The 144,179-nt window shown below is 37.5% G+C and overlaps 1 protein-coding gene and 1 pseudogene across 1 annotated transcript; one reads left to right on the top strand and one right to left on the bottom strand.

Annotated features, from left to right (window-relative positions):
• Positions 1-7,761: 7,761 nt before the first annotated feature.
• On the bottom strand, positions 7,762-11,459 carry LOC100657107 (CCR4-NOT transcription complex subunit 11-like; annotated as a pseudogene).
• Positions 11,460-21,740: 10,281 nt separating this feature from the next.
• Positions 21,741-106,266, top strand: CLVS2 (clavesin 2). Its single transcript, XM_003404240.4, has 5 exons — positions 21,741-23,068; positions 39,459-39,633; positions 90,824-90,934; positions 98,565-98,785; positions 106,179-106,266. Exons 1-5 carry the CDS (start codon positions 22,680-22,682, stop codon positions 106,264-106,266), a joined length of 984 nt encoding a protein of 327 aa, XP_003404288.1. The 5' UTR covers positions 21,741-22,679.
• The last annotated feature ends 37,913 nt before the right edge of the window (positions 106,267-144,179 follow it).

Here is a 144,179-nt window from a genome sequence, read left to right on the forward strand (position 1 = left end):
CCGAATGGTGTTATTAATTTAACATATATTTATCAACTCCCTACAAGGCAAAGCCCTAACTTTATGGAACTTACACACATGATGGAATAAGATAAAAAAGAAGAAAACAGGCAATTACGTAAGAGTCATGACAGGTGATATAATTAGGGCCATCATATGTTTCCAGCGCAAAGTAGAGATACTTGATCAAACTTGAACTAGAGTGTGTAGGTCATGCTATGTGATGGAACTGATTTTCAGTTGCGGCCTAAAAGATTTGTAGCTGTTACCACAGTAAAGAAACCTCTTTGTGTTCTGTAATTAGGGAGCTGGTGTGGAACAAAGGAGCCCTGGTTGGGCAGTGGTTATGAGCTGGGCTGCTAAGTGAAACCTCTATGGTTTGAGCCCTCCAGCAGTTCTGCAGGAGAAAGATGTGGCAGTCTGATTCGGTAAAAATTATAGCCTAGAAAATCCTATGGGGAGGTTCTATAGGGTCGCTATAAGCTGGAATCAACTCCATGGCAACGGATTTGGTTTTGGCGTGGAACAGAATGTGCAAAGGCTCAGAAGCAAGACTTTGCTTTTAAGGAGGTACGGGGAGGGAGCAGAAAACCCTGGTGGCATAGTGGTTAAGTGCTGTGGCTGCTAACCAAAAGGTCTGCAGTTCAAATCCACCAGGCGCTCCTTGGGAACTCTGTGGGGCAGTTCTACTCATCCTACAGGGTCGCTATGAGTTGGAATCGACTCGGCAGCACTGGTTTTTTTTTTTTCCAGGAGAGAGCATGTGAAGGCTCAGAAACAAGGCTTTGCATTGGAGGAGGTGCTAGAAGATTGATTTTGCTAGAGGAGAGTTTTTGAAAGCTGGGTAAATGGCAAGAGATATGAATAGGAAAGTAAGCAGGAATCAGATAGTACTTGGATTTTAAATTGAGAGAAAGCATTTGAAGCATTGTAAGTAGGCGATACAAAGTTTACCCTGACTGGAAGGCAGGGAATGCGCTCCACTGTGGCCAGGGTGATCATCTTACTGGGTTATTTTCTCCTTTAAATCCTGCCAGGGTTCCTTAGGACAGAGTCTAATCCCCTGACAAAGTTCACAGGGATCTGCCTGAACCTGCCTTTGTTTCCTCTACCCTAATGCCCAATTTTAACCACAGTGGAACAGAATGCTCTATGATAAGAAAGTTGAAACTTATGCTTTTTTTCTGGGAACAACTTTACCTTTTTTCTCTTTGCCTACTCGTATTTTAAGATTCAGATCAGATGTCACTTCCTCCAGGAAGCCTTCCCTGAAATTCCTCAGGCCCAGTCCAAGCTAGTTTTCATGTACTTTGTATCCTTAAGACCCCACTGTGCAATCACTGTCATGTCATTGTCACCCTGTAGTATGATTGCATTAAAATGGTTGTGTTCTTAAAAAACAAAACATAAATAATATATATTTGTGTGCATATGTATATATTATATGGCATAATGATATATATAAAAACCCTTTGCAGTCAAGTCAATTCCGACTCATAGTGACCCTAGGATAGAGTAGAGCTGCTCCATAGGGTTTCCAAGGAGTGGCTGGTAGAATCAAACTGCTGACCTTTTGGTTAGCAGCCAAGCTCTTAATCACTGCACAACCAGAGTTCCATATAATATATACACTACAACAACAAAAAAAAACCCAGATGAGAATATATACATTATATGACCTAACAATAAAGTCAACTCCAATGGAAACAGAAGCTGTGATTGCAAATTTGCTCATCTTTTTCCCCACTGGCTGTAAAATCTGCTCATAAATATTTATTGAATAGATGAAGTGGCGTGGAGTTGAGGCAGTGAGACCAATAGCTGCAGATGCAGGTGCGATGTAGGCAATGGCAATGGGTTTAGATGGAAGTGGATGGGTTCTAGAGCTATGAGGGAGATAAGAGGGGAAGAATCAATTTGACCAGAGATTAGTTGTGATAGCGGATAACAGAATATTAGTTAACATTCAGGTTTCTATTTTGGGCAATGGGTTAATGGTATCAGTCACAAACCAGGGGGCCTAGCAGGCAGAATTACTTATGGAAGGTCAAGATGAGGACTTCAGCTTTTGGTATGTTACAGCTTTGGACCTACAGGATTTGCAAGTATAAATATGCTTGAGACAGGGGGTAGGACAATTTGGCTAGTGTTACAGGGTCCTTCGCATTGGAGTGGATTAGTACACCCAGAAGAAATGCATAGAGCAGTAGAAAAGAACTGAGGATGCAATCCTGGGTAACACAAACATTTTAGGTTTGGGAGAGAAGTAGTAAAGCTACAAAGGTACAGCAAAGTAACAATAGTAAACCTTTATTTTGTGCTTACCTTTCACCATAGATACTATCAAGTACTATATAATTTATACCGTTTAGTCATTATGACAACACAGTGAAGTATATTAGATCCCTATTTCTCACTTTCTTTTTAATGCTTTTATAGTTATCAAAGTAATATATGTTTATGCAATATTCACAATGGTAGAAACACATAACTTAGAAGGCAAAATGTACTATGTAATTCATTCCATAAAGACAATTTTTGATAATGTTTAGTGCATATCCCCGTATTTTTATACTCTCTATACATACTTATATTACTATTTTTTTACAAAAGGACTTTTCCTACTGTTATGCCACTAACTTTTTCCAGATTATTATAATTTATTTACTTTATATTTTAATATAGCTTCCTGGTATTCCATAGTATGGCTACGGTAAGCAGCAGAAATAATGCTACAATGCATCTTTACAGCTGAAGGTGAATTTAGGTTTAGAGTAACATTGTCAAGGGCAAATGGTTAAAAATGGGATTTGATAGAGAAATACAAAAAACAAAAATCATATTATGGAAATGTAAAGCTGACAGGATAATAGGAGGATAAGATGACAAGATAAGGATAATATGAGGATATGGTGGCAAGAAAGATGGGGAGATTAACAGTGCAAATACTACAAGGATTAAGTATGATTTAGCAAGAATTTGTTAGTGACAACCACTAATGAACGAGCACAATTCCATGGAGCGAGGCCATGGCTGAGGATGAATGGAAGATAACTAAGAGGAAACAGTGATTTTGAACAGTTTTTTTCAAAAAGCTTGAAAGAAGAGAGGAGGAGAGAGATAGAGTGATAGTTAGAGAGGCTTATGGGATTGAAGAAGCCTACAATCAGTATCGTTTTTTCATCTAAAACCATTTTGTTATCTCACATGTATATATACATATGTATATATATGAGGTGGAATCGACTCGATGGCACGGGGTTTTTTGTTTGTATATATATATATATGCATACATATTTTTTATTTGTACTTGGATGAATATAGAACATCAGAGAAGATGAGTGATTAGGAACCTACAGGTAAAAAATTATTCTAAACATATATTGCAACAACTATCTTGATCTGGATATTAGGACAGGGCAGAATTGTCCTATAGAGTTTCCAAAGCTGTAATCTTTACAGGAACAGATTGCCACATCTTTCTCCCATGGAGCGGCTGGTGGGCTTGAACAGCCAACCTTTAGGTTAGCAGCCGAGTGCTTAACCACTGCACCACCAGGGCTCCTTATGAATAAAGCAACTCTGATTTCTTTTTAAAAGCTTATTATGACATATTTCATGCAGCAAAGTAAATATAAATAATAATAAATTTTAAAAATGCCCCCTTTATACCCACCATCCATCCTAAAAAATAAAATTGTGCCAAGTTATTTAAAGCCTCAGTGTATTCCCTCCTTGATCTTATTCTTCCACCTTCCCTGTAACAGTTACCAATATTATGAATTTAGTGAAACCCCTGCAAGAGGTAAAACATTTTCTAAGACTACTTTCTCAATTTTTCATTTTCGTGGAAGATGACAGCTAGTAGGAGTTAACATAATGTTGAGCTATTCTTGACATTACAAAAAAATTCTCAATTTTGAAACATTTAAAAAAGTATTTTGCATACAGGTATGTACGTATATATATATGCTGCATATATGTATACTATCTGACTTAGGCCATGCTAAGCTAATTTTCACATAAATTAGGCAGTCTGGGCATTATAGTAAAAGATAAAGCTTATGAGATAAGCTTTGAATGATGCTCCTAATTTTATGTCATGTCCTTATTCTCATGGTGTCTAATATTGTATTTTACACTCAAAAATTATTTTTGTTCAGGTTAAGCTTCTTAGCCTGAAAATCGTCTTCCTTTTGAATTATGCAGTTCATTTATTAGAAAGGACATGCTGTTTATAAACATATGTCTCTTGGCAATCCAAGTCAGAGCACGGGGCTAGTGTGAGATGGAAGGAAAATAGGACTGGTCATTTTTCCAGAGGGACATCACCAGATATTAAGCTTATTGTCCTCCATATGGTACCCCCCGACCCATCCAATAATTTAAATCCTGGTCAGAGGGAGATTGCTTTGTCACTGGAGTACAGCTCATCATTTCCTGTAAGAGCTGAGTGTTTGGTCTAGCACAGAGATGGCCCAGAATAGCCTGTGTCTTGAATTGTCTTCCAGTTGTCTTTCACCACAACCTTAACTATTTTTTAGAATACCCGCAGGCTTGACTGTCTTCATGCCCTGTTACAAATGAAGTCTGTTCCTTCTGGAAGAGATTAGGAGCTGTTTTATGGACTCCTTCTCCCTACCTATCTCCTCTCAGGCAAAACCTCTGAGCCAGAGTCCTAGAGCAGGTGGTAGGAACAACTGCAAGCTTCTCCCAGAGTTACATAATACCTCTTCTCTAGGGTCGGTATGAGTCAGAACGGACTCGACAGCAAGATGGTTTGGCACAGGTTTTGCTCCAGGGCTGAGTAGTTGGTGGTGGTGGGGGAGGGGCAGCCAAAAGTCCTCTTGGCTTGCCTCCCTGGCATGGAAGCACTGCCTGATGAGCTGGGGCAAGGATGATCAGGGCCCCTGTCTTCTCAGTGCGCTAGGCTCCAAGGTAAAGCCTCTGTCCCATATGTGGCGATTGGGCAGCATAAGGGAATTCTGACCTCTCAACTGGACTTGTCTGGGACTTAGTCTCAGTAACAAGTAGCTGGGCCCCCCTGGGAAGGAAGCCCTGTGGCTGGGGGTATGGGGAAGGGAGCCCTGTGTTATGGGCTGCTGCAGTCTGGAGTGAAGTCTCTGTCTGACCTGCTGAACTGGGAGGACTTGGGAGAGAGCAATCTTGGTTCAAATACCACAGACTATTGCCTTTTGTTTTTTTTAAACCTAATTTTTATAGATTTTCTTGAATAGATATTTCTTCATTTGCTGTATTCCCTTGGGACAATTTTCAGAGGCTTTCAATGTTTACTTTTTTAATAGTTTTCACCAGTTTAAATGATGAGCAAAACTCTTCACCCTGTCATGTCAGAAGTTAAAGTTTTGTTGCTTCACATTGTAATATCACCTGTTTTTTTTGTAATGAGATTTGAATTTGAGACTCTTAGGTTACACCTTACTCTGGTTTTGATTGATCTGGGAAACTGAGAAAGGTCAGAATCTTCGGATGCAGCCAACATTGGATTTAGCTATGAGGAGCTGGGTCAATCAGTGGAAGGGAAAGTTAGGCAGCTGCTGACAAGCTAAACAGAAACTGTTATCAAAAGTACTGTTACAAAAGTTGTCCAATTGTTCAAACACAGAAACTTGCTAAGCATCACTTCAATTGATGAAGCTAAGGTCAGAAGCCAACATATTTTGTGAGGCAGTCAGTTGTGAGGTGTATTTGTTACCACTAACACGTAATTTGTTACCACTAAGACAAAGTACCAAAGTTTGGTAATCATTTACCTTTGCAAATATAATTGGGATTTCAAGTTATATTCTAACAACTCACACTGAATTTCTAATATGCTTGAGTGGAAGAATATGGTAAAGCAAGCTTCCCAGAGATTGCATGAAACCCAGAGGCCTATCTTTATTTATGGGTTTATAGTATTATGTATGTTACCACCTAAAATAGGTTGAGAGAACATGTTTTGGAAGGTTAAGAAAAATTGCACTGCCCCTAAAGGGGTGCTAAAGTGATACCTTTTTGGTTATAGCATCCATCATGGTAGCATCAGCTACAGTCATTATCCCAAGGGGTTCTGTTTGAATGTATAGATCTGTGCCCTTCTTAAGCTGGAAAATATGACCACAGCAATGGAACCATAAAAATGAGGCTTTGGAGAGCAAGCCTCTAATAGTTCACATAATTTACTTACAATATAGTCCACAGTGGTCAGCTGAAAATGAAGCAGAGAGGACAGGTGACGAGCACAGGGCCTAGACTGTATTGATGCCCAATAAACATTTGGTGAAAGAACAAATGAATTAGTAAAGGGCTGAGACTCCATTTGTATTTTTAAACAACATTTTCTTCAAACTCCATGTGGATCAATGCATGACTTGGTAGAATAATTTTCTGAAGTGTTTCTTGAATGACTAAGAATGTCATCTGAATAATCCTTCAGTGCATATCCAGGTGGATCAGTCTCAAGGCGTTCTTCTACTACATAGTTCTCTTTGGTAAATCAGAAGATAAACAGTTTGGGAGAGGCAAGGAAGTTTCTATAGCCAGAGAGGAAGTGTACCAATGGAAATCTAAATGGACACACATTCAGAGGATGATTTAACTCAACTGCAAAGGGAATCATAGAAAACCAATTGATAACACATTGAGTCAAATGTCAAAAACAACTGCTTTCAATAATCCAAAATATTTTACTTATGTGTTATATGGATTATTTACACTTAAAAAATTGGCCTATAGCTGGAACAAATCAGAATGTTCTTTTTATCTTTACGTGTTTTGATTTTCTTCTTCTTTTTTTTTCATTATAAAAAGAACTTTGATGTAAGGCACTGTTGTCCAAGAGTTAAATGAAGAAGGTCCACGCAATACTGCCTCAAATGTGTCATCTACCCCACCACAGACATGAGGGTGGTAACAGCTCCCACTCCCAAGCCATCTGAAATGGTATTCCTCAGTGGTGAGACTGCCTCTCAAAGCACTAGCTTGTGATTTTTCTTTAAAAAAAAAAACTTAAAAAAAAAAAGCCTAATTATTCTAGTAACAGAAAAACTACTGAGTATCTTCAGAGGATTAAAAAAAACAAAAACAGAAAACTATTCCAGCTATTCTGGCCTAGAAAAAGCTTTCAAGCTTTCTAAGAGTTCCCATGTTTTTAAGAGTCCCAAGGAATACATTTTCTCTGTTGTCTACTATGTCCCCACAATAAGTAGGGACAGAGTTACCAGATGGTCTTTGGTTCAGGTGGTGCTTAGTGGGAAGTTAAGAGCTACCTGCACAAATGGGCTCGAGGATCAAATTTCTGTTAGCCCCCTGAGGATTCAGAACACTCGGCCGATGTCACATCACGGACAGTATCACAAATTCTTAAGAATGTCTTCATTTACTCTCACAAAATACATTAGCATTGGAACCTCAGGAAAACTGGATTCATGAATTATCAGAAGCCTGCAACGTGACTTTGAAACAAAAATAGCCATTTGCTCTTCAGTGCTCAGCTGTTCTTTTGCAATAATGGTTTTCTGGGGTAACTGTTCCTTCTATGGCTAATTATCAACAAGACACCTAAAAGACACATTTTTCCAAGTTCTTACCAAAAATTCATCTAAAGGAAAGAGTCATCCAGGAAAGTAAAACTCTGCTTTATATAGATAAATTGTTGTTTATATGAACTAGACCAAGCAATCCACTCAGGGTTTTAACAGTTTTAAAAATTAAAACACAGTGCGGCTGACCAATGAATGTCGTGGTTCCCCTGAGGTATTACTTTGACATTTTAGCCTCAGAAGGGGTTTCCCCAGTATCCAATGTCTTAACAACCGGGAAAGGCCAGCAGCTTCTATCCTACTGAATTCAATACAGAAGGCCTGCACTTCTATAAACAAGTCCTACACGTTAATAATTCTGTTATGGATCAAGGACTGGAGGAAGACACAAACAAGACGCACCAAAAGATTCTGCATATATTTATCTTTAATTTGTTCACAAGTAGAGATGCAATTTTATATATAAAGGTGGATAAATTCAGGAGGTAGATCAACAGCTGTAGTTAGTCGATTTACAACTTCCATTGAATGTAAGGACATGTCCATATTGACCAGGACTGAGAAATACTCAGTTATCTGGCTTGACTGCATTAATTTCAGCAACATTTCTATGGAAACTAGAGGGTTGTTTTCCAAGAGATCAGGAAGTTTGGCGGGAGTCAGGCCAATATGATAAACAAGTTTGGGATCTTTTTCCAACTCACCAAGAAGCTGTGTTTGCTGAGGAGAAGATAAGGGGCTTCTGAAGGCTTTGGCCATTATTTGCTTGATCTCCACACCAGTGCTGTTCTTAACACACATTGACTTACCCACTGAATGGTGTGCTCGGCCTCTGTGGGGTTCAGCCATGCCAACTTGTCCTCACAAACATGGAGTGGAGGCGGAGGATGAATGAACTCTGGCCGAAAATGGCTTTCAATAGGAGGTTTTGGTCCACTGACTAAAGCTTCTGTGACCTGAGAGGCGACCCAGCTGTCAAATCCAGAATTGGAAGAATCTGGGTCTGGGTCACTGAGAATACTAGGGAAGCTAGCTTTACTCTGGGTTGGCAATTCTGACTGGTGCTCTGCTAAGGCTAGCTGAAGCCCGCTGATGTCCACAGACTGGCCCATGTTTCCAACGTCCATCAAAGCAATCTGGCCTTGACCTTTTTTGAGTGCTTAATGGTGCTGGGCACTGGGACTAAAAAATAGGGCAAACATATGCATGGTTTCCATTTGGACTCTGTAGAAATTTACTTCTAATTTTTATGTTCCATTAAAACAAATGCAAGTCCTATCAGATGATTATTAACAGATACGCTACTAACAAAATTGTGAATATTTTTTGAGAAGAAAATCATTCCTGAGAAAATGAAAGAGATTCAGGTTTGAGCAGTTGGTACAAAAATATGTTATGACTGAAATTGTGTGCCTCAAAACAAGAGCAATGAGGCAGAACTGAATTTGTTCTTATCCACTAACAAGACATCACCAACAGGGTGACATTTAGTCATAGGCATGTTCTCTGCCATTGACAAGACTGGACACAATTGCATTCAATTTAAGAAATCACAATTCTGGGAAATTCAGCAAAATAGTAGTTTTCCACATGTTTATCTATTAACTTGTTTTCTTCATCCCTGACAGACACTTTGCTATTGTAAATTGGGGGGGGGGGGCAAGGGAGAGGCAGTGTTGCTTATACAAAGCTGGCACCAAGAGAGTGAGCAAATATCTATTGATTCTATTAAAAATAACTGGATTTATATACGTGCATTCAGACCTTCATCACTCTTTTTACCTGTGCATGTGTGCGTGTACACACACATGCCTCTCAAACATTTTAAGAAGTGTTTTTCCTTGAGGTGGTCTTTCTTCATTATTTTAATCTAGTTTCACCTGTAAACATATGTTGGAATTATTAATACATGGAATGGTGTGACTCGAGCAAACCATATCCTTTTAGGAAAGTCTTTATTAGTAAAGTAGAAAGTCAGTGAAAAAAGGGAGACCCTCAATGAGATGAATTGGCACAGTGGCTGCAACAATGGGCTTAAACATAGCAACAATTGAGACGATGACCCAGAACTGGGAAACATTTCATTCTGTTACATATAAGGTTGCCATGAGTTGGAGCTGACTCCATGGCACCAAACAAAAAAATCGACTTTGCAAAATAAAATAAAATATCTAAAAAATTGACTTAATATAGATCTGTGAAATGAAATATTAAAGTGTTTATGAATAAGTATTATAATTTTAACCTAGCCAGACTAATATGATTTCATATAATCACCTCCTTGATTACATGTCCTTCTCAGAAAGAGAGGACAGCAATGCAATTACCTTCACTGCATTCAGGGGGGTCTCTGCAAAACATTTATATCGGAAGGGGAGTAGTTGGATCAATTTTCTATTACTTGTTTCTGTGAAGGTGTGATATTATTGGTAACACACACTAGGATGAAATGAGACTTTGCTAACTACATCTGCAAAGCCTATTCCATATGATGCCTTTAAAGACAACTCCTTTATTTTAACTTTTTAAGTTATCTGTATTATTACCAGGATATAAAAAAAGAAAGGAAAAAAAAAAACAAAAACTGAATGAAACCCCTGAAGGAAAGAATTTTGCCTAGTAACTATGGCAATGGAGATTGTGAACTATTACTGTGACAATGAAGATTGTCAAGTTATTATTTTTAGTGTTCCCTTAATACTCCCTTGTGTTTGAGCTATACTAGTTATGAATCCACTAATCATGGAAGGAAGAAAACACTAAAGTCTTTGGTGCAGTTAGATATGTTAGGGACACTGGTCTTTTTGAGACGCTGAGGGTAAAATCGAGCTTGTAAGAAATGGGTTCCATTAAAACAAACCTAAGTCCTATTATTAACAGGTATGATATTAACAAGTTTGTCTATTTTGGGGGAGAAAGTTATTCCTGAGACACAAAAGATTCAAGTTTGAGCATCCTCGTAATGATGAAAATGTTGTGTCTTTTGACTGTATCAGAGTCAATATCTTGATTGTACTATTGTACTGTAGTTGTGAAAGATGGTACCACTGAAGGAAACTGGATAAAGGGTACATGGGAGCTCTCTGTATTACTTCAAAAACTGCATATGAATTTACAAGTATCTCAAAATAAAAAGCTTATTTAAAAAATTACCATTTTAAAATTTTAACTTAATTAAATTTTAAGTGTATAAACTTTTTATTATACTGTTTGGTTCAACTGTCACTTATCTGCTAATGATACTTGTAGATGACAAAATAAGCACTTGAGAAATACACACTAAAGGAAAAATTTAGAAACGTTCTAAAAAGTAATTTTTTCATAAATATATAGAATCCTAGTAAAAAAAATATTTTTTATTTTTTTTATTTTTTGTGATTTAATAATGCAGACATAGTTTATGATGTAAAACAGTTTATATATCTCTCATAATTATACATATATATGGATATAAATATAAAACTATGATCTCCAATACTAAAAAAATTGTGTATTAATAAAAAGAAAATTTGGAAAGTAGTTTAAGTTACTCTGCAATCTCTTAAGGAAAAAAAATGTTCAGTTTAGGTATTTTGGAGATCAACCATCCTGCTTAAGACATAAACACCAGTAGGCCTTCTTAAAGATATCAGAGAGTCAATAGGACAGGATCAGAGGGAAGTCAGAGAAGGTAAGTCCTGTATTTGAGGTTGTTTTTTTTTTTTGAGGGTACTTCATGAAGGAAGTGAAAACAACTGAGAGTTTGAGAGCTTGACTAGTGCTTTTGACATCTTCGAAGATTTTGGAGTCCAGGGGCCATCCCAGAGACTGCAGTTTACCTTCAAATAACCTCATTCCTTGAAAGACTTCTAGTGCCCAATTGTCCATAAGTGCTAGTGTTCCCAGTGAAACCTCTTTGGAGGAAAATAATATCATCCTGGGCTTCAATGTTTTCTACAAATAATCTTGTAAGTGCAAATGACCAGTATACAATTAAAAAAAGTAATAATAACAAGATTGCTTAAAGAGATAATACAATATAAATGAAAACCAGCAAAAACAATATATAATAAATCAGATCTAAAAAGGATCCAGATAATGGCATTATCAAAGACTTTAAAATTGCTATGTTATTATGTACAAGGAAATAAAAAACATGATTGATAATTACAGCAGAACTGACACATGGGTAGTGTGATGTGTGTGTGTATGTGTATCAAGTGGAATTGCTAGAACTAGAAAATACATAAATTAAGAATTCAGTGAATTGGTAAACCAGTGGATTACAGAGAGGTGAAGAGTGATTTAAAGAACTGAAAGCAGGTTAGACAGAAAATACCTAAAATGAAAGATAAAGAGACAAAAAAAAAAAAAGATGAAAAAATGCAGATGATACAGTAAGAGGTATAGCAAGAGATATAGAGCAAACAGTGAGATATAATATCTATGCAACTGGAATTCCAGAAGGAGAGGAGGACGAAAATGGAGCAGAAGCAATATTTGAAGATATTATGATTTAGATAATTTCAAACAGGTATAGGTCATCAAGATAGAGAGTCAAGAAGAGCTATAGACCCCAATCAGGATTTAAAAACCATATTAAGTAATATAAGAATAAAAGAGTGGTAAAAGAGTAAAGTAATAAAAAAGAGTAGAGTAAAAATGCTGAAATTGAAAAACAGAAGGACTAAATAAAATCAGCTAAAGAAAAATAGAGATTATATTTAAAGAAACAACAATAAAATTGACTTTAAAACTGAAATAATACAAGCTGGAAAAAATAGAATAAAATATTTAAAGCGCTGAAAGAAAATAGCTGCTAGTCTAGAATTCTGTACCAAGTAAAACTATTCTTTGAGAATGAAAGTAAAATAATGTCACTTTCAGGCAAATAAAACAATTTATAACTCTCAGATTTGTACTAAAAAAAAGCGTGTATTAAAGGGTGTTCTTAAGGTAAAAGAAAAACAATTTTATATGGAAACTCTGAGATACAGGAAGGAATAAAGAACAACAAGTGGATAAATGTGTCAGTATATCTAGAGCAAAGGGTCTCAAACTTTAGTGTAAATTAGAATCACTGGAAGGGCTTGCCAGGAACAGATTGCTGGGCCCCACCCCAGAGTTTCTGATTCAGTATGTAGGGTGAAAATTTACATTTCTTACAAGTTCTCAGGTCATGTTATTTCTGCTAGTCTGGGGTCCACACTTCCAGAACCACTGATTTAGAGAAGTATTGATTGTATGTAACAATAATGATGTCTTGTGGGATTTAAAATGTACATTGAATTAAAATCCATGCATATATGGACAGTTATTTTGTGACAATGGTAGTCCTGTTTTGCAGGAGAAAGGATGGTCTTTTCATTAGTTTCAATGAATGGTGCTGAGTCAATTGGATATTCATAAAGAAAATAAAATACTTGATCTCTTTCTCACCTCTCGAACTTAAACTCAGTTCCAGGTAGATTCCAGTCCCAAAAGTGAGATGTAAAAGCAATAAAACTTCTACAAGGAAATATCAGAGACTATCTGAGACACCTTGGCATATTCTTAAACAGTATTCATAGGGGAAAATTGAACTATATAAACATTTAAAATTATATAAATACAAAGACATCATTATGAGAGTGAAAAGGCAAGTCACAGACTGTAAGAAGATACTTGCAACACATATAATTGACAAAGGATTCATTTAGAATATATAAAGAACTCGTACAAGTCAATACTAAAACAATAAACCCACTACAAAAATGAGCAAAATAGTCGAAAGAGCACTTCATACAAAAAGGAACCATATGGCCAATAAACATACAAGAATTTGGTCAACTTCATTAATAATCATAAGAATGAATATCAAAGCCACAATGTAATACCTGTGTTGAAAAATCAGAATGAATAAAGTTAAAATGATGCATAATAATAAGAATTTCTGAGAACATGGCAGAGTGAAAACTCTTCTATATTGCTTAAAAAAAAATACTGCTTGGAGAGAGTGAAATGGTACAACCATTTGAAAAATAGTTTGGCATTATTTACTAAATTTGAAGATGCAGGTACCATATGACTCAGCAATTTCATTTGTAGGTATATCCTAGCGCACCAGGAGACATGTCCATAGCATCTTTTTTTTTTTTTTATTAACTTTTATTGAGCTTCAAGTGAACGTTTACAAATCAAGTCAGACTGTCACATATAAGTTTATATACATCTTACTCTGTACACCCATTTGCTCTCCCCCTAATGAGTTAGCCCTTCCAGTCTCTCCTTTTGTGACATTTTTGCCAGCTTCCAACTCTCTCTATCCTCCCATCCCCCCTCCAGACAGGAGATGCCAACACAGTCTCAAGTGTCCACCTGATATAATTAGCTCGCTCTTCATCAGCATCTCTCTCCTACCCACTGTCCAGTCCCTTCCATGTCTGATGAGTTGTCTTCGGGGATGGTTCCTGTCCTGTGTGAACAGAAGGTTTGGGGATCATGACTGCCGGGATTCCTCTAGTCTCAGTCAGACCATTAAGTATGGTCTTTTTATGAGAATTTGGGGTCTGCATTCCACTGATCTCCTGCTCCCTCAGGGGTTCTCTGTTGTGCTCCCTGTCAGGGCAGTCATCGGCTGTGGCCGGGCACCAACTAGTTCTTCTGGTCTCAGGATGATGTAGGTCTCTGGTTCATGTGGCCCTTTCTGTCTCTTGGGCTCTTAGTTGTCGTGCGACCTTGGTGTTCTTCATTTTCCTTTGCTCTAGGTGGGTTGAGGCCAATTGATGCATCTTGGATGGCCGCTTGTTAGCATTTAAGACCCCAGATGCCACATTTCAAAGTGGGATGCAGAATGTTTTCATAATAGAATTATTTTGCCAATGGACTTAGAAGTCCCCTTAAACCATGGTCCCCAAACCCCCGCCCTTGCTCCGCTGACCTTTGAAGCATTCATTTTATCCCGGAAACTTCTTTGCTTTTGGTCCAGTCCAATTGAGCTGACCTTCCATGTATTGTGTGTTGTCCTTCCCTTCACCTAAAGCAGTTCTTATCTACTAATTCATCAGTAAAAAACCCTCTCCCTCCCTCCCTCCCCCCCTTGTAACCACAAAAGTATGTGTTCTTCTCAGTTTTCCATAGCATCTTGATTCATAATAATCCCAAACTGAAAACAATCCAAATTTACATCAGTAATAGAATGGGTTATAAAAATAATAGAATGGATAAATACATTGTATGTTGATAAAATGGAATTCTATGCATCAATGAATATAAATGGACTAACTACAGGTGAAAGGTTCCTGTGTGGCACGGGTTGCACTTGGTTGCTAACCTAAGAGTTGGCAGTTTGAACCTCCTCAGAGACACTGTGGAAGAAATCCCTGGTGATCTGCTTCTGTAAAGATCTAAAAATCCCTCCTAAATCAAACCCTTTGCCATGCAGTCAATTCTTACAGCCAAGGAAACCCTATGTGGAGCAGTTCTACTCTGTAACACATGGTGGCGCCATGAGCTGGAATTGACCCACTGGCAATGGTTTTTTTTTTTTTTTTAAAGTACATGTGGGACAATGGGTGAATTTCACAAACATAATGTATAATGAAAGAGGCCAATCAAAAAATTCTGTATGTATCATCATATTCATTTAAGTTCAAAAGCAGGAAAAACTAATTTTTAGTGGATAGTTACTTAGTTTGTAAATTTTTTTTTTAAAAAAAAGCAAGGAAATGATTATTTTCAAAATGAAGATAACATGGCTTCCTTTGTTAGGAAGGAAAGGTTAGTGGTTGAGAAGGGACAAGGGGGGACTTTCTGGCAATGTGCTATTTTCTTAACCTGGTTGGATATTTACACAGGTAATATATCATTGAGCTATAAATCTTTATTTTGTGCCCTTTTCTGTATATACATATTTTATTTAACAAAAAGCAAAAAATGTTTTAAAACATAAATTATTACTCTATTCATTTTAAATATAGCAGTAAACTAAATTTTTTATTTTAGGTTGCTTGAAAGCCCTGGAAGTTCTTGATTAAGTTTTTTTTTCCAATAATGCTTTAATTAATCCTTTTGTTTAGTTAATTGATTCTTATATTCTGATTCTCACATTACTTTGCATTAATTTGGCAAACTAAATTAATATTGAATGAGAATCCAATGCTCTGATGTCATTTGGATAAACACCTTGCTAAGTTCTTAGATGACTTCGTGTATTTATTTTGGTTTCAGAACTGATTTTAAATGTACAAAGAACAGAGAGAATAATAATACAATTATTGCAGGAAGAACATAATAGTTTGTAAAGACAATGAAAAATAGTCTTACATCTACCTAATGTACCTACTCAAATAACTCTACGGCATTATAGAGGTTATTTTTATCATACATTTGTATATTAAAATAAGCCTGAAGCAATACGCTGTGTTATTGATAATCAAAAAAATAAAATAACTTGTGGTTGAATCGATTCCAACTCACACCAACCCTGTAGGACAAAGCAGAACTTTCCACAGAGTTTCCGAGGAGCCACTGGTGGATTCGAACTGCCGACTTTTTGGGTTAGCAGCCGTAACTTGCCATAGCTCTTAACCACTCTACCACCAGGGTTCCATATTATTGACAGATAATAAATATAATAAAATGTATTTTTGGTAATTATCATATGAGTCAGAATCGACTCAATGGCACTGGGTTTTGGGTTATCACATAAATGAGCCCTGGTGGCTCAGTGGTTTAGTGCTTTTGGCTACTAACCCAAGGGTTGGAGGTTCAAACTGACCCAGTGGCTCCACCCAGCAGCACCACAAGAGCAAGACCTGGTGATCTGTTCCTGTAAAGATTACAGTCTAGGAAATCAGACCAGGCATTTCTACGCTGTCGCTTGAGTCTCTTTGAGTGGAAATTGACTTGACGGCACCTAACAACAGTATTATATAAATAATAACATGATAAGTAGTACAAATATTGACACTAAATTGAAGTCTCATCATACTGTGGTCCAACAAATTTGATTTTGTTGCACTAATTCCCTTCCAGAAATATAGTTTCATGTATACATTTCAGAGAACGAGTTAAGCAATTGGCCGTTAAGCACTGTGGAGGATCTGAGATTGAACTTTACTGGCTTAAGCTTTCCATATTTTCATGGGTGCTGGAAGGAACCTCCTGAGTTTGAGACAAAGGACAGCAAGCAGTTTGGACTGGTTCCCTCAGCCCTAATTCCCAGAGCTACCAGAAGAGGTCAGGTGATTCCTGCACATAGTTGGGTGGCTTTACAGGAAAGAAACTCCTGAGCCCCAAATAAGTTGGCCTCCTCTGAAGGGAGATGCTATGTCTTCCAAGACTATAACCAAACCTAGTCTTTGTTTCAGAGGGAGGTACTATCTCTATCATCAAAGACTTCCAAATCTGTTCATTACACAAACAACATTGAAAAAACAGTCCAGAAAAATAAATAAATAAATAAAAGCCTTGCTTGTAAGACATGCAGATTTGGCCAATGCAATATGTCATTTGATTTCTAGACTGCTCCTTCCGCGGGTGTAGATTGTGGATCCAAGTAAAATAAAATCCTTGACAACATCAATATTTTCTCCATTTATCATAATGTTACTTCATGGTTTTAGCAATCACCAATTGTTGTTGTTGTTGTTAGGTGCAGCTGAATCAGTTCTGACTCAAAGCAATCATATGTACAACAGAATGCAACATTGTCGGTCCTGTGTCATCTGCACAATTGTTGCTATGTTTGAGCCCATTGTTGTAGCCACTGGGTCAATCCACCACTTTGACAGTCTTCCTCTTTTTCACTGACCCTCTACCTTACCAAGCATGATGTCTTTCTCCAGGGTTGGTCCCTCCTGAAAACATGTCCAAAGTACATGAGACAAAGTTTCACCATCCTTGCTTCCAAGGAGCACTCTGGCTGCATTTCTTCCAAGACAGACTTGTTCGTTCTTTTGGAAGTCCATGGTATATGCAGTATTCTTTGTCAACACCATAATTCAAAGACGTCAATTCTTCTTCAGTCTTCCTTATTCATTGCCCAGGTTTCACATGCACATGAGGCGACTGAAAACGTTATAGCTGGGACCAGTGATATCTCCGGTTTTCGAAACTGGAAAGAGATCTTTTGTAGCAGGTTTGCCCAATGCAATATGGCGTTTGATTTCTTGACTGCTGCTTCCATGAGCATTGATTGTGGATCCAAGTAAAATGAAATCCTTGAAAACTTCAATCTTTCCTCCATTTATCATGATGTTGCTTATTGGTCCAGTTGTAGGATGTTTGTTTTCTTTACGTTGTGGTGTAATCCATACTGAAAGCTGTAGTCTTTTATCTTTATCTTTAAACAAGCAAGGTTGTGTCATCTGCATAATGTAGTTTTTTTTAATGAGTCTTCCACCAATGCTGGTGCCCTGTTCTTCTTCATATAGTTCAGTTTCTCAAATATTTGCTCAGCCTACAGATTGAATAAGTATGGTGAAAGTATACAACCCTGACGGATGGTTTCCATGATTTTAAACCATGCAGCCTACCCTTGTTCTGTTTGCCTCTTGGTCTATGTTCAGGTTCCTGATGAGCGCAGTTCTGTGATTCCAACTCTTCGCAACATTATCCATAATTTGTTATGATCCACACAGTTGAATGTCTTTGCTTAGTCAATAAAACACAGGTAAGCATCTTTCTGATAGTCTCTGCTTTCAGCCAAGATCCATCTGATATCAACAATGATATCCTTTGTTCCATGTCCTCTTCTAAATCTGGCTTGAATTTCTGGCAGTTCCTGTCGATGCACTGCAGCAACCATTTTTGAATTATCTTCAGCAAAATTTTACTTAGGTGTGATGTTAATGATATTGTTTGATAATTTCCCCATTCTTTGGATCACCTGTCTTTGGATTGGGCACTAATATGGATCTCTTCCAGTCGGTTGGCCAGGTAGCTGTCTTCCAAATTTCTTGGTATAGATGACTGAGCTCCTCCAGCGCTGTATTTGTTTGGTGAAATATCTCAATTGGTATTCTGTCAATTCCTGAACACTTCAAGATGTATCCTGAAGTACAGTGCTGTCAATGATAGGATAATATCCGTATACCTACAAGGAAGACCAGTTAATACCACTATTATTCAAATTTACACAGCAACTACTAATGCCAAAGATGTAGAAAGTGAAGAGTTTTACCAACTTCTGCAGTCTGAAATTGACCAAACATGCAATCAGGATGCATTGATAATCACTTTTGATTGGAATGTGAATGATGGAAACAAAGAAGGACCTGTAGTTGGTAAATTTGGCCTGGGCGATAGAAATGATGCCCAGAGATCTCATAGGATTTTGCAAGAATCATGACTTATTCATTGCAAATACCTTTTTTCAACAACATAAATGGTGACTACACACATGGACCTCACCAATGGAAAACACAGGAATCAAATTGAGTACTTCTGTTGAAAGAGATGATGAAAAAGCTCAATATCATCAGTTGGAACAAGGCCAGGGGCCAACTGTGGAACAGACCACCAATTGCTCATATGCATGTTCAAGTTGAAGCTGAAGAACATTAAAACAAGTCCACTGAAGCCAAACTACGACCGTGTGTATATCCCACCTGCATTTACAGACCATCTTAAGAACAGACTTAAGGCATTGAACACTAATGACCAAAGACCAGACAAGTTGTGGGATGACATCAAGGACATCATACATGAAGAAAGCAAAATGTTATTAAAAACATAGGAAAAAAATAAAAGAACAAAATGGATGTCAGAAGAGACTCTGAAACTTGTTCTTGAATGTAGAGTAGCTAAGACAAATGGATGAAATAATGAAGAAAAAGAGCTGAACAAAAGATTTCAAAGGTCGGCTCAAGAAGACAAAGTATTACAATGAAACATGCAAAGACCTGGAATTAGTAAACCAAAAGGGAAGAGCAGGCTAGGCATTTCTCAAACTGAAAGAACTGAATAAAAAGTTCCAGTCTCATGTTACAGCACTGAAAGATTCTAAGGGGAAAATATTGAAGGGTGCAGTGCAGGAAGCATCAAAAGAAGATGGAAGGAATATACAAAGTCACTGTACCAAAACGTATTGGTCCACGTTCAACCATTTCAGGACTGGGTTTAGCATATGATCAAGAATTGATGGTATTGAAGGAAGAAGTCCAGGCTGCACTGAAGGCTTTGGTGAAAAGCAATCACCAATGGTAAGAGACAATTTTCCATCGATGTCTCATGTTTCTGTTGCTATGAGTTGGAACTGACTCCAGGGCACCTAACAACAACAAAAACCTATTTATATAATTGATATGAGACACAAACTTTCCTCAGCTTCTAGAATATTTTAAAAATGAATTTTTCAGAATTCTTTTGAAATTAGAACAAATTATTTAACAGTCCATGTTGCATTCAGATTGCTATTGAGGGACATAATCACATAAAGTTCAAGCAGGACCTTAAATACACATATTATTTTCTGCCTCCTCCCATAAAAATGTAAATGCCTTGACAACAGTGACTATATCTGAGTGTAATTAATTCCTGTTCTAGTTGTTCCATTATTTGCATTAATCTAATTAAACGGTGATTTAAGTGTATCATGCAACTCTCTTCTTCCTTTCTCTCTCTGCCAATCCCATTACCATGAGGGGGAAAAAAATGGGTGTCTGTAACCAGACTGTTCTAAAAGTAATCAAAGGACGACAATATATCATTTTTTCAACATTATGCCTCCATCAACTCATACCCACAGAATCTAAGATAATGCACCCCACATAGCTCAGGCTTAGTGAGTGTTTGTTGCATTGTGTTGACTTGAACCAAGGACCCTATTCTACAGTCTGTAAGCCAAAAATTGTCTTAGTGACATGTTCAATAACACGTGCTGTGTTCTGAAAATAGAAAGCATTCATTTTTTCCCCCCAAAACAGTATGCAATCAACATTTCAGCTCAAAGACTTCTGTTCACTTATGATGATTCCGATACACAGCTGCATAAAACTGAGGCAAACATCTTATGTATCTCCACGAATAGGTTATTATGAGATAAGAAGTGAGTCAAGGAGTGCTTATTTTTTCTTCATTCGAGCACTTTTTTTTTTTTCCTAGTGCTCATTTTCATCCTTTTCGACAGGAATTTAGCAGCCAGAGTCTATGATGGAAATACTATTCATATAAGTTCCTCTGGAGGCTTAATCATCAACACAGTGCATTGGAACCACTCCGATCCTCTTTTCTAAATTAAACATTTCTTTCAACAACAAATGCGCAAAGTACAAAATGTTTCCGTACTCCTTCCACGTCCAAATCACCTCCTACAGGTACTAGAAAATGTGTGTCAATACGAATTAGCATCTACAACAGCTACTCGCCCGCCGCTCTGCGGTCTTGTACACAAAGGGTGAGAGAGAGGCGTGGGGAGGCTGGAAGGCGTCTCTGCACCGCTGGGCGAGGCGAAGGCCGCCCAAGTATCCTGTTGGGGAGCGCGGAACCGGCGCAGGGTGAACTTGGGGCTCGGAATATTCGAATGCCCGGGAAAAGGCTGTCCTGCCCCACAGAGCCTGGGAGAGGGGAGCGGAGTGCGTGCGCGAGCTGAGCGAGCTCTTACGTCGCAGTGAGATCTATGCTGGGATAATTAGAGAGGAGTTGGGCTGAGCCGAGACATCTTTGAGCAGCAGCTGCAGCAGCTAGAGCCGCAGCAGCAGCAGCCCGGCGGGGCGCGCCTGACTTCGGCCGCTCGGGTGCGCACTAGAGAGGTCTGCGCCCGCAGCAGCCGCCCCGCCGCGCCCACGTCCCGGGCGGGTCCGGGCGCACAAAGGCGGCGGCCGCACCGCGTGGCCTCCTTCCTCCGCGCGCTGAGGTCCCACTCCCTCCCTTCTCCTCTCCAGGAGGTGAGAATGGCTGGGCCAAGCGAAGACTTGGAGCAGCGGTGGCTCTAGCTCTGCTCCTTCACCCCTCCTGCTGGGGAGGCAGCGGGCTGCTGGTGGACGATGCGGCCGCGGCTGCTCCCGGCTGCACCCACCGCCCGGGTCCCCGCTGCCGCCCCTCTTCTTTGCCTGCTCCATCCCACCGAGAGGAGTTGATGCTGCTGTCGCCGCTGCTGAAGTCGCAGCTGATGGATGCTGGGGAGTGCCGCATTGCTTAGCGTCCCCGCCTCCGGGTTTGCTGGTAGGAGCCGGCTGCTCTTTCTTCTGTCTTGCTTTGGGGTTTTATAGAAAATATAGAGATATATTTATTTTATTCTGCACTCCCCTCCCCTTCCCCCACTCTGCTTTTGAAATGTGCATTCTCGGAAGAGATTTTTTTCCTCCCGCGGTAAGTCCGCTGAAATAAAGGGCTGGGAGAAGGGAGAAGTTGGGGGTGGGGTTGAGGGGAGCCCACGTCGGTGCCAACGCCACCAAAAACCCTGCTGGTGCCTTATGAGATCACGGTGTATTTAGGAGGGGAGGAGGGAAGGTGCGCTATCTGCAGAGTCTCCACCTAACTGGACCATAAAAACCCACTAAATTGGATCATAGAAATTTTAAATACAATCCCACAATTGTTTTTTAAAAATAGCATCTTCGAATAAGCAGAGGGAGAAATAAGCTCTTTCCCCCACCTCTTTCTCTTTCTTTTTCTTTCTGGCAAAGACGCTCTCTCTCCGCCCTGGAGCTCAGCGCCGAAGAGCCACCTTGTTATTAATCAGAATTTCCATCGTTATTCCTGGCAGGCGCATCCTTCAGTAGGGACGGCAGAAGCTTCACAGTGCTGGGGCTGAGATGTGCGTGGGGGTTGTTTTTCTTACATCTCGGAAGAGAAGAGAAGAGGACAGTACCAAGATCAGCACCACCCGTGCCGGGTAGGATTCGGGGTGTTTTGTTAGGAGAGAAGAAGAACAGAAAGGGGAGCGGTGGGCTGGCCCGAAGTCCTTATCCCTTTTAGGGGAAGGGAAGAGTGAACCAAAGTGGGGCATTGTTTTTTAGGTAATCAGGGGGAAGAAGTTTATATCGCCCACAGAAAAGCTGTGGGAAAACAGGAGCAACAGGGTACCGGATTGGACACCAGGACAGATCATTTCCTGTAAAGGAAAGGAAACAGAGAGTGGTGAGGTCTGGGGGCAAGTGTGGTAGTGGAAGGGACAGGTTTGTTGTAGGACAGTCAGCAAGAGGAAGTGAAGGCTCAGGAACAAGCAGAACAATGACTCATTTACAAGCTGGTCTCTCTCCTGAGACCCTGGAGAAAGCTCGCCTAGAACTCAATGAGAACCCAGACACACTACACCAGGACATCCAGGAGGTGAGGGACATGGTCATCACCAGGCCAGACATTGGCTTTCTACGCACAGATGATGCCTTCATCTTACGCTTCTTGCGGGCCAGGAAGTTTCATCACTTTGAGGCCTTCCGCCTCCTGGCCCAGTACTTTGAGTACCGGCAGCAGAACCTGGACATGTTCAAAAGCTTCAAGGCCACTGACCCTGGCATCAAACAAGCACTGAAGGATGGCTTTCCTGGGGGCCTGGCCAATCTGGACCACTATGGCAGGAAGATTCTAGTCCTTTTTGCTGCCAACTGGGATCAGAGCAGGTAAATTCTAAATCCCAACTTGTACCAGAGGTCTTTTTACTCCCCCATTTTCCAGAATTTACCCGGAGTTGTTTCATAGCTTTGATGATTCTGTTCATGTGGCTAGGAGAGAAGAGAAAATAGAACTAAGAAATGGGTTTTGGGAGGGTATTTTTACCTTTAAAACTGACTCCACTAGCACCCAGTTCTTAGTGCAGTTTTAAGTGCTACCTGAACCGTATTTATTGTGGTGCATTCTAAATCACTCAACTTCTAAATAAAGCTTCTAATTCATTCACCTCCTGAATAAGTTTCCTGGTCTGTGCAGAAATGAGTATGAGAATGGAAGCAACTTTTCCTCTTTCTTCTGAAAGAAATTCTTAAGCTAGACTCATGAACATCATCATCATCATTATATCACCATCATCATCATCATCATCAATCATCATCAGTATAGTCATCATCTCTCTCGTTAGTACTGAAATTTTATTTTTTAATCGTTTCCTGTGTTCAACCAAGATTGAGTAGTTTTATTGCTTGGGAACTTTTCTGCTTGGCGATGTGTAGATGAAGGAATAATACAATGTGTGTCACTTCAATGAGAAGGAAGAGTTGTACCCTCTGCCACTGAGAATGTTAACTGACGCTGAAAATAAATGCTGACTAGAGTGCTTGTTCTACACCTGTCACTAATCTAAAGAATATGTTCTCTCTCTGATGTGATTTTTCATTTTTTGGAAGAAAGTGGAAAACATTCAGATATGTCAGTTGGTAGACTTTTTGAGCTTTCTTGCTTCTTTAACGGGGGGAAGAACTATTCTTATTCCATTTATATTATTATAGAAAAATACAGATGACTTCTATTTTCTCAAAGAGAATTATTTTCTCAGACCAACAGATACAAGAAATTAGAAAAGAGTTTTGTGTCAAGTAGTTTCAGTTATGTTCAAAGTTAAATGTGTCTTATGGGACTTAAAACTGCTACCAGAGCTGTGAGTCATAAGAAGCTGTTTGTTAAAACACTGGTGTATCTTTAGTTCAGTGAACTGTGACTTTTGATGTATTTGCTTAGTTTAAAGCGTCTCTGGAGCAATTGTAAAAGACCTTCATGGACAATGGGAGAACTTATAATCTAGGCTGCTCAGAGTCTTGGGATCTTCGAATGTAAATTATTATAACAGTGTTTTTCCCTTTAATTGGTCACTTTTTCCCTGTAATTCTACATTAAGAACTACCCTGATTATTTAGATAGCTATAAAGAAGAATCATAAAACTAAGAAAATAACAGAGAGAGTAAACCATTGAGGGGAATGAAGTTTTGATAGAGACATTGGTTAGTTACAGAGATCTTACTCTACTTTTTATTAAAAAAAAAAAAAATTAGGTAGCAAAATTTAAAGGGCTACATACAAAATTCCATCATATGATCACTATTTCCCTTTAAGAAGTTTTTTTTTTTTTTTTCCATCTGAGGAGTATATTGTAAAAAAAAAATAGGGTCATGCAAATTAATATTTGTATCAAAACTGAAAAATTTTATTCAATAAACTCTAATATTCCATATGTCCTTTAGAAAGAAACTTTCTTTGTTGAGCTACAGTGAAATGGGAGCTATGCAAATTTTATATTTAAATATATCCTGTGGTCTGTTAGAGACATTATCAGGAAGGCAAATTGCATTTAGTGAGACATCAGACCTATCTATTTTCATTTATTTCTATAGATGAATTAATATTCACGCTAGTTCATAAACCTAATTAAGATGAAAGTCACTTATGGCTCTCATGTACATCACATGGTGATTTTTCTGGACTTACTAAAGAAATTTTTTTTAGTTGTTTATCTCATACTTTCATATAAAGAATGAGTTACTAATAATAAAAATCTCCCTGGAAATCAACAATGGGAGGGGATTTATTGATTGACATGTAATATTATTTTTATCGCACCTGAACAAAATCTTAAATATTATTTTTTAGTGTGTATGTAAAGTTAAAAATGAGAAGCTGTAGAAATATATGTATATCAAGACCCGTAGACTAATAATTGTGAGTTCAATTTCTATGACTGGAAATGAACAGGTATAATAAAGAAGTTACAGTACATCAAGGTCAAAAAGTATAGAAATTAAGTAGAGTTTGTCAAAAATTCAGTTGAATTTCCTCCTCCTTTTTATATTCTTCTAACAAGAGTTCTCTCCTTCCTCACACCCCAAATCTACACACACCCAATGACAATGACTAGTGGATAAATAGGCCTAACCTTTTGGCATCCTCTGTAAACCTTAATCACTGGGATATGTATGTAAGAACTGCCTCTTTCCTCCTCTGAAACCCACAAGACAGCTGTATTTTTGGCAGAGCTAGGGTGCCACCAGCCTTTCTCTTATCTTTGGCCTGAATCCCCTTCTTCCACCCTGCAGCCTCAGGGTTTACCTGTCTTGACTGCTACAGAAGTTTCCGCCGCCTTCCCTAGGTGTTTAACCTACTGCTGCTTTGTCAAGTGAATATATTATGTGCCAAATTCCCTGATGCTCATACCTCCCCTCCTCTGTGACTGTGGTGTCCTCATCTTCCTTGTCCTGACCATTCCAGTCCAGGAAAATGGGCTATCTTCAGAAGAATGCATATCTGAACACAATTTTGACCATATTCCTTGAGTTGTTAGTAAATCATCTTGTTCTCAACAACTTTTTAAAAAAAGTAGCATTGTTTTAAAGAAACAATAGGTGGGAAATATAGATTATTACATAGGGACATTCCAGAAATGAGGTAGAAGAAGATGTCCCCCTTTATTTGGAAACAGGTTATTGTCAACTTCTCTAGCACAAAGGAAAAAACAAGATTTTGATAAATTTTGAAAAAAATTCGTGAAGACCTCTGAAAAATTGATCTGTATAACAAAACCACTAAGCCTGTATTATTATATTTCTAACAGCACCCAGACTAGAGTATAAATGCTCAATAAATATTTGTTGAATTAATAGTTACACATTAAAAAACAAAAATCAAAAAACTTAAGTAGGAAGTTCTCTGATATAGCTTTCTTCCATATTAAATTTGTAGGATAGTTTTCTGTGCTCCTCAGGAAACTGAAAACAGTAATGTATGTGAGATGGTAACTATAAATAAAATAGTGTCTCTTTCTGCCACAACATAATACAGGCCAGCTTCAGGTTGTTTTAAAGAAATGGAGTACTTCCAAAGCCATTAGGAGAGGCATGGAGTCTTCGGGAAGACAAAGGTAAAACCATAATATTTACAGTGCACCCACCTTCCGACAGGTTTAGAAAAAATAAAATAATTGAAATACTGAAAGGCTTTCATGTGAAAATGATTTCTGCTTGGTCTGTGGTTCTTTAAAAGAAAAAAGGCTCAGGTGATTTATTACATTTATTGAGAAGGGTGTACCTTGGAAAAAAACAAACAACAACAACAAAGAAAACAAACCTGTTGCCTGTCAAGTTGATTCCTGCTCACAGCGACCCTATAGGACAGAGTAGAACTGCCTCATAGGGTTTCCAAGGAGTGGTTGGTGGATTTGAACTGCTGACCTTTTTGGTTAGCAACCAGGCTCTTAACCGCTGTACCATTTGGGTTCCATACCTTGGAAAAGATCCTTATAATTTTATCTTCTTTCTCTGAGATTGTCTAACATAATTTCTGAAAACAAATGTAAACTCCACAAAATAAAGAACCGTTGGATTGTTACACTGTATCACTAGGCTGCAGCAGCCTTTCACGTGTTACATACTATGTTTCTGTCCTTAGTGATAGCACCCTGCCTAGGACATAGTAGATATCTTCACGTGGTCCACCTGATTTTATCAACAGAAGCTAGAAGAGATAAATAACACTACTTCCAAAAAAGTAAGTTTGGAATGAAAGTAGATCAGAGTTTAGGCCCTAGGGTATAAGAGCGGGTACCTGAGAAGTTGAAAGCCACTGGCATCATAATTATTGGGAATATTCATGAGTAAAATTGTGTCACCTAAAATATAATGACATGTTGTCTGAGAGTTGGCCTGTAAGTTGTCAGTTAGCCTATAAGTAGTATTTATTTCCATAATCCTCATTAGACTCGTATTAAAGTTTGCTATACTTCAGTACAGTAAACAACTGTTTATCTGGAATCTGGTTAAAAGCCATTAGAAAACAATTACATACAGTTATATACAGCTAGAACTCCAATGATTCTTAAAATAGTGGCAATTCACAAAGGACTGACCGTTTTGCACTGTCTTTGGCTTGTCATAACGGACATTATCACTTATAGTATTGAAGTTCTGGAAGAGTTAGAAGACAGACTGAAAATTTCCTAAAAGTCAGTTTGTTTTTTGTATTGTGTGGCTTTTTCATAAAAAATATAATTTATGTAAATGGTCAGCTATTTGTGGTTTCAGTTAGAATTATGATTATGCTCCAATTTACTTAAATAGTGCAGCCAATCATTAAAAAAAAAGCATGGCAATGACAGCCTAAAGTTTAAAAAAATAGCTATAGACTATAGAGGTTTGCTTTAATCTCAGTCACAAAGCTTCAGCCTTCTCTGGATACTTATAAAAAAAAGAAAAAAGAAAAAAATGACTAGGAATAGGTTAAAACAGACTAGGACAATTAACTAGATAATTAAGAAAAAACACTCATATGCAATAATCTTAAAACAAAAACAAAAAAGAGGAGGCTGATTTTTTTTTTTTTTGGCCTGATATTTCAAGACTTCTTGTCTCAGTTGGTTAAAGTATTCATATATTTCTCAACTTTTTAGTTCACAGTGTCATATATATGTGGCAGGACCAGGGATCTTTAGGATCCCAGAGGCATCACTGTGCTGTGTTGTGGGTGTTTTGAGATTAGGTCAAAACTAGAAATAGTGGGTGTGGATTCCATGAAGTTTCTGTCCTTTCAGAGCTTTCTTATTTGGAGATGGGCTCTTATAACCAATAACCTGGAGGATGCAGTTTATTCCAAAGTATATTTTTGGTTCATACCATGGAAAGTGGGTGAGGAAAAAAAAATGTCCTGAGAAATGTTAGTGAAATATTGTGACAAATCTCTGAAAAAAATAGGACAGTATCTAAAAACTGGGTCAATATGCAGTAATTAATGAAATAATCCCAAAATAACAGCAAAAGCCAAGAGTGCCAGCCTTCAGTAGGTCGTTGATTAGATCAGGCCAGAACCAGGCTATTTTCATGTTTCAGATAAAGCCGTTGCCGTCGAGTCAATTCCAACTCATAGCGACCCTATAGGACAGAGTAGAACTGCCCCATAGAATTTCCAAGGAGCGCCTGGTGGATTTGAACTGCTGACCTATGTTTCAGATAGGCGACTTTAAACAAGAGTGAAGAGGAGCAAAGGATTTGAGGTTACTACAGTGCACTGAAATGATGCTTCAGAAGAAATATTTAAAGATAGTTTAAAACATGAGCCAAGAGTTAGTTATTCATAAATTATCTTGAGTAAATTAATACATTTCCCCCATTCTGAGGAAAAAAAATTGAGCCTTTTTATATCGCTAAAGGCAGGCACATGTATTTGACTGTCATAGTTAGTGGGGCTGTTGGCATGAGGAAAAAGGATGTCCCTGTATGTTGGGTCCTTATGACATCAACTAACAAACTGAGGGAATAATTCTTCTTTCAAATTATTATTTTTTAAATAGACTTCAGTCAAGCATTTACTATACATGTAAAAATTTAATAGATACTAGGGGCAAATAAGGATGTTTAACATATGCTTTGCACTATCAAGGCACATACAACCTCTATGGGAAGAAAAAAAATATGAAAAACTAACTATCAGAGAGGTCGTAAGTGCTTAAATGAGGGTATTGTTTGTCAGTGCTGGAAGTTCAGTGCAACAGGACAGCTACAGATTGTAGGGAAAATATCTGCTTGGTTAACTAAATTTCATCTTTTATTGTTTGATTTTATTTATTTATTTGTTCACTTGCTTATTTTAAAGAAGTTTTATAGCCTTTTTTTTTTTTTTTTTGGTGCCCGGCACAGTTCTAAGCCCTTTACAAGGTTATTAAATCTTTATAACAATCATGAAAAGTAGGTATTGTTAATATTTGCATTTTGCAGATGAGCAAACTGGAGGCACAGAACAGTTAAGTATTTTGCCCATGATTCCACAACTAGTAAATGAATTGGTCAATTTTTGTGTGTGTGTGAGTGTGTGTGTGTGTGTGTGTGTGTGTGTGTGTGTTTAGTTACCAGTTTAAATCTAGGGAAAAGCAAATGTATCAAAAAAAGCAAGCTCTGATAATTAAAAATAATTCATCTCTGGTTTAGAAAATCTTTTTTTTTTTTAAAATGGGGAAGAAATTCATATTTTTATTAGACTTTTCAACGGGAATGCTTTATGCCAGAAGAAAATGGAGTAACATGTTTCAGACACTCAAGGAAAGAAAATATGACCCCAGGATTTTACAAGCAGCCAAAATGACTTTCAGAATCAAAGGTCACAGGCAAACTGCTGTCAATATACAAGAACTCAGGAAGTGTTGTACACATGAGCCTTTCTGGCAGAATCTACTAGAAAATGAGTTTCTGATAATGTAATGACTAGAGAATCATTGACAAAAGAACTAGTGGTGGCTATTAAATATTTATTTACTTGTAGAAATAAGATTAGATGACGTTTATAAGAGGGAAAATACAGTATGTAATGGTTATATGCATTAACAATACTGATACAGTACAATTATATTACACATCTATTTTTTTAAAAGGTGGGGAAATGAGGAAAGTATACACAAGAAATGATTTAATTGTTTTCAGTAATCACATAAGTGGTGATTACTCCCTGTTCTGAGGCTCTTGTGTGCATAATAAGCAATAAGACAAATGAATAATTATATAATATTATAATAATCTTACCTCCAGTGTTCTTGAGAACCAGGATTACTCTTGGTGTGGAAAGGAGAAGCAAGTTAGAAAAGGTTATGTAAAAATCACGTAATACTGAATTTATGAACTGGAGGTAATATATGTACATGTGTCTGTCTATTTGTCTATCTAATCTAATCTATCCTGGTACTGTCCACAGGAAAGAATTAGAAACAGTGACCAACCAGTAGCACCCAGGTTATAGCCTCGCAATACCGTGTACCACTAAAAGAAAGCAGGGCTTCTTAGAGAAATATTGATTTTAGTTAGTTTAGAAAATTTTGATTAAACATCACATGATAGACAATTATGAACAGAAAATTAGGGTGGAAGAATTAATACTCTGAAGGCAAAGACTTTGCAAACCAGGCACTTGCTTAGAATAATCTTATGTTTATTCCTGAAAAGAATAGAGTTGCCTGTCTCATATGTTTGTATTTTTGTGGCACAATTTTATCTTTTTTTTTTTTTTGGTGGCATTAGGTGAGCATTTTTTAAAAACTTTTTTTTTCGAAGAAAGATATTTTTCCTTTGGATGTTTTATTACCAGATTCTCTCATTCTCACTCACTTACATTCCCACAGCAGTAAAACGAATACGAGACTCAGACAGCTAATCTCCTGTGCTCCGTGATACAAGCCAGACAGACGAATGTTTTGGAGTTCATATTTCCTCCAGGGTTTGCAGACATCACTACTTCCCCACTTGTCTCCTGTGAATGTCTTACTGCTTTTCTTCCACCAAAACCCCTTGCCGTGGTCAAGTTGGAGGGTGCCCTGGTACAGAAACCACTGGCAGAGGGCCAGTCATTATTGACGTCCTGATATCCTATCTCTGACACACATATTAAGCCACTGAGACATGAAAAAGCAGAACAGCTACTCACCAAACCCTGTTCTAGGTATGAGCCACCACACGCCGTAGAAAGAACACTGGTTTCCACTCAGAAAGACCTGGCTTTTAATTCTCTTCTTCCTCCCCTGGTGATTTTGGGCAAATTGCATAAATTCTCTGAGAACCTGTGTCCTCATCTCTAAAATAATAGGAGCAAAGCCAGCCTAGTGACCTTAGACTGTTTTGAGAATAAGATAATGCTTTGGAAATGGCTTTGGAAATCTTAAACTATTAAACAGATAGAGGTGTTATTATAGGTGTTATCATTATTACCACTTAGTAATACAAAACACCTAGATGGGTTCCCCAGCTTTAGCACTAGCAATACCCTGAGGCATGAATAAAGGTGGTTCTCCTTGTCTCTCCCCCAAGCACATGTCTGATTGGAATTCCTTCAGACATTAGAAAATGCGGCTTAATAAAAACTGAGGAGGGGAGGCAGGCTTAATGAAGAATTTAATATTGGCTGATTGATTTAGTGACAAAGGGAAATTGCTGGCTGTGGTTCCCGTAAATGTGATGCTAAGCTGTGAGTTCTTCTCTGTCTGGCTGAGAGAATTGGTAAATAAGAAGGATCTGACCTGTTTGTGGTTTTAAGCTGTGGTGGAGGAGGAGATGCTGTGAACCTCGGAGAGGATCACGGGGCAGTTAGCCACCAAGGACCTTGCGTGCCAGAGACAGAAGCAGAGGCAGGGAGAAGAAGCTTCTTTGCTCTTATTAAATAATATTTTGAAAGTACTTGCAGAACTCACTTTTTCCCCGTTAACTTTTCCTGTAAAAAGGGAGGAGTGCCTGGCTGCAGGCAGGGTGCTGGTACCTCTGCAGCGCTTGTCCCTGATCTGGTCTAGGAAGGTGTTTTGCATTGCCCTTTGAGCTGAAAGAGAATCTTAAGTGTATAGTATTATTCAAAAATGATGTCGTTATGTCATTTTGATGACCTTTGTAGGAGCATGTAACTCACTATGGTCTGTGCCCCGGGAATAATTTGACTTCTACATATTATTATTAAATTAAGAACTTAAGTGTTTGGGGACAGAAGATAACCACTGATGGTTAAATGCTTTAGAATTTCAGAGGTGGGAGAGAAAGCATACTGGTGCCTTCAGCAGGTGGAGACATTCTCACAGAGGAGGTTAAGCCTGGGATGGTCTCAGAGAAGGGCAGAATTTAGATAAAGTGAAAAGGAAGAGGAGCCTCCCCAATACATGTCAGTGAAGGCATGGTGGAGGAGTATACCGGTTTGTTTGGGGATGGGCACGACTAGACCTCAGTAGCTGTGGTGAGCCTGCGTATGGGTGTGCCTGGGTAAGAAAGCTGGATTACTCAGGGACCAGTGGGTTTTCTAACCAGCCATCCAGGTTTTAGAATCATTAGTCTCACAATAGGAGATAGGCAGGATTTCTGGAAGAGAAAGAGGAGAGAGAAAGAAAAAGAAAGAGAGGAAGTGGATAGGAAAGTTAGATGCCCAAGACATTATAAAGGAAAAGGAAAACAGTTGAGACTTAGTGACTTGTAGGGGGAGATGGAAAGGGAATATTCAGGAATGATTCTTTATTAATTGACTCCAGTAGGCAATTCCAGAGGGGAACTTGGTTGGGGAAGCAATAGGATGAGCTTAAAATTAACAGGAAGTGTTTCAGGTAACATGGAGTCACTAAGGTGCTGATGTTCTGATGGCAGCCAGAACAATGAGACTATTGCCCAGGAGTGATGCTGGGTCTGGGGATATAGGTTTGGAACATTCACTAACCTGTTGGCATTGGACAAATGGATGAATGCATGGCTCAGTAGGTCAGTGTGAAACTACATGATGAGAGAAGGGGATCAAACTCTATTTCCACATATGGGTGGTCAGAGAAGAGAGTGGAGCCAAAGAAGAGATATATGGAGTGACCAGAAAAGCGAGAGGAGGAAAAGTTCAGTGTAGCATTATGAAGCCAAATAGAAGGAAGAGTTTCAACAGCAATGATTATAAAATGATTATAGCAAATATTTATTGAGTCCTATGGAAACTCAGTGGCATAGTGGTTAAGCGTTCAGCAGTTAGAATCCTCCAGCTGCTCCTTGGAAACCCTATGGGGCAGTTCTGCTCTGTCCTATTGGGTTGCTATGAGGCAGAATTGACTCGACCGCAACAGGTTTTGTTATTATATGTCAAGTGCTATTAAAAGCTTTACATGTATTTTTCTTATTTCCATTTTATCTTCACAACAATTTTATGAAGTTAGGAAAAAATGGCTGAAAAAATGCAAAAAGCAAGTATAGAATATGTGATTGTGGAAAGAATAAAAATCATATACGTAATTGGAGAAATTATGGAAATAAATATCTATTGTTTACTTTGTCCTGGGCACTGGACTAAATACTTTCTAAAACCAAACCTTTTAAGCCTATTCTGACTCAAGGTGGCCCCATGTGTTACACAGTAGAACTGTGTTCCATAGGATTTTTGGTTAGTAGTCAAGAGCTGTTTGTATCACCCAGGGACAGGGCCAGGTTACCCAATAAGTAAGGTATGCATAGGCTTATTTATGCATACTTGCTAATCTGTAGTAAACAGATGAAATTGTTCATAGATTAGTAAATACACACAGGTAAGCCAGTGCATACCTTGCTTAATGTAAGCCAGTGTGTATCTTGCTTACTGGTTAATTTGCCCCTGCCCACGGATGATGTAGTTCAAGGAGGTAACATTTTATAAAGAGGAAAAGAAGGTTTAGTGAGGTTCAGAACTTCTTCAAGGTACAAGATCAAGCCTGGATTAGAAAAGCATGCAAAAGTCCCCATTTTTATTTTGTATTTGTTATAGATGTAGGTTTTCCATTGAAGAACAATAGACTGATCGAATAAAAATACCACAAATCATGAATTCATGAACATACATCCTACTGTACAAGGCAGACTGATTTTATAGCTGAGAAAATTTCAGAAGAATTAGATGCTTTCCTCCTAATTGCACAGTTATTAAATAAGAGCTATGCATTCCAGAGTCTTCTCCGTATAGTTTTTGCACATTATAGTAGCTTTGATTTCTTTCAAGAGCAATAGTCTATAAAGTCTTGTGTCAGAGCTATAAAATTTCTTGCTGGTGCCGTGACTTCTTCTTACTACAAACAATACATCATCCTCCCAAAGCTGATTTCAGATTCAAGTTTTACTTAATGCTATTTTGGGAAGCACAATCAGGAGACAAGAGCTGCATTAATGTGTTAGTTTGTTATTTATGGCTTTCTTCCAACAAAGAAGGGAAAAAGAGTGATGGTGGAGTTCATACAATTGTATGAACTCCAAAATGTGAATGTGGGGAAACTTTGTAGAGATTACTAATTTGTAAATGATCACAGTTAAAAATAATTTCAAAGAAGAGAATGATGGCAGGAATCCCGAAGAGATACAATTCAGAGATGCTCCATTTCTTTGGAAGGTATTTTATACACTTTGGCAAGATCTTGTATAATAATGCTAAGCTTAGGAGTAGCCTGCTGAGCTGCTAATAGTAATAATGTGTTATGTTTGACAACAGAGTGAGTCAAGAGGGCTTTTTTGCCTGCCCTTGGAATGCAGCTAGCTAGGATATTTTTATGTTTGTTTTTTAAATTTATGAATTAATATGATTTATATATATAAAGATCAAGGAGCCCTGGTGCTGAAAGGGTTAAGTGCTCACCTGCTAACCAAAGGGTTGGTGGTTTGAACCCACTAGTGGCTCTGCTGCAAAAAACCTGCTGCCATCCAGTCAATTCTGACTCATAGTGACCCTATAGGACAGAGTAGAACTGCCCCACAGAGTTTCTAAGGAGCACCTGGTGAATTAGAACTGCCAACCTTTGGTTAGCAGCTATAGCACTTAACCACTATGCCACCAGAGTTTCCCTAGAGCCTAGAAAACCCTGTGGGTCGGTTCTACTCTGTCACATGGGGTCTCTGTAAGTCGAAATGGACTTGACAGCACCTAACAACAACAACATACAAAGATAATTCTCTTTTTGGAGCAAGATATTTTATATCTTATATTTGATACATACATAAAACTTGGTTAGATTTATTCTTGAAAACTTAACAAACCTGCTTTTCTTCATTGCTTATACTGTGACTTGCCTGATTTTATTTCCTTTGAAACAACGATGTGTGTTTAAAATTTTCTGTTGATTTTGATGCAGTTTAGAAAAACCATCCTTCAAGGCTATTACTTAAAACAAATTACCTCTTGTCTTCAGCGCTTACTGGTGTCATGATTTCTTCTCACTACACACAATGCACCATCCTTCCAGAGCTGATTTCAGGTTCAAGTTTCACTTAATGCTATTTGGTATCCTTATAGCAAGAATGATCATCCTCACGGTGAGATGAAAGTTCTGCGTTGGCCTCTCCCAATGTTTTAATTTTCTTAGAAAATCTGATCTTTAGGAACTGCTTGTGAAAACCCCTTTTCCCTTTATCATTCTTTTGTGAGGAGAGAAACCCCTACTGTTATTGAAAAGAAAGTCCTGGGATTATGCTGCCCTTACCATATCATTATGAATTTCAGAAATGAAATTATTAATTTTTTTTTGAGGGGGGTCTACATTTTAACCTGAAATATCTTCTTTCTTCTCCAACTTTCCAGTTTGTGTATGTTATAGGCTGTGGGTCATTATGCTGTGTTAAGCTATTAAATTTAAGAAAGAGGGAGGGCAGCCATGAAGTGACAAAATTATTCGGCCATGCAGATGTCACAATTTTAAAGATAAATAAATAGTAGAACTACACAAAGTTCCATTTTAATATATATTCAGGAACTATTTTCCGATGTCACACTCCTAGGCCTATAATAGCCTGTCTGCTTTCCAGAGGTTTAAAAACAGTCCCTTGATCCTTGCCCTTTACAATGTAATATGCTGTCCTAAAGACCATCGTTCACTTTTTAAGTAAAATACAGTAACGAATATTCTCCAGTTCTGATTATACCCCACCGAGTACACTACATCTATGGTTACCAATAAAACAAAAAGTATGCGATGTGTATACTACAACCAACATTTATTGACGCTCTACTGTGTACCTAAACCGTTAAAAAAAAAAACGTTGCTGTTGAGTCGATTCCGACTCATAGCGACCCTAACTGTGTACCTACCATTGTACAAATGCTTTCACTTGCATCATCTCTTTGGCTCCACCCTATGAGACAGAGTTAGTTATAGTTACTCCCGTTTTTTTTTTTTTTTTTCCAGGTGAAGGAACTAAACTTCAGAATTATAAATCAATGACATGTCCGGGCTCATACAGCTAATGAGGGGGAGGGAGGAGATCCCATTTTGAAGTCTTCTGATGCAATGTCCTTGCTAGGTTAGTGCTGCTGTCCAAAAGGAGATCCTATTCCAAACTATTGATTTTACAGATGAAGAAATGAGGCCCAGAGAAAGTGAGGAATTGCCTGAAATTCCACAGTTATTCTTTTCTTTATGAAGTAGTATGCTTCCTCCATTCGCCTCCAAATGTTTTTAAAAGTAAAAATAGAACTACCCCTCTTTATGTACTCACTGTCTCATACTGTCTCCCTGGTGAGCCCATCACTTCCACTCAATGCAGAGAATTTCTACTCCTAATCCACCCACCCCCACATTGCACCTCTTCCTCAAGGTCCAGATTTATCTCTAGTTTTTCCTGAACATCTCCACCCAGAAGATGGAGATGTCTCAGAAGAAAAAACTTGAAATGCAGACTATAAAAAGTTGAAATTGTTAGTATCTTCCATAGATTTACTGATTCCCATTAAATACTGTAATTTCCTGAGGATTTCCTTCTCAAAGTAATTATTTTGCTTTTCTCTCAGCTCTGACTGCATTATCTCCATTGCTTTCTTGAGTTTAGTGTCTATATGCTTTTGATTCTAGAATCTTCAGCCTTGAGCCCCTCCTGAGTTCAGAAGCTATTTTTCTGAGATATTTACTTTATATATCTCTCTGGGTGTTCTACGTATTTCTTAACAACAAGTTCTATTCAAACCCCTACGCTTCTAGCTGTCCCAACTATGTTTTTTTTTTTTTTTGCATTATTCATTCTGATGAATGATTTTTACCATTTACTCAGGCTCTGAAACTAGAATCTGTATGTCATTCTTTACTCTCCCTTCAGTCTTATCCCCCACATTTAATTATCACAATTTAACAAATTTACAGTGCTTCTTAAATTTGGTTTCTGTCTTCATTCTTATTGCCAGTACCTTAATCAAGGCCTACCATCTACAACTAATGTCTTTTTTTTTAAATTGTGCTTTAAGTGAAAGTTTACAAGTCAAGTGAGACTCTCATACAAAAATTTATAAACACCTTGCTATACACTCCTAATTGCTCTCCCCCTAATGAGACAGCATACTCCTTCCCTCCACTCTCTGTTTTGCCATCTATTTGCCAGCTTCTGACCCCCTCTGCCCTCTAATCTCCCCTCCAGACAGGAGATGCCCACATAGTCTCGTGTGTCTACTTGGTCCAAGAAGCTCATTCTTTACCAGTATCATCTTCTATCCCATAGTCCAGTCCAATCCCTGTCTGAAGAGTTGTCTTTGGGAATGGTTCCTGTTTTGGGCTAACAGAAGGTCTGGGGACCATGACTTCCAGGGTCCTTCTGGTCTCAGTCAGACCATTAAGTCTGGTCTTTTTATGAGAATATGGGGTCTGCATCCCACTGCCCTCCTGCTCCCTCAGGGGTTCTCTGTTGTGATCCCTGTCAGGGCAGTCATTGGTTGTAGCCAGGCACCATCTAGTTCTTCTGGTCTTAGGCTGGTATAGTCTCTGGTTTATGTGGCCGTTTCTGTCTGTTGGGCTCATAATTACCTTGTGTCTTTGGTGTTCTTCATTGTCCTTTGCTCCAGGTGGGTTGAGACCAATTGATGCATTTTAGATGGCCGCTTGCTAGCGTTTAAGACCCCAGACACCACTCTCCAAAGTGGGATGCAGAATATTTTCTTAATAGATTTTATTATGCCAATTGACTTAGATGTCCCCTGAAACCATGGTCCCCAAACCCCTGTCCCTGCTACGCTTGCCTTTGAAGCATTCAGTTTATTCAGGAAACTGCTTTTGGTTTAGTCCAGTTGTGCTGACCTCTCCTGTACTGTGTGTTGTCTTTCCTTTCACCTAAAATAGTTCTTATCTACTATCTAATTAGTGAAAAACCCTCTCCCTCCATCCCTCCCTCCCCCTTCTCATAACCATAAAAGAATATTTTCTTCTCTGTTTAAACCATTTCTTGAGTTCTTAGAATAGTGGTCTTATACAGTATTTGTCCTTTTGCAGCTGACTAATTTCACTCAGCATAATACCTTCCAAGTTCCTCCATGTTATGAAATGTTTCATGGATTCATCATTGTTCTTTATCCATACGTAGTGTTCCATCGTGTGAATATACCATAATTTATTTATTCATTCATCCCTTGATGGGCACCTTGGTTGCTTCCATCTTTTTGCTATTGTAAACAGTGCTGCATTGAACATAGGTGTGCATATATCTGTTCGTGTAAAGGCTCTTGTTTCTCTAGGATATATTCCAAGGAGTGGGATTGCTGGATTGTATGGTAGATCTATTTCCAGTTTTTTAAGGAAGCGCCAAATCAATTTCTAAAGTGGTTGTACCATTTTACATTCCCACCAGCAGTGTATAAGTGTTCCAGTCTCTCCACAACCTCTCCAACACTTATTGTTTTGTTTTTTGGATTAATGCCAGCCTTGTTGGAGTGTATAACAGATGTCTTTACATTCTAGTACAGTCCCATTTAACAGGAAGAAACATTTATTAAGTTTCTGTAACCTGCCAGGTACTGTGGTAAGGTGCAAGGGGAAAAGAGATAAAAATTCAGCCCTAAATTTGGGTGGCTTGTGTAATAATAGGCAAATTTCCATTTTGTTTTTATTTATCTGCTTTTCTATCCCTTCATTCTTCTCTTTTTTTTTTTTTGTCTTTATGATACAATTCAATGCAAGTAATTAAAGTTTGTTGACTCTTTTAACTGTAGCTATTCAAATATGGGGAGCCCTGGTGGCACAGTGTTTAAGAGCTTGGTTGCTAACCAAAAGGTCAGCAGTTCATATCCACCAGCTGCTCCTTGGAAGCCCTATGGGGCAGTTCTACTCTGTCCTGTAGGGTTGCTATGAGTTGGAATCAACTCGAAAGCAATGAGTTTGGTTTTTTTTATGAGTTCAAATACAGTGGTCTTTTTTATTGATGAAACTTTTTGAGATATCATTCTCAAATTTTTCCCTATGAAGAAGATGTAAAATATCAGTATCATTGTGAGCATTCTTGAGATATTTAAAAAATACCATACTAGTTTTTTTTGGTAGTTGAAATGAGATTTTAAGAAAGCATAGGGAAGCCAGAAGGTACATTAAATTATTGTAAAATATGAAACTAGCTGGTATTTTCAAAAACATTGTAGTTTGGTAGAATACATGTTAAATTCTAATATGTTCAATGAGCACATATAGAATAGAGTAAACCTCCTCTTCAAAGAAGGTTTTAAAACAAAATCATCATCTTCAAATTCTTGAAGTATTTTAAAGGAAATTTTTAGTGTGCTAAAAGGTTTCTGTGTTTTCTATAATAGTGGCTGTCAGAATTAACGCAGTGCTTCTCTGTTGCTGATAGGTACACACTGGTGGATATTTTGCGTGCCATCTTACTTTCTTTAGAAGCCATGATTGAAGATCCTGAGCTTCAGGTGAATGGATTTGTTTTGATCATAGACTGGAGTAACTTCACCTTCAAGCAAGCTTCTAAACTTACACCAAGTATGCTGCGATTAGCTATTGAAGGCCTTCAGGTAAAGATTTACGAATTACCTAGTTTTCGGTTTCCCATGTCCCTTACTGAGTGGTTTAATTAACGTCTTTTGTCTCATCTATTCAAATAATAAAGTATCTTACTTACAGAATAATAAAAATAATTTTTAAAATAATTTTCCAGCACAAACATTACAACGCTTACTGAACAAGGGATTAGAGCAGAAAAGCTGAAGAACGCGGGTCTTTTAACAGTTAGATGACAGTATGTGGCGCTTGATACATCCTTACTTCTCACCATGTCTAAACATAAATACAAGTGACAAGCTTGATAATCAAAACAATTTTTATCCTGATAATCAAAACAAGCAACATCTTTTGGATTTTAGTTACTGAGCAATTTAAGGTTTGATTTTTGCTGGGTTTTCTTTCCTGTTCTATGTATATTTGTTAAGTGGCTATATACTTGCTTCATTATTCCATTTAACGCAGTAAATTTGGGATATGATCAGGAATATCTTCATGTTGCCTAAAAAACTGTTGGAAAGTTATTCAGTATGTTTTTTTTTGGTCTTTATGATATAAAATCACTGCTTTGACTTATTTTTTGGACTTAATTGGGGCTTATGTTGTCTATTTTTGGAGGGGGAGCCGTCACATGCACTTTATGTAGACACAGCACATCTTCCAGTGAAAGATGATTCTTTAACTGATTTGGAATTATAAAATGGGGAAATAATTATTATTTGGTGCCATTTCATAAATCTGCTATTGCCATTTTCTTTTTCACTTTTAGAATGTCTATCTTTTGCTTTCTAGTTTGCTCCACACTTTGTATATAATTTTCATGGAGTAGATTTCAAACTTTTAAAAAGGATTTTCAAATTACTTCTTGAGTGATGCTATTCATTATTTGCTTTTGATATTTTCGACATGTATTTTAGAAGTTTGCAAGTCAGGAGTTAATGTTTTCTAACTTTTATCACTGAAAATATTACTTGCTTTCGAATCACCCAGTTATATTTGTCATTTATTACACTAGGATGTTAGACCTTTCTGTTTATGTTGAATAAATCAAAATTATCCAGATCCCTCTTGTATAGTAATTTCTGACTGTGTCTATAAAACTTTTAACCAGTTGCCATCAAGTTGATTTCGACTTATAATGACCCTATAGAACAGAGTAGAACTGCCCCATAGGGTTTCCAAGGAGCGGCTGGTGTATTTGAACTGCTGACCTTTTGATTAGCAGCCAAACCCTTAATCACTGTGCCACCAGGCATCTAATTGATGACTCTAAAAGGACCACTTCTGCAGGTGGCAGAGCATATTAACCAAACTGAATTCACAGTTTGATTTCTGCCTCTGGAGTTGGTATGACACACTGATCCCTTTTCTCTGGATAGGCTTTTTATCCTGAAGCAAGTTTCCTGATTTGCCCTTGGTGTCAAGCTTGCTCTTGTTGTGTCTTTAACAACACCTTTTTTAACTTCACAGAGAACGTTGAAAAGGGTTGCAAAAGGGCATAAGACAAGGCTTGTTTAGAGGTACTTTTATCCTGTAGTATCAGGATTAATTCTGCCCTATTGCCAGGGATATATAAAGTGTTCTTCAGTTTGTAAAGAAAATTGGTTACCAGCCACCATGTTACTTAACACAGAATGATAGCCTAGCCTGTAATATTTTTTTCCCCTAATTAATTTGTGATCTCTTTTTGCACTAGTGGTAGGCTAGGCTTTCAGTTGCATGAAGGATTCATGTTGTTGTCAGTTTCCATTGAGTATATTCTGACTCATGGCGATCTCATGTGTGCAGAGTAGAACTGCTCCATAAGATTTTCAGGGCTATGACCTTTTGGAAGCAGATCTCCAGACCTGTCTTCCGAGGTACCTCTAGGTGGGTTCTAACTACCAACCTTTTAGCTAGTAGTCAAGCACTTAACCATTTGTGCTACCAAGGGTCTCCTGCATGAAAGACTAGAGAAGTCATATTATTCCCCAAGCAATTTTAAAAGCCACCTCAAAGTTAGATTCAGTATTATCTGACAACTTATATACCTTATTGAGTCATTTAATAGTAGGGTGATAGGTCATTGTAGGGTGACAAACTGACAACTTGGTCATGTTTGGGAGCTTCCCCGTTAGCCATGGCCATAATCAGGACAAGTTCTTTAAGTGCTTCATGTGAGCATAGCAGAAGCTACAGTCAGGTTAAACCTCAGGGCTTGTGCCTAGAGAGGGAGATGATCTCCCATATCAGCATGGACCTGCACTGGCTACCTATGTGGGACTGCCTCATCTCTATTCCCCAGAAACATCTCAGTCCCCTTCTCTTTTCTCCGAGGACACAGACTGAGTAAACAGGGTTGATTCCTCTTACTTGGCAGTTGTAAAGCCACTTAAAATAACTGAGCTCTTTCTGGGAATAATTTTGACATGTTATTAACTTTTAAACCCAAATTTTCTCCAATTCAAATTGATTTTTTATGGTGTGTTTGTGTGTGTGCATATAGCATAAAAAATCAATATCTATGTCTATGTAAATCAAAAACCACTGGTAAATCTGAATAGGAATGAAAGATGCACTACAGGTGTTTCATTGGGAGATGTATGATTTCATATTTAGTCTCTTATTGAAGTGACATTTACTAACTTTTCCAATCAAGTCCCTGTTGTACTTTGCATTTACTATATGAGGTCTATTATTGTGCATCGGTGTATATTTCATTCAGAACATGAATGGACATTTTTCAAGATTTCAAGATTTTTCAAGATCATAAAATCTTGTGAGTAAAGATACATACACAATTTTAAGCTGCTGAACACAACTATCACAATCACTAACACCACCAACACCACCACAACAGTAAATACCTTCTGATTAACTCAGGAAAATGAAGAGATGGAAATATTATAATAGTTCAGTGCTAACTTATATCAAACTACAATTCTATTATGTTGATTTTATTAAAGCAAATATTAAAAAAATAAGGAAGGCAATGAGTTGCTCTGTTGCCAGAAAGAAAACTTATTTTACTGACAGGTATTATGAATAGAATATGACTGTGTTTTGAAAAGGCCTCCTCTTTCTTCATCTTGAGGTGGCTGTATACCCTCTTTATCCACATACACCAACCCCCCTTTTTCTTTGAGCAAAAGAGTATTTTGAGTGACCTGGCCAGAGATAGCGCCTGATACTTTGAGTAAAGATGCGTAGACTATTGCTATGATGTCCACATCTGTTTACAGTGCAGGGTCAACTGAGGAACAGTGTGGAGGGGTAGAAATAGAAGCTTTTAAGTCAACCAGATCTGGGTTTAGATAACAAATCTGCCACATATTAAGTACTTGAGTAAGTTACTTAGCCTGTTTAAATCTCAGAACCTTCGCTTATAAAATTGACACCATAATGCCAGTTTTGAAGTATTACTATATTAGGAGTGGTACATCTTGCACTTAGCAGGTGGCATCAGTAATTAAAGTAATTGATGTGGATCAGCTTATTTTTCAGGTCGCATATTTTTCTGGATGTGTGCTGTAGTTCTCCCAGTTCAGTGCCTACCTAGACGGAGAAGAACAAAAGTTGATTGACGTTGGGAATCTGAATAACATCATATTTTGCTTTTGGTACTTAGATTGCAAATAATGCATTTTTCACCTATTCTCTGTGTGGTTAAATGGCATCTAGATACTTTTACCTTGGATGCCAAATAAAATATATTTTCATGTTGGAAACCAAATGAAAAATATAATTTTTCCATCCTGTGAAACTTTATCTTTGTTTCATTTGAGAGAAGCTCCAGGCACAGCTGAAAAAGTGGTGATTGTGGGGATGTCCTGGACCATGAGGGTTGAGCAAAAATTTGCTAAGTTGTTAAAGAGAGGAGGGAAATTTCAGGCAGAGGGTCATTAGGGAGACACTTTGATCAAATACACAGCTATAGGGGTTAAAGTATTTGATGCATCTGTTATGACACAACTAAAATGAGAAGCGAATCGAGGCAAATGACCAGAGATAAGCCCAGAGAGGTGGGCTGGGACCTGGATGTATGGGATGGAAGGTGGCATGCTATGTGGTTTGGTCTTGCTCTCCAGACATGGGAAAGTTGGAGACAGGAGGTAACCTGATCACTCCTCTGCATTGAAAAGATATCTTGGGTAGAAAAATGGACTTGGATCAAAAGAGTGAGGGGTTTGATCGAGAAAATCCCCAAACTGCTCTTGAGGTAATTATATCAATCTGATTTTTATTTATTTATTTATTTATTTTTTATAATAACTTTTATTAAGCTTCAAGTGAACGTTTACAAATCCAATCAGTCTGTCACATATAAGTTTACATACATCTCACTCCCTACTCCCACTTACTCTCCCCGTCTTGAGTCAGCCCTTTCAGTCTCTCCTTTCTTGACAATTTTGCCGGCTTCCCTCTCTCTCTATCCTCCCATCCCCCCTCCAGACAAGAGTTGCCAACACAATCTCAAGTGTCCACCTGATATAATTAGCTCACTCTTCATCAGCATCTCTCTCCCACCCGCTGACCAGTCCCTTTCATTTCTGATGAGTTGTCTTCGGGGATGGTTCCTGTCCTGTGTCAACTGAAGGTCTGGGGAGCATGGCCGCCGGGATTCCTCCAGTCTCAGTCAGACCATTAAGTTTGGTCTTCTTATGAGAATTTGGGGTCTGCATCCCACTGATCTCCTGCTCCCTCAGGGGTCCTCTGCTGAGCTCCCTGTCAGGGCAGTCATCGATTGTGGCCGGGCACCAACTAGTTCTTCTGGTCTCAGGATGATGCAGGTCTCTGGTTCATGTGGCCCTTTCTGTCTCTTGGGCTCTTAGTTGTCATGTGGGCTTGGTGTTCTTCATTTTCCTTTGCTCCAGGTGGGTTGAGACCAATTGCTGCATCTTAGATGGCTGCTTGTTAGCATTTAAGACCCCAGACGCCACATTTCAAAGTGGGATGCAGAATGATTTCATAATAGAATTATTTTGCCAATTGACTTAGAAGTCCCCGCAAACCATGTTCCCCAGACCCCCGCGCTTGCTCCGCTGACCTTTGAAGCATTCATTTTATCCCGGAAACTTCTTTGCTTTTGGTCCAGTCCAATTGAGCTGACCTTCCATGTATTGAGTGTTGTCTTTCCCTTCACCTAAAGCAGTTCTTATCTACTGATTGATTAATCAATAAAAAACCCTCTCCCACCCTCCCTCCCTCCCCCCCTCGTAACCACAAAAGTATGTGTTCTTCTCAGGTTTACTATTTCTCAAGATCTTATAATAGAGGTCTTATACAATATTTGTCCTTTTGCCTCTGACTAATTTCGCTCAGCATAATGCCTTCCAGGTTCCTCCATGTTATGAAATGTTTCAGAGATTCGTCACTGTTCTTTATCGATGCGTAGTATTCCATTGTGTGAATATACCACAATTTATTTACCCATTCATCCGTTGATGGACACCTTGGTTGCTTCCAACTTTTTGCTATTGTAAACAGAGCTGCAATAAACATGGGTGTGCATATATCTGTTTGTATGAAGGCTCTTGTATCTCTAGGGTATATTCCTAGCAGTGGGATTTCTGGGTTGTATGGTAGTTCTATTTCTAACTGTTTAAGATAACGCCAGATAGATTTCCAAAGTGGTTGTACCATTTTACATTCCCACCAGCAGTGTATGAGAGTTCCAATCTCTCCGCAGCCTCTCCAACATTTATTATTTTGTGTTTTTTGGATTAATGCCAGCCTTGCTGGTGTGAGATGGAATCTCATCGTAGTTTTAATTTGCATTTCTCTAATGGCTAATGATCGAGAGCATTTTCTCATGTATCTGTTGGCTGTCTGAATATCTTCTTTAGTGAAGTGTGTGTTCATATCCTTTGCCCACTTCTTGATTGGGTTGTTTGTCTTTTTGTGGTTGAGTTTTGACAGAATCATGTAGATTTTAGAGATCAGGCGCTGGTCGGAGATGTCATAGCTGAAAATTCTTTCCCAATCTGTAGGTGGTCTTTTTACTCTTTTGGTGAAGTCTTTAGATGAGCATAGGTGTTTGATTTTTAGGAGCTCCCAGTTATCGGGTTTCTCTTCATCATTTTTGGTAATGTTTTGTATTCTGTTTATACCTTGTATTAGGGCTCCTAGGGTTGTCCCAATTTTTTCTTCCATGATCTTTATCGTTTTAGTCTTTATGTTTAGGTCTTTGATCCACTTGGAGTTAGTTTTTGTGCATGGTGTGAGGTATGGGTCCTGTTTCATTTTTTTGCAAATGGATATCCAGTTATGCCAGCACCATTTGTTAAAAAGGCTATCTTTTCCCCAGTTAATTGACACTGGTCCTTTGTCAAATATCAGCTGCTCATACGTGGATGGATCTATGTCTGGGTTCTCAATTCTGTTCCATTGGTCTATGTGTCTGTTGTTGTACCAATACCAGGCTGTTTTGACTACTGTGGCTGTATAATAGGTTCTGAAGTCAGGTAAGGTGAGGCCTCCCACTTTCTTCTTCTTTTTCAGTAGTGCTTTGCTTATCCGGGGCTTCTTTCCGTTCCATATGAAATTGGTGATTTGTTTCTCTATCCCCTTAAAATATGACATTGGAATTTGGATCGGAAGTGCGTTAAATGTATAGATGGCTTTTGGTAGAATAGACATTTTTACTATGTTAAGTCTTCCTATCCATGAGCAAGGTATGTTTTTCCACTTAAGTATGTCCTTTTGAATTTCTTGTAGTAGAGCTTTGTAGTTTTCTTTGTATAGGTCTTTTACATCCTTGGTAAGATTTATTCCTAAGTATCTTATCTTCTTGGGGGTTACTGTGAATGGTATTGATTTGGTTATTTCCTCTTCGGTGTTCTTTTTGTTGATGTAGAGGAATCCAAGTGATTTTTGTATGTTTATTTTATAACCTGAGACTCTGCCAAACTCTTCTATTAGTTTCAGTAGTTTTCTGGAGGATTCCTTAGGGTTTTCTGTGTATATAATCATGTCATCTGCAAATAGGGATAACTTTACTTCTTCCTTGCCAATCCGGATACCTTTTATTTCTTTGTCTAGCCTGATTGCACTGGCTAAGACTTCCAACACGATGTTGAATAAGAGCGGTGATAAAGGGCATCCTTGTCTGGTTCCCGTTCTCAAGGGAAATGCTTTCAGGTTCTCTCCATTTAGAGTGATATTGGCTGTTGGCTTTGCATAGATGCCCTTTATTATGTTGAGGAATTTTCCTTCAATTCCTATTTTGGTAAGAGTTTTTATCATGAATGGGTGTTGGACTTTGTCAAATGCCTTTTCTGCATCAATTGATAAGATCATGTGGTTTTTGTCTTTTGATTTATTTATGTGATGGATTACATTAATGGTTTTTCTGATATTAAACCAGCCTTGCATACCTGGTATAAATCCCACTTGATCAGGGTGAATTATTTTTTTGATGTGTCGTTGGATTCTATTGGCTAGAATTTTGTTGAGGATTTTTGCATCAATGTTCATGAGGGATATAGGTCTATAATTTTCTTTTTTTGTAATGTCTTTACCTGGTTTTGGTATCAGGGAGATGGTGGCTTCATAGAATGAGTTGGGTAGTATTCCGTCATTTTCTATGCTTTGGAATACCTTTAGTAGTAGTGGTGTTAACTCTTCTCTGAAAATTTGGTAGAACTCTGCAGTGAAGCCGTCCGGGCCAGGACTTTTTTTTGTTGGGAGTTTTTTGATTACCGTTTCAATCTCTTTTTTTGTTATGGGTCTATTTAGTTGTTCTACTTCTGAATGTGTTAGTTTAGGTAGGTAGTGTTTTTCCAGGAATTCATCCATTTCTTCTAGGTTTTCAAATTTGTTAGAGTACAATTTTTCATAATAATCTGAAATGATTCTTTTAATTTCATTTGGTTCTGTTGTGATGTGGTCCTTCTCATTTCTTATTCGGGTTATTTGTTTCCTTTCCTGTATTTCTTTAGTCAGTCTAGCCAATGGTTTATCAATTTTGTTAATTTTTTCAAAGAACCAGCTTTTGGCTTTGTTAATTCTTTCGATTGTTTTTCTGTTCTCTAATTCATTTAGTTCAGCTCTAATTTTTATTATTTGTTTTCTTCTGGTGCCTGATGGATTCTTTTGTTGCTCACTTTCTATTTGTTCAAGTTGTAGGGACAGTTCTCTGATTTTGGCTCTTTCTTCTTTTTGTATGTGTGCATTTATCGATATAAATTGGCCTCTGAGCACTGCTTTTGCTGTGTCCCAGAGGTTTTGATAGGAAGTATTTTCATTCTCGTTGCTTTCTATGAATTTCCTTATTCCCTCCTTGATGTCTTCTATAACCCAGTCTTTTTTCAGGAGGGTATTGTTCATTTTCCAAGTGTTTGATTTCTTTTCCCTCGTTTTTCTGTTATTGATCTCTAGTTTTATTGCCTTGTGGTCTGAGAAGATGCTTTGTAATATTTCGATGTTTTGGACTCTGCAAAGGTTTGTTTTATGACCTAATATGTGGTCTATTCTAGAGAATGTTCCATGTGCGCTGGAAAAAAAAGTATATTTTGCAGCAGTTGGGTGGAGAGTTCTGTATAAGTCAATGAGGTCAAGTTGGTTGATTGTTGTAATTAGATCTTCCGTGTCTCTGTTGAGCTTCTTACTGGATGTCCTGTCCTTCTCCGAAAGTGGTGTGTTGAAGTCTCCTACTATAATTGTGGAGGTATCTATCTCGCTTTTCAGTTCTGTTAAAATTTGATTTATGTATCTTGCAGCCCTGTCATTGGGTGCGTAAATATTTAATATGGTTATGTCTTCCTGATCAATTGTCCCTTTTATCATTATATAGTGTCCTTCTTTATCCTTTGTGGTGGATTTAAGTCTAAAGTCTATTTTGTCAGAAATTAATATTGCTACTCCTCTTCTTTTTTGCTTATTGTTTGCTTGATATACTTTTTTCCATCCTTTGAGTTTTAGTTTGTTTGTGTCTCTAAGTCTAAGGTGTGTCTCTTGTAGGCAGCATATAGATGGATCGTGTTTCTTTATCCAGTCTGTGACTCTCTGTCTCTTTATTGGTGCATTTAGTCCATTTACATTCAGGGTAATTATAGATAAATAAGTTTTTAGTGCTGTCATTTTGATGCCTTTTTATGTGTGTTGTTGACAATTTCATTTTTCCACATACTTTTTTGTGCTGAGGCGTTTTTCTTAGTAAATTGTGAGATCCTCATTTTCATAGTGTTTGACTTTATGTTAGTTGAGTCGTTACGTTTTTCTTGGCTTTTATCTTGAGTTATAGAGTTGTTATACCTTTTTGTGGTTACCTCATTATATACCCCTATTTTTCTAAGTAAAAACCTAACTTGTATTGTTCTATATCGCCTTGTATCACTCTCCATATGGCAGTTCAATGCCTCCTGTATTTAGTCCCTCTTTTTGATTATTGTGATCTTTTACCTATTGACTTCCATGATTCCCTGTTATGTGTATTTTTTTTTTTTAATTAATCTTAATTTGTTTGTTTTTGTGATTTCCCTATTTGAGTTGATATCAGGACGTTCTGTTTTGTGACCTTGTGTTGTGCTGATAACTGATATTATTGGTTCTGTGACCAAACAATATCCTTTAGTATTTCTTGTAGCTTTGGTTTGGTTTTTGCAAATTCTCTAAACTTGTGTTTGTCTGTAAATATCTTAATTTCGCCTGCATATTTCAGAGAGAGTTTTGCTGGATATATGATCCTTGGCTGGCAGTTTTTCTCCTTCAGTGTTCTGTATATGTCGTCCCATTCCCTTCTTGCCTGCATGGTTTCTGCTGAGTAGTCAGAACTTATTCTTATTGATTCTCCCTTGAAGGAAACCTTTCTTTTCTCCCTGGCTGCTTTTAAAATTTTCTGTTTATCTTTGGTTTTGGTGAGTTTGATGATAATATGTCTTGGTGTTTTTCTTTTTGGATCAATCTTAAATGGGGTTCGATGAGCATCTTGGATAGATATCCTTTCGTCTTTCATGATGTCAGGGAAGTTTTCTGTCAGAAGTTCTTCAACTATTTTCTCTGTGTTTTCTGACCCCCCTCCCTGTTCTGGGACTCCAATCACCCGCAGGTTATCCTTCTTGATAGAGTCCCACATAATTCTTAGGGTTTCTTCATTTTTTTTAATTCTTTTATCTGATTTTTTTTCAGCTATGTTGGTATTGATTCCCTGGTCCTCCAGATGTCCCAGTCTGCATTCTAATTGCTCGAGTCTGCTCCTCTGACTTCCTAGTGTGTTGTCTAATTCTGTTATTTTATTGTTAATCTTTTGGATTTCTACATGTTGTCTCTCTATGGATTCTTGCAACTTATTAATTTTTCCAGTATGTTCTTGAATAATCTTTTTGAGTTCTTCAACAGTTTTATCAGTGTGTTCCTTGGCTTTTTCTGCAGATATCCTAATTTCATTTGTGATATCATTAAGCATTCTGTAAATTAGTTTTTTATATTCTGTATCTGATAATTCCAAAATTGTATCTTCATTTGGGAAAGATTTTGATTCTTTTGTTTGGGGGGTTGGAGAAGCTGTCACGGTCTGCTTCTTTAAGTGGTTTGATATGGATTGTTGTCTCCGAGCCATCACTGGGAAACTAGTTTTTCCAGAAAATCCGCTGCGTGCAGTCCAAATCCCTGCGGGACGGTTCCCCGGCTCGGATGCTGCTCTTTCTGCTCCAAGATCAGTCACTGCCTCCCGGGGACTTCTCCTACCGGCTGCGTCCCACGCCTCCCGTGGAACCGGCTGGTCCCCCTCCCGGGGTTAGTTCAGGGGGGTGGAGCAGGTCTCTGTGCTTGTGCCGTACCTGACTGGTACTCTGGCTCCAGGCTCTGGAAACTATCGCTGCTTCCCCGTATTAGTTCGTTCTCCGTCTCTAAATCCGTGTTTGTTGTTCAGGGTTCGTAGATTGTTATGTATGTGATCGATTCACTTGTTTTTCCGTGTCTTTGTTGTAAGAGGGATCCGAGGTAACGTCTGCCTAGTCCGCCATCTTGGCTCCGCCCCCCCTCAATCTGATTTTATAGGACAGAAAATTAAACTTCAGAGAAATTAAAGTGCTTAACAAATTTTCTCAGTTGACGCCAAAGCTTCAATCCAGGTTATCTTGACTCCAGTGAGCAATTCTTTCCCGACTTTTGCTGTTTCTTTTGTCTCCAGGGCTGTTCATTAGAAAAAGTGGGTAGGCTCAGGTTAAGAGTAACTTCCCTCACCCACCCCAAAAGCCTCACATTTTAATAAAAATGAGATTTGTTCATTGAGATAGACAGTAAAATTCTAATAAAAAAAGAATCCACAAATGACTGGTTTGTGACCTTGCCCTTTCTTTTCTTTTTTTTTTTAAATAACAGTGGCTGAACCATTTTCTTTTTCCCAGTGATCTGCCTCCTTAAGTAACCACCAGCCTCCTAGTTCTCTGTGATAAAGCATGGTGGCCAATGGAAAGGCACTTTGGTGGTAGCTAAAGGGAACTTTTATCAACATGACCACAAATATAAAAGCCATTTGTAATATTGATCCCGGGCAATTCTGTATGTTTTTTCTGTGCAGAATCTCCACAGGTTTTTTTTTTTTTTTTAAATAAAAGACATCAACCATTTTTACCATTTTAATGTACTCCTTGGTGGGTAAGAGAGAACGTCAGGTAATTTTGTGGAAAGAAGGTATTCAGGTTTAATTTGAAAGAAAATACAAAGAGAAAATTGTCTTGCTTCTTACAAGACATTAATTGATTAGGGTGGTGGTAGAAACAGGAAGCATCTCAGAAAATCAATACAGGACTAAGTGAATGTAACTTATAGACTCTAAGAAAACTGCCTGGGAAACCAATTAAAACATGAAATGTTTGGGATTACCTAGAACAGCTTATACCCTGTTTGGATTTATAGTGAAATGATGTGCTTTTGTTTTTTTTTTGGATTGCTGTTGCTCTATTTTTATTTTGTTTCCTTGTAAACATTACTATCCTTAAAACTCATTAGTAATGAGAAATTCACTCTTACAAATCCAGAACCTGTTCGTGAATTTCTTAAATTATCCTAACTCTACCTGTGTCATCTGTTGCCCTTTGGGTATATTTATCCATTATTCCTCTTCATTTGTGTCCTGATGTGTTTCTGTGTTTTTTGCTTTCATAATTTCACAGAAATCCCCAAACTCCATCTGCCAAAAGTGCATAATGTAGTCAAGGCATGGCTTGCTGGCAAGGAGTTTGATTGTAACAAGGAGTTGAACAGCTCTTTGAATTGCTACACAAGGCTCAGATGCAGGGCCATCTCAAGTTGCCTAAAACGGTGCCAGGTGTTGTAAGAGTCCTTAGTAAATAGGACTTGTGAAAGAAAAAAGAATATGTAATTCATTCACAGTGCTCAATGCTGGCCCTTTCTTTTGACTCAAGGGCCCAGTGTTACCAGCAACCACCAACCTGCTGGCTCTGTGGTCTCTGATCATTCATGTGGAAAGCAGAAAGTGCTGCCTGTGCACACTCTGGCTGTCACTGTTTGGAGGCCCAGTCCTAACTAGGGAATCTTGCCAAAATCGGAAGACATGCTAATGACTTGCAGCATCGTTGTCCAAGGCTGGGAGTGAGGAGTTCTATTAACTTGAAGGTAAATTAACTTGAAGGTAGCATTAGTTTATTCAGTTCTCCACATTCTATCTGCTTCGAGGTTGAACCTGTGTGTGTGTGTGTGTGTGTGTGTGTGTGTGTGTGTGTGTAGGGTGGGTAAGGGAGAATATAAAAAGGAAATGGGTGATATATCGAATAAATTAGGAATTTATAATAACTCAAAAGGAGTTTGAGCTTTGCAGCAGTGTTCTTTGCAATAGTTGCTAACCTGCCAATAGTTTTCAGGCTTATAATGCTTTGGGCAATAGCAGAAACCTTTTGCATACAAGTTACCTTGTAAACTTGAGGCAGCATTATGGTACATTGATGGGAGGGGACTGAAACAACACCTGTCATTTTGAAAATGAATATACAGACTCATGAACTGTATTCATTCAGACAGCCTGGAAGTGGGAGCATTTATTTCCACATTGTATATGCACAGGCAGAACCATATTGAGAAACAGTGACAAGGGCAGTGTGTAAAAAAAGTGACATTTTCTTCATCACATGCATATCTGTCTAAGCTAACTGTGCCTCCTTTCAGTTGTTTCTTAACCCAAAACAAAACGAGTGAAAACCCTAACAGTGCTTTATTTCATGGTGTGAAAATATGATGGTTGAGCTGAGAAGCTCAGTTCCCAGAAATAGGATGCTGTCTTTCTTGAATGTGACAATAGGCTTGTAAAAGCTATATATAATATTCAGTTCAACAAGCAGGTTGAGGATTATGTAACTTTTGGTATGGACTAGATGAATCGTGTATATATTGTTGTTAGGTGCCATCTAGTTGGTTCTGACTCATAGCAACCCCATGCACAACAGAACAAAACACTGCTGGTCCAGCACTATCCTCACAATTGCTGTTATGTTAGAACTCATTGTTGCATCCACTGTGTCAATCCATCTTGTTAACGGTTTTCTTTTTTTTCTCTGACCCTCCACTTTACCAAGCATGACGTCCTTAACCAGGGACCGGTCCTTTCTTATAACATGTCCAGACTTTGTGAGATGAAGTCTCACCATCCTCACTTCTAAGGAGCAATCTGGCTGTACTTCTTCTAAGACAGATTTGTTTGTTCTTCTGGCAGTTCATGGTTGTCATGTATTGAATTATGTCCCCCCAAAATATCTGTCAGCTTGACTTGGTCATGATTCCCAGTATTGTGTGATTATTCACCATTTTGTCACCTGGCATGGTTTTCCTATGTGTTGTAAGTTCTATCTCTATGATGATAATGAGATGGGATTAGCAGCAGTTACATTAATGAGGCAGAACTCAATCTACAAGATTAGATTTTATCTAAGCCAATCTCTTTTGTGATATAAAAGAGAGAAGCAAGCAGAGAGATGGGGGTGACCATACACCACCAAGAAAGCAGTGCCAGGAGAAGAGTGTGTCCTTTGGACCCGGGTCCCTGTGCTAAGAAACTCCTAGTCCAGGGGAACATTGATGACAAGGACCTTCCTCCAGAGATGACAGAGAGAAAGCCTTCCCTGGAGCTGACACCTTGAATATGGACTTCTAACTTACCAGACTCTGAGAGAATAAACTTCTGTTCGTTGAAACCATCCACTTGTGGTATTTCTGTTAGACAATGGCATATTCAACATTCTTCACCAACACTGTAATTTAATTCCTCTTCAGTCTTCCTTATTCATTGGCTAGCTTTCACATGCATATGAAGCAACCGAAAATGCCATGGCTTGGGTCAGGCGCACCTTAGTCCTCAAAGTGACATCTTTGCTTTTTAACATTTTAAAGAGATCTTTTGCAGCAGATTTGCCCAATGCAATACATTATTTGATTTCTTGACTGCTGCTTCCATGGTGTTCATTGTGGATCCAAGTAAAATGAAATCCTTGAGAACTTCAGTCTTTTTTCTGTTTGTCATGATGTTACTTATTGGTCCAGTTTTGAGGATTTTGGTTTTCTTTATGTTGACGTATAATGCATACTGAAGGCTATAGTCTTTGATCTTCATCAGTAAGTGCTTCAAATCTTCCTCTCTTTCAGCAAGCAAGGCTGTGTCAACTGCATATTACAGGTTGTTAATGAGCCTTCCACCAACCCTGATACTACATTCTTCATGTATTCCAGCTTCTTGGATTATTTGCTCAGCATGCTGATTGAATAAGTGTGGTGAAAGGATACAACCGTGATGCACACCTTTCCTGATTTTAAACCATGAAGTATCCCCTTGTTCTGTTCAAAAAACTTCCTCTTGGTCTATGTACAGCTTCCGCTTGAGCACAATGAAGTGTTTTGGAGTTCTCATTCTTCACAATGTTATCCATGATTTGTTATGATTCACACAGTTGAATGTCTTTGCATGGTCAATAAAACACAGGTAAACATCTCTCTGATATTCTCTGCTTTTAGCCAAGATCTGTCTGATACCAGCAATGATATCCCTTGTTCCAAGCCCTCTGCTGAATCCATCTTGAATTTCTGGCAATTCCCTGTCAATGTACTGTTGCAATCACTTTTGAATGATCTTCAGCAAAAGTTTACTTGTGTGTGATATTAATGAAATTGTTCTATAATTTCCACATTTAGTTGGATCACCTTTTTTTGGAGTGGGCATAAATATGGATCTCTTCCAGTCAGTTGGCCAGGCAGCTGTCTTGCAAATTTCTTGGCATGGGGAGCACCTCCAGCACTGCATCTGTTTGTTGAAATATCTCAATTGATATTCTGTCAACTACTGGAGCCTTGTTTTTCTGCAATACCTTCAGTTCAGCTTGGACCTCTTCCTTAAATACCATCGGTTCTTGATCATATGCTACCTCCTGAAATGGTTGAATGTTGACCAATGTGACTCTGTGTATTTCTTCTGTCTGCCTTTGATGCTTCCTGCATCATTCAAAATTTTGCTTTTAGAATCATTCAGAATTGCAACTTGAAGCTTGAATTTTTGTTCAGTTCTTTCACCTTGGAAAGTATGAAGTGTATCCTTCCTTTTTAGTTTTCTAACTCCAAGTCTTCCCACATTTCATTATAATACTTTACTTTGTCTTTTCAAGCTCCCCTTTGAAATCTGCTGTATAGCTCTTTTACTTCAACATTTCTTCCATTCTCTTTAGCTACTCCATGTTCAAGAGCAAGTTTCAGAGTCTCTTCTGACATCCATTTTGGTCTTTTTTCTCTTTCCCGTCTTTTTTAATGACCTTTTAATTTCTTCATGTCTGATATCCTTGATGTCATTCCACAACTCATCTGGTCTTTGGTCTTGAGTGTTTGAGTCAAATCTGTTTATCAGATGGTCTCTAAAAATAGGTGGAATATACTCAAGGTCATACTTTGGCTCTCGTGGACCTGTCTTTATTTTCTTCAGCTTCAGCTTGAACTTGCAAAGGAGCAATCGATGTTCTCTTCCATAGTCGGCCCCTGGCTTTGTTCTAACTGATGATATTGAGTTTTTCCATTGTCTCTGTCTACAGATGTAGTGGATTTGATTCTTGTGTTTTCCACCTGGTGAGGTCCATGTGTACAGTCACTGTGTATGTTGTTGAGAAAAAGTATTTCCAATGAACAGGTTGTTTTTCTTGCAAAACTCCATCACGTGATTACTGGCGTCATTTCTGTCACCAAGGCCATATTTTCTAACTGCCAATCCTTCTTCATTTCTTACTTTTATGTTCTAATTACTAGTAATTATCAATGCATCTTGATTGCATGTTTGATCAATTTCAGGCTGCAAAAGTTTGTAAATATATTGAATTTCCTTCTCTTTGGCATTAGTGATTGGTGCATAATTTGAATTATACTCTTGTTAACTCGTCTTTCTTGTAGGCGTATGGCTATTATCCTATCACTGATAGCATTGTACTTCAGGATAGAGCTTGAAATGTTCTTTTTGACTATGAACATGACGCCATTCCTCTTTGTCATTCCTGGCATAGTAGACCACATGATTGTCTCATTTAAAATGGCCAATACCAGTCCATTTCAGTTCACTAATGCCTAAGATATGGATGTTTATGCATTACATTTCATTTTAGATGACTTCCAACTTTCCTAGATTCATACTTTGTACATTCTACAGTCCAATTATTAATGGATGTTTGCAGCTGTTTCTTTTCATTTTGCGTTGTACCCCATCAGCAAATGAAGATCATGAAAGCTTGACTCCATTCACGTCATTAAGGTTAACTGTACTTTGAGGAGTCAGCTCTTCCCCAATCATATTTTGAATGCTTTCCAACCTGAGGGCTCATCTTCTGGCACTGTATCAGACAGTATTCCACTGCTGTCCATAAGATTTTCACTGGCCAATTTTTTTCACAACTGTACTGCCAGATCCTTCTGTCTAGTGAGTCTGAGTCTGGAAGCTCTGCTGCAACCTGTCCGCCAAGGGTGACCCTGCTGGTATATGAAATACCATAGGCCTAGCTTGCAGTATTACAGCAACATGCAAGCCACAACAGTACTATAAACTGACAGATGCATGGTGGAAAATATATATACTCAAATATATATTGTTTTTTTCTGTTGTTAAAATTGCTATTCATTTCCTGTTATTAATAGCTGATCCTGTTTAAAATGCCTAGTGTAAGAAGTAGGTGTCAACCCTGGCAGAAACGAAGAAATGAGTGCCCTAGAGTTTCTTAGCCCTTATTTACTGAATTAGAGTTGAGAGTTTAATAAGGTTTAATACCTCTACACTTTTGCTCACTACAAAAGGAACTAGTTACCATTTTACTTCAAATAGGCAAATAATTACAGCAAAAAAAGTAACAGAAGCAATATAGCACATTTTTGATTTGAGTCCCTGAGATAATGATGAATGGATAAAGGTAATTACCATAATGAAAAACCGAACAGGCCATATGAGTTATTCTGCTTTTTATTTTATTGGCTATGTTTAGACATGAGTAAGTGCAAGTTATCTGTTATTCTTTCTAGTAGCAGTGGAAATGCGTCTTGATATATCCTTCTCTTCCAGCAGAACCTCATTTTTTCACTCTCTTCAACTCAAAACTGCAAAATGTGAACATCCATTTATTCTTTTTAAAAATTAGTTTAGGACCACAGAGGCGTCAGGTTTTCCTATAGATAATGATAAAATTGACATACATACATTTCAAATGTCCAATCATCATTCCATCTTTGAAAATGAAGCCCCCTGAACGGTTAATAAAAATCTTTTAAAATCTCAATCTAAGGTGCCTGTTTAGTTTTCTTATATTTTAAAATCCTGGAACCATAAAGCCAGAATCTTGTTATCTCTTTTGTCTTTATCAATGGGTAATGATCATGTTGTTATATTCCCTTATGTTTATTCTGGAAGTTGAAATATTCTTTTCCTTTATTATAGCTCTTCTGAGGAGCTGTTTTAATGGGCTTAGTTTTCTTTTTAGTTGAAATTGTAGAAACCATAATAAGCTCACAAGAGGAATGCCTTCTTGGATTTATCCCAGGCTATTCTTTGATGCCCAATTAATAGTTTGCTACTGTGGCTTCATGTCAACTGCATTATGAAAACTTCCCATCAGGTTGTAATTTTGCAATACAAGTCAGAATGTAAGGTCACAATAGCTGCTGTAACAACCAAAACAAAAACGTATATATTGGCTCAACTATCTATAACATAAAGTTCAAATAGGTGTTTCTGATCAGCTGATGGTGCTCTTTCTTGTGAGTCAGTGAACCACATTCTTTCCACCTTCCCTTGCCATCTTCTGCATGTCGTTTCCAAGGTCATTCTGTCAATTCCATTTCATTTCCTTGAAAGGTAAGAAAGCATGGAAGATCACATATGATAGATTTTTATGATAAATTTTTATGGGCCAGACCTGGAAATGGTGCACATTGGTTCCTCTTGCATTCCATTGACTAGAACTCAGTCAAGCAGACTCATAACTACAAGAGAGGTTGAAAAATGTAGTGAGTGTTCCTAGGAAGAAGGGAAATGAGTGGATATCTTGTACTCTCCTGCACAATGCTGATTCCCTAAAATAACTTTGATGACTCTTCAATCAGTGCCTTAAGGGGTGTTTTGCTTATGTTATCTAAAGGAAGAGATGTTAATTAGACAATGTCTCAAGGAAGTTTAATTCCTACAGCTAAGCACAAGGGAATAAATGCATCTTTCCAACAATTAATTCTGTGTACTGACTGCTGTGTATCTGTGTACCTGACTAATTTTGACTAGGTGAGAGGGCTAGCAATTTATATGTCCCTGAATCAGTGTAGTTATATCTTTTATGACAAATGTAGCACAGCTGTGATTCAGTCAACTCAACTCTTCACAATTATTCTGACTCGTCTGTGAACAGTAAGATGATATTTCTAAATATCCTCAATTTAATAATAATAATTCATTCCTCTAAATTCTTGAGACAGTGTTCAGGACACTGTTGTAGATTGAATTGTGTCACCCCAAAATATGTGTCTTAAATCCTAACTCCTATACCCATAGTAAGGAGCCCTGGTGGTGAAGTGGTTAAAAAGCTTGGCTGCTAACCAAAAGGTCAGCAGTTCGAACCCACCAGCAGCTCTGTGGGAGAAAGTTGTAGTCAGTAGTCTGCTTCTGTAAAGATTGAAGCCTTGGAAACCCTATGGAACAGTTCTGCCCTGTCCTATAGGGTTGCTGTGAGCCTAAATTGACTTGATGGCATTTTTTTTTTTTAATACTGGTGGTTATAACCCCATTTGGGAATGTGTTTCTTTGTTGTGTTATTGAGGCAATATTATTAGTGTAAGGTGTGTTTGGAGTCAATTTCTTCTGAGATATAAAAGAACAGATTAAACAAGCAAGCAGAGATGGGGGAAGATAGATGCCATGCTACATGATGATCACCAAGGAATCAAGGGACAGAAGCTGAAGAAAAAAGGATCTTCCCCTAAAGCTGTCAGAGAGAGATAGCCTTCCACTACAGCCCGAACCCTGTTTTGGACTTCTAGAAGGTGCTATGAGTCAGAATCGACTCGATAACACCTAACAACATCAACAACAGCCTTCTAAACTGTGAGGAAATATGTTTCTGTTAAAGCCACCCAATTGTGGTATTTCTGTTACAGCAGCACAAGATAACTAAAACAGGCAGCTATATTGTTGCTTTGCCTCGAAGTTAGAAATCATCTAAATTTGGAATTTTAATTTTCAAAAAATAAGAATAGAACTTTTTTTGGTAAGAGATGGCCCAACTTGAAACTCCTGGAAAAGAATACTAGCTGCTAAAATGCTGGAAGGTTTTCTCTTCACTACAAAACTTTGTTGCAGGGATGTAGAAAACAGAGTGACAGTGAAGCTTTAGGATGTAGAGTCCACAGCATCTACAATACATGAATATTTATCAAGTGCTTTAAAAACCCAGTTTGAATTTTATTTATTGCTTAATCATATGGTGAAAACATGCAAAAGTCAATAGAATTTTAATCGGTACAGAAGTTTATAAATGCAGGTTAAAGTTACATTTTCATTACCTAGTTTTTCAATCATACTTGTTTACTACAAGGAATCCACTTCCCTCTTGAAGGTATTCCAGGATCTCTCTAGTTCATGTTATGACTTTTACCTCTTCTTTACTTGACCTATAGTAAAATGGTAAAAACCTTTGGTCTCTATATACATTTGCCTGTTTCATATAAGTGGGAACATACAATATTTATCCTTTTGTAACCAACATTTCACTCAATGTTTTCAAGGTTCATCCATGTTGTAGCATGTATGAGTTCCCAGATCTTTAGCTGGTCTGCCTTCTTCTCTCCACCTCTTAGAGTCTTTTTATGTTTGTTTTGCATATAATATCCAGGGTTTTAGTTATATTTAATGGGAGGAATAGGGACAAGTATGTCTACTTGATCTACTTGGAAACAGAAGACTTATTCACATGTATTTTTTTGTCTTCTAAGATTTTTTCAAAATATCTGATTTACTAATGTTTTCCTGCATCCTTTGGTTCTTAGTGATGCAGTAAGTTTATTATAGTTTGTACTGTTTATTGTCATTTGAATTTATGGAGGAAACAAAAGAAAATTGTGCTTATTCAGTCTGCTACATTGACTTGAAAATTTCTTAATCCTTTAAAGCCAATATTACCTAGTTTATGATCACAGGGTGTTAGAAATCAAGGTCATGAGCCAGTGTTTTGCCTTCACATAAAGTTAAAGATAAAAAATTACTCTTCCTCTTTGTGATAATATTCTTTTTATGATGTTCTTTAATCTGAATTTTCAAAGATACTTTCTTCTGGGATGATATATGGAATAAATTTGTTTTCAAAAATAAAAATTCCAAGGATTGTATTCATAATTCTTGAAAAATAAGACTTGAGTTAAGATTTAAAAAATCATGTTTATTTACAACTGGGTATTTTTTTTATTGAGTCAGGCAGAGGGGCGACCTTATCACATGCTTTCAAAAGAAGGTCTGAGAGATGCTTCTCTCAGCTCATGGTTAAGACAAAGCATTTTATGCCCTACATAGGGAAATGATGGGTTGCTACAGACAGGGCTGGCAAACAAACTGCATTTAGTGATAACTGAGGGCTAGTGTCTCAACACTGAATCATCATCATAATGGGTTACTACTATATTGAAAATGTGGCAAGGTAATTAAATCAGTGAAAGAGGAGTAAAAATCACTTTGCTGAAAATTAGCAGGGAGACTTTTATCTAGTTTAATAAAATATTTAGATATTGGAAGAGCCTTAATTCAAAGAAAAGGCAAAGTGACTTTGATGCTGCATGGGAACCATCAAGGGAGGCTTAGACTGAATTGAGCAGCACCATGGAGAGCTCCCAGGAACTCAGTTGCTGGCGTTTGCCTGTTTCTGCTTTGCCACCACTGCCTCTAAAGTGGGTCTCCTTAGCTCTCAGAAGAGGCCATGATCTCTGCAGGAATAGAGATTTTCTCCATTATCCCTGAATCTCATAGTTTACTAGTTTGAGTCAAGGCTACGTTTTTCAAGCGCAAAGTTTTGGTAATAATATGGGCAATGGCTATGTAAAATGTTAAGTGAAATATGTGTGATGTAAACTTGAATGTAAAATATAATCCCATTCATGTTAATATATTTTAAAAAGAAGAGGAGAAAACGCTTTAGAATGTAAGCAATGATATATGAGGGTGGTAGGACTATGATGAAATTTTTCTTTTTTCTACTTTCTACATTTCATCCATTTTACAACTGGGAACATAGAACTTGTACCAAAGAAAATTATTTCAGTCATGATCTACATTAAAAAGTAAGGCAATTTTTTAAACAATATACAGCATGTCATGTTAAAAAGGTTAGTTTCTATTTTAAAATAATATTAACATAGGTCGATGAGTGAATTAATAGAATCAGGCAGCTGCAGCTGCTCCTCTTAAGAACATTATGCAGTGTTAATACACACAGCTATGATGGGTCACATTTGGGGGTGAGAAAAAAAATTGCAGTCAGACCCAGGGAAGCAGAGGTAATGGAAATGTAAATATGCATTGGAGTAAAAGAGCAGAGATCCTTAAAAAGCATGTTCAGGTTCCTAGATTGTCATACATAATTGATTCACTTGTTTTTTCAGGTCTTTGTTGTCAGAGGGATCACAGGATGCTTCTGACTGTTCCGACATCTTGGCCCCTCCTCTAAACACAGCACTGATGACACTCCACCTAATACAGTGCCTTGTATATAATAATTTTTCAAAAACATAGAATTCTGTTCCTTGAAATATATGAAGCTAGCTGACATTCCTCCTTCCAGAATTCTTTTTCTCCAAATACATATGGCCAGTTCCTCCACCATTTTTCTCATGACGTAGTTTCCAAACATTGCATCATTCTGGTTGCCTTGTTATAAATTGACAGCATTTTATCAGTTTACACTCAAATAGGAAAAAAAAAATTAGTATCTTTTTGATCGGTGTGGCACATACTTTCCACTATTGGAAAATTATATAATTAAACAGCCAAAGGGTATGTTAAAGTCTAAAATGTTCTGTAAAAGTACAAATAACATACCAATGGGGCAGAATGGAAAGGGCAAATAGATATTATTGAGATAAAGGACTAAAAAATATATATATATGCCGAGGAGGGCCTTGCAGGATTTTGAAGGAAGGGAAATGAATTGTTGGGAGCACTATTGGCTGAGGAACAGTTGAGAGGAATGAAAAAGCAGATGAATACGTATCTGATGCATTTGAACGTCAGCAAATAGGTTAATTTAACTGTATCTTAAAAAAGAAAAAGTTGCTGCCAAATTGATTCTGACTCACGGTGACCCCAAGTGTGTCAGAGTAGAATTTTGCTTCGTAAAGCCTTTGATGAATGATTTTTCAGAAGTAGAATACCAAGCCTTTCTTCCAAAGTGCTTCTGGGTGGACTCAAACCACCAACCTTTCAGTTGTTGGCAGCCGAATGTGTTAATCTTTTGCACCATCTTAGCATTCATAATAACCCCGTGAAGCACAGTTCTCCTCTGCTATGCTTGGGGTTGCCATGAGTCAGAATCAACTCAACAGAAACTGGTTTGCATACATGTATGTATGTGAAGTAGGAAACAAGGTTGTAAAAGTTAGTTGAGACCAAAGAGTAGAAAGTCATGAATGCTACTTTAAAAAAGTCTCAATTTTTCTGTACTTGACCAGTGAAGTTTTTGAGGTGGCCTTGACATAACACATGTATCTTAATAGACACATCTGGTGGTCCTGTGACGAATGATGGATTAAACAAGGGGAAAAAATTGCAACAGTTGCAACATGCTGTTGGTTCACCTTAAGCATGCTGTCAACCATATTTCCAACAAACACTGCTTGATGATGGAATTCGTAGGTGACAAGGAGCCTGTGTATTAAAATGCAGATTGATGAGGCAGTTTTTGTCAAAAGCTCTGGCTGCCAAGGTCTCATGAATCATCGTAGATGGAGAATGGCTGATAAGAGTTGAAGATGCATCACCCTTGCTTAGTGAAATGCTCATAACTTCTGCCCACTGCACATGTAGCAAGCCACACAGTGAGGCCAGAGTCAATAGCTGCATAAGTACCAAGTCTCAAAGAAGGCTGAAAGGGTACAGTTCATCACCAGCACAGTGTTTTCTTGTAGTATCCCAGTGCCTCTTTTCATATCACTTTTCTTCTTATTTCTTTGAAATAGACGGTTAAATGGGCTGTTAATAAAACTGTGTAAACTTAGTTCTTGTCCTGTTAAATTCTGTCTGTGCCTGGTCATTGATCTCATCTCTGATCTTATGGAGCTATTATAGGAGAAAGGTAGGAGACTGGATCCTTGAATTCATTGTATAATGTTTAATCTTCAGTGGGGTCCCAGTTATCCAAGAATCTCATCTAATGTGCTCAATGCTCTAGCAGTGAGAAGCGAGGATGAGTCATTTTGAAGTCAAGCTTTCCGCCACCTAAAACTTTATGTTGTTCAGACCCATCTATGAATGCTTAGAGAATTGCTCAGTCCCTGCTGGCTCAGCATAAAGGTCAGCCCTGTCTTAATAGCATATTCCCCAGATCTGCTTCCCTTTGTCTCTTTCCATAGCTCCAAAGAGGACGTTGCAATTCCAATTATACTGGAGTGAAACCTTGCTATACAGATCCAAATGACAGCTCGTATTTTCTTTTTCACTTAATGTCTGAGACTAGAACTAACTTGGCCGAACTACACAGAGTAAATTAATGCTACTTTATTTGCTATACCTTATGGTGGGGTTGAAATAATTTTCTAAGGCGAATCTTAATCCTATCTGTCAGGTTTTCATTCAATTCATTACAATGAAGAGGAAAGATGAATTTCTGTTGTGTTAGATGTCTGTATTAAGCCACCTCAGTTTTCACAAGCAAATGCCAGTTCTAACTCTAGCTCATATGCCTGCTAAAGAATCTGAGGATCTTTTTTTTCTTTGAACATTTTATTGTGCTGTAGGTGAAAGTTTACATAGCAAATAAGTTTTCCAATTAATAATTCATACTAAAATTGTTTCGTGACATTGGTTGAAATCCCTGCGGGGCATCAGCAATTTCCCCACTTCCTCCCTGGGTTCTCCATTTCCATTTGTCCAGTTTCCCTATCCTTCCCTGCTTTTTCATTGTAAAGAATCTGATGATTTTTTTTTATTGTATTTTAAGTGAAAGTTTACAATTCAAGTCAGCTTCTCATACAAAAACTTATACACACATTGTTATGTTACCCTAGTTGCTCTCCCTGTGATGTGACAGCACACTCCTCCTCTCCACCCTGTATTTCCTGTGTCCATTCAATCTTCTCATCTCACCTCCAGACGGGAGCTGCCTGTGTCTACTTGAGCTAAGAAGCACACTCCTTATCAGTATCATTTTATGTCTCATAGTCCAGCCTAATCTTTGCCTGAAGACTTGGCTTTGGGAACGGTTTTAGTTTTGGGCTAATGGAGTGTCCGGGGCCATGTCCTCTGGGGTCCCTCCAGCCTCAGTCAGACCGTTAAGTCTGGTCTTTTTACTAGAATTTCAGGTCTGCAACCCAGTTTTCTCCTGCTCCATCAGGGATTCTCTGTTGTGTTCCCTGTCAGGGCAGTCATTGGTGGTAGTCAGGCATCATCTGGTTCTTCTGGTCTCAGGCTGATGGCGTCTCTGGTTTATGTGGCCCTTTCTGTCTCTTGGGCTCATATTTTCCTTGTGTCTTTGGTGTTCTTCATTCTCCTCTGCTCCAGATAGATTGAGACCCATTGTTGCATCTTAGATGGCCACTTGCTGGCTTTTAAGACCCCAGGTGCCACTCACCAAAGTGGGATGCAGAACGTTTTCTTAATTCTTTGTTATGCCAATTGACCTAGATGTCCGCTGAAACCATGGTCCCTAGACCTCCGCCCCTGCTACTCTGTCCCTTGAAGTGTTTGGTTGTATTCAGGAAACTTCTTAGCTTTTGATTTAGTCCAGTTGTGCTGGCATCCCCTGTATTGTGTGTTGTCCTTTCCTTCACCTAAAATAATTCTTGTCTACTATCTTTTTTTTTTTTTTTTACTATCTAGTAAGTGAATACGCCTCTCCCTCTCCTCCTCCCCACCCTCGTAACCATCAAAGAATATTTTCTTCTGTGTTTAAACCTTTTCTTCAGTTCTTATAATAGTGGTCTCATATAACATTTGTCCTTTTGCGACTGACTAATTTCACTCAGCATAATGCCTTCCAGATTCCTCCACATTATGAGATGTTTCACAAATTCATTGTAGTTCTTTATGAATGGATAAACAAATTATGGTATAGTCACTCAATGGAATACTACACAACTACAATGAGGAAATGCTCACCATCATTAGCCATTAAAAAAAAAAAAAGCCATTAGAGAAAGGCAAATCAAGTCTACAGTGAGATACCATCTCACCCCAACAAGGCTAGCATTAATCCAAAAAATTCAAAATAATAAATGTTCGAGAGGTTTTTTTTTTTAATGGCTAATGATGGTGAGCATTTCCTCATTGTAGTTGTGTAGTATTCCATTGAGTGACTATACCATAATTTGTTTATCCATTCATCTATTGATGGGCACCTTGGTTGTTTCCATCTTTTTGCTATTGTAAACAGTGCTGCAGTGAACATGGGTGTGCATATATCTGTGTGAGGGCTTTTATTGCTCGAGGATATATTCCAAGGAGTGGGATCACATGGTAATTCTATTTCTAGCTTTTTAAGGAAGCATCAAACTGATTTCCAGAGTGGTTGTACCATTTTACATTCCCACCAGCAGGGTATATGAGTTCCAGTCTCTCCAAAACCTCTCGAACATTTATTATTTTGTATTTTTTGGATTAATGCTAGCCTTGTTGGGGTGAGATGGTATCTCACTGTAGACTTGATTTGCCTTTCTCTAATGGCTTTTTTTTTTTTTTTTTTTTTAATGGCTAATGATGGTGAGCATTTCCTCATGTATCTCTTAGCTGCCTGAATGTCTTCTTTGGTGAAGTGCCTGTTCATACCTTTTGCCCATTTTTTAATTGGGTTATTTGTCTTTTTGTTGTTGAGATTTTGCAGTATCGTGTAGATTTTAGAGATTAGGTGCTGATCGGGTTTTTCGTAGCCAAACTTTTTTTCCCAGTCTGTAGGTTGTCTTTTGGTGAAGTCTTTGGATGAACACAAGTGCTTGATTTTTAGGAGCTCCCAGTTATCTAGTTTCTCTTCTGGTGTTTGTGCATTGTTAGTAATGTTTTGTATACTGTTTATGCCATGTATTAGGGGTCCTAGAGAATCTGATGATCTTTTAAGTGTATATTTCCGGAAGATTGTTAAAGAGTACAACTTCAAATTCTTCTGCTAAAACTCCTAGGGGTATATTTGCAGTCTGCTGGTAGGTAAATTTTTTTTTTTTTTATTACATTAGCCTCATTATTGAGCCTCTGATTGTTTTCCATCTTTTACACTTAGCTTTAATTTAAAAATATTATATCAAGTAAGATATTTACCTTTTCATAAGGATAAAATATAAGAGCTTATATTTAAGGTAAAATCCCTTTCCTAGCTACTTACAGTTAGTTACATTTTCATAATATTTATTCATGGAATTCTTTCCATTCTTTTAAAAATCTTTCTTCTTTGAGCTCAGTGACTTTTTCTTCTAATTTGTCTAATTGCTTTCTAACCTTGCTACACAGCTACCATCCTGGAACTGCTTTGCAGCAAACTCTTGACTTAAATGTAAACATTTCTTATTTAGTGCTGTCACTTTATTTTTTTTTCCTGGTTTTCACACCCATATTATTTCTTCTATAGATTAGGCTTTCATATGTCTGTCCTATTCTAAAAATGCTTTGAAATAACGTATATGACGATGTTTATTTTCCCTCTCACTATTTATGGTTTCATGTCCTTAAAAAAAAATTCCTTTCCCATCATTTTAATGAAGTCTCAGGAGTAGGGGAGGCAAATACATGTGCTCAGTCTGTCATTTTAAATCATAAAATGTTCACATATTTTAAAATAATTTTATGTCTCATTGTAAGCCACCAGAATGCTTTCGGGTAAAACAAAGAGTGTAAAAGTTTTACTTCCAACTAGATGGCAAAACCCATGGGTAAAAGGGATTGTGTCTTCCTCACCATCACTAGGAGCATGGCACAAAACAGGGCTTAACAAATATTCAGTTAATGAATATGTCATCAACAAATACGATCTGTTTTAACTTATACTGGGAAAATGATACAGGTGGATGTTGGTTGTGGAGTGGTTGAAGCAGTGCCACTACTACTATAAAAATATAGGAGTGTATAATTTGCATTTTGTTACTATGGTACTGAGCTCTGATTTAGGAACAGTGGTGGTTCAATGGTAGAAGCCTCACCATCCATGCGGGAGACCCAGGCTCGATTCCCACCCAATGTACATCAAGCACAGCCACTACCTGTCTGCTGGTGAAGGCTTATATGTTGCTATGATGCTGAACAGGCTTCAGTGGAGCTTCCAGTCTAAGCCAGGCTACAAAGAAAGGCCTGGTGATATACTTTCAAAAATCAGCTGATGAAAACCCTATGGATCACAATGGTCCAATCTCTTTGGGGTTACCATGGGTTGGAGGCCAACTTGATAGCTGCCGACAGCAACAATAACAACAACAGCTCTGATTTAATGTTCAAAATTTGATCTCTTTCCCACTTATCAATGAATACGAATATAGTTGAATGGATATGAAACTATGGCAGAGTCCGTGCCCATCTGGACTAAGAGCAGTTTAAGTAGGTCTTTAAACTTTCTGTGCCTCAGTTTTCTCATATATAAAATTAAGATCATGCAAAGACAGCTTTATCCACGAGGTTATGGACATTCTGTATATCAAAAACACCAAAACCTACTTTGTTGTCTCTTGTTTCTTTATCAGTTTTTTTTTTAATTGTTTCTTTGTTGTATTTTTCCTACTACTTTTTCTCAGTCTTTAGCTATGTGTCTTTGATTTAGGATTGTGGTTTGACTTTTTCATGTTGGAATTTTAATCTTTTTGAATTTAAAGGAATCATTTCAAATTAATATTCCTTTGCTTATGAAATTGAAGGATTTAATATGACAAGTTAATTTGCCAGCTTTTTTCTGGGAAAGAAGATGTTTCCTTAAAAAGCAATTTTTATTTATGTTTCAGGGAATAGCACAGGATCCTAATTTGCACCCTTAAAAGAATTAGGTTTTGTTTTGATTTTTTTTTTTATCGAACGTATACAGCATTGATAATATTAGAGACATAAATATTAGAATATGGTACTGACAGAGGGGTAGACACAGAGATCAATGGAATAGAATAGAGAATCCAGAAATAGACCCATAAAAATATGCCCAACTGATTTTTGACAAAGTGCAAAAGTAATTCTTTGGAGAAAGGATGGCCTTTTCAACAAATGGTACAGGAACAATTGGACATATGTGGGCAAAAAAATGAACCTTGAACTTAACCTTGTATCATCTGAAAAATTAACTCTCAAAATGGATGTATGGTTAAATGTAAAACGCAAAACTATAAAACTTTTAGGAGGAAATCTTTGGGGTAAATGGGTAGGTGATGAGTTCTTAGGCTTGACACTAAAAGCACAACCCATAAAAGAAAAAATTCCTAAATTGAACATCATCAAAATTTAAAACTTCTGCTTTATGAAAGACCCTGTTAAAAGGATGAAAAGGCAGGCTACAAACTGGGAGAAAATATTTGCAGATATGTATCTGACAAGAGACTTTTGTTTATGTATTTAAAAAAATATATGTCAAAATTCACCTGGCGGGGGGAACTAAAAAACAAAAATAACCAAGTCCAATTAGAAAATAGGTAAAAGACTTAAATGACGTTTCACTGAAGAGGGTATACAGATGGCAAATAAACACTTGAAAAGTTGTTCAGCATCATTGGCTACTAGGTAATTAAATTGGCTACTAGCCAATTAAAACCACAATGAGATATCCCTGTGTACCTATCAGAATGGCTAAAATAAAAAGTAGTGACAATGCCAAAGCCTGGCAAGAATGCAGAGACATAGGGTCATTCATACTTTGCTAGTGGAGATGTAAAATGGTACAGATGTACAACACATACCCATACTCATACCAATCAGCAGTTTTTTATGAAGTTTAATGTGCTTACCATACAACCCAGCAATTGCACTCTGAATCATTTATCCCAGAGAAAGGTAAATTTATGTCCACACAAAAACCTGTACACAAATATTTATAGCCATTCCATTAGTAAAAAACCCAAGGCTGGGAACAGCCCAAATGTTCTAAAATGGATGAATGGCTTAAGCTGTGGTATATCCAGATCATGGAATACTATTGAAAATAAAAAGGAACAAACTATTGATACACACAGCCGTCTCAAGGGCATTGTGATGATTGAGAAAAGCCAATATCAAAAGGTTACAAATTGTATTATTCTACTTATATATGTTCTTGAAATAAGGTGATAGAAATGAATAAAAAGCTAATGGTTACCAGGGGTTAGGGATTGAGGGCATGTGGATTGGTATAGCTATGGAGTGGGATCCCTATGGTGACGGAAGAGTTTGTATCATGTCGTCCTTTCACAAAGCTACACAGATGATAAACCTGCATAAAAGTATGTACATACCCTCCCCCACATGAGTGTCTGTAAAACTGGTGAAATCTGAATCAGTTCTGTGTATCGTACCAATGTTAGTTTCCTGATTTTGATAATTTACTTTAATGCACTATCTCATTGGGGGAGCCTGAGTGAAGGGTGCTTGAGACCTCTGTGTACATTTTTTGAAAGTTTCTGTGAATCTGTAATTATTTCAAAATAAAAGTTAAAAAAAATCAATGATAGATACAGATGTTTTCTCAATGGTAAAAAAGTGAAATATCATAATAGGGAGTGCATCCATTGTTAGCACTGTGTGACTATATACTTGTTGTCATTGTTGTGTGACATCATGTCAGTTCCGACTTACAGCTAATCCCTAGGACAGAGTAGAACTGCCCCATAGAGTTTCCTAGGCTGTAATCTTTACAGGGAAACCCTGCTGGCATAGTGGTTAAGTGCTATGGCTGCTAACCAAAGGATCGGCAGTTGGAATCTGCCAGGTGCTCCTTGAAAACTCTATGGGACAGTTCTACTCTGTCTTATAGGATTGCTATGAGTCGAAATAGACTCGAGGGCACTGGGTTTGGTTTTTTTTTTTTTAATCTTTATGGGAGCAGATTTGCCATGTCTTTTCTCCCATGGAGTGGCTGGTGGGTTCAAATTGCCAACCTTTCACTTAGCAGACGAGTTCTTAACCATCGTGCTACCTGAACTCCTCTCAATATGTAGTAGGCACAATAAACACAATAAAACAGCAACAACAAAAAAAATTTCATTTTTTTTTGAAAAACACAATAGGATAATATTAAAAAAAAATTCTGATTCTGCATCATTGAAAGAAGTAGGATATTGTATTGGTGTTTTGTTTTTGTTTTTGGTCAAATCTATGTGGCAGAGAGAATATTGTTGTTAGGTGCCATTGATTCAGTTCCGACTCATAACGACCCTCTGTATGATAGAACGAAACACCACCCGGTCTTGCACCATCCTCACAATGCTGTTATGCTTGAGCCCGTTGTTGAAGCCACTGTGTCAATCCATCTTGTTGTGGGCCTTCCTCTTCTTCGCTGGTCCATTATTTTACCAAGCATGATGTCCTTCTCCAGGGACTGATCCCTCCTGATAACGTGTCCAAAGTACGTGAGACGACGTCTCGACATCCTTGCTTCTAAGGAGCATATACTGGCTGTACTTCTTCCAAGAAAGATTTGTTCGTTCGTCTGGCAGTCCATGGTATATTCAATATTCTTCGCCAACACCACAATTCAAAGGTGTCAGTTCTTCTTCAGTCTTCCTTATTCATTGAGAAAATATTAGTGAGAGAGAAAATCAAAATTCCTCAAAGTAAAATCTACCTCTTACATTTTACATGTAAAAGAATTTCTTATTCCTTTACCTAAATATAGGGATTTTTTTTCCAAAATTAATACATAAACCTTAGAATGAAACTTACCATCAGATACACATATGCAATATACACACGTACAGACAGGAACACATACAGGACCAGTGCTGAGGGAATGGGAAACAGAAGGTAGGAAAAAAGGAATTCTCATCAAGACATGATGCAATGGCAAACTGTGTGGTTGGGGGAGGGTGGTGAAAATGAAAGTGTTGGAGAAAAGGAATAGCTCTGTGAATTTTGTCTTTAAAATCTCTAGAATTCACTTAAATTGCGATTTATGGTTGAGCCAGGCTGTCTGTTCTTATGTGTGCAGATTGGGTTTTTAGAAATGATACAGATAAAAATAACAGCCTAAATATGTCACATACTTCAGTGTTTAAAATGGCATGCATTTCCCCAGTGTTGGTCAGATTCACATGTTATGTAAAACACATTATTGAAGCACTTTGCCACTAGTTTCACAGTTGTTGTGTGCACTTAGGTAGCAATGGCTGATGGAGGAGTGGGGAATGTAATTTCCTTTTACAGGCAGTCCATGTGCTACCAACGTCTGACTTGTACAACCCGTAATTCCGAACCAACCCTGTAAAGTCTATTAAAAATTCGAGGTACGTGCAATGGCTCATAATAGCAGATAGGATCTACTTTGCAACGTGCATCAAAATGTTATTATTACTGTATAATTATGTTAAAGATGTTTTCCTGTATCCGAAAGTCTTTTTTTTAATGTTTTTTATGCAGTATATACTATACTGGAAACCCTGGTGGCATAGTGGTTAAGTGCTACGGCTGCTAACCAAAGGGTTGGCAGTTTGAATCCGCCAGGTGCTCCTTGGAAACTCTATGGGGCAGTTCTACTCTGCCCTATAGGGTCAGTGTGAGTCAGAATCAACTCAACGGCACTGGGTTTATATACTATATATTTAAGACAAACATCTGACTGACATTAGATATGTTAGATACGAACTGTTCCAGTTTACATACAAATTCGATTTAAAGACAGATTTAGGAATGGAACCAGTTTGTAATCTGGGGACTGTTTGTACTTCTGCTCATGATTTGCAAGGAAGAGTGATGCAGTTAGAGAGATCACAAACACAAACACACAGCCATACACATGCCAAGTATTGAAAACAGCATTTCTTCAGAAAGTGTGTGCTTCCTTAAAGATTTTACACAACTATTGATGAATCCTTTCACCATACCTATTCAGTCCATATGCTGAGCAAATAACCCAAGAAGCTGGACTGTATGAAGAAGAACGGGACATCTGGATTGGAGGTAGACTCATTAATAACCTGTGTTATGCAGACGACACAAGCTTGCTTAAAGTGAAGAGGACTTGAAGTACTTACTAATGAAGATCAAAGACCACAGCTTTCAGTATGGTTTACACCTCAACATAAAACAAAAATCCTCACAACTGGACCAATAAGCAACATCGTGATAAACGGAGAAAAGATTGAAGTTGTCAAGGATTTCATTTTTCTTGGATCCACAGTCAACGCCCATGGAAGCAACAGTCAAGAAATCAAAAGATGCATTGCATTGGGCAAATCTGCTGCAAAGGACCTTGTTGAAAAGCAAAGATATCACCTTGAAGACTGAGGTGCGCCTGACCCAAGCCATGGTATTTTCAATCACATCATATGCATGTGAAAGCTGGACAATGAATAAGGAAGACCAAAGAAGAGTTGACGCCTTTGAATTGTGGTGTTGGCGAAGAATATTGAATATACCATGGACTGCCAAAAGAACGAACAAATCTGTCTTAGAAGAAGTACAACCAGAATGCTTCTTAGAAGCAAGGATGGTGAGACTGCATCTTACACGCTTTGGACATGTTGTCAGGAGGGATCAGTGCCTGCAGAAGGACATCATGCTTGGTAAAGTACAGCATCAGTGGAAAAGAGGAAGACCCTCGATGAGGTCGATTGACACAGTGGCGGCAGCAGTGGGCTTAAGCATAACAATGATTGTAAGGATGGTGCAGGACCGGGCAGTGTTTCGTTCTGTTGTGCATAGGGTCACTATGAGTCAGAACCAACTCAACAGCACCTAACAACAACAACAACATTGATATTACTGAACTGGAAATATTGTATTTTTCTTCATATAACATGACAGATTATGGAAGGGAAGACTGCAGATGTGTGTGGTTGCCTTGATGTAAATGTCTGGGAAAACAGAGATGCTTGCATATCTTGTTCATGTAAATTGGCAGATCAAAGGCTAGTATGAACTCACCAACCCCATGTAATACTCAAGAGTGAATTGAAACTCTGAGGGCACAGTAATGCTATGGGTAGACAGTAGTGCTAAGTAATCATTGACATCTCCACTCCAGTGAAGCGCACCATGATTCAACAACTTGTTGAATATTACTTCCTAGGAGCTTTATTTGTAGGAGGTCTTTGCAGTAATGCAAAAGAAAGTTTCTAGGGAATAGCTTTGAATAATCTACTTGATAGTTGCCAATAAAGCTATGGGGGTAAGGCAAAAAGAAGAATCTTACCCAGTTCACATGAATTCCCTGGTGTTTTAATTAGAATCTTCTTAAATTAACCAAGATTAATATCTATAATATTTTGTAATAAACGTAAGAAAAGTACAGTGAAACCTCTGAAGCATTAGATTAATTCTTTTTTTTATATTTAGAGGTATATTCATTAAGTGTTTCTGGATTTTGGAGGAGGGGAGCAATGATCCCAAGTTGTCCCTTATTTTTGTTATTGCTGTAAAACTAAGTGGTAAGAGAAAATAAATGTTCCCAGATTAGTTAAACTGAGGCATGGTCTCCCTTACCCCAGCCTTACAGAGACTGAATGAGAGGTCCTTATTAGCAGTGTCAAATGGAGGGGACTGTCTAACACCTTGAGCCTCAGTCCTGCTGTTGTTCCTGTGTGCTTCTTTGAAGGACACGTGCTTGAAACATCTTCAGACTCTCTCGATATATCTTTATAATCCACTCCTTCACAATCCATATGGGCACCACATGTCCTGGAAGGAGGTGGTGGAGCTAAAAGTGTCCTAGCAAATGATTGGAAAACATCACCCTGGCTTCAATATCCTCTCCAATTTCTTACTTGAGTCAGCTTCGTGATATTGGTCAAAAACTAAAACTAAGGTGAAAAATGTACATTATTATTATTTTAAAACTGACAGATAACTGTAGCATTTTAAATTGCCTTTGAATGTATTCATGAATCTTTTAATTTTTTTGTACTGTTGCTGCTTTTCTAAGATCTCTGTCCCAGCCTGAAATTCCTCAGCCCGGTGACTTCTCCACATGTACTGTTACTTGAAAGTCAACACATCACACTCCCCCTCCAATAAGGCCCTTGTCGTTATTTCAGTTTCTAGTAGTCTCCCAACCAACTATGATTAAAACCTAGCAATCAGCATTAAGCTGTTCTTTGCTATGCCCGCTCTGCATCCAGTCATTTGCTAAGTTGTATAAAGGAAAAACTAAACCAGCTGCTGTGTAGTCGATTGCAACTCATGACGACCCCTATATGTTACAGAGTAGAATTGCTTTATAGGGTTTTCTTGGCTGTAATGTTGATGGAAGCAGATGGTCAGGACTTTTTCCAGGGTGTCACTGGGTGGGTTGGAACAGCCAACCTTTAGTTTAGTAGTCAAGTGCAAACCATTTGTGCCACCCAGGGAGATTCCAAATTGTATACCCTCTACCAAAAACCAAACCATTGAGTTGGTTCTGACTCATGGTGACCCCAAGTATTGCAGAGCAGAACTGAGCTTCATAAGATTCTCAAGGCTGTGACCTTTTGGAAGCAGATCACCGGGACTTTCTTCCAAGGTGCCTCTGGGTGTGTTCAAGCCAGCAATCTTTTGGTTAGCAGTTGAGCACTTAACCGTTTGTGCCTCCCAGGGACTCCTGTATAGCTTTTGTTTTTCTTCTGTTTCTAAAATGTGTACCTTGTTTTGTTTTTACAGTTAAAACTTTGATAGAACTCAGATCCAGGCTCTAGTTACTGCATAGTGCTAATAGTTTTAACCTCATCTCGCCATCTTCTGTGTCTTCCTACATGAAATCGAGAAAAGCAGGACATTTTGCATGGTTTCATCAAACCAACTGGACAGGTCAAAATATAAAGTCGCTGTTTTAGTTCCAGGAAATGTTCACTGGAGACATCCAGGACCTTCAGTTTATTCTTATCTTTTTTTTTTTTTTTAATTTCTGAGTCTTTTATTTTATGTTCCTCTTTAAAATAAATTAGATTTTTCTCCCTGATTTATTAAGTTAAATTATATCTTAATTATTTTATGTCATTAAGAATTCTTTGAAAATGCCATTTTAATGACTCTTTATTATTACATATTCTAAATCCATTATTCATTCTTTTGTTGAAGTGAATTTAAGTTGGTTCCAATGTTTTCCTCGTTACAAAATTTAACAATGAAACAAACATTTTATACATAAAACTTTGCCCCAATTAATACTGATTTCCTTATAACTGATTTCTTAAAGTAGCATTAAGGGACATAAGAAGTGTCTTTTGAAGTTTCCTTCAGAAATGCCTTCCTGATTTACATTTCTTCAACAGAGTATGACAGTGCTTGTCTGGCCAAAGCCTGAAACATTGAGTTTCATCATTAAAAACAATCTTGGCCAGTTTCACACTACTGACTGTATACAGGAGTGTACTGAAATACCGATTTAAGACCTTTTGTCTGATTCTTACTATAATTTGCTCTTCTCGATTCTTCTAGCAGAAGTTCTGCTGCTTAACTACCCCTTGGCAATTTGGACTGTGAGAACGTCAGCACTTCTGAATGTGTGTTCTCTAAAACAGTTTAAGTCAAGTGGGAGACCGAATCCATTATTGATATACTGGCTGGAGTAATAGAAAGGCTTTCCTGCTGCAGCTGACATACAGTTTGGAGCTACATGCCTCAAGATATAGGTCACAAGAATTACTACATATTCTCTTTTGAATTTGTTACCCTTGCTGTATATTCAGTTTTAATAGAAGAGCTTAATTTAGGACCTTGATGATAGAAAATTCTTATGAGGTGGTAATTTTTACTCTGGGATCTCTTCTGCTGTTATACTTGTTTAAATTTGGTACTTTATAGGTGCGTGGAGGTGTGGGGATGGCTTTGTTTCATGTTCTCCAGGCCTTCTTGCCTCCCATATGTACCAGCCATACACCGGCAGCAACTGATTGAAATAAACCTGTGTCTTCATGTTAGGGCTGCGTGACTGATTTGCTTCAAGCTGTTACCAGCCTTCTCTGACAGAAAAGAACAACTTGCCCGTTCAGTAATATGATGACTAAACATGTTTCAGATTAGTTTTCGGTGCTGGTTTTACTTTGGGGAAACATTTTTTAGCTAGGTAAAGCTCTTTCAAGAAGGACTATTTTATATAATATTCCACTTTAAGTTGTCTATGTTATACTGTACTCAAGACATTACCATCCACACGCAAAGTTGATGCCACCAAGTCACCGATATAAATTCAGTGTCTTTTTATCCAGGTATAGGGATGTACCTGGAGCCCTCGTGGCACAGTGGTTAAGAGCTGTGTCTGCTAACTGAAAAGTTCGGCAGTTTGAATCCACCAGCCGCTCCTTGGAAAGCCTAGGGGGAAGTTCTACTCAGTCCTGTAGGGTTGCTATGAGTCAGAATCTACTTGATGGCAACAGGTTTGTTTGTTTGGTTTTAGGAATGTATCCATACTAATCCACCAGCGTTGTAGTCCAAGTTTCCTCCAGCAGAGGGGCACGTGATTGAAGTCAATGCCAAATTCTCAACTGTGGGCACAGGAAAACAAGAACAATATAATGATTTGTCTGGAATTGGAGTAAACCTGAGATTTTTGGCATAACCTACTCAGTTCTAGACCAAAATTTCAGAGACCTTGATTTTATAGTCATGGTGTACTCTGTAGTAAGTGTTCTCTCCAAATAATCCCTCTGGTCTAACTGGCAATTCCACATATGTGGGCTGGGAGGAGAGGCAGGAATATTTTTGCTGACAGAGACACGTTTGTCTATTAGGTAAGTGAATTTATCATGGAGACATAGAAGCCAAGAATGTTGTAGACTACTTCGGTACATGTGTTCAAAGTATATTAGGGAAAGAAAAAAAAAATAGAGTAATATCATGTTTTTCCTGTGAAATAACTTTATGACTGTTGTTTACAAGTGATAATTTAGTGGTGAGGAAGGAAATGAAGTTACTGTTTATAGACTTAAACAAGGCAACTATATTAACTGTGATTTTAAGATTTTAAAAAATAAAATTAAAAAATTTGGAAATGATACTCTACATTAAGATGGCAACAATGAGAACATCACGAAACTCTCATTTTTATGTGGGCAAGTGATAATTATGTGCCATCTTAGATGAGGAAAGGGTAGTTCCTCTCCTTTCTTTATCTGTAGCTACATAAACTGGAGCAACTCTGATCACCGCGATGTTTTGAGTGGCCCGAGAAGATTCCTCCTCTTGAGTAAAGTTAAAAAGCCCTCCCAAACCAAACAGTGTGTGCTGATTGTAGAATCACAAAAGCATTGAAATCAGGTCCCTCTGTCTTCAAAATGTTGGCATAGATCAGCTCCTGGAAAGCACATGCCCACCACAATTGAAAGGACATGATTCTTTAATATATTGGGGTCCCATGGCAGGTTTTCTTGTAATTTGCATTGAGATTTGTTCCTACATTAAGTCTCTTGAGACTTTCTTTTATGCAGCCTGTAAAGAAGAATATCAAGCAGCATCTCAGTATTTGGACATCATTTCTAATTAACTTAAAAAAAAAAAAAACAGAGAACACGCTCAGACAGAACTGAAAAAAGAGCAAAGCTAGCACATCTCCATAATGGGAACTGAACTCCAGAGAAGGAGAATGACAAGGCAAAAGGAAGATTTACTAAGCGGCACAGTGTCATACGGTCTTCTACAGCCAAATATTGATGTGGAGAGGATGACAAAAATGGCTATTTTTTAAATAAAAATGTCAGAAATGATAAATGATATGTAGTTGCCTTTGGGTAGAGCACATTCTATGGACCACCGTTAAGAGAGATACATGTCGACACACTTATATTCATGATAAACCAAAACCAAACCCAGTGTCGTCGAGTCGATTCCGACTCATAGTGACTCTAAAGGACAGAGTAGAACTGCCCCATAGAGTTTCCAAGGAGCGCCTGGCAGATTAGAACTGCCGACCCTTTGGTTAGCAGCCATGGCACTTAACCACTATGCCACCAGGGTTTCCGTATTCATGATAGACAATTTAAACAATAGCTGACATTTTGCCAAAGGTTTTTAAACCAACAGACACTGTAAAGTATGCAAGTGTAAGTCCAGAACATCAGTTTTCACATTTAAACATTTAACCTAAAAAAGTTATGTACATTTTGGTGCATCTTTGGATTTAGAGTTTTAACAGTTGGGAAGGCAAAATCACTTCAAAATATATTCATATGTCAGAAATTGAAAATTCTAAAACTAATTTTACCAATAATGGCACATATTAATTGAAAATTAATACATCCTTCAATAAGCCTTTTAGATAACCCATCATGGTGAATCCATGCCACTTTCTAATAACACATTAAAATTAAGACATTATTTTCTGAGGAATCGTGAACATTTAAGTCTGTAATTTGCTCCCATTTTTTTTCAGAGATTGCTGAACAAACAGAAAGTTTTGCAGAGTGTTTACTTTGAAATATAATGTGATGTACTTGATGGCTAACTTGTTTTCTGTAACAGGAATTGACTGTTCTTTTTTTTTTTTTTAACCATTCAATTAATTTCTTTTCTCTGATGACAAACTGTTAAATAAACTGATTGTAGAAAATATTACTCATTACTGTTTTTCTACCTATCAGAGCAATTAGTTTTTTTGTGTGAAATTTTGCTTCTACACAATTGTTTGTATTTAACCAAGTTCCTCTATTGTGTGTCTACCCAGATAGCATGAAATTTTAAGGGGCAGTTAAAAGTTGAGAGGGTGGAGGTGAAGGACCCTTCTGCATGTATGTATACCTGTTGCTATCGAGTAGATTCTGATTCATAGCAACCCTATAAAAAAAAAAAACCCTGTAGGACAGGGTAAATTTGCCCCACAGGGTTTCCAAGGAGCAGCTGGTGGACTAGAACTGCTGACCTTTTGGTTAGCAGCTGTAGCTCTTAACCACTGTGCCGCTAGGGCTCTATAGGTGTGTATCCCAATTTAAACTCTCTTCTCTGTCAGAGGGTCAAGGTCCTTTGTTTTCAATCTGCTATTTGCATTCATTTACATGTGGTTGATTACCAGTTATGAGACCTGAGCAGAAACAAACATTCCAATTAGTTAATAATTAGTTTCCTGGCCATCTCTTCTCAATTTGGCAGGAGACACTGGTTGGAATGCTTTGGTAAAAATCTTTGTTTCACTCATGAAAGCAATTGAATCGCTTGCCTAGATCTGTCTGTCTACTTACATGTGAGACTTAACCATGTGGGATCACAACTATAGTTCCGTTCTTTTTAGTTCTAGACCCTGTGCATGATGTTACATGTAGGGGATGGAGGCAGGCCTTTAGATCTGGAAGGATCATGACTTCCCTTAGAAACCTTATCCTTCTAGAAGATAGATAAGACATGTATACAAATAGCTAATACAATATTGTAAAAGGTACATTTAAAGTATCTGAACACTATTATACCATCTAGAGAAGATACCCCTAAAAGAGAAGTGTAGGAAAACATAGTGTGGTTAGCATGTCATAACAGATCAAGTGTAATAACTTTAAAAACATCTGAAGGAAACTAATAGTGATTCCACAGAGCAAACCAGCAGTCCCAGCTACTACAATAATCATTCCGTACGAAGGCACACTTTTAGAGAGACATTAAATGTACTGTAACCTATGAGTCATTTTGAAGAACTATTGTTGTAATTCCAGGCTGCTACATGTAATTTTATCTGAGCTATATAAAACTTAACTGGTTTTAACTGGAAAAAAAAAAAAAAGGTAGGATACACCAACATGCTTAGAGTATTGCCTTTGTCTTTGTTAAGTTATGAGGGTTTTTTTAATCATCTTTTTTTCAGAATTTCTTCAAAATGCATGTTTTATATTTTTTACAAAAGATCACAAAAGAATAGTATAATATTTTGGACCCCAGTGAAACTTTAGGGTCAAGTTATACAATTAAAAGTATAATTTGTAAGTGCTAGAAATGACACTTTATCACTTTCTGTACTTTGCAAAAGTATGCACAGTAGTTGGAATTCTTTTTTAAAAAAGTACAAGAAAAGGAGAAATGAAAAACAAAAAACTCAAAAAATACTACTTTTAATAAAAGTGTAATAAATGAGTGGGTGGGTTACGCAAACAATTTCTGCCTGTGTTCACACTGAGAACACTTCTTAACACAGTTGATTGTTCTAGAAACCCTAGAAATTGGGGAGGAAACAGTCTTGTGAAACAAGATCAGAGTTGTAGATTATTTCCATAGACATGTTTGTTTTATTCTGCTCTGTGGCTCTAAATTTTACCCTGATCCCACCATAAATTATTTCAATTTGTTTTATTTCCAAAATGACAAAGTTACTTGTAATGAAGGACTCCTGAGGTTCACCCTTCAGTCAAAGATTAGACAGGCCCGTAAAACAAAATGAGACTAAAGGGGCACACCAGCCCCGGGGCAAGGACTAGAAGGCAGGAGGGGACAGGAAAGCTGGTAATAGGAAGCCCAAGGTTGAGAAGGGAGAGTGTTGACAGGTTGTGGGGTTGGTAACCAAAGTCACAAAACAATATGCCTACTAATTCTTTAATGAGAAGCTAGTTCTAACATTCATCTAAAGTATAATTCAAAACAAAACAAAACAAACAAGGGCGAATCTCAAAAACATCATGTTGAGCAAAAGCAGCCAGACACAAAGGTAATATTATTATATGATTCCATTGTATGAAGTTCAAAAACAGACAAAACTAATCTATGTTGATAGAAACTGGAACAATGATGGCATCTGAGTGATGGGGATTGAATTTGAAGGGGGCACCAAGGGGACTTTCAAAGCTGATGGGGTGTTCTATATTTAATTTCGGTGCTGGATAACCTTTGGTATGTATTTGTCATACCTCATTAAGATTTGTGCTTTTCTCTGTGTGTAGATTTTAGCTCAACCTCAAAAAGGATAATAAAACAATTAATTCATTATTAACAAAAGATCAACATACAATTTTTATATTTCCATCAGAATTAAAGAATTTTAATTTTTCTTCTTGATTATTTGGACATTTGAGGCAAACATTTTTCCTAGAAATAAGCACATAATTCATATATGTATTTACTCCATATGTAGTGTCTACAGTAGCAGTGAAGCCCTGGTGGCACAGTGGTTAAACATTAGGCTGCTAACCAAAAGGTTGGCAGTTGGAATCCACCAGCTGCTCCTTGGAAAACTTATGAGGCAATTCTATTCTGTTCTATAGAATTGCTGAGTCGGATTCAACTCGACAGCAGTGGGTTTGGCTTGGTTTTTGATGGAGTAGCAATGAGGCAGTAAGGAGAAGGTAAAGGCTTTGCTTTGCTTGACCCTCATTTTGTAGTTATTTTCAGTAGCAGTCAACTCTTAGGGCAACTCATGCACTGAATGCCAAAAGTACTTCCAAGTTCATCTTATTCCAAAAAAGGATATTTATTTGAGTATACAGTCAACAGAAGATTGGAGAAATGCTGAATTCCACTGGATCCCTTGGCAGGCCAAATTTCTACTAACTAAAGTATTCAGGCAAAACAATCTGTGCATCAACCACGAGGAATAACTGAATGGGAGTTGGGTGAATCAGCAAAAGCTTTCAGAAGGTAGAAATTCTGTTGATTTTTTCAACCTATCTTGGCTGTACTCTCGCTAGTTTCAGGACACTTTTCACTTTATTCTTTCCAGTGAAAAGCAGTGTAGCTAGCAGAGTCAATAACCAGCACATTGTATATTGTTATTTTGATAATTATTATGTATTATGTAGTGTTATGTATGTCCAAACAACTGTAGCTTAAACTACATTATAAAATTACCCCAATGATTGTTTTCACATTTATAAAATTGGGAATAAAGATAATATCGTAGCCCAGTACTTAGGAGGTGTGCTTAGTAAGTAACAGCTATTGTTAGCAATTAACAATCCTATTAACTCTTGTTTTCATTTTGCAGATAAGGAAATTGTGGCTCAGAGAAGATAAGCCATTTACTTAAATAGTCTATTTCAGCAAAGCCTCTTCCTTCTCCTCATTGCTACTAAAGGCACTATCTATGGGGTGAATAGTGAGAGTCTGTTCTGTTCAGTAAACATTTATTGAGCTCTGCTCTGGGATATACACACATTTTCAAAATTCTAGGAATTTAAAGATGAATCAGGCACAATCTGGCTCGTTGTTGAGTGCATAAAACAGAAAGCTTTCTAGATAGTTCAAGGAAAAAGATTTAATACAGGGAGTTAGGTGCCTAACACTTTATTGGAAGAGCTAGAGGAATGGAAATAAAGGGAGGACTACTACTAAACTCTTGGTTTCAAGGTCATACACCTACAACTGTCTCCACCCTCAAGACCACTGTCTTCTCACCCTCCAAAGCAATGACTAGGAAATGGAAGGTGGGGTCCAATCACTGCTGCAAAGTCTTGCTTATTAGCTGCTACTGCTGCAGGAAGGTGACTGCTGCCTCCTTCTGATCTTCAAATCTTGCCCATGTGCATCTCGACAAAGCTCTCCTATTCAGAGTCCCAGCTACAAGCTATGTATTTTATATTCTTCCAAACCCTGTTCTCTAGAGTGGGGACATTACATGGGTGGAAATGGATACCATTCTAAGGACCAATGAACTATGTAGAACACCCTATCTCTGCCCACCAAGAGCTCATGGTCTAGTTGTGGATGCAGACAAAGAGATAATATCAGGGTAATGTGGCAAGTGCAGTGATGCACTTAGGTGCTGGGCAAGGGGAGGCAAAGATGGGCTCTTATGGGAGAGCAGTGGGATGAGAAGTGAGAAAAGGATCTGAAAAATCTTTCTGGAGATGATATTGCCCAAACTAAGTCTTAAGCAATGAGTAAGAACATGTCATGCAAAGAAGGAGGAAAGGCCATGTCAGGCATATGAGAGAGAACAAAATCAACCAGCTATAAAACAGCATGATGATTACAGAAATGGAGGGAATTCAGTGGAGTGGAGGTTGTGGGGTTGGGAGTGGAGGCTGTGGGGTTGTGACCTCACTGACACCATGTAGAGAGAGGGGATGAAGCTCCACAGAGGTGGGGGTTAAATATGGAAAGACTTGGGGTGCTATTGAAAATTAGGGGAATCACAGTGATGAAAGGGAAGGAATCAGAAATTATTACCATGTTTTAGACTTTCAGGGCTGAGAGGATAGAAAAATGGTATTAAATCAGGGTTTGAATCTAGATCTAGTTGATTGCAAAGTTAATGATTTCCCTGTTCTTTCACCCTGCTTTGACTGTCATTTAGTACTGATGAAGCCAGTGTATATCTAAAGATGTGTCCAATAAAGTGTACAACATCCTGTGCACGTTATGTACAAATGTGTACATAGTCATTTCTCAGAAATGATTATCAGACTTTGAATCACTGAGCTAAGACTTTTCGCTTCACAGCTTTCATAGCTGATATTCATTGATTTTTGTTATAGAAATCAAATTCTCATTCAGGAGTACATTTTAAAAGCATACTAGGTGATTCTGCTTCAGGCAGTACAGCAGGTTAAAAATTCTTAAATATCTTCCTGCCATGAAATATCAGGATGGTAGATAACTCACAATAAAAGTACTTTCGTATGCATTACTGTACTCTCAAGAACCTGGGAAAAGCTCTCCACCCTCCTCTCCCCCAGCCAAACACACACAGAAGTCTACTGGAAACCAGGAGAGTAAGTGAAGTCTGGGTGGGTGTACTAACCACAGGAACCTAGAGCTTTAGAAACTAACGTTTGCCAGGGGGTTGGGATGGGGAGGTGTGGAGGTTAAGCTTGAACAGATTGAAGAAAAGTGGGGTTCTGGATCAGAGATCCTGCATTCTGATGGCCAGGAAACCTTCAAGAAAATCTCTCTGCCACACCAAATCCAAGTGGAAATATAATGATAGAAGTAACCATTGTATTAATGATGATGATGATGATAGTTTTTGGTAATCTGAGGTCAAATGTCTTATATGGGTCTGAGATTTGAATATACAGTGCAGAGAGAAGCCCCAAGATTAGAAATTAATTTTAAGCTGTCCCAGGTTGGTAGCACCTAGCAGGAATTATTACAGTATTACAGATCTTCCCTAGAGAAAGGCATCCTTAAGCCAGCTCTCAGAATTTCCAAATATGAGTCCACTGTAAACAAGAGGCCGTGAGCCAAAGTCTGCGGAGAGAAAAAAGTCTAAGTTCAAACCCTCAAGGACTCAGAAATAAACTATGTATGCAATATTTATGTTATTAGACAGTGTTATTAATGATGGAATTAGACAAAATGAGCAAAGACCAAGAAACTAGCAAAGCCACACAAGAAGCTATTTTATACCTACTAAATTGGCAAAAATTAGAACAACAATGTGGAACAACTGGAACATTCATGCGTTACTGGAGATGGGGTATAAAAAATAAATAAATTGCTATAATTGCTATAATTTTTTCCTTCTTTTTTTTTTAAATTGTATTTTAGATGAAGATTTAGAGAGCAAATTAGTTTCTCATTAAACGGTTAGTACACATATGGTTTTGTGACATTGGCTGTCACCCCCACGACATGTCATCACTCTCCCCTTCTTGACCTTGGGCTCCCTGATATCAACTTTCCTCCCTTCTTGTCCTTGTCACTGGGCTAGTGTGCCCATTTAGTCTCATTTTGTTTTATGGGCCTGCCTAATGTTTGGCTGAAGGGTGAATCTCAGGAGTGACTTCCATACTGAGTTAAAATGGAGTCCAGGGGCCATACCCTCGGAGCTTCTCCAGCCTCTGTCAAACCAGTAAGTCCGGTCTTTTTTTTTTTTTTGTAAGTTAGTATTTTACTCTACATTTTTTTTTCAGCTCTGCCTGGGACCCTCTATTGTGGTGCCTGTCAGATCACTCTGTGGTGGTAGTCAGGCACCATCTAGTTGTTCTGGACTTAGCCTAGTGGAACCTGTGGTATTTGTGGTCCATTAATTTTTTTTTTTTTTTAGTCCTTTGGACTAATTTTACCTTGTGTCTTTGGTTTTCTTCATTCTTCATGGCTCTAGATGGGGTGAGACCAGTGGAGTATCTTAGATGGCCACTCACAAGCTTTTAAGACCCTAGACGCTACTCGCCAGAGTAGGATATAGAACATTTTCTTTATGAACTATGTTGTGCCAGTTGAGCTAGATGTCTCCCATGCCATGGTCCCCCGTTTTCAGCCCAGTAATTCAGTCCCTAAGGGAGTTTGGTTGTGTTTATGGAGCTTCCATAACCTTGCTTTGGTCACATTGTACTGGCTTCCCCAGTATTATGTACTGTCTTACCCTTCACCAAAGTTACCACCTATCTATTCTCTATTTATAGTTTTTCCCTCCTCACCTCTCCCTTTCCTTGTAACCATCAAAGATTGTTTATTTTTATGTGTAAACCTTTTCAGGAGTTTTTATTGTAGTGATCTCATACAATATTTGCCCTTCTGTGATTGACTTATTTCACTCAGCATAATGCCCTCCAGATGCATCCATGTTGTGAGATGCTTCACAGTTTCATCACTGTTCCTTATCATTGTGTAGTATTTCATTATGTGTATGTACATAGTTTGTTTATCCATTCATCTGATGATGGGCATCTAGGTTTTCCATATTTTTGCTTTTGTGAATAATGCTGCAGTGAACATGAGTGCACATATGTCTTTTCTTGTGGTAAAAAAAAAATTGTGATAGCTCTTATTAATTCCTAGGAATGGGATTGCTGGATCATATGGTATTTCTAAGTTTCTAAGGAAGTGCCATTTCCAAAATGGTTCTACCATTTTGCATTCCCACCAGCAGTGCGTAAGAGTTCCTTCCAATCTCTCCTCAACCTCTTCAACATTTGTTATTTTCTGTTTTTTTGATTCGTGCCGGTGATGTCGGGGTGAAGTGGTATCTCATTGTAGTTTTGATTTGTATTTCTCTAATGACTTGTGATCAAGAGCATTTCCTCATTTTTCTGTTATCCACCCAAATGTCTTCTTTGGTGAAGTGTCTGTTCATATCCTCTGACCATTTTTAACTGGATTATTTGTCTTTTTGTTGTCGAGGCATTGGATTTTCCTGTAGATTTTAGAGATTAGACCTTTGTCAGATTTGTCATAGCCAATTTTTTTTTCCCATTCTCTAGATTCTCTTTTTACTCCTTTGGTGAAGTCTTTTGATGAGCATAAATGTTTAATTTTTAGAAGACTCCCTTTATCTAGCTTACCTTCTGGCATTTGTGTATTGTCAGTTATGGTTTGTATCCTGTTTGTGCCATGTATTAGGGCCTCTAGCATTGACCCTGTTTTTAGTTTTATGATCTTTATAGTTTTTGGTTTTATATTTAGATCTTTGATCCATTTTGAACTAGTTTTTATTTATGGTGTGAGGTATGGGTCCTGTTTCATTCTTTGCAGAGGGACATCCAGTTTTGCCGGCCTCATTTGTTAAAAAGACTGTCTTTTCCACATTTGATGGGCTTTGGGCCTTTGTTGAAGATCAGGTGACTGTAGGTGGATGGTTCTCATCTAGGTTCTCAAATCTGTTCCATTGGTCAATGTGTCTGTCGTTGTACCAATATCAGGCTGTTTTGACTACTGTAGCTGTACAATAGGTCCTGAGGTCAGGTAGTGCAAGTCCTCCTGCTTTATTCTTTTTCAGTAGTGCTTTACTTATCCAGGGTCTCTTCCCTTTTTAATGATTAGTTTTTCCACATCTTTAAAGAATGCTGTTGGTATTCGGATTAGGGTTGCATTGTATTTGTAGATTGCTTTGGGTATAATTGGCATTTTCACCATGTTGAGTCTACCTATCCATGAGCATGGTATATTTTCCCATTTATGTAGCTCTCTTTTGGTTTCTTGTAGTAGTGTTTTGTAGTTTTCTTTGTATAGGTATTTTACATCCCTGGTTAGATTTATTCCTAAGTATTTTACTTTTTTAGGGTCTCTTATAAATGGTATTGTTTTCCTGATTTTCTTTTCATAGTTTTCTTTATTGGTGTATAGGAATCCAACTGATATTTGTATGCAAAGGACCTCTTTAAAGTGTTGAAAAGCAAAGATGTCACCTTGAAGACTAAGGTGAGCCTGACCCAAGCCATGGTATTTTCAATCGCAGCGTATGCATGTGAAAACTGGACAGTGAATAAGGCAGACCAAAGAAGAGCAGACGCCTTTGAATTGAGGCATTGGCGAAGAGTATTGAATATACCACGGACTGCCAAAAGAATGAACAAATCTGTCTTGGAAGAAGTACAGAATGCTCCTTAGAAGCAAGGATGGTGAGACTGCATCTTACATACTTTGGACATGTTGACAGGCGGGCTCAGTCCCTGGAGAAGAACATCATGCTTGGCAAAGTACAGGGTCAGTGGAAAAGAGGAAGACCCTCAACAAGGTGGATTGACACAGTGGCTGCAACAATGAGCTCAAGCATAACAATGATTGTAAGGATGGCGCAGGATCCGGCAATGTTTCGTTCTGTTGTGTGTAGGCTCGCTATGAGTTGGAATAGACTTGGCAGCACCTAACAACAGCAACATCTTGTATCCTGCTGCTCTACTGAATCTTTCTGTTAGTTCCAGTAGTTTTCTTGTGGACCCTTTTGGGTTGTCTATGTATTGTATCATATCATCCGCAAATAGGGCCAGTTTTACTTCTTCCTTACCAATTTGTATGCCCTTTATTTCTTTTCCTTGCCTTATTGCTCTAGCTAGGACTTCCAGCACAATGTCTAATCAGTTTTTTAAGTTGAAGATACATATACTCTGTGACTCAGCTTTTCTGTTTTTAGATAAATAGCCTACAAATACACTTGAACATGCACAAGAGTGTTGTCTAAGAATGGTGAGTGTTCAGAGCATCAGTGCTGGTAATAGAAAAACAAAAAACCTAGAAAACAACGTGCATTGACTGGAGAAAACAGAAATTAATTTTGGTGTGCTATATACTACTATATGTATCTGTGCCAGCGAACTGAAGCTGCATGCTTATAAACCTCAAAAACAAAGAACCTCAAAAACAATGTTTCGTGTTAACAGAGAATACATACACTGTGATAGCATTTTTGTAAAGTTTAAATACTTAAAAAACAACAATATATTTTAGGGATACACGTATACACAGTAAAATATAAAAACAGGAAAGAGAATGATAATATGAAATTTTGAAATGTGGGGGAAGAGGAAACAATATGAATACAGTGAACCCCAAATTTACCAACCATCTTCTATTTCTTAAGATGTATGGAGGGTACATGGGTATTTGTCTGACAGTGTCTTTATTGCTTATATACATTATTTGTTTTATTTTGTTTATATAAATATTTCATGAATTGGAATTGACTCGATGGCAAATAGTAACAACAGCAAATATTTCATAATTTAAAACCATACCATGTCTGCGTTTCCATATGATTCATTTCTATGATTGTAACAACCTCTTGAAGAATGAGAATCTGCATAGTTATAAAATGAGGTAGTGACCTAAAAGGAGACGCATTTTACCTTTAGCTACGCTAATTAATTTATTTTTTGAAGTACTATTGTCTTTTTATAGTGTGCTATTCTCAGGCATAAAATTTGCTTTGCAAAATATGTTGCTCAGCCCTGAAAATCAGTGTGCAAAACCACTAATTCACTGATGCTTATAGAAGTATTCCCTCAAAAAAATACTGTAATGAGTTTATGCCACATGTGTTTTTGACCAGAGAAACACATTCATGAGAATGTAAATTAAAAAAAAATATGTACACAATTCTTTCAGTTCACTTACTTTTGTTTTTCTTCATGTTCTAAGTAGAATCCAGCAGAATGTCAACTATTTGTGATGCCACTTGAGAGACTCATCTATTGGTTTACTTTTTTTAAAAAAGACTTTATGGTCAGTCCTGTGTGGAATTTTGAGTTAGTAGCAAATAATCAGGCTCATTTATATGGAATCCATTGTATACTCAAGTGAAGTGTAAAATATTGTAATTCATTGGGCTTAAGTATTCTCTTCATATTATGGAGTGGGGTAAGGATGTACCTATTCATTCATGATAGGAAGAAAACACCTCTCTGCATCACATCGGGTTCAAACCTTACACGAGGTTGAGTCCTTCCTGAAGAAGAGCCTGGCTTTATTACAGTCCCATTTTATTACTGTAAGTTCCAAGGATTTTGACTTTTATTTAACCTAGAGAAATGCATCCCTATACTTCTTACAATACAACTCTTAAGTTTTTATTTTGCTTAAGTATGTTTCGTTTTTTTTGGTAGTCAAAATAAGGAAAGAGAATGTTTGTAATGAAATTAGTAAAATGGTAAGAAAGACAATCAAGTCCATTTTTATATCTGACAGTTCTCACATTACAAATGATGACATTGCAATCTAATCAGACATTTTAATTCAAATATATTTAATGTAAATATAAATAACTGAAGATTGAAGTTGTCAAGGATTTCATCTTACTTGGATCCACAATCAACACCCATGGAAGCAGCAGTCAAGAAATCAAATGGCATATTGCCTTCGGCAAATCTGCTGCAAAAGACCTCTTTAAAGTGTTAAAAAGCAAAGATGCACTTTGAAGACTAAGATTTACCTGACCCAGGCCAGAGTATTTTAGATCACCTCATATGCGTGTGAAAGCTGGACAATGAAAAAGGAAGACTGAAGAAGAATTGATGCCTTTGAATTATGAAGTTGGCGAAGAATATTGAATATACCATGGACTGCCAGGAGAACACACAAATCTGTTTTGAAAGAAGTGCAGCCAGAATGCTCCTTAGAAGTGAAGATGGCCAGAGAATGCTCCTTAGAAGTGAGGATGGCCAGAGAAAAGGAGGAAGACCCTCAACGAGATGAACCGATGCAGTGGCTGCAACGATGGGCTCAAGCATAGCAAAGAATGTGAGGATGGTGCAGGACTGGGCAGTGTTCCGTTCTGTTATGCACAGGGTCACTATGAGTTGGAACCAACTCAATGGCACCTAACAACAGCGTAAATAATTGACATAAAATATTTTCTGTAACAAAGATTGTTTGGCAAATATCTAATGACATTTGTTTACATTTCTTGGCCTACAGTGGGAAACCCTGGTTGCATAGTGGTTAGTTAAGTACTATGGCTGCTAGCCAAAAGGTCAGCAGTTGGAATCCACCAGGCGCTCCTTGGAAACTCTATGGGGAAGTTCTACTTTGTCCTAAGGGTCACTCTGAGTCAGAATCGACTTGGTGTCAATGGGTTTGATTTTTTTTTTTTGGCCTGCAGTGACTGGCTGTTAGTAGTTTGCTGGCTTAAAATAAGGCATTTATAAAAATGCTGAAATTCTTATCAACAGCCTATTCTTGGGAAGAATTTGCTATTGTACATTGTACAGTTACTATATGAAAGTTACAGGGTTTGGTGTGATAAAGTTTTTTTTTTTACTGTTTTCTTCTTTTCCATAAGTATACAGATAATCTCAGTTAAGTGTGTAGAATGAAGAGCTTATATACCATATGGCCTTCCCTAAATCTTCTCAATGTATTAAAGAATGTCTCAATTTTTTTCTTTCTCTGTGTTACCCTAGGATAGTTTCCCAGCACGATTTGGAGGAATTCATTTTGTCAATCAACCGTGGTATATCCATGCCTTGTACACCGTGATCCGGCCTTTCCTGAAGGAGAAGACTCGGAAAAGGGTATTTGTCTTCTTTTTTTTACTATCGTTTCCACTCTTCCATTCTATGAATCATGACACATACTGCCTGTATAATACTGACTATAGTGAAATGGGCTAGTGTATTGTATACAAATGTTAAACATAAAAGCCATTTTAAAAGTCTTAATCTTGTGATTAATTCTGAAAAGTGTATCTGTGAAACGAACATTTACAAACTAGCTCTTTTGCTTTCTTACAAAAGGGAAGACACTTTAACACGTCCTTTATATATAAAGCCTCAGTTTAAAGGCCAAAAAAACCCAAACTCCTTTATGCCACATTACTATATTGTTACTGGTGAGCTTCGCTTCAAGTAAGGTCTAGACAAAATTTAAAATTTTTGTATGTTGATAAATGGGAGTGACTTATTTCAAAATGTGCGTTACATAGCATAGAGTGAATTTTGTGGTATCTAATATAATTTTGTAATTACTGTCATGATTAATCATGTTTTTTGGAAATAATGTTAATGTATAGAAATTTTAACATTTTAGATCAGTTTCATCTAAAAAAGAAGACAAACATAAAATATAAAAAATAATTTTCCTGAGAATTAGGTAATAGTTTATTCAAGCATTTAGTACAGTGCATGCCAAATGGTAAGTACTGAACACATTTTGTCATTATTGTTAATAATACAGGTTTTAACAATGCATTTTAAGGCATTTTATCTCATTTAACCCTCACAGCAGGTCTGGCAAGAAAACGTAGTAAGAATTAGCTCCTATTTCAGAGCTGAGGGAAGTGCATCTTCGGATGGCTAAGTAACTTGCATATTGATATACACAGCTGTAGAATTGTAGAGCTGAGATATGGGCCCAAATCGTCCAGATTTGCTTAAAATGTGAAGCTATTTTTGACACTCCATGCTGCATCCAATTTTCAAATGATTAATTCCACAGTAAAATATGCTTACTTCTCAATCTATGTGGAAGATACTTTCTCATGTTTCTCAGTGACTGAGGGGACACCTCACGTATTTCAGTGTTGTGGAAACCTTGTTCGTAGAAGCCTCCTTGTGGTTTGAAAGTGTAACTTTTATTATGTATCCATATCAAATATTAGTGAACAGAAATTTTATCTTATATGAATTTGTTGAGAACATTCCAGTGGTTTAGAGAGAAGAATTCTGTAAATAACCAATTTATATTAGGAATTATTTTTACCACTGAGAGTAAAATTAATTCATGTTTTAGAGTTCTGAAAATGCATTGAAGTACCTCACAAATAGCACTTTCAAACTTTGTTTTATGAAGGGGTGAGCAGGTGATCCAAAACACCTGCTGGGGCTTTTAGGACAAATTATACTAGCAAGTGCTTGTGTAGTATTCACTCTAGAATTCACACTGTGCTAAGCATTTTATATATGTTAACTCATTTTATTCTTACAAAAGTGTTTTGGGGTAGGAATTGTTATTTTTCTCATTTTATAGATGGGAAAATGAAGCACAGAAGGTTAAGTAATTTCCTCAGGATCACAGCTAAAAGATAGCAGAGTTGGATATGTGCATATAGAGGGAGTTCCTGGCAGAAGGAATAGCAAAGGCAGAGGTCCTTGGGTAGGGGCACCCTGGTGTATACCTGACCAACATCAAGGAAGCCAGTGTAGCTGCAATGAGTGAGCTATGGGGAAGGGTAATGGGGACAAGATGGGGAGGGAATGTGGTGGGCTAGATCATAGAGGGCCTGTACACTGTTGCAAGGATCTGGGATTTCAGTCAGAGTTAGATGGGAAGTCCTTGAAGGGCTTTGAGTACAGGGATGCCGTGATGTGATGTGATTTTGACATGCTTATGCACCGCTGGCAGTCTCTCGCTGGGTGCAAACTGTTAGCATACTCAACTTCTAACTGAAAGGTTGGAGGATTGAGTCTACGTAGAGGCACCTTGGAAGAAAGGCCTGGTGATCTACTTCTGAAAAAATCGGCGACTGAAAACCCTGTGGATCTGGCACGTTCTTATTTGCTACATCCTACTCTGACATATATACATGGGGTCTCCATGAGTCAGAAAAGACTCAGAGGCAACTTTTTTTTAAAGCTTTGGTGAAAAAACAATGATAAGGATGATAAGGATTACGTCTAGAAAAATAGTAATGCACTTCTTTTGACAATTCTTTGGTTGAATTTGCTAATTTTGACAATGCCTAGAAAGATGCATTGCTGGAATTATTCCAGATAGAAGGAAGATATCTGAACGTCACTATTTTAATTAAAATTATATGACCTGGAAATTTTCGTATGAAAATGTAATTGTACGTTAAAAAAGTCTTTAGTTTCCATTTACACGAATCAATTCCCAAAGCAAAACCATTATATTTCCATTCTTTCCATTATATTTCTGTACCAGTGTTCTAAGTGATTCAGTGCCACATTATTACTCAAATACCTTATACTTCAGATGCTAGAAATCTATATTCTGAAAGACTGGTAAAAGAAAATCTACTGTATTCAGTAAATCTTTGTCCACAAATTCAGGTATGCAAGAAATGTGTGATTCTTCATTTTCTTAAGTTAAATCTGACTTTGAGTCTCCAAAACACAGGGTTGGTGGGAAATCTCCCCTTTGGCATTATAGGGACTCCTTCTTCAGCACCTTAAATCTTCTATGCTGAGGTAAGCTTCCAGTCCATCAGCGATGACTTCAAACATCCTCTTTTTTTCAAGACAGTCATAGTTTCTTGAAGTAAGGTCTCCTTCTGCTCCCAAACTCTCTGTGAAAAAAGGACATCTTTTCTGAAGCTGTAACCCAAAGGCTAGGCTCTAACCCACCATCAGTGTATTCTTCATCTAGCCCATGGTGGTGGTCTTGCCACTCCCCAAGGGATTGCCAGGGAGCAGGTTTTTCTATTAACTGCTGCAAATTTCCACTTCTGCCTCAATATAGCAGGCCCTCTCTTCTACTCCTTGCCAATTCTCAAAAGCATCCCGCTCTTTGTGTTCCACTCCAGGTCTCCTAGCATAACCTCTTTAATGGAACAATGTAGGAAAATAAATGTCAAAAACAGTAATATCATTCAGGATAATTCTTAGAATCATAAAGTATTCTAAGACAAAGGAGTTGAAGAAGACCGGGATTTCTCCATGAAATGGTAGAAAAGAAAAAAATATAAGAAGAAAACAACTGTAAAATTTTAATAAAGGATTCCACAAAACAAAGAACCATATAAAAGCAAAAATTCAACAGTTGGCTAATTACAATCTAACTGCCTTATCAAATACATCCTTATCTGATACATCTAATTTGCTGAAAAGTTAGAGCATGACAGGAATTAAGGATGACTCCAAGGTTTTTGGCCTGAGAAGCTGGAAGGTAGTGAAACCATTAACTGATGCTGGGGATATGGAGGAGGAGACTTTGGGAGTAAGATTGAGAGTTCAGTTTTGGACACATTGAGTGTGAAGTGCCAATTGAACGTTTAAAGGGAGATGTCAAAAAGAGTGTGCAAATATCAATATAGAGTTTAAGTAAGAGTTCTAGATTCAAGCTATAAATTTGTCAGTGTATATAGACACTATTTAAATCCACGACACTGAGTAAAATTACCAAGGTGTGAGTATGGCTAGAGAAGGGAATTAAATCCAAGAACTGAGGCCTGAAGCCCTCCAAAATTAAGCTGTTGGGGTGATGCAGAATAAGCAGCAAAAGAGACTGAAAAGAAGAATCTTAGCAAGGTAGGAGAGAAATAAGAGTCTGTAATATCTTGGAAGCCAGTTATAGAAAATGTTTCTATGAGGACAGTCATCTTCTGTATTCAGTGCTACTGAGAGTTCAAGAAAAATGAGAATTAGGAATGGAACACTCCATTTAGCAAGAGGAGGATTTAGACAAGAACAGTTTTGTACTGAGGTGAGGGCAAAGTTTGTTTGGATTAGATTTAGGAAAAATGGAAAAGGAATATTTGAACAGTAACTATAGACAACTCCTTTGATGATTTTTGCTTGGAAGGAAAGAAGAGAAATAGGATAACAGCTGGAGGTAAAAGTAGGTCCAAGGAAGGTTTTATATGTGTGTATGGGGTGGGGAGTGATGTCAGTGTTTGTTCTCTGATGGGGAAGATCTAGCAGAGAGCAGAAAATAGAACATGAAAGATAGAATTGCTTGAGAAATATAACTGAGTAGGAGAGAGAGTGGATTCTAGTGCACAGGTGGAGAGGTTGTCGTTTGTGGGGTTTATCTTTCCATTTTACTAGAAGCAAAGGCAAAGCAAATGAACACAGATGCTGGTGGGTGGGTCTCATCTGGCTGCTCTGTTTTGTCCATGAAAGAGGAAGCAAAGCCATAAGTTGAAAGTGATACTGAGGAAGGAAGTAGTAGAATGTTAGAGAAGAGACAGGATGTGGTGTGCTAGGATTACATTTCCTTCGCTCAGGGTTTATTACCATAATCCTCACATCACTTGATGGGGAAGGTTTCCAACATGAAGAAATACATCTGGTAAAATAAAGGTTATATACCTAATAAAATAAGGGTTTTAACTACTAGAACTTAACTTTTCCAAGGTAATTCTTTTCATTTCTTATGAGAAGAGACCTGAGATGTATGTTAGTTGTGTGTGTGTGTGTGTGTGGTGTGGTGTATATTTTCCTGGGCATAAATTCTGGCTGTTGCGCTCTGCAAATAAGGGCAGGAAGGTTGATAGAGGTGTCGAGTGTGCAACTGTGAAGTACATAGGCCTTGAATCCACCTCCCACTTTTCAACCCCACTGCTCCCTGCAACTTGCCCATTCTGAGCTTAGAGCCCATGATGTTCTGTGGAGCGGACTGGCATCTTCCTGCCCTGTTTTCCAGGCAGTCATTTTCTCCACTTATTTTGGCCAGTGAACTGGTCTCATCTGTTTTTACTCTTCCAGAATTTGTCAAAACTACTTTTTGATTGGTGGCTCCCATCCCTCTCGTTGCATTTGGTGTTGTAGATTATTTTTTTTATATACATTTATTTGAGTAGATTCTAAAGTTATAAAAAGCAAAGACAAATGTATTTGTCTGTTCATCAACTTCTTTTATTTACATCACACACTTTGCATTATAAAACCTTGAACCTGAAGTATGATATTATTTTTAAGTCACTCATATAGTCCTTAAATTAATATTATATAAATTTATTTGAGATAGCAACAAGGCCTTACCAGAGGAGGCTGATCTGCAGTTTTGAGATTGAACTGAGAGAAGAGGAAAAGAGTAGCCATTTATGGGGAAATAAATCTTGATTTTGAGTATGTGTCTTGAATAATTCTCCACTTAAAAAAAATAAAAGCTCTATGTACAGCTGCCATAAAACACAAAAAACCAAACCTGTTGCTGTAGAGTCAATTCCGACTCATAGCGACCCTATAGGACAGAGTAGAGCTGACCCAAAGAGTTTCCAAGGAGTGACTGGTGGATTTGAACTCCTGACCTTTTGGTTAGCAGCCATAGCTCTTAACCACTGCACCACCAGGGCTCCAACAGCGACTTTATGACCTCATGCACACCGGAACAAAACACTGCCTGGCCCTGCACCATCCCAGTGATTGGCTGCAGATCAGACCCTTGTGATCCACAGGGTTTTACTGGCCTTTTTTCTAGTCCATCTTAGCCTGGACACTCTCCCGAAATCTGTTCAGCAAGTCTCCACTGACAGATGGGTGGTAGCTGCACATGAAGTGCATTAGGTAAGTGTTCACAAAAGGGAGCATTGACCTAAACAAAACATTTATCTGTACGCTTCACCTTAACCTGGCCCTTCATTTTTTTAACAGCAGACAAGGCGTAAGGGAAGTCAGGGACATTTAGATCTGCCAAGGGTGTCAAAGGGCAGCTTGTCCAAGCTCTCAGTTTAGGCACCCATGTGTTTTCTTTCTTCAGTTTTGGTGTCTTGAGTGAAAGGGAATTTATAAGCTTGTCACACAGACATCTCCTATGGATGTCTATCTTTAATTGTTAGAAAGTTCTTCCTTAGGTTGAGCTGAATTCACCTTTCTATTACCTGGTTCAGTCCCACAGGAGCAGCACAAAAGGAACACCTTCCTGCTTCTGCACTGGTGGCATGTTGCACAAGGTGCTTCTTCCCTGCTCTCGGGGATTATGAGAGATTGGCTTCAAACCAAAAGAAAAAAAATGGAAACCTTGGGAGATGCTCTTATTACTAAACCAAAAAAAAAAAAAAACAAAAAACCTAAACCCATTGCCATGGAGTCGATTCCAACTCAAGTGACCCTATAGGACAGCGTAGAACCATCCCAGAGGGTTTCCAAAGAGCAGCTGGTGGATTTGACCTGCCAACCTTTTGGATAGCAGCCATAGCTCTTAACCACTGTGCCACCAGGACTCCAACAGCTACTACATGACCCAGCAATTCCACTCTCAGCTATATTCCCAAGAGATTTGAAAGCAGCAACACAAGAAGACACAGATACACAGATGTTCATTGTAGCTCTAGTCACAATAGCCAAAAGGTAGAAACAAACCAAATACTCATCAACAGATGAATGGATAAACAAAATGTGGCATATACATACAATGGAATATTGCTCTGCCATAAAGAAAAATTAAGTCCTGATATATGCCACAACATGGATGACCCTTGAAAACATAATGCTGAATGAAGTAAGTCAGTCACAAAAGGATAAATATTGTATGGTCTCACTAATATGAAGTACCTAGGATAGGTAAATATATAGAGATCAGGGTTTAACTGTGGATACCACGGGTGGTTGGGAGGGGGAATATGTGAAATTATTGTTCAGGAAGCGTTGAGTTTTTGTTTATGAGAATGGAAAATTTGACAAAGGATATTGGTGACATTCGTAAAGCATGATTGATATAATTCATCTCACTGAATGTATAGGTGAAAAATGTTGAGTTGACTAGTGTTTTGTTTTCTATATTTATACAACGATAAAAAAGCTCTGTATAGCTGATAATACCAATATAGTTTTACATTTTAAATCTACTATCCTATTTTCCATTTGGACAATAAGCATGGATATCTCTAGTAGAGGAGATTCTGGCAACATTACAGAACGTAAGTCCTTTGGGACATGACCCGTCACTCAACCTTTCATGATGACGATGCTAATTTCCTTCTTTTGTTTATACCACACACTTTGAATTATAAAACAGTAATTTAGTGGTTACAGTATTTTTATTTTTATTGGTGATAAAGAGAAAGCCATACTGGTGACAGTTTTGGGCTTAACAACTTGAATAAGCTCCGTAATTGATGAGTCTCTTAAGAGAAGGATCTGTTTTAACAGCATTTATTATGCACATAATTAAGTTTACACAACTAATACCACCATGATGCACAGATCAACATGCACCTCTTTTTCTCCTTATGCCCCTCATTATGAATCAGAAAACTAAATTTCTGGTTCCAGCCCTTTAACCCAGTGAGTATCTTGACTGTCTAGAGACTACATAGAATCCTTGATCCTCAGTTTTCTTATATGAAATATTAGAATAATAGTACCAGCCATGCCTGTATCATAGAGTGGATGAGAACATAAATATTTTAACGGATGTGGGAAAATCTTGTATTTGCTCCTACCCTCATCCCTCTTTCCCAGCATCTGAATAGTGTTTATTCTTTTCTGTGTGTTTCTCCCACCCATTTTCTTGCATTTCTAGATATTTTTGCATGGTAACAACCTGAACAGTCTACACCAACTAATTCATCCTGAGATCCTGCCCTCTGAGTTCGGAGGAATGCTGCCCCCTTATGACATGGGCACATGGGCAAGAACGCTGCTAGACCATGAGTATGATGATGACAGTGAATACAACGTGGACTCCTACAGCATGCCTGTGAAGGAAGTAGAAAAGGAGCTCTCTCCCAAGTCTATGAAGAGGTATACTGGAATAGATTGGGAAATGCACTGGGGGTGGAATGGGGGGGGGTGCATACTGAGTCTAAATCCAGGTTTTATATTTTTCTGAAATTGATGTTTGGTGGGATTTTAAAGCTTTTTATACCTCCATGATGTCTAAGAAGTATGAGTCAGTGATAAAGTCATCTGAGGTAACCTCGTGTCAGTGTTGTTCCAAATTTACAATCTAGCAGAGTCCTTAGAAATTACCAAATCTCATGTTTTTTTTCAAACTTTTTCCTGAGGAGCCAAGGATTCTGGTAGGCACCTCTGGAAGAGCAAGTGGGAAGAGAAAAGTACCCATCTCCAGTGTAATAACAACTCTGCTTTTATCTGAGCAATTTTTTGGACTTCAGTGTAGGATTTTCTTTGAAGAAAGGGATTTATGGCGAGCACTCTCTCTCTGTCACACACACACTGGTCAATCCAAAGCACTACATTCAAAGCTTATGTTCCCTTTTCAGTATCTCTGCCAAGTCTCTGTTCAAATGTCTGACCATTCTTGGGGCAAAATGTTCTCTTTCCCTACAGCTTTAATCTTTATAAAATTCATTGGTGAGTCATAGTCTGACTCTCCGCTTTAATCCTCAGGTTATTTTTATGCTTATTTTCTTTCAATAAATGCATATTTATTGAACAAGTGCTTTATAATCGGCAGTTTTTAGGTGGTTTTGGATCCAGTGTAGATTGGAATGTGTCATTCAGTCTAGCGGTGATGGAGGTGGGGTGTCAGATACACAAATGCATAACTGGTCCCTGGTTTGCATTCTAGTTCTGGATTTGGATTCTATAACAAACAAGAAGTCTAATCTACAGGATTTCCAAGCCTCATTAACACTAACAAATATTATTTTTATGATTTGTTTTCCATCCACAGAAATGCAGGAACCAGAGCCCCCTCAAATTTCTTCTCACCTAGCTCAGGGAAGTCCCAAGGGCATCTCACATGTCATACCAAGCACTCTCCTGAAAACCGTGCAACATCCATCTTTGATCATGGCTCTGACGCACGGCTTGGCACCCCTGTTCTTCGAAACTGCCCTGTTTTGTGGCTGCTTCTGATGCTGATGATGTTGCTGTTGTTAGTGTGTGTCTGATGAGTTCCCTTGCCCAGGATGCTGCACAACTCGTCAGAGAGAAGGGAAAGCCCAGATACACATTCCATTCTTCAACTTCTCTATCAACAAGTTTATGTTTGAAACAAGCCTAGGCTACTAGACACCCTTCTCTTAGAGCAGGAGCCCTTAACTTGAGACCCATGGTCTCCTAACATGAGGGGTTTTTTGATGAACTCTCAAGAGATTCTGTTAAGTTCTTAAAATTGTATGCAAAGTTGCAAGTGTATGTCTGTGAATATAAGTATATTCTGTGCATTTTTCTAGAGAGAAGGCATTTTAACAAACTATCAAGATGTTTTCTAAAGCAAAAATAGTTAAACCAAAAAACCAAACCCATTGCCTTTGAGTCTATTCCGACTCATAGTGACCCTATAGGACAGAGTAGAACTGCCCCATAGGGTTTCCAAGGAGCACCTGGTGGATTTGAACTGCTGACCTTTTCGTTAGTAACCATAGCTCTTCACTACAATGCCGCCAGTGTTTCCAAAATAGTTAAAAGCAACTGCTTAATAATGGCTTCCTTCTAATAACAATAATAATAATCCAAATAATAATAGTTGTAACAATCGTACCTACTATTTTTTAAGTTCTTACCAGGAGTCAGGCACTGGGCACCTTTTGTTTTTGTTTGTTTGTTTTTACATTAATTTAGTTAATCATCACAGCAACCCTTTTTAACAGGAATATTTTATTCCCGAAATCACATAGTATATGGTGGAACAGGAGTTGCAATCCATGATGTATAGAGTCTTCTGTACTTGTTGATATAACCCTATTTTCTTTCCATGGAAGTATGGTACAGAGCTCCCTCACTCTGGAGCTGAGCTATGCAAGTATTTGGAGACTGCTGTGATAGGTGTCCCTATAGCCTTCTCCTTTGTCAGCTAATAGTGTGAACTTTTTTGAACTACTATTTGTGTGACATGTTTACTACTGTCGTCCCCTCCTTTGAGCTCATTTATCTCCGTATCCCCTACAGCCTCAGGCACACCACCATCAGTTGCACCCTACTCGCCTTCACTTTCCCCAACACCTCTGACATGGATTGAATTGTGTCCCCCCAAAATATGTGTCAACTTGGTTAGGCTGTGATTCACAGTATTTTTGGCTGTCCTTCATTTCATAATTGTAATTTTATGTTAAAGAGGATTAGGTTAGGATTGTAACGCCCTTACCCAGGTCACATCCTGATCCAATGTCCAGGGAGTTTCCCTGGGGTGTGGTCTGCACCACCTTTTATCTCTCAAGAGATAAAAAGGAAAGGGAACCAAGCAGAGAGTTGGAGACCTCATACCACCAAGAAAGCAGTGCCAGGAACAGAGCGTGTCCTTTGGACCTGGGGTCCCTAAGCAGGAGAAGTTCCTGGTCCAGGGGCACATTGATGAGAAGGCCAACAGAGAAAGCCTTCCCCTGGAGCTGACGCCCTGAATTTGAACTTTTAGCCTTCTTTACTGTGAAGAAATAAATTTCTCTTTGTTAAAGCCATCCACTTGTGGTATTTCTGTTATAGCAGCAGTAGATAACTAAGACAACCTCCAAGCTGGTGTCTTTCCCTCCACTCTTACCCTGCCCTTGTCTCACATTTATTATCCAATGATGGTCTAAAATTAAAAAAAAAAAAAGGCATATCAGATGATTGCACTTCTTTGCTTTAAAAGCTCTAATGACTGCTGATTATACAGTTAACAAATTCAACTCCATATCATGGCTTACAAGATGCTGTGTATTCTGACCCTGCCTACCTTCCCCTTCTAACTCACCCTCTTCCTCTTCTACTATATCTAAAACACAATTGCCAACTTTCTGCTTCTTCATCCTCTCCAACTTATTACTGTTTAAGGGCTTTTGCATTGGTTCACCACTGCTAGAATGCTTACTTTCTGCATCTTCAAATGGCTGGCCCCTATCAAAAGTCATCTTCTCCAAACAGTCCTTTGGTCTTTATCAACCATCAAGTATTAATTAGCTCTACCTATCTTCCCATTTGGAAACCCTGGTGGTGTAGTGGTTAAGAGCTACACCTGCTAACCAGAAGGTCAGCAGTTCGAATCCACCAGGCGCTCTTTGGAAACTCTATGGGGAGGCAGTCCTAGTCTGTCCTATAGGGTCGCTATGAGTCAGAATCGACTCGAGGGCAGTGGGTTTGGTTTTGGCCTACCCATTCTAGACACTGCCTATCAATCACCCCTCTCTATTTTCTGCATAGCATTATCAGTCTGTGAAATGACTGATCTTATTTCATTTTTTATTGCCTACCCCAAATGGAAGCTTCTTGGAGACCATGGTTTTGCATATCCTATTCTCTTAATCCCCGTGCCTGGTATAGGGCCTGACACTTGGGCGAGGCTCATTAAATATCAGTTGAATGAATGGAGTGCTGTGAAGTCAGTCAGTGGCCCCTTTCAATTGCAGTGTTCATAACTGAATAGATGTCATCTGACCCTCATATCACTACTTGCATTTAGGTTCCTCAGTTCTGTCTTTGAGCATAGACCTCCTTGGTTTCTTTTGGTTCCTGTTGTTGTTGTCACTGTTACTGTTCAGGCAGCCAAAGCACATTGCTGATTCATATTGAACACCCTAAAACTATTGAGTCTCTTTTACATATAAATCCATGTCTTCCTGAGTCTCTATTTCTTTGTTTAGCTTTTTGCTCCAAGCACATTACTTTAATTGATTAACACTTGTTAGATTTGGCTCAGTGTATACACCTTTGAAAGTCTTTTTTGGATCAGAATTCTCTTCTCCAATTAATTAGGCCAGTACTCCCCTACAGGGTTGATGCACACACACCGACTTCTCCAACTCTGAGGTTCTTGCTTCCCCTGACATGGGCTGATTAGGAGTTCAGACATCCTTTGTTTGGTGTAGGATTTGTATCATATGAAGTTTTTATGGTTGTATTTGAAACGTCCTGAAGGAAAAGATTAAGAGAGTTGTTTCACTTGATTCTCTTCTCTGTCAGGGAATGGCATCTCCCAAGGATGGAGGATGGGAGAAGATTGTTTTAGGTTCTACCCTGCTCCCCATTTCCTTTTATGTTTTATATTATGCATAGATTGAGAAATCATTTCTCCAGCAAAGAGGTGTGGGTAATTTTTCTTTTGGGCAAGTTTTACTTGAAGAACTTGACCCTTTGTGTAAATTTGTAGAGGGATGATATAATTAAGTGAAAAGAGACAAAGTTCTCCAGATGCTGGGAGTCTTCCGACATATCTCCAGTGCCCAGGATAGTTCCTGGCACATAACAGCAGCAATGAACAACAATACTAACATTGCTATGGTGATATGACCTTCTGATTTTATTGAATAATATTAAATGTTTATTGTTACTATATGCCAAACACTACTCTAAGTGCTTTGTACATATTGACTCATTTGCTTCTCAAAACATCTAATGAAGTAGTACTATCTCCATTTTATTTATGAAGATGCCAGAACACAGAGAAGGTAAGTAGTACTATCTCCATTTTATTTTGAAGACGCCAGGACACATAGCTACAGAGTACCAATGCCAATATTGGAACATAAGCAGTGATTTTCCACAGTCTGTTTCCCCAACCACTCCCAATTGCCTTGTGTCAGAATTTGTGCTGGGCTTTATAACACAGTATTGCATTTGATTCTCACTACATCTGTATGAGGTGTTATTTTTTTCATTTTACAGATAAAGAAGCAAAATGCTAGGAAGTTTAAATCACCTTCCCAGGGTCCCAGGGCTAGTAAATAGCAGAACCAAAAATGGAATCCAGCTCTGTCCAAAATCTGGTCTCTTAGCCACTATAGTGTAACAGAATATTGTAGATGTATAATAAATGAATAAACTAATAGTGATAACTAACCTTAAATTATTGGTTTTCAAGAAAGAATATTATTCATTGCACAGACAGTAGGGCCTGCATGGAGACTGCTGATATGTATTAACAACTCCCGCTATTGCATCTAGAACAGACCAATTCATTAACAGTGGGGACCCTGCAGAAATAATCCTGTTCTGTAGTATAAGAGATTAAAAAAAAAAAATCTGGACTCGCATGACAGTACATTTAGTTCAAGTAAATACCAAAAAACCTTAATTTGAGACTATTTCTACCTGGCTTGTTTTATTAAGGAATGGTCTACATATCTAATCAACATTCATCGCCTGACAATGCTGATATCTGTAGTACATGATAAAAGCAAACTAAGAATTCAATCCCAGGTTGAATAGTGCTCTGTTATTTAAAATGTTTTGTTAAAATTCACATAGTTTCTAATAATATTTTTTAAGAAATAGTCAAAGGACTTAAATGAGTGTGTGTGTGTGTACGTGCGCACACTTTAATAAAATACTAGAGCAAATCCTTAAATTGTGTATCTTGTGCTGTCTGAAGAGCTTTGATGTATACTTATTGAATGTTATTATTATATACCTCGACATTTCGTATATATTTCTGCAGACAATTGCTTTCTCCATTGTCCTCATTACTTTTCACTCCCAATGCTTAATATTAAAGTTCTTTCAGTATAGAAATTATTTATTGGATGGAAGTTAAGTATTTAGATATAGACTTGCATACTGAGATCCTGTTGTTTACTAGATCCTGTGATACACATTGTGTTTACAGTAAGGAGAGACACTGACAGAGAATCCCTGCTCACGGAGCTTACAGTTTAGTGGGTACCAGTTGTCAGGCTAATTCTTTAGTCCGGAACTTTGAATAAACCTCTCTCTATTTTAGCATGGATTCAGCTTGGGAAACTAATTTTCTTAGGTGAATCTTATTGAAAATAAATAAATAAAGATCTGTTCACTAAGTATTTTGTGCAGTTATGCACTTCCTTAAAATATAAATCTATTTATTCATGTACTTTTTCCTAAGATAATTATGTTTGTTGCACTTAAAGTGATGCAAAATCTCTCTTCTCTCTCTCCTTGTCATCCTTGTTCTCCTCCTTGTCCTCCTTCTCTTCCTTTCCTCCATCTCTCTCTTTCTCTGACTCTGCTCTAGTCAGTCACCTTTCTGAGGTAGGCATCTAATTACCTATTTAATATTGAGATAAATTCGTGAAAATGACTTAGGAAATAAAACCTGTGCCTTTTTTATGCTCCCACCTTCATTTTCATTCCTTTTCTTAGAAACAAACTTGAGCTTATTTAAATAAAGGAGTCAGTTTATCAGTTAACCCTGTAATTATTTTTGCTTTAATAATTAGTTCTGTTGCTGTTCTTTTTCATTAGCATGTGCAGTTGTATGTTAGCTTATAGTCTTTCTTTTTGAAAGTTAATGAGGTCTGCTAAGAGGCATATTGCCACAGCTATAGCCTATTGGCTGGAATGCAGCAGCAGGGGAAAAATTCATTACTGAGAAGAATTTTAAAAGGGCAGCTGCTTCCTTAATGCTACAGCTATTAAGACGGTAGTTTCCTGCCACAACAGTAGCATGTCTCATTGACTTTCCTCCTTCTTGGTTTCATGTTGTTTCCTAATGATGAATTGAGATATGATCCCCACCTGCTATCAAGGGAATGTGTAAGAGGGTTTCAAATTATTTGCTTTCTTAATTATAAGGTGTTGCTGCCTGAAGAAGAGGGAATCTTACTCTTTTAAGAGACTTCAAACATTTTATGAAACTTTCAAATTAAGATTGATTTTTTTCTATTTCTTTTTTAATTTTTATTGTGCTTTAAGTGATTGATTTTATTTGGATGTCCTAGTTAGAAATTTAACAAAAATCACATTCGACTTTGGATTTTTTCGTAATGTGATCATTCAAATATAAAATGATGGTTAGAGAAAAATGGGCATTTATATTGAATTTGTTCTGTAGAGCCCTTTAAGAAAGAAATCAAGTCTCCTATTATTTCTGTTTTCTCATAACAATGATTTTGGTGCAATATTTTCTCCATTTGGAGATTTTTTTTTTTTTCTTGTAAGGGGGGACACATTTGTCCTCTTATTAGGAATTCAGTATCTCAGAGAATCCTGTTCCATGGTGAAGAGGAGCACTTAAACCTGTTATGGTCTATTTAGAGTCCTTTGCTGTTCACTATTTTATTTAGAGGCCAGAAAGGATTGTTTCCTTACTCTTATGTAAAACACCCCCATAAGTGTTTCTCTCTCTGAATGTGCAGTATTCTCAATTCATAAATTCCTTGATGTAGGGGAAGATAATCCCGCATCCAAGGGAGAGTAATAATGAAGAAAAGACAGAGAAGAGAATGTCAAGAGTGATTATTTGGTAATAACTCTCTGACATTGGCTTTATCCTTTGCAGATCCCAGTCAGTAGTGGATCCTACAGTACTAAAACGCATGGATAAAAACGAGGAAGAAAACATGCAACCTTTGCTCTCTCTGGACTGATACTCTACACTCCATATGGATTAGAAATGGAAGGTACTAGTTTTCAGCAACAAGGACAGCACTGTGGAAGATTTACCAGCTGGAAACCTATTTATTCATGTTAATGTAGCATAATATATAATAAGGTGTCAGGCTTTCCCATTTGCCTGAACCATGGGTGCCCTGAGATGGATTTAAAAAAAAAAGTCAATAATTTATTCTGTTAAGTGCCAAGTTCTTTGTAAATACAATGTAATCTTCATGTCAACTTTGTAAATTTTGGTAGTAACCTAATTTGGAAAAGATTGGCTCATGAGTCCATGCCAGCGATATGAACTATAACAAAAAAAGAGAAAAGACACATAAAAGATCAAAGTGAATGAAGTGTAGCCCTGGTTCCTATGAAGCCATATATCAGATATTATAGTGATTGTTTCATTGTTCTTCTCTGAAACTCTGTCAGTATTCAGACGTTCTTTTAATGGACACAGGGAACTAGATGATTCTAGGAAATTATTATGATAAATGTATTTCCTGTCTAGTGATTTTCATTTCACAGGAAATGTGTCCTATCAGCTATTACTGGCCTTGCATTTTAGAGACAAGGAATGGCAGATGAGCTGGTAAAATGAACACTTGAACTCTTCAGTGTTGTTTAAGTCCGGGAGTCTTGCGAAAAGATAAGTCCCCCCCCAATTAAGGTGTGAAATTCTTTTCAAACTGCTGTATTCACAATGTGCCCTTTATTCAAGACCCCTTTGTATCTCTGTCTGATGTACTTTAAGAATTTCTCCCAAAAAACTCTTCTACCAGGAGAAAGAGAACTCATTCGTGAATAGGTTTTGACAGCTAGTTTTGAACGTAAAATTTGCCACTTACAGATAAGAGACTAATTTCTGATTCTTGTGCATTGGTTGGAAAATATATATTCACACACACATATATATTTTTATTGAGCTCTAAAGAATCCTTGATGTGACAGGCTTATAAAAATAAAACATACATATTCAATTGTCTTAGAGATGTTATAGATTATTGATGAGATGCTAACTCTGGAAAACCACTTCCACTAAGTTAATGAAAATGAGGTATAGTGAAACAGACTTGCAGTGAACCTATTTAAGGGCATTCTAATTTAATTTGTAATGCAATCTTGAATCTGTTCCATTTTGGTGAATTTTTTTTTTTTTTATTCCTCAAAGAAGCAACAGATCTCAATATATAGTGACCAAGAGTAAAATAGTTTTTTGTTTTTTTTTTTCTGAATTAAAATTAATTTTCTATTATCCTGGTAATCCTATCTGGACACATTTTCTTTTCAGAAAGAATTGAGTGAACAAATTGCATTCAGGAGACATAATGAAAGCATCTGAGAGCATCTGAGATAGCATATTATAATTTAAATCCAGGTTTGAAATCCTTATGTTATTTAAACTTATTTCATAAAAACTCTTCAATTATGGCAAAACTTAAAATCATATCAAACTTCAAATTCCAATGTGAAAAAGCAAGATTTTTACCACCTTTTCAGAGTGATAAAATTTGAAATTGAAAAGTTACCATTAAAATATTCTTTTCAGAGAAAAATAGCTCAAGGAACTGTTAGAAACCAACAGACGTAAGGGTGTGTAGAAGACTTTACATACTTTTCAGCCAGAAGTTTCAAAAATTCTAATTATAATTCTACAGCCAAAAATCTTAAAAACAAGATCAGTACCTCAATCTGCATGTACAAATGGACTGTCTAGTGTTTGTAAAAATATATCAGTTAATATGAATGAATGATACCTTAAGAATGCCAATCTCCAATCAAAAGCAGAAAAGTAATGACCAAGGTCAGGTACTCTGCTCTATCCATGAATGCCACAGGGATTAGAATGAGTTGAGGATAAAGAGCCACAGCAATTCTCATCTTCAAAAGTATTGTAGCTGTTGGTGTTTTTCTGGGTTTTTGCCTATTCATTTTATAGCCTAGTGCTTTATATACTATATAAATCAGTGTTAGACAATATGATGCACTAGAATAGAATAGAAACAACCCAAGTACGGAAAGGCCGTTGACTTTTCATTTTCAGGAGTTTCTCTTGATGTGCAACATTTATTGCCAACTTTTAGAATTCTACCAACTTCAGATGTCAACCAGCATAGCCAGCTCTTTTCCACTATCCTTAAAGGTAGTGTCACACATGGAATAACTAGAAAGGCATATTTTATATGTATACCAATCTAATTATAAGTACCATTCACGCTATCTCCATATCCCACATTTGGAAACTTTGCATTGGCATTGCTGTTCTACTGTTCTTCTTCAAATGAGAAATTGAGATTTGGCTGGATTGTGTAAATTGTTGCAAAAATGAATGAACAAAACACAACAATGATGCCTTTTGAAATTACTATATCTAGTTCAATCTGTGAATAAACTCATTTTCCAGTAATGGTTTTGAAGCTGCTGAGTCAAAGGATAACTGTTCAACTTTTCCCCTCAGCATGAGCTAATGAGCCCTGTTTAAGAGTTGTTTTTACTCTCAAGTGATTGTCTGTGTCATGTAGCTATGGTGTATATAAAAAAGCACTCCTATAACCTTTCATTTTAATTGCGATAGTATACCTCCACTCACACTCAAATAATAGACTAAACTTGCCACTGTATTTTGAGATCAGGGCTCTGTTTTTTTAGGTGTCTTGTTATTCAAAGTTTGTAGACTTCAAGGAATTACCACATTTGATTTGGAATGAGCCAGTAATCAATTTACTTCTCTCACTCCACCTGCTCCGCCTTCTATTTCTTACATCTTTTCTTTCTTCCACCTTCTTTTTCTTACAAATTTTATTTCTTCCAGTTGCTTCAGGGGAAGCTGCTTCCAAAGCTGGTTTAAAAATAAATAACTTCTCTTACCATGTTGTCAGCGACTTTTGCACACATTTTTGACTGATGTTTAAAAAGGAAGAAATTATCATGAAAATATACTCTAAGAAATATGAAAAAGTGCCTCTAAAAATGGAATAAAGCAGTGATACTGGAATATGGATTTTATTTGTACTCTTCTCCAAAAAGGAAATACGTGCATCTATAAGATTGAAAATAGGTACCATTTGAAGAAGAATATTTGAAACCTTGCTTTGAGTATTCTCATACAGTATTCTTTATTGTGTCCAATACAGTATTTTAATACATGTTATTAACCTGCTTGGCATCATATACAAGTATTAAATAGAGTTTTGTAAGCAAATTTTTGAAATGTGAATGCATGCTTTCTTTTATTTCTATAATAATTTGCATAAGTGTAGGCAGAGACATTCTTAAGTCTTTTCATATAAAATGCTTGTGTACTTAAAAAAAAAAACATTACAGTATTGGAAATTCATAACATTCATGTGCAGGAAAGTCAAGCAGTTAGGTTGTCTTAATATTGTTAATGAGGTCATATTGTTAAACCTTTGAAGTGTCCATAATAGTCTTGAGGGAAGAGAAGGTACCTCTGTTGCATTAAGAAAATGGAGAGTTGTTATAGACTTGGGGGAACGTATCTCTGACTCTTCAGGTAAAGAAATCTTTAGAATCAGGGAAGTGGGCCTTCAGGGACAGGCTTCCTTTGCTTCTACAAACAACCTAAAAGTTTATGAACATGTCTATGATCCTTTAAATAACCTATATTAAGAAAACCTGAGAGGCTGCAGTACCTGCTATTGTTTTATCTAAAAGTCTAACTTGTCTGGTTGGTTAATATCCCTTTGCTTCTTATTTTGTATATATTCATTAATGATAACTTGAAACATTGTCAGTAGCCAAGAGGACATTTCAAAAAGATTTCCAATGCACAAAATAAAATGAGCAGAGCTCTGGCATGGTATTTGAACTTTCTAATAGAGTATTTGTATCTATAACATCAGTAAGATAATAACCATATATTCTATCTTATATGTGCTATATAGACATATAGCCTAGTAAATAGTGGTTCATTTTAAATTTGTAAGGCATGATCATGCAAGAATAGGCAGACTAGATACAAATATATTGGAACAGAAGCAGAAGACTGGCGAAATATGCAGGATATGTAATTATTCTTTGGTGGGGAAAAGGATTTCTGTTTGTTTTATTTAACAAAACAGCTTTCCAATATATTGTACTTATACTATAACCCTTGGCACTATTTACTATTTGAAAGGGAACAAATAAGTAATAATACTGTAATATTATTATATCATGAGTGCAATAGCTTAGAGAATATATTTTTTCCCATGGATTCCACTCTTTGTTTTAAATAACAGCTGAGGCCAGCACCACACATGGAGAGAATGCCATGGAGTATATTCAGTGCTGAGTATAGGATGAATTCTCCTGGGCTGTAGAAAAAAATGTAAAATAGCGACTGTGTGGATTGAAATACGGACATTGACTTCTTTTCAGAGGAGTGTAAGTGATACGTTGAAATCAAATAATGTTTAAAAACCAAATAATCACAGGAGTTAAAATAAATGTACTTACAGTAAATAGTGGATATTGTCATAGTTTAGAAAGTGTTTGGTCAGTACTTGACTTATCCTCAAGTCTCAATGCAAGTATTTCTGTCTTTAATTATATCAGTGCATTTCTTTTGTTAAAATCACTTTTTGTGGTGAATGAGTGGGACCTAGATGAAAATTGAACGAAATAAATTTTAACAACACTTTTAAGATTGAATCAATCCCAATTATTTTGAAAAATTGCAATGGGTTAGCTGTAATTGGTTTGCTTATAATACAGATTCAAAGCCATTGTCTTGTTTCTAATATAGGGTTTCAATTTTTGTATTTGTCTTTAAAAAGAAGTTCATAAAACCAACTAGCTCTTGTCTCCAAAATTGTCCAGGGAAAGAAGATGCCTAAGAGGAAATGATCCAAGTCCTTTTTAAGACTTCTGAGCATACTATATACTATATGGCTCAAATGCCTTTGACCCGTTGAGGGATTTATTTATTTCAATACAGTATTATAAACAGTGTAACATCATTTTTGGAGTAATACATAATACATTTTTGTTTTAAAGTATATTTTGCATATGGTGAATGTTGAATTTGTTAGTACTGGATATACATCTGTGAAATGGCTATTTCTAAAAAAGTGCCCCAAAATCAGACAACAATAATTTTATTTTGAGAAAAATTGTGGTTATCTTTTTTAGGTTTAGATGCCCGAAGTTTTCTGATATTCAAATGTTTGTAGCTTATCAAGGAAAATACCAAATTGGTTTCATCAAACTGACATTTTCTGTGTTCTATAATTTCTAAGCAAGCTATCAAAGCATAGTTGAATGAAGTTGTAAACCAACTGTTAAATTGAACATAGCAGAGGGAATAGTAAAAAAAAAAAAACCCTAAAATAACTAATAGTTTTATATTTCCATGTGAAATTATTGGATTAGACAAGTGACCGGATTCAGAAATTTTATATACAAAAACACTGATTTAAACAAATTGTATTAAAAATAATCCCAGTCAAAAGTGTGAAGTAAAATAAGAATATTCAGCCTGATTTAGAAAGGAAAAAAAAAATGCTTGCTCAATAATACACACATGTGTCTTCTGTGAGTTTCCTTAATTTATCCTACCTGTGGATAAAAAGTCATCTAACAAGATAAAAGAGGCACAATTGCATTTACCTAAAACTTCTTCAGAAACCCTGGTGGCATAGTGGTTAAGTGCTACGGCTGCTAACCAAAGGGTTGACAGTTCAAATCCGCCAGGTGCTCCTTGGAAACTCTATGGGGCAGTTCTACCCTGTCCTATAGGGTCGCTTTGAGCCAGAATTGACTCGACGGCACTGGGTTTGGTTTTTGGTTTAGAAATTCCTAAGGTAGATTTTCTGACTCTCTTGGGCCCCCAAATAGATGATTTTCCTGTCATAGCTTTTGAGGTTATCAAAAAAATGGTATTGCCGCTTTTCTTCTAAAGCCATGTCAGGACAAGGCAAGTGACTGCAAAGCACCCTGAGTGAAAGTAAATCCCGGGCAGCCTGAAAAACCCAGAGCTGTTTGTCTCCCTCTCTGATCACCAAAATGTGCATTTCTTCTTTAGGCAGGTAATGGAGAAAATATTATTAATTATAAATCCAGAAAAAAATATTACAAAACATAAAGAGTTTCTGGCATCACAAGTTACATACTTGGCCAATGACAAGGGACTGATACGGAGCGATAGAATAGGATGTGGAATCTGTTTGCACACGGCAACAGTTGAAGAACCTTATCTCCCAGCATCATGTCTGCTTTTAAAAAGAAAACTATGTTCTCTTCTCCCCTTTTTTCTAATTGGAATGATAAAAGCACCCAGTAGCCAGAAACTATAAACACTTTGTGTGTTGCCTTTAAGAAAAAACTGCTCTATCATACATAAAAAAAATAAACACAATTCACTTTGTTGCATAGAATTGAAATATTTGCATGCTAATTTTTAGATTCTTACATAAAAGATTTTAATAATACAAGAATTTAGTGCTAGAAAATTATTGAGTGTTCTTTGTTTCTGGGATTCATGGAGAAGACTGGTAACATGGTTTCCTTTGACTCATATACCTGACATTTTTACTTGGGTGTCCAATGGCATCTCAAAATGAACATTTAAAATATCCAAACTTTTCTTCTTTCACTCCAATCTTGCTTCTCCATTAGCCTTTCCATCTTGCTGTTTATAGTTTCTAGGGCTAAAAACTTTGGAGTCGTTGTCTTTTTTTTCTCCTCTCTTTGTCTCACAACCACATCCAATCAGCTGGCCCATCCTATTGACTCTGCTTTGAAATGTATCCACACTCTGCTTCTCTAATGTTCATTGTCACCAACCTGGTCCAAGCCTTCAAAAATTTTCACCTAGAATATTTTTATAGCCCCCAAACTGTTCTTGTTCTGCTCTTGACCTCTACAGTCGATTTTAGAACACATCAGCAGCAGTGATCCTCTTAAAATGTAACTCAGATCATTCCACTATCCTCAAACCCTCAGAGTTTCTCATGTCCCTTAGAATCAAAGTCAAAGTCCTTATAATGGTGGATAAGTAGGGTTAATATGAAGTCAGTGAGCACCAGTATAGCAGAGTAGCTGGCATTGTACAGCTAGTACAATGCTAGTTGATAAATATTCTTGCTTCTAATGTCCTACATAATATACCCCTCACTACTGATCTTGACTTCTCTTAGATCATCTCCCTTGCTCTCTATACTATTGCGAAATTGTCACCCTTGCTGTCCCAGAAACTTGCTAAACATGCTTCCACCTCAGGACCTTTGGATTGCTGTTCCCTCTGCCTGGAATTTCTTTACCCTAAATGTCCACATGGTTTATTCCTTCTACAGTACCAGTCTTGGGGCAGTTGACCAGTGGGAAGGTGGTCCTGTTCGGATAACCAGGAGTCAAGAAATAAAATATTTTGGTTTTCTCTAAAGAAAAAAGACAACAAAAACCAGGGCCCCAGAAGCCATCACAAAGAAGGGGTCAACTGTCACCAGCAAGTTCATCCATGATAGGGAAATCTCAGATGAAAAGAGAATGCTGGCTTTGGAGCAGAGCTGGAAGATCAGGTGGTAAATGATAAATTAATTTCATTTTCTTCAGAGATTAGACCATCTCCTTCAGGTCTTTGCTTGGATGTCACTTTGTCAGTGAGGACTCCCTAGATTTGCGTATTTAAAATTAAAGAGCCTCATGGCTCTCAATATTCAATGTTCTGCTCTATTTCTTCTCCATAGCATTTATCACCTTCTAACACATCATATGGCTTGTTTATTTTGCTTATGTTCCGTTTTTCCCCACTAGAATATGAACTCCACACGGGCAGGGATTTTTGTCTGTCTTGTTCACAGTTGAATTACCAGTGCCTTGAACAGTGCCTGGAACATAGTAGTAAACCCAAAAATATTGCATGATAAATTTTAATTCGTTGCAATATGTTATGTTTCTTTCATACTAGCTAGTAATACACATTTCAGGAGAGTCCTTTTTTTTTTTTCTTATTAAGAAACATCTTGCTATTCATCTTCAAAGGAAACATTTTTCTCTCTCTCATTGATGATGGAATCATGAACCATTCTAGAGAAGAGAATTACCTCCTTCTCTTCCCCCACATCTGATTTCCACCCCAGGGCCTGATTTTTACATTAATGTCTTTGGAAATTAAAGTCAATGGACCCTATCATATGTACCTTACATTGATTCTGGGGGAGACTACAAGATACCTCAAATGAAAAGTCATTTGAGCTCAAAACCATAGTGAATTCACCTTTGTTGGCTATCCTAAATAATTCCAATTAAAAAATGTAGGGGATTAAAAGACCATAAATTACCCAGTATTAGAAGCCAGGTGAAGAGAATATGCTTGCGTTGTTACTTTTACTGAAAAGGAGAAGGAGAAGACAAGGAGGGGGGAGGAAACAGCAACTAAAGCTCCTCTGCAACAATTATAAGATCAGTGAAGTATTCTGGTGTTTCTAAGGTATTCCCATGATCTAGAAATCTATATATTACAACCATTTAGTCTATAAACCGTTTTAACAAATGTCTTATATTAATTTGCTTTTATATTTGATATATTTACTTATATCTTGAAAATTTATAGCTCTGATACCAGATCCCAGATGGCAGGAATTGTTTGAATACATGCTCATGTATTCTAACTAGCGTTGCAAATTCCTCCCTTCACCTCTATATTTTATTTTCAGTTATCATTTTTCTGAACTTACAGTTGCATTTGTTGTCCTTAACTCTTCCCATATTTTTATTTGGACTATGTTTTCCATAATTTCAATGACAAAACGTTGTAGATATTGGCTTTTGGTGTTATGGGTTTCATATTTTTATTCTTTGCAAATTATCTTTTCATTCTTACCAAATCTATGTCATCCCTTTTCCTCAACTGCATTGTTGTGCCTTTTCTTACATTGTAGCAACTCAAACCTTGCAGTATTATCATTTGCAAGGTCTTCTATTAAGAAGACACTGAAAATAAAGGATTGGCAGGGGTATTGAAGAAGGAACTACAGTCTGAAGAATAAGGATAGATGTTTGAAAATGTTTTCAGAAAATAACCAGCCTTTTAGTGGCTTCGTGATGGGTAGAGATTGTGTTTATTTTTGTGAACTATATAGCACATTACTAATCAATATAGATCATGTTTCTTGTTAATTGCGTAAGTGTATGGCAATCAGGGTCAATGGAAAACATGCTTCTCTCTCTAGAGAGGAGACAAAATGGCTCTTGCTCAAGAACAAGGCAGAATGTTTTTATGATCCTTGGCTGTCTACACAGTGGAAGCCATTTGCCTCTGTGATATTCTTTTTTGTCAATCTTCAAGACCGTGTTTATCATCACTTCAGAAATAAAGAGCTCAAGCTGAAGTACAGACAGTACCTGAAAGATCCTGTAGTTCATGTTTCCTTCCTCTGAATATTGTTTCTTTTCATGAATTATTTTTACAATTGAGCCCTAAGAATAAGTTCTTTGGTAAATTTTGTTAATTACATCTACTTTGGAATGGATTTAGCAACTTTACAAAAGAAGTCACAGTTCATTATATTCTTAAAACCATAATGTTTCATTTACTTTTTTAAAAGAAACTATCTCATTATCTTTGTTGGTTCTGATACTAAATGGAGTTCTGTTAAATAAAATATCACTAAATGAAATTTCAGATTTAGAAATGTGGGTGTGTGTATATGTTCTTATCATTCTTTTCATCATAAATCAATTCCTATAGGTTTAGAAAACATATATGTCAAATAGCTGTGGATAGTTTTGTCAAATATGAAGGCATATGAAATTGGTGTGGGTACTTGAAAGTAAAAAAAAAAAAGATTTTAAAATGGATTGAAACATATGTGGGTATATTATTATAAGGAACCATGGTGGCACAATCGTTAAGAACTCGCTGCTAACTGAAAGGTCAGCAGATTGAACCAATCAGTGGCTCTGGGAGAAAAGACTTGACAATCTGCTCTGGTAAAGATTACAGCCTAGGAAATCCTATGGGACAGTTCTACTCTGTCCTATAAGGTCCTTGTGAGTCAGATCACAACAACAAAAACAGATGTATTAGAATGTTATTTTGAATTTAATGTTGATTTGATCAAGTATATTTGATAAAATTGGCTTAAACTCCAAATCATTAGAAAGAACTTCCTGAATTCTAGAAAACTAGAATGGATATAAAAGCCAATGACAGTTACAAAATCTTCTTGAAGCACTGGAATGGATTGGGTAATAATTTCAGTTTATTTCATTTTTTTCATTAACAAATATTTATTGGGCACTTACTGTGTAACAGGCACTGTTCTGTATGAGAAGGAATCCTGTTGCTGATGAGTCAATTCTAACTCATAACCAGTAAACAAAAAAAGTCACTGTCCTTCTTGAAGTCACATTCTAGTGGAGAAGACATACAGAAACCAAAAGAAGTTCTCCCTTTCTCCACCTTCCTTGTGTGTGAAGCCTGTTTCCATCCTCACCATGTCTTCTCAAAAGACTTTTAGGATCAGGAGATTCCTGTCCAAGAAATAAAAGCAGAATCACCCATTTCCCAATGGATTCGAATGAAAACTGGTAATAAAATCAGGAACAACTTCAAGAGGAGACACTGGAGAAGAATGAACCTGGGTCTACATGAGCGACACGTTTGTGCTCTATCACATTCACTAGCATCTCCCCATATCAAGCTGAAAATTACATCACTATCTGAACAAATGGATATATCATATTGGGAAAATTCTGGTTTCTTCTTTTATTTTTATGCTTTGGCATTAATAGGTTGGTTTGGTAATAAATATGTGAGACTTTTCGTTTGAAAAAAATAAACAAAGTTATATATACTGTCAGAGGGTGGTATAAATGTGATGAAGACAAGGCAGGGTAAAAGTCAGAGTGTTAGGCAACCACTTTAGACATGGTGGACAGGAAAGACCTCTCTAAGGAGTTATCTTTGGATTGTGTTTTTCTGTACTATCATTTTTCAAAACTTTTATCAAGAGAAATACAGCATGGCAGTTAAGAAAATATTCTAAAATTTTTGCTCTTAGATTTGCCAGTTTAATTGTGTGACCTTGGGTACTTTTTTTCCTTATCTGTAAAATGGAGTACTAATGAGCTAGATACTGCTATGCATCCTCTTGAAAATCTGGCCCCTCCCTTTTCATGGAAATAGTCAATATACTTGATCTTAGCCGAAAGGCTAGAAGCCATGAAACATCTACTCTAATTCTCCTTATCTGTGCTGTTTTCAGAGTGATTATCGGGGTTCTATTTTTTTATGATTCATATCTCCTTAGTGCTGCTGGTGGTTGCCAGGGTTGCTGATGCTCGCAGGAAAGGCATCTTCATAATCATTGCCTTTCAGGGTCATTCAGAGGCACCAGTCCCAACCCAGTTTTGTGCCTCTGAAGGTAAATTTTTTGCTACTTTAATTCATTATAACTGAAAAACAAATACCAATTTTTATCAGAAAAGACAAAAAAAGTACCAAAGAGAAACAAGTTCTGATATTAGACAATCCAATCTTTCCTTTTCATTGTTTACTTTCCATTATCCATGGGCAGGACTATAACCCATGGATGAGTTTGTGTATATTCTATGTACCATAGTGTGTTAAAGGGAAACCTGACCATCATGGATCCAGAGGCAATTATTTAAGCAGTATTGAATGGATTATTTACTGCTGGTATATTAAATTTAACAATTTTTTTTTTGTACAGTGGTCATATTATAAAATACTTTGAGAAATTCATCATGCGGATATCTCAACAAGTAGAAGAATACAATGAATATTGACTATAATTCATCTAGGAGGAGCCATGAGTAAATAAGTTTCTCTAATGAAATAGAGAAAAAAAACACGATGACCTCTGTCCTAAGAAAACATAGAGCTGTTCTATTTCTGTTTTTTATAGAAAATCACAAAAGGAGTGTCTGTTTCGTGCAGGCAGGATGCCATGTTAACTAAAGTGAACAGAAAAATGGATTCCCCTTTCACATACTGATTTTTATTTTATAAAGGAATATTTCAGGCCATCAACAATTGGCTCATTATGTTTATGATGGCAAAAATAAGATCATCCATCCTGATCATAATAAAGTATCTTATTTCTGGAAGCAGGAGGTGTAGATACCCTTCAGATCACCTATTCTTTTTGACTGATTTCTTCATTAATTCTTTATGAATTGATTTCTCTCATTGATTCTATGCTGATTTTAGCCAGTCTCTAAATATAAAATAAATAAATAAATCATGCTTAGTAAAAGGCATTTGAAAACATTTTTCTAGAGCAAAAAAATTTAAGATATTTTTGCCAGAGTTGCTCTTTTGGCATTTAATGGATATTATAAATATGTTTTAAACAAAAGTTCCTCAAGAATAGTAAAAGAAACTCTAGAAATAATTCAAGATTTTAAAAAATCTTAGAAACGTGAATATGCATGTAGTTTTAATTTAGAATAATTTAGAGGAAATTTGGTTAATGGAGATTGACAAAGAGGTAATTATTAAAACCTAAGCAGATAAGAGAAGAAACTTCCTTATTATCTCTTGACTCCAACTAAAAACTACTTTTATTGTTTTTTCTTGGTTTTCTTGAAAATAACAGATACTACTGATAGATGACACATTAGAGATTAAATAATCCAAATCCCCCATTTTATTAGTGTATAAATGGAGTCCTATAAGGTCTGTCTTGGCAAACCTCACGTAACTAGCTAAACGAAGTGCAGGTACTAGAATCAAACTCTCAACCAGTCTAGTGCTGTTGTCGTTGCTTTTAATAACTCCCTCCCTTGCTCTCCTAATCCCTTTCCTATTCAACTCTGTCCTACCTATGGATGACCCCACTTTATTTTATCCAAACCATTTACTGGGCTTGGGATTCCTTATGAGAATTATATTAGGTAAATATCTACTAATGCAAATATGTAGTAATACCAAGAAATCTTCAAATTAGAATTATACGTATTCTCTATTTTCAGCCTTCCAGGATCTTACCAGTCAATGGATGTGAGATGAGCCCAGTTCAATGGGAAAATGAAATTTCAACAGTCCTTTGCCAAATTCACATGATATTCACTCTATGAAGCCAATTCTCCTGTGTTTAGAAGCATGTGTTTCTTGATTTCAGGAAAATGTTTTCTCTGCACCTCTTTTGGCCAATGTGGTGGGGAGTAGCTCAACCCAGCTACTCAGTTTAGCTGTTTTGACTTTCTTCCTTACATTTGTCAATGATTTAAGGCAAGTATAAGGCATGGAAGTTGGAGGTTGCTGCCAAGCAACTATGCAGTATACAGGATAGCTGTGGAAAGAGATCCTTCTACAGGTAGATTCAGCATTTTTTTCTCTACTGTATTTACTTTGAAGTGCTTTTCTCATAGGATTAACTGTAGAAATTCTACAGGTTAGACTCTTTAACAGATTGGATTGTTTTTTTAATCTTAAAAAAAAAATTGAAGAGAAATAGATCTTAAAAGATTTTGGTTTAATCTTAGCATATAAAAATACTCAGTCCACTAAAAGAAAGAAGGAAAGAAAAATAATAATAAAGGCTCTGCATCAGATTGTACCTGAGACGATCTCAGCATTGTATATGATTGAGTTTAGTAAAGGGTGGCTCTGTAGCTACTTCATGACTATTACTTTACCTGATTTTTCATAGCTTTTTTTGACTTTTAAAATAATGCATGAAAACACTGTATTAGACTCATACTGAGAATATAAATGTTACGCAGGGATATGCTCTCCTAAAATAGAGCATTTTTAAGAACATAGTATTTATGATACAGGCAGTCCCTGGTTTATGAATGTCTGACTTATGTATAAGCTGTAGTTCCTAACCAACCCTGTAAAGCCTGTTGTATTAAAACTTTGAGGTACGCATGGATAGGAAGACTCAGCATTGTGAAAATGTCAATTCTACCCAAAGTGATCTATAGAAATAATGCAATCCCTATCCAGATACCAGCAGCACTCCTTCATGAGATGGAAAAACTAATCACCAACTTTATGGAAAGGAAAGAGGCCCTGGATAAACAAAGCATTATTGAGGAAAAAAAAAAAAAAGTAGAAGGCCTCACATTACCTGATTTCAGAACCTACTATACAACCACGGAAATCAAAACAGCTTGGTAGTGGTACAATGACAGGCACCTAGATCAATGGAATAGAATTGAGAACCCAGACATAAATCCATCCACCAACAGTCACCTGTTCTTTCACAAAGGCCCAAAACCCATCAAAGAGGGTGGAGGGTGGGGGGAAGGCAGTCATTTTAACAAATGGTGCTGGCAAAACTAGATGTCAGTCTAAAAAAATGAAACAGAACCCATACCTCACACCATACATAAAAACAAACTCAAAATGGATCAATGACCTAAATATGAAAACTAAAATGGTAAAGGTCATGGAAAAAATAATAGGGACAACACTAAGGACCCTAATACGTGGCAAAAATAGAATACAAACCATAACCAACAATGCACAGACACCAGAAGATAAACTAGATAACTTGGAGCTCCTAAAAATTAAACATGCTCATCAAAGGACTTCATAAGACCCTATATACAACAGAACAAAACAAAACATCGCCTCATCCTGCGCCATCCTCACAATCACTGCTATGTTTGAGCCCATTTGTTGCAGCCACTGTGTCAATCCACCTTGCTGAGGGTTTTCCTCTTTTTCTTCTGACCCTCTACTAAACACGATGTCCTTCTTCAGGGACTGGTCTCTCCTGATAACATGTCCAAACTACATGAGGTGAAGTCTCACTATCTTCTTTTTTAAGGAGCACTCTGGCTTTACTTCTTCCAAGACAGATTTGTTCATTCTTCTGGCAGTCTATGGTATTTTTAATACTCTTCACCAGCACCATAATTCAAAGGATCAATTGTTCTTTAGTCTTTTATATCCATTGTCCACCTTTTGCATGCATATGAGGTTATTGAAAATATCATGGTTTGGGTTAGGCACACCTGAGTCTTCAAGGTGACATCTTTGTTTTTGAACACATTAAAGAGGTCTTTTGCAGCAGATTCACCCAATGCAATATGTTGTTTGAGTTCTTCACTGCTTCTTCCATGGGTGTTGATTGTGGATCCAAGTAAAATGAAATCCTCAACAACTTCATTCTTTTTTCCATTTATCATGATGTTGCTTATTGGTCCAGTTGTGAAGATTTTTGTTTTGTTTATGTTGAGATATAATCCATACTAAAGGCTTTGGTCTTTGACCTTCATCAGTAAGTGCTTCAAGTCCTCTTTGCATTCAGCAAGCAAGATTGTGTCGTTTGTATGTTGTCACATGTTGTTAATGAGCCTTCCTCCAATCCTGATGCAGTTTTCTTCTTTAATAGTTCAATTTCTTGCATCATTTGTGCACCATACATATTAAATAAATATGGTGAAAGGACATAACCTGGATGCACACCTTTCCTCAATTTAAACCATGCAGTATCCCCTTATTCTGTTCCAATGCCTGCCTCTAGATCTATGTACAGGTTCCATATGAGCACAATTAAATGTTCTGGAATTCCCATTCTTCACAATGTTATCCATAATTTGTTGTGATCCACACAGTGGAATGAATGTCTTTGCATAGTCGATAAAACATGGATAAACATCTTTCTGATATTCTCTGCTTTCAGCCATGGTCCATCTGACATCAGCAATGATAACCCACGTTCTCTTCTGAATCTGGCTTGAATTTCTAGCAGTTGAATGATCTTCAGCAAAATTTTACTTGCATGTGGTATTAAGGACATTGATAATTTTCACATTCTGTTGGATTACTTTTTTTTGGATGGGCACAAATATGGATCTCTTCCAGTTGGTTGGTCAAGTAGCTGTCTTGCAAATTTCTTGACGTAGATGAGTGAGTGCTTTCAGTGTTGCACTGATTTTTTTAAACATCTCAATTGGTGTTCCATCAGCTCCTGGAGCCTTGCTTTTTGCCAGTGCCTTCAGTGCAGCTTGAATTTATTCCTTCATTACCATCAGTTCTTGATCATATACCACCTCCTGAAGTGTCTGAATGTTGACAAATCCTTTTCAGTACAGTGACTCTGTATTCCTTCCATCTTTTGATGCTTGCTATGTCATTCAACATTTTGCTCATAAAATCCTTCAATATTGCAAATTGAATCTTGAATTTTTTCTGCAATTCTTTCAGCCTGAGAAATGCTGGACGTGTTCTTCTGTTTTGGTTTTCTAACTCCAGGTCTTTGGACATTTCATTATAATACTTTGTCTTCTTGAGCCACCCTTTGAAATCTTCTATTCAGCTCTTTTACTTCATCATTTCTTCCTTTTGCTTTAGTTACTCAATGATCAAGAGCAAGTTTCAGAGTCTCTTCTGACATTCATCTTGGTCTTTTCTTTCTTTCCTGGCCAGTTTAGCATTCAGTTTAAAGGTTCCTGAGTGGTACAATTGGTTTGTGATGGCTGCTAACCTAATGGTTGGTGCTTTGAATTCACCCAGTGGTGCCACAAAAGAAAGGCCTGGAAATCTGCTCCTATAAAGATTACAGCTGAGAAAACTCTATGGAGCACAGTTCTACACACGGGGTCAGCATGAGTCAGAATCGACTTGATGGCAATGGATTTGTTTATTTTGGTTTAGCACTATTTAATAATTTTTTTCCCCTCTAATCTAGCATTTCTACTTGTTTTGCAGTGGGAAGAAGTATCAGAGTGCCTGATTAATCATACCAATAGTATAAAAATCTTTCAAATTGATTGCTGTCTTAGGCTGGGTTCTCTCGAGGAGCAAAATCAGTAAAGTGTATAAATATATATATATATAGAGAGAGAGAAAGCGAAATTTATAACAAGGAATCAGCCTATGCAATTGTAGAGGCTGTAGCATCCCAAGTAGAGGCTTCTCCTGATTCATGTAGCCGCAGGGGCTGGTGAACCCAAGATCGGCAGGTCAGAGAGCAGGACTCTTGCTCAAAGGCTGTAAAGATGGACAAATTCTAAGATCAGCAGGTAAGCTGTTAGCTCGGGTCTCAAGAACTGGAGGTCAGATGAACAAGACCCAGTTGCAGGATCCAAAGCAAGCCAAAAGCCTTGGCAAGGTGAGCAGGAAAGAAATAGGTGGTGGAGGGCAGAGAAATGAAAGCTGAGGGGGCACTGAGCTGCCACAGGCCCCGCGTCTGCCAGTACCACTCAGCAGATCATATCATGGGGGTGATAACATATCAGATTTCAACAGGGAAGTGATCACAACATTACACAACTGCTAAAACACTGAGAATCACGGCCCAGCCAAGTTGACACACAATCTTAACCTTCACAATTGCCATTTCAAAACTTTGATCTCTAACAAAATAAAGACATTGAAATAATAAGCCTAATTTATAGTTTAAGAAATATATATTATAGAAACATTGCTATGTCCTTCCTCTCTAATGCTTTCGACATGTGCTCTAATGCAATGAGTTCCAATGTTGTTCTTTAAAAGAAAGAAAACTATATATTGTGATTGTAGGAGGTTAGACACCTGTTGATTTAAGTATAAATGCTTTAGCCATTATAGATGCACCTCAAGTGAATTATTCCATATTTGTTGGAATCAACAGTAGGTTTTCTTGGAATCATAATTGCTTAGTCATCTTTTTCTCTCTTGCAGATAATTTATGTATTGCTCTAGGCAAAAAACATTCAGATTTCTCCAGCTGTCTATGCTTTCTCCCACAACATTAGGAAGAGTTTTCAGAAGGCACTGATACACTGAAAGTGTTCCACAAAGAGTCTCCAATTTCTCTTGGATTCCTTCATTTAAAAAATCGTATAACAGAACTGAAGTCCTGTGAGGATTACAGGAATCAGTGTTATGGTAACAAAATACTCAGGTGAGATTCTTTCTACTTCTAACGTTTCTAGTGTCCAGCACCTCCAGGAAATGCCTCTACCATTTCTTAGCAAAATTACCTTTATACTTTCAGAGCTATGGCTTTAAAAAGGGGTGGCCCAGAATTAGAAGTAGTCTCAGAGACAATATGTTTTTTGTGAACTGGCAATATATCAAAAGTTACTCAGAATCTAAAATGATTTTTAAACTCCTCAATAACTCTCTACTGACCTGTCTGAATTAAAAAGTTCAAAGTGGCTATGAATAACATATAGTAATTAGAGCAAGTCATTCTTATAAAAGAATCAAGGACAAAAGATAAGAATCTTGTGGATCATGATTACCCAGATTAGTGGTGAGGACTGTGGCTCTCAGGTCAGATTCCTAAGTATAAGTCCTTCTTTATTACTTACCACCTATGGGATGTCCGGAAAGTTTTTTATCTTCTTTGTATTTCTAAGGATTGTTGGGCTTATTAAAGGATGAGACACATGCAAAGCACTTAGAGTAGTGGTTGATAAATATCTAATATTTACTATTAGTAATAATTATATTGTATAAGTGGAAACTTTATATTTTCTACCCTTAGGTGAAAAATGATAAAATACAAAGATGTAAACTGATAACATGGCCTTAGTGTAAAGGAGAACATCTATCACCCAAAACCCAAATCCATTGCCATCGAGTCAATTCCGATTCATAGTGATCCAATAGGACGGAGTAGAACTGTCCCATAGGGTTTCCAAGGAGCATTTGGTGGGTTCGCACCACCAGCCTTTTGGTTAGTAGCTGTGGCTCTTAACCATTACGCCATTACAATTTACCACATCTATCACCAAACCAAAACCAAAACCAGCTCCATCGAGTCGATTCCTACTCATAGTGACCCTATAGACAGAGTAGAACTGCCCCATAGAGTTTCCAAGGAGTGCCTGGTGGATTCGAACTGCTGACCCTTTGGTTCGCAGCCATAGCACTTAACCACTGCACCACCAGGGCTTCCTATCACAGGATGGCTTAAAATCTGCACCTCTTTTTCTCCAAATTCCTTATTTTTTAATATTTAAATGTGTAGTTGCTCTTTCCCGGGTCCCAGAACCCTATTTAGTGACAGAGGAAACTACTATCATACTTTTGGCAAGTGTCTCCTGTCCTGTAGAACATGTCTACTCTTATAACTAAGTAACTCATGCCCCTCCAAGAACTGAAGACTGAAGCGTACCCAGGGCAGATGGAGAGGTGAAAAATGGCAAAAGGACCATGAAGTTGAACTAGAAGCCAGAGAAGACAAAGCATTTCACTGAGATGAGTTTTATTAAGTAACATTACAATTTATGGCAAAATCTGAAAATACTGAAAAATATTGAAATAATATTGCTCATTATTGCTAGCAGTGCAATGAACTAAATGAATATTGGTCAGTTATTAAAGTCACTAAAACACTGAATTATATTACTTTGTCTTAATTATTAGTTAATATATAGCTTACACTACTTTTTAAATGGTCTTAATAAACATGGAGGAAGGAGAGAGGCTACTATGTGCTAAGTACTTTTTTTTTATTGAAAGAAAGGTATTTTTCACCCATAGTTTACTTAAGATGAAAGGAAAAATCTTGTGCAGATGATTTCAAAGGTAATAAGTGGTAAAACCAGGATTTAAAAAAATGCTTATTGAGTTATTTCTACTACAACTTTGTGCTACTTAAAGGTTAAATCTCTGCATTACAAGAACATTAATCAGTATATTCTTCCCTTTAAAGAATACTAGTTAATAAAGATTTTAATAATATGTGTTGTAATGTGTGGTTAAGCAAGCATGTCATATATTACATGTACAATCCAATCAGACTACTAGTTTAACTGCTATTGAAATTAATTCTAAGTCATTTCATAATAATAAAAAAACTCTCTGTTATGTTTATTGAGCATAATGTTTCTTTCATCGTGACATATTTGTAATATGTGTCGATAAAAGCAAAACCTAAAACAGATCTATCTCATAAAACAGTACTGATACCTGAGAACAACTGCGTTACATGCGCTGGAGCTTTTAAAGATTTACTTTGAAGCAAAAGCACAGTTCCTAAGAAAAGTGTGAGAAACCTGTTCTCTGATGACCTGCTTTTCAAAATGAGTTTGTTAAAATACATACGATCTTTATTGAGTGGGAAATGGGGACACTGAAGAGCCTCTTGCTCTCCTTTGTTTCACAGGACAGCTTTATTGAGTGAAAAGGCAAAGGGTATGACATGCAAAGCACTTAAAATTTTCCCTGCATGCCTATGTCCTTTAATTTTAGAAAATCTTTTACATTGGCTTTGTGACCTTGTCTGATCTTGCCATATGACTCATTCTTTGAGATGGCATAGGAAAAAGAGATGTTGAACAGGCTTCTGGGAACACTAACAACTGAAGTAGAACTTTAATTGGTTGATTAGATTAACCATATGACATTTACCAGGAAGGGATATATTCTTATTAAAGGAACAGAATAGAAAACGTTCAGTCGCCCACATAGGGAAATCCACCTCATAAAGAAGTTTATACCGTATTTTTACACAAATAATGCATGCATTCTACTTTTGCTTGCCAACCACTCCTTCCCCCTCAGAAAATATTTTCTTAAGTTTGCCATGCTAATTTTTTTTTTTTTTTTTTTTTTTACAGCAACTTGTAAAAAAAATGCCATAGTAGTTCTTATGAAAATACTTGCAGGGGGCGGGGTGGGGGGGAGGAACAGTTGGCAAAAAAAGATATAGTAGGCCTCAGTCTGGGCTGTGGTGGAAAGAAAAGAACAGCCTCTCCTGAGAATTCATAACCACGGACCTCCTTTCCACATGGATTTGGGGTTCCTATTTATAGTATGTAAGTGGTCCAGAAAATCCTAATCTGATAGACGGTATAAAGAAAATACATAGTCCCAGATAGTGGGATCCCTGGGATGACTGGCAGAAGCAAAAGCACAAGCCCTCTGGAGGGACAGACGAGACTGCGGTTAAACATGACCATCACATACAAAGCTTTATTGAAAATAAAACTTTTCATAATGTAAAACATTTAAAACACACAAGGAACAAATTAACCCTGAGTAGGAATCATCAGATACTACAAACATTAAAAAGTATATAATCTCCCTCAAATCACAACTATCAGATAAAGATTTTTTTTTTTATTGTACTTTAGATGAAGGTTTACCAAACAAACTAGCTTTTCATTGAACAATTAGTACACATATTGTTTTGTGACTTTGGTTACCAACCTCATGACAAGTCAACACTCTCCCTTCTCTACCTTGGGTTCCCTATTACCGGCTTTCCTGTCCCCTCCTGCCTTCTAGTCCTTGTCCCTGGGCTGGTGTGCCTCTTTAGTCTTGTTTTGTTTTACGGCCTGTCTAATCTTTGGTTGAAGGGTGAACTTCAAGAGTGACTTTGTTACTGAGCTAAAAAGGTGTCTGGGGGCCATATTTTGGGGTTTCTCCAGTCTCTGTCAAGCCAGTAAGTCTGGTCTTTTTTTGTGTATGAGTCAGAATTTTGTTCTACGTTTTTCTCCAGCTCTGTCTGGGATCCTATATTGTGATCCCTGTCAGAGCAGTCCGTGGTGGTAGCCAGGCACCATCTAGTTTTGCTGGGCTCAGTCTAGTGGAGGCTATGGTAGTTGTGGTCCATTAGTCCTTTGGAGTAACTTGTCCATTGTGTCTTTGGTTTTATTCTTTCTTCCTTGATCCAGATGGGGTGAGATCAGTGGAATTTCTTAGATGACCCCTCAGAAGATTTTAAGACCCCAGACACTACTCACCGAAGTAGAATGTAGAACATGCTTTTTATAAACTATGTTATGCCAATTGATCTAGATGTTCCCTGAGACCATAGTCTACACGGTCCTAAGCCCAGTAATTTTGTCTCAGGTAAAGATTACTAAAAAAAAAAAAAGGAATCATGCCTATAAATTTCTTTGGTCAACCTTCTTCATAGGTTCTCACACCTCTTTTTTTTAATTCAATGAACTAAGAACTTAAGTGTGAAGATAAAATGTTAAATTGCAGAAGAAAATATAGAAGAATGTCTGGATGTTTGGTAGGGAAGGAATTCTTAAACAGAACCCCTCCCCTTTAAAAAAAATAATTATACAGGAAAAGAGAGATAAAATTGACTATGTTAAAATTAAAATTCTCTTTACAGCAAAGACATACTAAACAAATTTAAATGATAAGCTGTTGTTGATGTTGTTGTTAGGTGGAGTCGAGTCATTTCTGACTCACAGTGACCCCTTTGTAAAATGAAACAAAACACTGCCCCGTCCTGTGCCATCCTTATAATCATTTTTATGCTTCAGCCTCTTGTCGCAGCCACTTTGTCAATCCATCTCCTCTAGGATCTTCCTGCTTTTTGCCAAACTTCTACTTTGCTGAGCATGATGTCCTTCTCTAGGGACTGGTCCCTCCTGATAACATGTCCAAAGTACATGAAACGAATTCTCACCATCCTCATTTCCAAGGAGGACTCTTGCTATATTTCTTCCAAGAAAGACTTGTTCATTCTTCTGGAAGTCAATGATGTATTCAATATTATCTGCCAACAACATAATACAAAGGCATCAATTCTTCAGTCTTCCTCATTTATTGTCTAGGTTTCACATGCATATGAGGTGATTGAGAACACCACGGCTTGGGTCAGGTGCACCTTAGTCCTCAAAGTGGCCTCTTTGCTTTTTAACACTTTAAAGAGGTCTTTTGCAGCAGATTTGGCCAATGCAATGTGTCCTTTGATTTCTTGACTGCTGCTTCCATGGACATTGATTGTCGAGTTTACTGTCAAAAAACATTTCAAGATCTGTCCTGAAGTACAACATTGTCAGCAACAGGATAATATCCATACACCTACAAGAAAGACCAGTTAATATGACCATTATTCAAATTTACACACCAAAATCTAAAGAAATTGAAGATCTTTGCCAACTTCTGCAGTCTGAAATTGATCATGCAATCAAGATGCACTGGTAATTACTGGTGATTAGAATGCCAAAGTTGGAGACAAAGAAGGATTGGTAGTTGAAAAATATGGCCTTGGTGATGGAAAAGGTGGCAGACATGGCATGATAGAATTTTTCAAGCCCAACAACTTCTTCATTGCAAATACCTTTTTACAACAACATAAATGGTGACTATACATTGGACCTAGCCAGATGGAATACACAGGAATCAAATCAACTGTATCTGTGGAAAGAGATTCTGGAAAAGCTCAATATCATCAGTCAGAACAAGGCCAGAGGCTGACTGTGGAACAGACCATCCATTACTCATAAGCAAGTTCAAGTTAAAGCAGAAGAAAATTAAAACAAATCCACGAGAGCCAAAATATGACCTTGAGTATATCTCACTTGAATTTGGAGACCATCTCAAGAACAGTTTCCATGCATTGACCACTAGTGGCAGAAGATTAGATGAGTTGTAAAAAGACATCGAGGACATCATACATGAAGAAAGCAAAAGGTAATTAAAAAACAAAAGAAAACAGGAAAGAAAGAAAAGACCAAAATGGGTCTCAGAGGAGACTATGAAACTTGCTCTTGAACATAGAAGAGCTAAAGCAAGTGGAAGAAATGATGAAATAAAAGAGTTGACAGGAGGTTTCAAAGGGCAGCTGCAGAAGTCAAAGTAAAGCATTGTAATGAAATGTGCAAAGACCTGGAGTTACAAAACCAAAAGGGAAGAACACACTGGGCATTTCTCAAGCTGAAAGAACTGAAGAAAAAAATCAAGTGTTGAGTTGCAATTTTGAAGTATTCTAAAGGATCAAAATCAAATGGTACGAATACACAGTCACTGTATCAAAAATAATTGGTAAACTTTCAACCATTTCAGGAGGTAGCATATGATCAGAACCAATAGTATTGAAGGAAGAAGTTCAATCTGTACTGATGGCACTGGCGAAAAATAAGACTCTAAGAATTAAGGGAATACCACCTGAGTTGTTTCAACAAACAGATGTTGAACTGGAAGTGCTTACTTGTCTATGCAAAGAAATTTGGAAAACAGCTACCTGGCCAACCTACTGGAAGAGATCCATATCTGTGGCCGTTCCAAAGAAAGCAGATCCAACAAAATGCATAAATTAATGAACAACATCATTCAAAAGTGACTGCACCATACATCAACAGGGAGCTGGCAGAAATTCAGGCCTGATTCATAAGAGGACAAGGAACATGAGATATCACTTCTGATGTCACATGGATCTTCGCTGAAAACAGGGAATACCAGAAAGATTTTATTGAAAATGCAAAGTAATTTGACTGTGTGGATCATAACAAGTTATGGGTAACATTGCAAAGAATGGGAATTCCAGAACATTTAATTTTGTTCATGGGCAACCTGTACCTAGACCAAGAGAAATTCATTCAAACAGAACAAGGGAATACTACATGGTTTAAAATCAAAGAAAGTATGCATCATGGTTGCTCCTTCCACTATACTTATTCAATCTATATGCTGAGCAGATAATCTGAGAAGCTGGATTATATCATGAGGAATGAGGCATCAGGATTGGAGGGAAGACTCATTAACAACCTTCTTTATGCAGATGACACAGTCTTGCTTGGCAAAAGTGAAGAGAACTCGAAGCACTTACTGATGATTAAAGACCACAGTGTTCAGTATCGATTACTCCTCAACATAAAGAAAATGAAGATCCTCACAACTAGGCCAATAAGCAACATCATGATAAATGAAGAAAATACTGATGTTATCAAGGATTTCATTTTACTTGGATCTACAATCAATGTCCATGGAAGCACCAGTCATGAAATCAAATAACTTATTGTATTGGGTAAATCTGCTTGCTGCAAAAGACCTCTTTAAAGTGTTGAAAAGGAAAGATGTCACTTCGAGGACTAAGGTGCGCCTGACCCAAGACATGATATTTTCAATTGCCCTATATGCCTGTGAAAGCTGGACAATGAATAAGGAAGACTAAAGAGGAACTGATGTCTTCAAATCATGGTGTTCGTGAAGAATATTGAATATACAATGGACTGCCAGAAAAACTAAGAAGTCTGTCTTGGAAGAAATACAGCCAGAGTGCTCCCTGAAAGCAAGGATGGCTAGGCTTCGTCTCATGTAGTTTAGACATGTTATCAGGGGGAATCAGTCCCTGAAGAAGGACATCTTGCCTGATAAAGCAGAGGGTCAGCAAGAACGACGAAGACCCTCTAGCAGAGGGATTGACACAGTGGCTGTGACAAAGGGCTCAAACATAACAATGATTGTGAGGATGGCACAGGACCTGGCAGATTTTCGTTCAGTTCTACATAGGGTCGCTATGAGTCAGAACCAACTCGATGGTACCTAACAACACACAGTCGAATGCCTTTCTGAAGTCAGTAAAACAGAGGTAAACATCTTTCTGATATTCTCTGCTTTCAGCCATGATCCTTCTGGTATCAGGAATAATATTCCACATTCTATGTCCTCTTCTGAATCTGGTTTGAATTTCTGGCAGTTCTCTGTTGATGTTTTGCAGCAACCACTTCTGAATTATCTTCAACAAAATTTTACTTGCATAATGATAGTGTTCAATAATTTCTGCATTTTGTTGGTTTAACTTTCTTTGAAGTGAGTATGAATATGGAGGACTTTTCTAGTTGGCTGGCCAAGTAGCTATCTTCCAAATTTCTTGGCATAGACAAGTAAGTGTTTGCAGTGCTGCATCCAATTTGTTCAGGCATCTCAACTGATAGTCCATCAATTTCTGGAGGCTTGTTTTTCACCAATGCTTTCAATGCAACTTGGACTTCTTCCTTCAACACCATCAGTTCTCAATCATGTTATATCTCCTGAAATGGTTGAACATCTACAATTCTTTTCTTTGTATTCCTTCCATCTGCTTTTGATGGAATATTTTGGCCTTAGAATCCTTTTGCATTATACAACTCCAGGCTTGAATTTTTTCTTCAGTTCTTTCAGCTTGAGAAATGCCCAGTGTGTTCTTTCCTTCTGTTTTTTTAACTCCAGGTCTTTGCATATTTCATTATAATACTTTACTTTGTCTTCTGCAGCTGCCCTTTGAAACCTTCTGTCAGCTCTTTTACTTTATCATTTCTTCCATCTGCTTTAGCTACTGTATATTCAAGAGAAGTTTCAGAATCTCTTCTGACATACATTTTCGTCTTTTCTTTCTTTCCTGTCCTTTTAATGACATCTTGCTTTATTCATGTATGATGTCTTTTATGTCATCCCAAGCTTTTCTGGCCTTCAGTCGTTCGTGTTCAGTGGGTCAAACCTATTCTTAAAATGGTGCGTAAATTAAGGTGGGGTATGCTCAGGGTCATGCTTTGGCTCATGTGAACTTGTAATTTTCTTCTGTTTTAACTTGAACTTGCATATGAACAATTGTTCTGCAGTCAGCTCCTGGCCTTGTTGAGACTGATGATACTGAGCTTCTCCATCATCTCTTCCCACAGATGTAGTTGACTTGATTTCTGAGTATTCTATCCAGCGAGGCCCACTTGTATTGTCACCATTTATGCTGTTAAGAAACGGTATTTGCAATGAAAAAGTTGTTGATTTTGCAAAACTCTGTCATGTCATTTCAAGTGTTATTTCTATCACTAAGGCTATCTGTATTTTCCAAGTACAGATCCTTCTTGTTTGTTTCAACTTTCGCACTCCAACCACCAATAATTATCAATGTAGCTTAATTGTAGGTTTATTAATTTTAGACTGCAGAGGTTGGTAAAATTTTTCAATTTCCTTATCTTTGGGCTTGGTGTTTGGTGTGTAAATTTGAATATTAGTTGTATTAATTGGTCTTCCTTGTAGGCGTATGTGTATTATCCTATTACTGGCAGCATTGTATTTTAGGATAGATCTTGAAATGTTCTTTTTAACCATTTCTGTTCAATTTGTCATCTCTGGGATAGTAGATCATATGGTTGTCCAATTCAAAATGGCCAATACCAGTCCATTTCAGCACACTAATGCCGAGGATATCGATGTTTAGCAATTCCACTTCATTTTTGACAACTTCTAATTTTCCTAGATTCATACTTTGTACATTCCATATTTTGATTATTAATGAATGCTGCAGCTGTTTCTTCTCATTTTGAGTCCCGCCATATCAGCCAATGATGGTCCCAAAAGCTTGACTGCACCCATGTCATTAAGATCGACTCTACTTTTGAGGAGGCTGCTCTTTCCATTTCATATTTTTAGTACCTTCCAATCGAGGGGCTCGTCTTTCAGCGCTACACCTGACAATGTTTCTCTGCTGTTCATACGGTTTTCAGTTGCCAATTTTTTCAGAAGTAGACTGCCAGATCCTTCTTTCTGGTCTGTCTTAGTCTGAAAGCTCTGCTGAAACCTGTTCAGCACGAGTAATCGTGCTGGTATTTGAAATACCAGTGTCATAGCTTCCTGCGTCACAGTGACATGCAAGTCAGCATGGTATGTCAAAAAGACAGATGAATGATGGGAGCATAGGGTTATTCCTAACATTTCTTTATTATCCCTTTAAAGTCCATGGAATTAGTAGTGATGCTCCCTCTTTCAGTTATTATATTAGTAATTTGTATTCTCCTCCCTTTTGTTCTTAGTTAGCCAAGAAGTCTGTTGGTTTTATTTATCTTTTTAAGGTTTCATTGTTTTTCTGTATTTATTTTATTTTCACTTTTGTTGATTTCTGTACTAACTTTTAGTATTTATTTTGCTTACTTTGTATCTAATTTGCTGTTTTTTTTCCTAGTTTGCTAAGGTGGAAGCTTAGATTATTGATTTTAGATCTTCTTTTCTGAACTATGCATTCATTGATTTAAATATCCCTCTAAGCACTGCTTTCTCTGCATCCTACACTTTTTGATGTTATATTTTTAATTGTTTCAAAATATATCTTAAGTTCTCTTAACATTTTTTGGTTGAGCCATGTGTTTAGATGTCTGTTGTTTAATCTCTAAATATTTAGGAATTTTCTAGCTCTCTTTGTGTTACTGATTTGCAGTTTAATCCATTGTTGTCTGAGAGCATAGATTGTATAATTTTTATTCTTTTAAATTGGTTAAGATGTGTTTTATGTTCCAGAATGTGGTCTATTTTGGTGACTGTTCCATGTGAGGTTGAGAAGAACGCGTGTTCTGCTGTGTGTTAGATGAAGTATTTTGTAAATGTCAATTAGATCCAGTTGACTGATGGCTCTGTTTAGTTCAACTGTATTCTTACTGATTTTCTTCTTGCTGCATCTGTCAATTACTGATGGGTATTGAAGTCTCCAACTATAGTAGCAGAATTGCTTATTTCTCCTTGCTGTTCCATTAGTTTTTGCCTAACATGTTTCGACCCGCTCATGTTAGACACGTGCACATTAAGGATTGTTATGTCTTGGAAAGTTCACCCTTTTATCATTATGTAATGCTCCTTTTTATCCCTGATAATTTTCCTTGTTCTGAAGTTGGCTTTGTCTGAAATTAATATACCTACTCTAGCTTTCTCCATCCCTTTAATTTTAATTTATACTTGAGTTTATATTTAAAGCGTTTTTCTTGTAAACAGCATACAGTTGGGGTTTTTTTTGTTGTTGTTTTTTTCAATCCTCTCTGACAGTCTCTATCTTTTAATTGGTAAACTTAGATCATTCTAATTTGTATGTTGAAGCCTCAATCACATTAAAGTGATTAGTCACATTTAAATTATATCTACCATATTTGTAGTTGTTTTTGTCATTGTATTTGTTTTGTTTCTTTTCTTTTTTTTCCCCTCTTCTATCTTTTCTGGTTTTAATTGAGCATTTTATATGATTCTATTTCCTCTCCTCTCTCAGCATATCGATGACATTTCTTTTTAAAAACTTTTAATGGTGACCTGGAGTTTACAATGTACATTTGTAACCAATCTAAGTCAACTTTCAAATGACACTATATTGTTCCACAGGTAGTGCAGTATGTTTGTGTGTGTATATATATAGTATACCTTTATTATAAAGTATTACAGGAATTTATTATAATGTATAAAATTTTTATTATAAAGTAAATAAATTCCTTATTATAAAGTATTCCCAATTCTTCTTTTCCATCCCTTATAACACTGTTGTCATTCATTTCACCTATTCTTAAGCATTGCCACTATTGCTATTTCAAGCAAACTGCTATCTATTATACCAATGAAGAATAAGCAAAATAAAATATTTTATTTTACCTTCATGTATTCCTTCTCTAGTATTCTTCTTGTTTTTATGCAGATCTGAGTTTCTGGCCTGCATTGTTTTCCTTCTTTTTAGAAATTATTTTTAATATTTCTTGCAAAGCAGGTCTACTGAATACAAATTCCCTCAATGTTTGTTTACATGAAGAAGACGTTATTTCTGCTTCACTTTTCATGGATAATTTCACTGGATAAAAGAATTCTAGGTTAGTTTTTTTTTTTCCAACCATTTAAATATTTTATTCTGCTTCTTACTTGCATGGCTTCTGAAGAAAAGTGTAATGTAATTTTTATCTTTGTTCCTCTATACGTAAGGTGTTTCTTTTCCCCACTCTGGCTTCTTTCAAGATTTCCTCTTTGTCTTTGATTTTCTGCAGTTCAAATACGATATGGTAGGTGTAGATTCTTTGGTGTTTATTCTGCTTGATATTCCTTGAGCTTCCTGGTTCTGTGGTTTGGTGTCTGTTATTAATTTTGGAAAATTCTCAGCCCTTATTGGTTTAAATATTTCTTCAGTTCCTTTGTCTCTTTGTTCTACTCAGGTATTCCCATTACGTGTATTTTACACTTTTTTGTGATTGTCTCACAGATCTTGGATATTTTGTTCTTTTTTTTCATTATTTTTCTCTTTCTTTTCAGCTTAGGATGTCTTTAAGTTCACTGATTCTTCCCTAGGTGTGTCAGTATACTGATGAGCCAAGACATTCTTCATTTCCAGTACTTCCTTTTGATTCTTTCTTAAAGTTTCCATCTCTCCACTTACATTACCCATCTGTTCTTGCATGCCGTCGACTTTTTCCATTAGACACTTTAGCATTTAGTAAGTTACTTTAAATTTCCAGCCTGATAATTCCGAAAACTCTGCCATAGCTGATTTGTGTTCTAATGCCTGCTTTGTCTCCTCAGGCTGTGCTTTTCTTTTTATTTTGGCTCATAATTATTTGTTGATAGCCAGACATGATGTACAGGGTAAGATGGACTGTGCTAAATAGGCGTTTAATGTGAGGATTAATGCATATCTGGCTATGAGTTAGGCTGTGTTTACAGTTTCCTGTAACTGTAGGTACCAGAAGCTAAAATGTCTTTTAGTGTACTTGTTTTACTGTCCCTAATTTTCTTGGCTTTCCCTAGAGACTCCATCTTAAACAGGGTCTGAGTTTTCTAATTCTTTCAGTTATACTTCTGTGTTATTATACAGGAGCCTTTTTTTTGATGTGGCAGTCAGGCGTGAGGAAAGTAGAAGCATTTTATAATCCTATGATTTGGTCTCAGTTCTTTAGTGTACCCTTGAACTGTGACCTTCACAAGTCCTTTCTCCTCCCACCTCCCAGCTTAGTTGAGATAGGAAAGCTAGTGTGGGCTGGAGTTGGGTATTTTTTTTTCTTCCATATCAGTTACCCATCCATTGCCGTCGAGTCGATTCCGACTCATAGCGACCCTATATGACAGAGTAGAACCGCCCCGTAGAGTTTCCGAGGAGCACCTGGCGGATTTGAACTGCGGACCTCTTGGTTAAGAGCTGTAGCACTTAACCACTATGCCACCAGGGTTTCTCCATATCAGTTAGTTTGTGGTAAAATCCAAGTCGGTTAGGATCTGGTAAATTGTTTCCCTTGAGGGCAGGCCTTATTAAGGGAGACAGAATGCTTTGAATACATTTCAAAATGGTCATTCCCCACCCCCCCCCCCACCGCTGGAAGCATGAGGGAATTTTCCCCTGATCTTCAACCTGAGAAACTGGTGAGTTCCTCCTGGAGGTAAAACTCATAAATGTTTGCTACTCACTCCCCCTCCAAACACTAGACCCCCAGAAGTTTTTCTCTCTCAAGCCTACGTGTAGGAAGTCTCTAGCAATTAGTCAGTTATCCTTCAAACGTTTCTATCAGTTTATGGCTCCAACAGTGGTTTATGCTCCCATTAAGCTGTGAATCTCTGTATTCACTGTCTTTCCAGTCTTGAGGTGTTGGTTGGCTTTATGACTTCAATTCTCTTATGAATCTAAGAAGAGTTACTGATTTTCAGTTTCTTCAAGTTCTTTCTTGTTATGAAAATGGGAGTCATCTTAGTCTGTGCTCTCTAGAGGGCCAAAACTAGTGAAATGTATATGTAAATATATAGACAGAGACTTATTTCAAGGAAATGGCTTACTCAATTTTGGAACCTGGCAAGTCTCAGGTGGCAGGATGAAGACCTCCATTAGCTCACGTGGTTGCAGGGGCTGGCGAAGCTAAAATCTGCAGGTCAGGTGGCAGGTTGGAGGCCTCTGCTAGGTCATTGGCTTGCGGAGTTTGGCAAATCCAAAACCTGCAGGTCAGGTGGTAGGCTAAAGACTTCTACAGGCTTATATCCCAAGGACTCGAAGTCAAGCAATGAGAAGAGTGCAGGAGATCGAGCAAAAAGAAGAGGATAGGGTTAGGAAAGAGCTTTGCCACAACATCCATTTATATACAGGAGGCAGACCACACCACCAAGAAAACTCCACTTTCAACTGATTGGTTGCTCACATCAGATTACAAAATGGAAGGTGATTACATAATGTCTGCCAAATCACAGAAAGTTATAGCCCAGCCAAATTGACACAGAGCATTAACCATCACGGAAGTGAAGACTTCCAAACTCTTTATATGTCAGAATGGAACTGAAATTTAATAATAAGAAAAAAAATAGTCTAGAGCAATGTAGCAAAAGTATAAAAAAATACCTTAAAGCTATAAACACCAAATTCAAAGTAAGGATTACCTGTGTTGAGGGGGAGAGGGAAGTGTGATTATGTGGGGATACACATGGCTTCAAATATATCTGTAATGTATTATATATATATATGTATATATAAATAATTTATTTTCACTGTTGAGAATATACACAGCTGAACATATACCAATTCAATAATTTTAATTCAGTGGCACTGATTACATTATTCATATTGTGCAACCATTCTTACCCTCCTTTTCCGAGTCATTCCTCCCCCATTAACATAAACTCACTTATCCCTATGTTTCCCACCTAATCTTTTGAGTTGCTGTTGTCGGTCTTATCCCATATAGATAGATCTTAAAAATACACAATTTTTTGCTCAAGGCAGATGTTCTTTATTAGTTAAGCTAAACTATTGCTTGGTTTTAAGAAGACTTCAGGAAATATTTTTGGCTTGAGGTTGAAAGATTATCTCCAGGTAATAGTTTTAGAGGTTCATCCAATGTCGGTGCTCCAGAAAATCTGAATTCCATGAGAATTTGAAATTCTGTTCTGTATTTCCCCCTTTTGTTTAGCATTGTATTTCTTTTAAAAGAATATGGAAAAATGTTAAATTAGGAGCAAGTTAGATGATACGATAGATGAATATTCATTATATTATTCTTAATATTTTCCTGTTTGAAATGTTTCATTATAAGGAAAGAAATCAGGTTTGTTTGTACCCCATTTACTGAATAAATATTGGTCAAATAACTAAATAATTAGAAGAAGTGACATTTTATGACTCTGCCCAAAGAACCCACATCTCAGTGTTGACCAAGCCCTATATAATTTGGTTACATTAGGCCCAGGCCCCACCCATGGGGCACATCATAGCCTTTTGAAGTGCTACAGAATAATTTTCATCTATTCCAGTGTTCTGCTAATTGAAACTCAAATGATAAATCTGTGAAGCTTTTATAACTTGGGCAGATATGAAATTACAAGCCCAGGAAATGATCAAAGAACAGAAGTAGAAAAGTTAGTTAATCTATGAAACTAAAGGGCCAGAAGACCAACAATTGGCCACTGTACTGAAGTTGTTAGTGGGACCTGATTGTTTAAGATAGAGACCTCTTAGAGGCACCAAGGTAGACCACGGCCTTATTCAAAAACCACATGATTGCTACAATGGCTGAGAACCAAGTATAAGCCTCAGTGTGCAGGTAGAGATAGGTTTTGTTTCAGTTGTTATACGGGAGTGGGCTTTTTTTTTTTTGCTTTGATGTATATACTTTATTTGTACTATTTCCAAGAATGATGGTATGTTATTAAGTATTCTGTGGTTTATTGCCCAGCTACCTAATTTTAAGTCCATTTCTATTTTTTAAAAAATTACAAACAATGACTAAAGGCAAACAACAAACAAATGAATATCACAACTAGGTGTTAATGCTGCCTTCCATCCAATTAATTTCAAATAGATAAGCCTTTGATTTTTTAAAGTAATATTAGTGTTATCTACCACTACCTCTTCTCAGGTGTAAGTAGCTTTCTATTTTTATTCCTTTTGGATAGATTGTTCTGAACTGAAAGGTCAGATGTGATTTAAAGGGTCATTCTGAGGAAGAATAAAATCAAGAGAATGGCTAAATAAAAAGAAGTGAATGATAGTAGTGATAGCTAAAGGGCATTTTAAAGAACATTCAATTATTATGGAAACAAGACAATGAATAAAAACACCCATAATAATATTTACCAATTATTGGGTCCTTTTTTATCCTGTACCAGGTTCTATGTTCTGCCCATTATATACTTTATTTAATCCTCACAACCACCCTATAGGGTAGATACCAAGATTAGCCAAAATGAGGAATGTGATTTGAGGAATGAGAGACCCAGGAAACTGTGGTTTAGTGACATCAGTTGAGCTATCCAAGGACACAGAGCTTATGTTAGAATTCAAATCCAGTTCTGTGTGATTCATAAACCTAGGTCTTTAACCTCTGCAGCATACAAAGGACAAAGATTTCTTTTAAGGAATGGTAACAGCCAACATGAAGCTTCATAATCTAAATCTCTTGTGCATTGCCAGAACTTAGAAGAGAACAAGGCTGAAAATTGACTCTGCTTTGCCCTGAGTTGTTTCAGGACACCTTGTCCTCTGGCTCATGTTTGCTGATAATTCAGGACGACTGAAATCTCCTTAACACACCACTTAGACCAGAAAAGCAGGGCTCTTACTGAGCTGAAGTTGGCCATCGAGGTAGTGTACATCAATTAGACCTTCCCTCTGAGAAATCCATAATCAGATTTGGGAAGTCTGGAAGGAGGCCAGGCTTTCATTTCGACAGGAATGGATTGAGATTCAGATGTAAATAGGAGAAGAGAAGGACTGCTGTGGCAGTGGAAAATAACTATGTAGACCTGGATGGTCAATTTAGCATAAGTCAGGCAGACATATAGGTTGCAGTTCCCTGCTAGAAGGGCTTGTAGAGGAAAGCAATGTGATCCATGGGGCTATAATCCTGAACATGGATTGGTGCTAGGGGTACAACTTTTCCTATTGAAGAAACAGAGTCAGTGGGGAAGTCCAGCAGTTTGCTTATCAAAGAGTAGTTTGACATGGGTTCTTAGCCTTACTTTTCTGATAGTTTATAGAGAGATACACAGCTCCAGTGTCATTTTCAGGGCTGTCATGGATTGGGTTATGTCTCCCCAAAAATGTGTGTATCCACATGGTTGGCCATGATTCCCAGGTATTCTGTGGTTGTCCTCCACTTTGTGATTGTAATTTTATGTTAAAGTGGATTAGGGTGGGATTATAAAACACTTACAGGGTCACATCCCTGATCCACTGTAAAGGGAGTTTCCCTGGGGTGTGGACTGCACCACCTTTCATCTCTCAAGAGATAAAAGGAAAGGGAAGCAAGCAGAGAGTTGGGGACCTCATCCCACCAAGAAAGCAGCACCAGGAGCAGAGTGCTTCCTTTGGACCTGGGGTTCCTGCACCTGAGAAGCAACTCAGTTAGTGGATGTTTGATGACAAAGAACTTTCCTCCAGAGCCAACACAGCAAGAAAGCCTTCCTCTGGAGCTGACACGCTGAATTTGGACTTGTAACCTAATAGACTGTGAGAGAATAAGTTTCTCTTTGTTAAAGCCATCCACTTGTGGTATTTCTCTTATAGCAGCACTAGATGACTAAGACAAGGGCCTAAACTAATAATAGACATGCAGGCAATACTCATTGTTGATTCACTTACATCGTCACCATTGTATCCCTAATACTCAGAGGAAAAAGAACCACAGGTTCAGAAACTTGAAATATGGCTGGGATTGTTTACTCAAGATCTATATACATGAAGGAATTAGGTGCATAGCCACCAGGCAGATGCAGGGAAACTACCACATCTCAGTTATCAACACATCACATTTAGTTTATGGATTCTTCTTTGTACGTTAGCACAATTCAAGTTTACCACGACCATCCCCAGCCTTTCAAGAATTCCTTTAAAAAGCTCACAGGGTATTAAGGACCTTTATTCAGAAGTAAACAAACTTCCAAAGTCTATTTGAAAGGGAAAATTGGTAATGTGCATTTGCAAAGGGGTCAAATATATTTTAAAATAATGAAAACCGAATGATCGTTCAGAAGAAGAATGGGGAGTATTACAGTGATATCGATTCAGGAAAATAAAACAAAATGTTAAGAATATTTTGATATCCTAAAGCCCATTACTCAGTATTTACATTGCCCAGAAAAAGTGAATATAATACCATGATAAATGTAAAAGGAATTCTCTGTTATCATGGCCCTGTATATTTATTTTCTGATTTTCTAAGGGGCCTATTGCTGCGTCCATATTATGGTTTTCTTAGGATCAGTCTAATTTTCATCATGTCATTTCACCATGAAGTTGTTCTTTGGGTTGTCCTTTTCTATAAGAATTTTGAGAGTTCATATTTCCTGATACTGAAACATGGGAAAAATTTATTAACATAATGTTTATTATTCTTATTCTTATGTACGTATTACTCATCCCAGTCTAAGAAGATATTTATTTTTCCGGAGTCTAGGATGTCACTTTAAGTTTTGAGGGAAAACCATTTTTATTTTACATCTTAAACTTATTTCTAGTAAATTTTTGCATATGGGATTATAATAAAGTTGGTTCTTTTCTGGAAACTAGCAAGTTAGCCTAAAATAATTTATTGCCATCATTTAAATGATTAGGTTCATGAGAAAGTAAATTAAAGAGATCAAGGCCAGTGCCTCAGCTATTTAAACCTACAATCAATAATTATTAAACAAGAAATATTTTTATTTGGTAATAATTACATCATTTTTTTTTATGTACATATAAGCACCCCCTTATTTTTTTGTAAACTCTAAATTATGGGGAAATGAAGATATTAAGTATGTACAACCAAACTGAGCTAGACACCTTGTATGCGTCCCTTCTGAAAAATAAGATTAGCACAGAGCTGACTCCTTTAGCCTTTTTTGTAAACCTTCCAAGATGTTGTATGATTGATTGCTTTGTAGGGTATCTAAATAAATATAGCTGGTGGGCATGGGAAACCCAACACATTGTTTCCTCTATGGCAAGGCTTCATCTCAATTCAACTCAGCAAATGTGTATTGGGCATTTAATATTTGCTGGGCCCCATATATCAGTTTGGAAACCCTGGTGGCATAGTGGTTAAGTGCTACAGCTGCTAACCAAAAGTTCAAATCCCCGAGGCGCTTCTTGAAAACTCTATGGGGCAGTCCTATTCTGTCCTATAGGATTGGTATAGGGTCACTATGAGTTGGAATCGACTCCACGGCAATGGGTTTGGTTTTTTGGTTTACCTAGCTGTTTGGCTGGAAATATGAATAAGAATCAATTTTTCCCCTTTATAGGCTTCACAAGCCAGAAAGGGAGACAGAGGCACAAACACAAGTGAGTGTATTGCAGCATGGAAAGCGGCAGAGTTATAAAGTACAATGAGAGGACTGATGAGGGAATGATTTTTTCTGACTGAGGGTATATAGATTTGGGAGTGAAAACAAAATTATAGAGAGCTGTGAATATGAGATAACGTTTGAGCTGATCTTGAAGCCTGAGAAAATTATTTTCCAGGTAGACTAGGGGAGAATGGCATTAGAGGCCTAGGAAAGAACATGGGCAAAGTCAGAGCACGGGCCCTGCTTGTAATATGTTTTAGGAATAGCCACTGGGAATGTTTACTAGTAAGGTTTTGTAGGGTCCGCGGAAGTTAAGATCAGAAAGGCAAACTGCAACCAGGTTGTTGGGTAAATGGAAGAGGTAGTAGGTGGAGGTGGGGCTTAAAATCATAATGTTTTCCTTCATGCAATGGAAGGTGGAAAGCAAGGAAAGGCTTAAGATAGAAGCTGATAGGATCTGAAGTCAGATGCAGCTAAACCATCTCAATCAATTTATTCTTCCTTTCATTAAATCCTGCTACATTTTTCTATCACAGAAGACTTAAATTTTGTAAGGCTATATTTTAATCAGAAAATCATTTACTTGGCATTGTTCTCAAAATGGAGCCCTCCTGGCACAGTGGTTAACAGCTTAGCAGCTAACCAAAAGGTTGGCCGTTCAAATCCACCAGCTGCTCCTTGGAAACCCTATGGGGCAGTACTACTCTGTCTTATAGGGTCACTACGAGTCAGAATCGACTTGATGGTAATATGTTTTTTATTTATGCTGAAAATAGAAGGCTAAACATAGGGGAAAGGAAAATGGTGGCACAAAGGTTAAACTCTTAGCTGCTAAGCAAGAGATTGGCATTTCAAACCCACGAACACCCCTGGAGGAGAAAAGACCTGGCAATCTGCTCCTTTAAGATTGTTGTTGTTGTTGTTAGGTGCTGTCGAGTCAGTTCCGACTCATAGCAACCCTATGCACAACAGAACGAAACACTGCCCAGTCCTGCGCCATCCTTACAATCATTGTTATGCTTGAGCTCATTGTTGCAGCCACTGTGTCAATCCACCTTGTTGAGGGTCTTCCTCTTTTCCGCTGACCCTGTACTCTGCCAAGCATGATGTCCTTCTCCAGGGACTGATCCCTCCTGACAACATGTCCAAAGTATGTAAGATGCAATCTCGCCATCCTTGCCTTTAAGGAGCATTCTGGTTGCACTTCTTCCAAGACAGATTTGTTTGTTCTTTTGGCAGTCCATGGTATATTCAGTATTCTTCGCCAACACCACAATT

This window comes from Loxodonta africana, chromosome 1 (assembly GCF_030014295.1).
Source record: "Loxodonta africana isolate mLoxAfr1 chromosome 1, mLoxAfr1.hap2, whole genome shotgun sequence".
Classification (NCBI taxonomy): domain Eukaryota; kingdom Metazoa; phylum Chordata; class Mammalia; order Proboscidea; family Elephantidae; genus Loxodonta; species Loxodonta africana.

Excerpts from the sequence above, each read along its gene's own strand:
- CLVS2 (XM_003404240.4), top strand. The coding sequence starts at position 22,680 with ATGACTCATTTACAAGCTGGTCTCTCTCCTGAGACCCTGGAGAAAGCT. Across the intron at positions 23,069-39,458 it reads GCCAACTGGGATCAGAGCAG|GTACACACTGGTGGATATTT; the intron begins GTAAATTCTAAA and ends TGTTGCTGATAG. Across the intron at positions 98,786-106,178 it reads TCTCCCAAGTCTATGAAGAG|ATCCCAGTCAGTAGTGGATC; the intron begins GTATACTGGAAT and ends TATCCTTTGCAG.